This window comes from Mobula hypostoma, chromosome 13, assembly GCF_963921235.1.
Source record: "Mobula hypostoma chromosome 13, sMobHyp1.1, whole genome shotgun sequence".
NCBI lineage: Eukaryota > Metazoa > Chordata > Chondrichthyes > Myliobatiformes > Myliobatidae > Mobula > Mobula hypostoma.
The window spans coordinates 34,050,667-34,194,845 of NC_086109.1; the positions used below are offsets into that span (position 1 = coordinate 34,050,667).

The 144,179-nt window shown below is 40.6% G+C and overlaps 2 protein-coding genes across 3 annotated transcripts; one reads left to right on the forward strand and one right to left on the reverse strand.

The window, feature by feature from the left end:
* Positions 1 to 6,452: 6,452 nt before the first annotated feature.
* On the reverse strand, positions 6,453 to 88,226 carry LOC134355535 (diphosphoinositol polyphosphate phosphohydrolase 1). 2 transcript variants are annotated; one of them, XM_063065547.1, is made up of 5 exons: positions 87,875 to 88,226; positions 50,569 to 50,679; positions 17,007 to 17,051; positions 14,754 to 14,838; positions 6,453 to 8,641 (listed from the first exon to the last, which is right to left on the reverse strand). In XM_063065547.1, exons 1-5 carry the CDS (start codon positions 87,971 to 87,973, stop codon positions 8,442 to 8,444), a joined length of 540 nt encoding a protein of 179 aa, XP_062921617.1. In that variant the 5' UTR covers positions 87,974 to 88,226; the 3' UTR covers positions 6,453 to 8,441. The 2 variants fall into 2 exon arrangements, with proteins under 2 accessions (XP_062921617.1, XP_062921618.1); XM_063065548.1 differs by lacking the exon at positions 87,875 to 88,226 and adding an exon at positions 56,230 to 56,345.
* A 2,174-nt stretch (positions 88,227 to 90,400) lies between these two features.
* LOC134355534 (gametogenetin-binding protein 1-like) lies at positions 90,401 to 121,627 on the forward strand. The gene is made up of 6 exons (XM_063065546.1): positions 90,401 to 90,556; positions 99,006 to 99,124; positions 102,004 to 102,098; positions 107,875 to 108,001; positions 113,515 to 113,654; positions 121,399 to 121,627. Exons 1-6 carry the CDS (start codon positions 90,405 to 90,407, stop codon positions 121,447 to 121,449), a joined length of 684 nt encoding a protein of 227 aa, XP_062921616.1. The 5' UTR covers positions 90,401 to 90,404; the 3' UTR covers positions 121,450 to 121,627.
* Positions 121,628 to 144,179: the final 22,552 nt, after the last annotated feature.

The following is a 144,179-nucleotide window of genomic DNA, read 5'->3' on the forward strand; positions in this document are numbered from 1 at the left end:
TCAAATATTTATCTATCTCTTTATAATCATTTGGTCTACAAGAAAATTCCTGACACTCACTACCCTCAGCGCCTGAGTCTAATTGGGACAATTCCATTGAGATATGCACCAGCCGCCTGAATATTTGACATAATTCATCTAAGGATGCCCATTAGCTTATTTTCTTGGTCCACTGCAGACGACTCCATCTTCACACAGTACATTTTTAATTGCTGTTATTTAGTTTGAAGACGGTGGTTCTGTCCTCTAGTATTTACTCTCAAACTGCATCTGAAGTCCTATCATATTATGGTCACCAAGCGATCTCTTACTAGTCCTCCCTCATTACTCAATAACCAAAACCAAAATAACTTGTTCCTGCAACATACATCAAAGTTGCTGGTGAACGCAGCAGGCCAAGCAGCATCTATAGGAAGAGGCGCAGTCGACGTTTCAGGCCGAGACCCTTCGTCAGGACTAGTTCTTGTAACTTGTTCCTGGATAGGTTTGTAACATAGTGTTCTCAGCAGCAATCCCTGATATTTCATAAGTACTCCTCTATGATACTCTTACAAGTTGGTAGGTCAAAATACTGCACGATAATTACAGTTTCCTTCAGGTATGCTTAGATATTTCCCTGTTTATGCTCTATGGTCCTGTTTTCGGGGTCTATAGACTACTGCCATCTATGTCTTTGTATTCCCATGATTCGTGTTTTCAACTCAACCTGATTTGACATTACCCTCTGCCTCTGTATCATGACTCAATACTACTCATACACCTGCTGATTAACACCTGTCCCCCTTTCCCTCTTTCCTGTTATTTTGCATCATATAACCCAAAATAAAGAGGATCCAGTCATAGTCACCCTGGAGTCACATCTCTGTAATAGCTATTAGATCGTGTTCGTACGTTGCTATTTGTGCACAATTCATCTAACGTATTGTAACTGCTACATGCATTCAAATAGACAGTTAATCTTTAATTTGTTTTAAACCCATTTTAGGTAACTCTTGATTTGCTCTGTACTGCATACTTGGGTTTAACATTTCCCACCCCAGCCCTTCACATTTTGCTTGACAATTTGTCATTCACAAACATCGCTCTCTTATTTCCAGGAATGATTAGATATCCATTCTTGAAGTCCACTCCAATGCCTGTCCTATTTAGTTTAAAGCCTTATCTACAACCAATTTATACAACCACCATTGAGCCGAAATCACTGTGAATTTATGGCAGTAGCAAGTCATCTAAATTCCAGAAGTTACTGGGTAGATACCAACATACCAAACAGCAATGAACTCTGCTCCTTTTGTTTCTGAGAAGAACAACTGAGGAGACACCTCTAGCACAATCTCTTTCCCCCGAAGTGCTCCAAAACCACTGGAAAGATAAGGGTTAATATCCCAGGTCAACATCCCTATCAGAGCAATACTGAGGTCCTAATTACACTTGGATTGGCTCCAATGGGAGAGCTACATTACTCACAAGCTGACCAGGTACCCAAAAGTACACATCCTATTCCAAGCTGTCACATATATATAAAAAAAAATCAGGTGGAGGCAGCAAGACTTAAGGACATCTTCAATGCCCTGTAGAGGGGATAAAAAGCAGCCCCTCTGACCCTGGGAATCCTTAACCCATGCACACTTATGTGGAGAAGGCAGACTTGTGATGGTGCTGACATTACCAAGTATATGCATCAAATTGCAGGAGCACAACACCTCACAAGCTACTGACTTGCTTGTTCTGTCAGGCACCGCCGTCCCATTTGTGCTGGAATATGTAGGTCTCAGACTGATGTCCTCAGTCACCTGAGAACCAGATTGGAAGCAATCATCAATCATAAGGGATCACCTACAAGCAAAGAAAAAAGGCAACCTGCTCTCTAATTCACTGATGTTGCACTAGTTCAGATTTCTGTGTGAAATTCTTCACTAGCCATCTGATTTTCAGTTGCGTGGCCATTAAGGGTTATTAGATTAGATTAAATTCAACTTTAATGTCATTGTGCCGAGTACAAATACAAAGCCAATGAAATACATTTAGCATCTGACCAGAAATGCAAAGAATAATGTTATTTACAAAATAACTGCGAATTAAAAAAGTGCTATAGCACACAAATATAAAAGTACTGAGACAGTACAATACGGATGCAATACTAGTTAGCGCTGTGATGAGAGGTTCAGCAGTGTCACAGCCTCAGGGAAGAAGCTGTTCCTATGCCTGCTGGTGCGGGAGCGGAGGTTCCTGTAGTGCCCGGATGGGAGGAGAGTAAAAAGTCCATGGTTAGGGTGAGATGCATCCCTGATAATGCTTTTTGCCCTGCCCATGCAGCGTTTATGGTAAATGTTCTCAATGGTGGGCAATTGGGTGCCGATAATCCCATGGGAAGTTTTCACCACACGCTGGAGTGCTTTGCGGAATGATACAGGACAATTGCCATACCACACTGAGATGTAGTTGGTGAGTATGCTCTCAATGGTACAGCAGTAAAAGTCCATCAGTTATGTCTTATTGCACAGCGCTGAAAAAAACTAGTTCAGAAAACCACTGAGAGAACTTTAAAAGTTATGCCACATCCCTCATTTAAGCAGTGTCCCTGCCAAAACTTATATCGAATTATAATTCAGAAACTTGCAAAATCACTATTTAAGAAAAGAACAAAAAGTAGTATTACAGAAAAAAACTTCATGAAGCTTTAAACCTGTTTGGCTCTTTCAAAAGTAAATACTTACCCTGGGTATCTGAGACTTTTCCATTTACAGTAATGGAATTAGTGTTTCTACATCTCACCTGATAAATGCAATAGGCAGATTCCCATCAGAAGAGCAAAAACTTTGCAGTCAATTGGCAGCTTACTGAATTCCGAAAAAATCCACCAACTGAGTACAGTTGAAAAAAATATAAAGACAGCCAATTGGCAAGAAATTTTAATTTCTGCAAACGCAAAAATCCAAAAGTTGATAATATATGGCAGGAAACAAGAGATTCTGATAATGGTGGAAATCCTGAGCAACCCACACAAAATATTGGAGGAACTCAGCAGGCTAGCAACATCAGTGAGGGGAAATGAACAGTTGATATTTCAGGTCGAGACCCTTCACCCAGACTCATAGCCAGGCTTGTGCAAGAAAACGGTAGTGGTGCCATGCAGAACAGCTGGATTTTGAGGACCCGTAATATAGTTTTTCCCCACAAATGCTGCCCAGACTGAAAAACATTTCTCTTTTTTTATATTTCAGGTTTTCAGCATCTACAAGAGTTTGATATTTGGCTCACTGTTTAAAGAGGATTTAAATGACAACATTTTAAATCAGCGGTCGCCAACCACCGGGCCACAGACCAGTACCGGGCCGTGAGGAAACGATATGATTTGGCGATATGAGTCAGCTGCACCTTTCCTCATTCCCTGTCACGCACTGTTGAGCTTGAACGCACGTGAGGTCATTATCCACGCGTCATCCATGTCAGCGCAGGAAGGAGATCAACTCCTCGAGCTTGCAAATGACGGCGGGCTGAAAAGTATGTTTGACATAACATCTCTGCCGGCATTCTGAATCAAAATCAAGGCTAAATATCCTGAGATAGCCACAAAAGCACTGAAAACGTTGCTTCCAACGTATTTCTGCGAAGCGGAGTTTTCTGCAATGAAAACTAAATTGCGGAATAGACTGGACATAAGGAACCCCCTTCGAGTATCGCTGTCTCCCATCACCCCTCAATAGGACCATCTCGTTGCAGGGAAACAAGCCCAGGGCTCCCACTGATTCAGCGATATTGGTGTGTTGCAATGATTTTATATGTTTGTACGGGGAAAATATGTGCTGTGTGTTTAATATCCAAATGTTACTTAAAATGTTATGATGCTATTGACTTACTTATATAACCATGTAACAATTACAGCACGGAAACAGGCCATCTCTGCCCTTCCAGTCCATGCCGAACGCTACTCTTACCTAGTCCCACCGACCTGCACTCAGCCCATAACCCTCCATTCCTTTCCTGTGTATATACCTATCCAATTTTTCTTTACATGATAATATCGAACCTGCCTCTACCACTTCTACTGGAAGTTCGTTCAACACTTACTTTAAGCTCCCCTGATAATTGACTTATCACTATATTCATGCGAGGAAAATATGCGTTGTGTGTTTAATATTAAATTCGTTAGATAAACCCTTTTAGAAACGAAACTGAGTGTATTAGCCACTTATCAGCTATATTGCGGTCTTAACACCCCCCACCCCCCGAACAGAATCGCAAAACGATTTGCAGGGAAAAAAATAATCGGGAGGCACATGCATGTGTATTGGTGCCCGCGCATGGCTTCATGATCATTGTAGTCTTTCAGTGGGTAAATACAACGTAATTGACTGGTAAACAACAGGAATTCTGCAGAAATTCAAGCAACACACATCAAAGTTGCTGGTGAACAGAGCAGGCCAGGCAGCACCTCTTCCTAGAGATGCTGCCTGGCCTGCTGCGTTCACCAGCAACTTTGATGTGTGGTATTTGACCGGTACTCTTGTCCGTTGGCAACCCTCCCCCCCCACCACCCGGGTCGACCGGTCCGCAGTGCAAAAAAGGTTGGGGACCCCTCTTTTAAATAGACCAAAAACACCGGAGGCTAGAAATTAAAAATTTAAAAAAATACTGGAAGCACTCAGCATCAATGGGGATAAATAAGTCAGTGCTCAGCTCAAGGATTCTTGATCAGAACTGGAAAAGTGCGAAAGCAAGTGTGCCTTAAGTTGCAAGGGTGGGGGTGGGTGGATAGAACAGAAGGGAAGTCTTATAGAAGTAGAACAATTTCTAAACCAGTAGATAGAAAAGAGAAAACACGAGCTTTAAAAAGTTTCAGTCATATCAGCTGAGCAAGGGAGTGAGTACAGGTATCTGAATTTGTTAAGTTCCAGATGAGTGACCTAAAGACCTGCAGTATGCGGTATTCTCACACAGATTATGAGGTGCTGTCCTTTCATTTATATTGGACATCTTTAACAGCCACATAGAAGGCCAAAAACATATCAAAGTGGAACAGAGAAAATAAAATAAAATGGAATTGGTAACTCAAGCATTGCCTTCATGGACCGGATGAACATAGTCTGCAGTCGCTCTGTTTTGTGCTGTTTTCTCCCCCAGTCTAAATCACATTGCACACATCAAATTGACAAATGAGAGGTGATCTTATTGGACATTGGATTCTAATCAGAATTGAATGAATGCTGAAATAATATCACCCCTTGTAGGGACTACTGATCTGGTTGATTTCAGAATAAGCTATTACCCATTTAAAATCAAGATGAGAAATGATTACTTCTTAGAGGTATGAGAACTGAGGCTCATTGAATGTATTAAAGGTAGAGACGGACAGATATTTATGCCAAAAGAGATTAAAGGGGTAAGAGGAAAGATCTAATCAGCCACGATCTTAGTGAAGGACAGAATGAACTTGTGGTACTTTTTGGTCGAATCCTTCTGATCATGTTCTTTATAAAAATATACAACAAACCTAATTAGGGATGCACAAGATGGGTTGGCAAACAAATTTATACTTAGCTTCACTTAAAAGTTCATGTTCAAAATGCTACTTAAATATACACTGGGAAACAGAAGTCGGTGGAAGCACATCTTTGAAGGTGGCAGGTTAAGACAAGGTGACAATTAAGAAAAGCATGTGATTATTTACTTTATTACCAGCAGCAGAGCATGGAATCTAATAAAGCATGTAACCTTAGTTAAACATTGGTTGGGCATCAGATGGAAAACCCAAGTACCACAAAGTGCTTATCAACAAGGATTTCAGTTGCATGGAGAAACTTGATTGGGTTTGAACTCTTGAGCAGAGGAATTCCAGTAGAGACATTCAAAATTGGCAATGATTTTAAAGAGAACAAAAGGAGAAATGGTTTACAATGGTTAAACCTAAATGATATAATCAATGAGGAAAAAGTCAATTAAAAAGATTGCTGTGATCACAAATGGATTAACTGAAAACCCAATAAAAGCAGATTTAATCATGTTCAAACAAACTTATACACTTGAAGGGACAAGTATAGGAAGAGATAATGGAATTAACAGAACAACTGTATCAAATAGATTTAAGCATGACAGGCTAAATGGCCTCCGCCTGTCAGGAAAGTTAACAAATTGCAGGAAATAATTTTTTCATGGCCATTGACTTTGTAAAATTGGTGCTGATTCCCAATTTATTACCAAGGGATGAAACTATCTAGCAATATCATGTTAAATGAGCATGGTAAATGTAACAATATTGTAATTGTTTGAGGTATGACACATTAAACATTGTCAAGTATGGGAACTTGCAGAGAATATACAAAGATATGGACCAATATTTTATGCTTTATGAATAAGCATCTGAAGTTTCATTTACATAAAATCTCAAGGATATCACATCACCAGTGTAAATCATATAATATAAAGCAATAATGCACTTTGTAATTTGACAAAAAAAAATCCAGTCAACGATTGCCTTCTGAAATACTGGTGTGTTTTTATTCGTTGGCACAGGTTTATTACAATCTTCAATCTCTTGCCTCACATATGCATCACACTCAAGTCAGGTAAAACAACAAGACATTTGCAGTGACACACTCTCCAGGTGAAGTATAAAGGTTGCATTAAAATGTGAAGGACAGGATAACATGCTGTGTACTTCTTTTTACCAATATGGGCTATTGTAAAAGCCAGCACTTATCCTTTCCATCTACGGCTTTACACAGGAAAGCACCAAAATTGACACCTATGTACAGTGCATTAATTGCAGGTAAAAGCTGAAAACATTAAGTGGTCATAATCAACTGATTTCATTGGTTTCTTCACCTTTTTATTTTACATATTAACAAGATTTTCATATTTGCTCTTCAGAAGTACAATTCACTACTCAATTTTACTTTGTAACTTAATTTCTCACATTTTCAGGTCGTACTTAAGCACAGTAAAACAGTTGACGACAGCTGTCACTTTTAAATAACACTAGAGAATAGAGGGCAATGTTTCTGAGAAAACTCATTTTTTTGCTACTCCAGTTTGTTTAACTCCTCACCTTTGAATGAGGATTAGGTGTTTTTTTTGTCACCCTGTGTAAAACATTTTCTAACCTTCAAACCTTTGTTCAACATCTTAAGGAAATCAATTGGGACAGTATGCAAAGTGAAAGCATATTTACACTGCTCTTTAACTGGGTCAAATGAAAAGATGCACCTAACTTTTCACAAATAAGTTTTTTGTTAAAGACAGCAGCCTTTCCAAAATTAACAAATGTTTTTTTTTCTCCAGCAATGCACCTTGCTAGTGCCACCACACCATGCAAGTTTGAGGATATTTAATGATAATCTTTGGGAGATTCTAGGTTTCTATATTCATGACTTAAAACATAAAATTTAAAATAAATCACTTAGATGTGTCGACATGTTTCAAAGTGACCAATATTAGCACTCATTTCAAAAGAAACAGTGCTATATTTCTCAGTTTAAAAAAAAACCAAGACCGCTTATCTTTATAAAAAGGGAAATATACTGTACAGGGTATTTTTGTTCTACATTTGTCAAGTCTAGAGTTGGAATTTAAAAACAAAGTTAATCAGCTTAAGTGCTTAAGCAGTATACAATGTTCTTTTTAAATTGCAAGAATAACAAAAACAATCAAAATTTTAAACACCAAATTCTCAAGTCTTTTAAGACATTGATTTACCTGCAAAAAAAAGAGCATCCTTTTACTCCAGTGTAGAACGATAGGGAGAACAGCACGGAACAGGAGAAAAAAGTTGAGATACAAATGTATTCTGCAAAATTGAATATAACCCAAAGCTCCACAGATGACAAGACCCAATATGCATGGCTTGAATTAGTCTTACACGAGTAAAAATGTTTTAAAGGCCTTATTCAACAGTTTGTGTACAAGTTAACAAAAGTGTTATAATGAAATGTGTCTTGAATGTTATTCCACAAAATAATACAAGTCTGTGATCAACCATTTCTTTGCTTCCATTTGTTTTTCGTAAACAGCAGCGGTGTATGTGATAAGCCAGCAAAAATTTACAAAAGCTGTATATAAAAAGTTGCAGAGAACTAAAACTGGCATCCAAATATCCCTAAATTGAAATCCAAGCCACCTTACAATGAGGAATTCCAAAGGGAAATACCAGGGAGACAATTGGATGCAACACCAGTACCTTAATTTCACAATTCTATCAAAAATATACAATATCTAACAAAAAACCTTACTAGTTATGGCTTTCATCTTCAGCACTATATTATACATCACAATATAAAGTATCGTTATCAACATTGCGCAGGTCTCCATGCAAAATTTATTTATACATATACAATGTATAGTAGCAATCAAACTAGATCAAACATTCTTTCACTGAACACTTTTCAAGTCCATGCCTTTGGGACTTGATGTCCTTGAGTCAATTACTGTGGAGCTCCTCTCAGTCATCTAATACTGGATACTGAACTTTGATTGGCAACAGCATATGTTGAGGCCTTCTCTTCAGATAATGTTGCAACAACAGGAGTTCCATTATTTGCCAAATAGCCTTGTTTGAAGGTTTCAAAGTATGAGGCCTGTACAGGTTTATGACACTGAAGAACTTTAATGGCATCATCTATTTTAAACCATTCCCTTTTCCGCCCTAAATAAAAGGAAACAGATTAAGCATAATTAAGAATTTATATTGCAAGGATAGTAGAGGAATAAGACAAGTTTTTTTAAAGCTGCAATTTATGAAAGGATTCCATACAGTGTTCAACTTGGATATAAAAGTTTAACAGCTTTATAGTTCAGCTGCTCCACATGGACACATTTGTGGTCATGGACATATAATAATTCTTGCTAAATAAGTAAAAGAGCCAAATACTTAAAGGCTTGCCAAAGCAGAAAAAAGAAACTTCATCTAACAGTACTGCACTTCAGAATTTGGGGACACCGGGCTCTGCTTGTAGACTATAATAGAAAAAAAAATATTCAGATCGAATGACATTACTGTCTGGCAGAGGAGGACACAGTCAAGGAAGAACAGACACTCATAAACTGACATCAGCATAGTAACTAAAACTTTCCCACAAGAACCCTAACAGAAATGTGGCTGAGAGACGGGTAGTACTGGCTTAGGATATAGATGCTACAGGTGTGACAGAGGTATAGAGAAATAAGGAGGGCGTGTTGCCTTTTTGATAAGGGAGGATGCAAGAGCAGTGCTTACAGACACCATCCTTGGAGGGTCATTCTGTGAGGTCATACAGGTAGAACTTAGAAACAAAAAAGGAGGAGCATCTGGTGGATAGATAGATAGATAGACGGACATACTTTATTGATCCCGAGGGAAATTGGATTTTGTTACAGTTGCACCAACCAAGAATAGAGTATAAATATAGCAATACAAAACCATAAATAATTAAATAATAAAATGTAAATTACACCAGATGGAAATAAGTCCAGGACCAGCCTATTGGCTCAGAGTGTCTGACCCTCCAAGGGAGGAGTTGTAAAGTTCGAACGATCTACATAATAGTCCCATCTCAATAGTCAGCAGGTACCTGAGGAACAGGTGTGTAGAAAAATATGCTCATAACTGTAAGAATACTCAGCAGTGATTGGGTCATCCAGAGTGTTAAGGAACTGGACTGGGTGAAATTTGTGAAATATACTCAGGAAGGATCCTGAGTCTATCTATGGAGGGAATGACTCAGGAAGATGCAATACTGGCCCTCCTCTTGTGAAGCAGCCATTTTGCGAGGAGCTGGCAACAACATTAGGATCAGGTTTTTCTAGTACTTCCAAGCTAGTGGAACTTTTCCCCTCAAAGCTTTTAGGAGACGCAAAGTTCAAAGTAAATTTATTATCAAGGTATATGTTACCATATACTATGTTCATATTCATTTTGTTGCAGGCCTCCACAAGAAAAAAATAGAATTTCCAGAAAACTATACGTAAAGGCTGACAAACAATTTCTGTACAAAACAAACTGTATAAATAAAACGTAATACTGAGAACATGAGTGGTAAAGAGTCCTTGAAATCCGGAGTAAGTAGGTTGGAGAATCAGTTCAGAATAGTGGTGAGTGAAGTTAACCGCGATGGTTCAGGAACCTGATGGTTGTAGGGTAGGACTTCAAAGGCAGGAGTCTCAGGATTGCTATCCGTGCTACATGCTGTTCAGAGCAGGATTAGCAGAATATGTAAAGACAAGTGGTTCTACAGATGCTGGAAATCCACAACAACACATTAAATGCTGAAGGAACTCAGCAAAATTATACATGTCTATGGAAGGGAACAGTCAATGTTTAAGGACAAGACCCTTCATCAGGACTGGAAAGCAAGTGGGAAGAAGCCAGAATAAATTAGGGAGAGGTGAAGGAGTACAAACTGGCAGGTGTTCTGTGAAGCCAGGTGAAGTGGTAGGGTGGTGGGCTGGATTGAGAAGCAGGGAAGTGATAGGTGGAAAAGGTTAAAAATTGAAGGACAATGACTCATGGGAGAAAGGGAAGGAGGGAGATAATAGGCAGCTAAAGTAAGGGGTAAGAGGGGAGGCAGAACAGGGAATGCAAAAGGAGAAGCAAGATGGGGAAGAAACTACCAGAAGCTGTAGAAATCGATGTCCATGCCATCGGGTGGAGGCTATCCAGACAGAATATGAAGGTGTTGCTTCTCTCACTAGAGAGTGGCTTCATCATGGTAGCAGAGATGGCCATAGACCAACATGTTGGAATGAGAATAGAGAGTGCAATTAAAATGGTTGCGGATAGAACGAAAATGCTCGACAAAGCAGTTCCCAAATCTATATCTGGTCTCACTGATGCAGAGGAGACCACACTAGGAGCTCCAAATGCAGTAGATGACCATAACAGACTCTGAGGTCAAGTGTTGCTTCATGTGGAAGGATTCTTTGGGAACCTCAATGACGGTGAGGGTAGAGGTGACTGGGCACGTGTAGAACTTGTGCCGCTTGCAGGAATAAGTTCCAGGAGGGAGATCAGTGGGGAGAGACAGATGGACAGGGAATCACGTAGAGAGTTAACCCTTTGGACAGCAGAGTGGAGGGGCAGGTAAAGATATGCTTAATGGTAGGATCCCGTTGATAATGGCAGACGTTGTATCAAGCACATCATCCTCTACAAAGGCCATGGGTGGTAAGTAGAGACAAAGGGAACTCTATCCCTGTTATGTTAACAGGAAGCTGTAGTAGGGACAGATGCTTGGTGCAGGTGAGTGCAGCATCAATGGTAGAGGAAGGGAAACACCGTTCTTTAAAGGAGGAGAACAACTGGCCTCATTCTGAGATCTGATATGGTCGAGACAGAAGAAATGATAAAACGGAATACCATTTTTACAAGTGAGAGTGTGAGAAGAGGTATAGTCAAAATAGCTGAGAGAGCCAGTAGGTAAATTAAAGATATCAGAAGACAAATGGTCTCCAGAGATGGATCAAGTAAATTTGATGGTAGGGTGGAAGTTGGAGGCAAGTTGATGAAATTGACAAGCTCAACATGGGTGCAGAAAGCATTAGCAATACAGTTGTTAATGTAGTGCAGAGAGAGTTGGGGTATGTTAGCAAAGTAGGCTTGGAACATAGACTGTTCAAAGTAGCTGCTGAAAAGGTAGGTTTAGCTGGAGCCCATGGCAACACCTTGGGTTTGGAGAAAATGTGAGGAGCTGTAAGGGAAATTGTTGAGTGCAAGGACCTATTCCGCCAGATGGAGGGTGGTGGTGGAGAGGAACTGGTTAGGTCTGTTGTTTAGAAAGAACCAGAAAACTTTAAGGCTTTCATGATGGGGAATAGAAGTATATAGGGTCTGGACATCCATAGTGAAAATGAGGCAATCATTTAGTATCATGTAAGAGGGATATGCGGCTTGAGCACTGGTGCAGGAGGGAGGGTTTCGCATTCCTGCCTGATGGATTGGAACCAGTTCTGGGCGCGATGGAACCAGTATAAACCTGATGGTCGACACCAGGGCAGGATTGGGATCAATGTCTATTGCTTGTTCTGTTGGGGAGGTTTAAATTAATATAGCAGGGGAATGGGTATCTGTGCGGAAAGACAGAAAAGCAATGCAGAATCACAGCAAAAGTTAGAAAAGAGAAAAGTAAAAGTCGGGTATCGAAAAGTCAATTGTAAAAGACAAACTACTAGATTCTAAAAGCACAATGACTGTAAGGCACCTTGTTTTAAGACCTGTAGTATTCGAAACAAGGACAGTGAATTTGTGGCACAAATCCATACAATGGTTACATTACAGAAACATGGTTGCAGGGTGCAGATAATTGTGCATTAAATATTGGGAAGTGGAGTATCAGATAATATGGAAGGACAGGCAGGAATGCAAGATAGGTGGGGTAGAGCTCTTAATTAAGGATGAGATCAAGATGATCGATCTAAGAAACAGACTGGTGAATCCACCTGGATTGAGGAGAAAAACATCACTGGTGGGAATTGTCCATAGGCTGCCTATCAACAATTTTAGTGGCATTAATCCAAGAAGTATCTGATGCATGTAAAACTGGAACTCAGTTGTCATGAAGGATTTCAACATGCACATAAACTGGGCGAATCAAGTTGGTCAAGACAGGCTTGAGGAGTACTTCATAAAAAGCAAGTTGAAGCTTTTTTGCACAGCATATTAAAGAACCTTCTAGAGAACATGCTACCTTGTATCTATCCTGTGCAATGAAATAGGTAAACTTAATCTTATCGTTGGGGCTCCTCTTGGAAAGAATGATCACAGCATGACTGAATTTCTCATGGAGGATACTAGAGTTGATCTAAAACCAGTATAATACACCTAAACAAGAGGGACAGTAAAAGAATCAGGGAGGAGTTGACTGGGAAAACAGGTGGTACAGCAGGACAGTTGAGGAACAGTGGAAAGTTTAGATCTTTCACAGAGGTAATCAAAATGGTAAATGAAGGTAGGACAGTGGTTGTTTTCTATTTGGGCTTCACAAGGCCTTCAAGATCCCACATAGTTTGGAAGATTATGGTGGGATATTATGTCGCAATTGTACAAGTTATTGGCGAGACTATATTGCTGTACGGTGTACAATTTTGGTCAGGGAACGTGTTTAAACGAGGAAGAATGCAGTAAAGATTTACAAGAATGTTGCTAGCACTAAAGGGCCTCAGTTACAGGGAGTGTTGGCCAGGCTAGATTGTTATTCTCTAGAATGTAGATAAGGGGGAGACCTGGTAGAATCTTAAGCTTGCAACATGATCTGGACCAGCTAGAAAAATGGGCTGAAAAATGGCAGTTGGAATTTAATGCAGCCAAGTGAGAGATGTTGCACTTTACGAGGACAAACCAGGGTAGGACTTACACAGTGAACAGTAGGACACTGAAGAGTGCAGCAGAACAAAGAGATCTGGGAATACAGGTCCATACACAATTCCTTGAAAGTAGCGTTATAGGTAGATAGGGTTGTAAACTTTTGGTACATTGGCCTTAGTATAGATTACAGGAATTGGGACGTCATGTTGAAGTTGCAGAAGACATTGGTGAAGACAAATTTGGAGTATTGTATGCAATTCTAGTCACATACTTACAAGAAAGATATCAATGAGAGAGTACAGAGATTTACAAGGTTGATGCCAGGACTTGAGGACCTGAGTTATAGGGAAAGGTTGAACAGGTTAAGATTTTATTCCCTGGAGCGTAGGAGAATGAGGCGAGATTTGATAGAGGTATCCAAGATTATGAGGGGTATAGATAGGGTTAATGCAATCAGACCTTTTCCTCTGAGGTTGCGTGACACCAGAACCAGAGGTAATATGTTAAAGGTGAAAGTGAAATATTTAAGGGGAACCTGAAGGGCATTTTCTTCACTCAAGGAGGGTGCTGAGAGTGTGGAGCAATCTGCTAGAGGAAGTAGTGGATGTGGGTTCAATTTCAACATTTAAGAGAAGTTTGGATAAATACATGGACAGGAGGGGTATGGTAGGCTATGTTCCAAGTGCAGGTTAATGGGACAAGGCAAAACAACTCAGCACAGACTAGATGGGTTGAATGGTCTATTTCTGTGCCATAGCGCTCTATGATTCAGTGTTAAAGTTATGAGAAGCATAGGCAAGGTGGACAGTAACACCTTGCGGTCCACCAGGTAGGGGTCTTAAACTGGAGTGTGTAGATTTAGGGTCAGAATGGAAAGATTTCAAATGGACCTGAGGAGCAATTTTTCATGCAGAGGGTGGTGACTATATGGCATGAGCTGCAGAGGAAGTGGTTCTGTCAGGAACAAAAGCATCATTTAATCAGCACTTGGATATGTACATGGTGGTGAGGGGCCTGGAGGGATAATGGGGCGAATGCAGGAAATTGGGACTAGCTACGTGGACAAAGTGATTGGCATGGACTCTGGCCAAAGAGCTTGTATCCATGTTGCATTTCTCTGTGACTCTAATATTTCCTCCTGATGCTGAAAATATTCAACCAACCTGAGGCTAACTGGGTCAAACTGCATGCAAAAAAAAAGGACAAAACTACTCATTTACAACCCTTTTTTTCCCCTAGCCTCTCACCTTAATTGAATGCTGTGGAAATAATTTTAAAACCACAGGCAAGTTAAGTGTCACAGAGCTCTCAGGTCATAATGCAAGATCAATTCTTATGTATACAGTATACAAGTATATAGATTCTATATATTTATATATCATATAATTTATATAAAATATAAATGAACCATAACATTATCAAAGCCTATAAAATCTCTACTTAAAATAAAGACGGTATAGAGTTGATAGTTTTGTCTTACCAATATTTACTGAATCTTCCCAATCTTCTAATACTTCTGTTATTACTAGAACATACACATATGTTCTATGTTTTCTGTCTTGATTCTGAAAAATAAAACACTTATTTCACAAATATCAGACATTGGTTTTCCGTGCTATAGAACCATGACTCTATAAAGCACAGTTATAGAAATACGACCTGTGCTTGCTGTGTTAAACCTAGGAGAAACTTCAGACAAGCAATTGCTAGGCTGTCAAGTTTGGAGATTGTGTATTTCATAACACTGGAAAGAAATAGTAAATCAGAGCAATAAGCTTAAATTATTAAATACTGGAACAAAAACACAACACTGCAATAACTCAGTGACTCAAGCAGCATCTGCAGAAGCAGAACATTTTGGATCAAGAATCTGCATCAAGACAAAAGGAAGAGTAAAGAAGTGAGAGAAGGCTGGGGCAGAGGCTAGTAGATGATATTTGGAATCAGGTCAGTGGAGGGGGGTGGGGTTGTGAGGCTATGATTGGCAAATGGACCAGGTGGGGAATAGTGAACGAAGGGAAAAGAAAATTAAGAGAGTTAAGTATAGGGGGGTGGAGAACATGGACATTATCTGACACTGAAAGATTTAGTGTTCATACCCTTGGGTTGTAAGCTGCCCAATTGGTACACGAAATGTTCTTCCAATTTGTAACTAGTTTCATCACAGCAAAAGAGAAGACTGTGGACAGAGTGGTGTGTTTAGAAATGGGAAAGTAAGTTAAAATGGCATGTAAATAGAAGATCAAGATGCCTGTACTAAACAGAGCACAGGTACTCTGCTTAGTCTACACTTGAGTTTTCCCCCATTGTAGAGGAGGATCAAATTTTCAGCACTGAATGCAACCGAACTAGTTGGAAGAACCGCAGATAAATCTCTGTCCCTACCTGGTTCCATCTGCCCATCATTCTCCACACCTCCCATCTCCCAGACACAATCTGGTTCCACCTATCATCTTGTAACTTCTGTCCAACCCCTGCCTTGCATTGTGATATGATGGCATTCTTTCTTCTCCTCAGTCCTGATGCAGAGTCTCGACCCGAAACTGTGGACTTACCTCTCGTCATCACAGATGCTGTATGGTCCTGCTGAGTTCTTCAAGCATTGTTTTTCTTTTGCTCCAAATTGCAGCATTTCCAGCTTCTTTTGTCTATGTATTACATACTGTTGTGCATGGACACATTCGGCATGGAAACATGCTATTTGTTCCAGCCATCTACATTAATTCCCATCTCTTTCACATCCTCTTTGGAAAACCTATAATCTACTACAATGTTTCCTATTATATAGACTACATATGATGGATTAAGAGCAGATGTGCCAGTTGCTCCCCAAGGACAGTACCCCAATTTGTCAATACGTGTATTGCAACAAGTATAGGTCAGATCTTTGAAGGACAGGCTCGCAAAACAGTAAACAATATAAGCAATTCTCACATTTATATAGCTACAAGATTTTTTGACAATTCCAGGGGCTACAACTTGAGAAGCAACATGAAGACATTAGAGGAAAAGTTACTTAAACAGTATCTGCACTGAATAATTAGTGCTATTAGTGGACAGTGGGAACTGGGCTTCTTTCATCTTCAATTAGGGATGTGCAAGTACAGATTTGATCGATGTTTAAAATCCTGAAGGGTTTACATAAACTGGTGGATACTTATTTAACAAATTCTTAAAACAAAATTGGATAAATACTTGCAGGAGAAAAAAAAAACACCAAGTTATGGGCAAAGGGTAGATTGATGGATCAAACTAAACTCTTCTTCAGAAGAGACTAAAACTTTGGGGCAAGTTTTGTTGACTGATTTTTCTAATGTTTTCTATTGATAGTTCAATACTGGGAGGACCTGTAAAATCTAACTTGTTTCTGAAGATAAAACTCTTACTTAGCCTTTGGAACTTTTTTTTGCCCATTAGGCCCAGTCCTTTTCCCCATCAGTTCAAGAATTTGTGCACTTAGGCAAGTACTGGATACTTTATTACATTGCCCATTATCCACATTATTCAATTTGTTCTTAATGTTCTAGCAAAGAGATGATCTGGTTCTTAGTCAATCTGACCCAAACTGCTTCATGATGGTTGTTGATTTTTCAAAGACGACCAATCAATTTTCCAGTTAATTACTGTCATTATGATCACAATTACAAATAGCATAGAAAACAACACATTTTTCTGCAAATATCTGCTAGTTGATGTGCCAACATTAATATGGCTCTTTAAAATTAAAACCTACCTCAAATATTCCTACTAATCTTCCTAATGTCCCTTTGACTCCAGCCTGAAAAATAAATAAGTTTAGCGTTTTAAAAACCATGTCCACTTCTTCAAAAGGAGTTTGAACACTGATCTACAATACCTTTGGAAAACATAAAAAAGGGCCTCTGTCACATTTTGTTTTTATCCCTAGACATTATGAACTTGCCACCATTATTCATAAAAGACAATGATATTAATAGCAACTTTAGGATAAGTGAGAACCAAGATGTTTCACATGATCAAGGTGTCAATAAAAAAAAAGCATCTCCCGTGCTTTAGTCTTATTTAAATATTCAAGAGAATACCGTACAAATAAAAAAAAGTCTTGTGTTTGTAACTGCCATACTTGCCATACAGCTCTGGAATACCTGAATATAATTTAAAGGGGAAAAAAACTAAAAATATGAAATATAAAAAGGACACAAAGCTGAGCATTACATTAAATTCTTACATGAAGCCTCTTTGCATCCAGATGTGGATTATTTATTGAAACCTACCATATATCAAAGATTTCAGCAATAGAGCAGAGCTAAAGATAAGCAGAAAGGAACAGCAGGGAGAAAAGCAGACTTTAGAAATGACCACTTTTCTAACATCTGATTTTTTTTTACAACAGAATGCCTTCTAATAAGTAATGTATTTCAGATGGCCATTTCTATAAATTCAATAATACCACTCTCTGAAAACTAGTTGTGCAGAATAGTTATTTTTTAAAAACCATTATTTCAGTATAATTCCATGAAATTACAAACTACACTGACATGATGCATTCATTTTAAATTCTGTGATCTAGCCTAGTTAAAAATGTGGCTCTTGAAACTTAGTTCACAACAGGTTCAAGTCAAGTTGCTAAAAATATTTCAATATGCTTTACATTTTTGATTCATACAGTGTATGCCGGATGGGTGATCACCAATTTTATACTGTTTCGAAAACTCTTCATTACCCTTGACTACTTCTTCCATATAAAGGAAATCATCAAAATTGATTATCGGAAATGTATTGTTACGAGTAATGTTGAAGGCACAAGTTCAAAAAGAAACAGCAAAAAAGGTAAAAGTTTCATTTCCACCTTTTAAACTCTTCAAGCCAGAAGACCCAGTTTTGCCACATCTACTTCACAGATACTTTTGCTCTGTGCCATACATTACTTGGGCAAAAACAGGTATCGCTCTTTAAGTGGAAGTGAAGGCTTCCAAGTGTGAATACAAAGTAATGTTCATCTTTTCAGCTCTCAGCATTCAGACTATATATTAAGTGAAAATGCCATTTACGAATAGAGGCACATCAAATGTTGAAGAATCAGGTTCCTCTATTAGCTGGCCTATATTTACAGAAATAGCTTCCATTCAATTAAAGGTAGCATTAGTGTACTGAACTGTCACTCAGTTCATTGACTCATTCAGACAACAGCTGTGACATCTGTTACAATACACTCTAATGACAGATACATCACTTGTAGAAGCCAAGTACTAATTTAAGTCAATTCCTAACAGCAGGACAGTAAGTATATAAAAAAAATTAAATTGAATTCTTCCTAACATACATATGAAACTATGCAACCTAACCTCACCATTTTGAAAAGATAGGAAAAGTGATAAAGGTCTGGAGGGGGATGAGGACCATCACTGGGTTCCGGCAAACTAGCAACAGAGGAGCTGAAGGCAGTGTGGACAGGGCCAATGAACTTAACCTGTTCTTTAACAGATTTGACAGTGTGGCCCCTGCCCATCCCCCACATGAGCTATCTGTTGTTGGCCCCCAACCAACACATATTCCACTCTCCCCTCCTATCCCTCCTCACAGTCCCCCACTCTGCTCTCATGACTATACCCCTTCCCCACACAAAACCACCACGGTGGGCTTCACAGCTCTACAGGTGAGAAGACAGCTGAAATGTCTCAACCCAAGCAAGGCTGCAGGACCGGATGGTGTCAGCACCAGGGTGCTCAAAGCCTGTGCCCCTCAGCGATGTGGAGTACTTCGCCATGTATTCAACCTGAGCCTGAGGCTCCGGAGAGTTCCTGTACTGTGGAAGACGTCCTGCCTCGTCCCTGTGCCGAAGACGCCGCGCCCCAGTGGCCTCAATAACTACAGACTGGTGGCATTGACCTCCTACATCCTGAAGATCCCGGAGAGACTTGTTCTGGAGCTGCTCCGGCCTATGGTCAATCCACACTTAGATCCCCTCCAGTTCGCCTACCAGCCCCAACTAGGAGTTGAGGATGCCATCATCTTCCTGCTGAACCGTGTCTACGCCCACCTGGACAAGCCAGCGAGCACTGTGAGGGTCATGTTTTTTGACTTCTCCAGTGCGTTCAACACCATCCGCCCTGCTCTGCTGGGGGAGAAGCTGACAGCAATGCAGGTGGATGCTTCCCTGGTATCATGGATTCTTGATTATCTGACTGGCAGACCACAGTGCATGTGCTTGCAACACTGTGTGTCTGACAGAGTGATCAGCAGCACATGGGGCTCCACAGGGGACTGTCTCATCTCCCTTTCGCTTCACCATTTACACCTCGGACTTCAACTACTGCACGGAGTCTTGTCATCTTCAGAAATTTTCTGATGACTCCTCCATAGTTGGATGCATCAGCAAGGGAGATGAGGCTGAGCACCGGGCTACGGTAGGAAACTTTGTCACATGGTATGAGCAGAATTATCTGCAGCTTAATGTGAAAAAGACTAAGGAGCTGGTGGTGGACCTGAGGAGAGCTAAGGTACTGGTGACCCCTGTTTCCATCCAGGGGGTCAGTGTGGACATGGTGGAGGATTACAAATACCTGGGGATACGAATTGACAATAAACTGGACTGGTCAAAGAACACTGAGGCTGTCTACAAGAAGGGTCAGAGCCGTCTCTATTTCCTGAGGAGACTGAGGTCCTTTAACATCTGCCGGACGATGCTGAGGATGTTCTACGAGTCTGTGGTGGCCAGTGCTATCATGTTTGCTGTTGTGTGCTGGGGCAGCAGGCTGAGGGTGGCAGACACCAACAGAATCAACAAACTCATTCGTAAGGCCAGTGATGTTGTGGGGATGGAACTGGACTCTCTCATGGTGGTGTCTGAAAAGAGGATGCTGTCTAAGTTACATGCCATCTTGGTCAATGTCTCCCATCCACTACATAATGTACTGGGTGGGCACAGGAGTACATTCAGCCAGAGACTCATTCCTCCGAGATGCAGCACAGAGCGTCATAGGAAGTCATTCCTGCCTGTGGCCATCAAACTTTACAACTCCTCCCTTGGAGGGTCAGACATCCTGAGCCAATAGGCTGGTCCTGGACTTATTTCATAATTTACTGGCATAATTTACATATTACTATTTAACTATTTATGGTTCTATTACTATTTATTATTTATGGAGCAACTGTAATGAAAACCGATTTCCTCCAGTATTAATGAAGTATGACTATGACTAAAGGGTTGTATATAATCTTTGGAGGTGCAACTTGTTTTTGGATCATTCATATCATGTTCCTATAACAAACAAAACATTGAGCAGCAGGATTAATTCAATTTTTCTAGCAGTAAACTGGTTCACAATCAAATACAAAGCACCTGATGGTAATGATTTGAGGCAGTTTATAACAGCACTTTCACTGGAGGCAACAAGGCCACAGCCATCATTTTGGTAAACTTTCCAATCATAAAAGCTCCAACACAGGAAATAATTTGGGTTATAAGGTCAGGCAGCACGTATGAAAAGTAACAGAGTCGATATTTCAGGCCAAGACCCTTCATCAGAGTGTGTTACTCTGGTTTCTAACATCTGCAGAATCTCGTGTTTATGGCTTGCTATACAGAGTTTTCCCTTGTGAGATGAGACCAAGTAGACAAGACGCATATACATCTAGAGAGTTCAGAACTTGGCAGTGAAGTAGATCAGTAATGATATTGTTGAATGCAGAACAAGCTTGAATAGCTAGATAGCCTACTCTGCTGTTTTTTTATATTCCAATGCAACATCTACAAATAGCTACAGTTTTATCTACTTTTATTGTCTAGGAAATTGTTTTAAGGACTGAGCTGTTGCTGTACCGTCAGGTTTTCCCAAGTGAAAAAGTGCCTTCTAGAAGATTCAAGTATGAGCTATCCACTCATGCAAAAGTTAGACCTTGCCGTTGAGCTTTTACTACAAATAGAAAGTTATAAACACACACACACAGTGGCATGCAAAAGTTTGGGCACCCCTGATCAAAATTTCTCTTACTGCGAATAGTTGAGTAGAAGATGAACTGATCTCCAAAAGTCTAAAGCTAAAGTTGAAACATTCTTTTCAACGTTTTAAGCAAGATTAGTGTATTATTTTTGTTTTGTACAATTTTAGAGTGATAAAAAGGAAAGGAACACCATGCAAATGTTTGGGCAAGAGATTTGAACTCTCAGATAACTTCTACCAAGGTCTCAGAACTTAATTAGCATGTTAGGGCTATGGCTTGTTGACAGCCGTTGTTAGGAAAGGCCAGGTGATGCAAATTTCAAAGCTTTACAAATACCCTGACTCCTCAAACCTTGTCCCAACAATAGGCAGCCATAGGCTCCTCTAAGCAACTGCCTAGCACTCTGAAAATCAAATTAAACGATGCCCACAAAGCAGGAGAAGGCTATAAGAATATAGCAAAGCGTTTTCAGGTAGCTGTTTCCTCAGTTCGTAATGTAATTAAGAATTAGCAGTTAACAGGAACAGTGGAGGTCAAGGTGAGGTCTGGAAGACCAAGAAAACTGTTTGTAGGATTGCTAGAAAGGCAAATCAAAACCCCCGTTTGACTGCCAAAGACCTTCAGGAAGATTTAGCAGATTCTGGAGAGGTGGTGCACCGTTCTACAGTACAGCGACACCTGCACAAATATGACCTTCATGGAAGAGTCATCAGAACAAAACCTTTCCTGCAGTCCTCACCACAAAAATCAGCGTCAGAAGTTTGCAAAGGAACATCTAAACAAGCCTGATGCATTTTGGAAACAAGTCCCGTGGACTGATGAAGTTAAAATAGAACTTTTTGGCTGCAATGAGCAAAGGTATGTTTGGAGAAAAAAGGGTGGAGAATCTCATGAAAAGAACACCTCTCCAACTGTTAAGCACGGGGGTGGATCGATCATGCTTTGGGCTTGTGTTGCACGGGGAATGTTTCACTAGTAGAGGGAAGAATGAATTCAATTAAATACCAGCAAATTCTGGAAGCAAACATCACACCATCTGTAAAAAAAAGCTGAAGATGAAAAGAGGATGGTTTCTACAACAGGGTAGCGATCCTAAACACACCTCAGAATCCACAATGGACTACCTCAAGAGGCATAAGCTGGAGGTTTGGCCATGGCCCTCACAGCCCCCTGACCCAAACATCATCGAGAATCTGTGGATAGACCTCAAAAGAGCAGTGCATGCAAGATAGCTCAAGAATCTCACAGAACTAGAAGCCTTTTGCAAGGAAGAATGGGCGAAAATCCCCCAAACACAAATTGAAAGACTCTTATCTGGCTACAGAAAGCGTTTACAAGCTGTGATACTTGCCAAAGGGGGTGTTACTAAGTACTGACCATGCAGGGTGCCCAAACTTTTGCTTCAGGCCCTTTTCCCTTTTTGTTATTTTGAAACTGTAAAAGATGGAAATAAAGAAGTAATCTTGCTTAAAATATTAAAGAAATGAGTCTTCTTTAACTTCATGCCTTTTGGAAATCAGGTAATCTTTTGTGGCCTTCATTTTTCTCCAAAGTAGTTTTTTCTCACCACAATTCAAGATTGTTCAATGCCACTTCCAGTACCCAAATGTAAAGGAGAATGGAGTAATTGTTACTTCGGATCTGATGCAGCGCAAAAAAACCCAGAAGATAATGAATTCATACTAATGTAAGAATCATAATAACATCTCAATAATACACAATACTAATATATAACAAACAAGAGAAAATTTGCAGCTGGATTTTCTTTCCCCAGTCCTGCAAAAGGATCTCGGCCCAAAACGTCAACTGTACTCGTTCCCACTGATGTTGCCTGGCCTGCTGAGTTCCTCCAGCATTTTGTGTACGTTTATACACAAGTTAGTTTATAAACATAGATTGATCGCACATCCATAAAGTGACACTAGGCTACATATAAAGGTAACTGACAGGAAATAATTCCGTACTGGTGGAGGTGTTGATCAGCTTCACTGCTTGGCGTAAGTAACTATTTTTGAGTCTGGTGATCCTGGTGTGGATGCTATGTAGACTCCTGCCGGATGGGAGTCAGACAAACAATCCATGAGCAAGGTGGGTGGGATCTTTCATGATGTTACGGGCACTTTTCTGTATATATGTCTTTGACCACGGCTGGGCTGGTGCTGTTTGGCGATGTTATCTTTCAATTATCAAAATAAAAAAAAAATACCAAAACATCTGTTTAAATATAGTGGTGCAGTCTGCTCAATGTCCCTGCGAGCATATTTACACGTACTGATGTGGGTGGAGGACCCAGGAGAGAAGATAATTTAAAAAAACATTTAGAAACATTTCAGAAGATATTAAACTTTATCAATAAGGTAACACATGCAAAAGTTCCATATTAATCACTGCACAATCCATAGGTGTGCTATGTTCATGTCTGAGGTAAACAAAAATTCTTTTGTAATACCCAATTACAGACTCTGGGAGGCATACAAAACCAGAATATTAAATTGCAACATACAGCTGTTATTTTACATCATTCCAAAACCCTGGTGAAAGACTTGAACTAATTTTGTCAGTCCTCAAGGCTCGCAGGCACAGACTAAGATGTGTCACTAGGTGACATTAAGTTTGAAAGTAGTAGAAAGACAAGACAGTGGAAGTGCTTCAGTTTCAAGACCCCGAAAATTTGGAGCAGCTGGTACGAATAAGGTAGTGTAGTTTATAAGACACAGGAGAAGCTGCCAGAGTTCTATACCACTGATCCAGAGACATTAGTCCAAATCACAAATGCAGAATTAAAATACAAATACAAATGATTTTTAAAAATTGAAACTAAAAACAAGCTAGTCTCAGTAAAAGTAACCTCTGAGATTATTGGCTTGCTGTAAAAACATTTAGTTTCTAAGCATTTCTCAATATGAAAATTTCCATTTAATCCAGACCTATAAATCATTCCAAATCTATCAATTCAATTGCCTCTCAATTTCCTCCTCCATTCTTCCACTTATTTATCACATGTACATTGAAACATACAGTAAAATGCATAATTTGTGCTAACAACTGAACAATATGATGGGGGCAGCCCAGAAGTGTCATCACAGATTTCAGTGCCAACACAGCATGTCCACAACGCTCAGCAGAAGATGGAACACAATAAGCAAAACAAGCCAGTTCCTCCCTTCCACTCACACACATACATACCCATGCAACCCAAGGGCAGGCTGCCTTCGGCCTGCAGCAGACTGGTAGATTCGCAGACATTGGGCTTCAACTCCCACAGCAGACTCACAGAAGCTTGCAGTCTCAGGATGCTGCAGATTGACCTTCGGGGCTTCGATCTTCGGTATCGACCCCAGGCCTTGCTGATGCTGACAATTACGACCCTAGTTGAGAATGCTAAGCTCAATTCAATGCCTATCTAATGAAGTCCAATATCCCAAATGCTTTCTTAATCACATGATCTAACTCAGTGGTCCCCAACCACCGGGCCGCAAAGCATGTGCTACCGGGCCACGAGGAAACAATATGATTTGGCGATATGAAATGATATGAGTCAGCTGCACCTTTCCTCGTTCCCTGTCACGCTCACTGTTGGAACCTGAACACATGCGAGGTCATTACCCATGCGTCATCCACGTCAGGGTGGGAAGAAGATCAACTCCTTGAGTTTGCAAATGATGGTGGGCTGAAAAGTATGTTTGACATAACATCTCTGCCGGTATTCTGGATCAAAGTCAAGGCTGAATATCCTGAGATAGCCACGAAAGCACTGAAAACGTTGCTTCCATTTCCATCACATCTCTGTGAAGCGGGCTTTTCTGCAATGAGTGCAACGAAAACTAAATTGCGGAATAGACTGGACATAAGGAACCCCCTTCGAGTATCGCTGTCTCCCATCACCCCTCGATGGGACCGTCTTATTGCAGGAAAACAAGCCCAGGTCTCCCACTGATTCAGCAATATTGGTGTGCTGCAAAGATTTTATATGTTCATACGGGGAAAATATGCGCTGTGTTTAATATTAAATTCGTTAGATAAGCCCTTTTAAAAACGAAATTGAGTGTATTAACCACTTACAAGTGACTTAGTTGACTTACCACCTATATTCTGGTCGTGATTAACATCACACCTCCCCCACCCCCACCGGTTGGCCGGTCCACAAGAATATTGTCAATATTATACCAGTCTGCGGTGCAAAAAAGGTTGGGTACCCCTGATCTAACTGCACTACCTTTAAGGATCTCTTCACTCATACACCAAGGTTCCTCAATCTTCCCTAGGGCCGTACCATTCATGGCTTCTCCAAGCAAGTATTTTAAAACACATCAGCTCACATTTATCAGGATTAAACTTCATCTGTCATATCTCAGCTCATTTTAGCAACGCATCAATATCACCCCGTAGCCTAAGACTACCCTCCACACTGCCAATAACTCCAACCCCTGTCAACTGTGAACTTGCTTATCACGCGGCTTGAATCCACATCCAAATTTGACTCAGAAAGCTATTAATTTAAATTGTAAGACCAACAGCACAAAGGAAAACCATTGAGATCACATTTGTGCCAGCTCAAAGGGACATTTAGTTCCACTTCTATTTTTTGATTGATTTACAAATTTCAGTTACATCTCCGTTCCCTTTTGAAAGGAACAATTAAACATGATCACAATGCCCTTTTAGACAGTGTATTCCAGTTCACAGTTTTGTACAAAAAGAAAATCACCTTCCACTAGCATTTTTCGCTTATCAGATTAAAATTGTCAACGCATTGAATGTATCTAGTTTATGTTATTGGAAGATTCTTCTGAATTAAAGCAAGTCACAGATGCACATCTCCAGCTGGTTCAAAGGCATAATTTGTAGCTTTTTTCCCCTGAAGCTTCATTATCTGCGAGCAGGAATCCCCATATGGTTCAGGGAAAAGAAATTCTTAAGCAGTTCTGGCTACTAATTACCAGAAAAGATTCATGCCCCAAGGAGAGTTTGCAATCAAGCCAGAACACTCACTTCCTCCCCCAAGGAGTAGTCAGAAACATCATTTACTAAACCTGAATTAGCCAATATTTCTAGCTCCATCAGCAGGAGTTGCCTTTAGGAACTAGCACCTTAAGGCCTATGTGTTATAGAAATGCAAGTGAAAGAGCAATGAGATTAATTACAGTAAACAGCAGATGATCCATGTTTGATGATTCAAAAAAAATGGTTTGCCCTTTGGCTCACTAAATAACATTTGCTGTGCACTTTTCCCACTCCCAAGGGCCCCCTTCCAACTCACACGGGCCAATTTCCATGCACCTTTCAAAATTTAACTGGTAAACTGGAAATTTATTAAAATCTGTAATGTCACATAAAGCCAATTAAAAGTATGAGAAATATTAATAGACATTTAATAATCTAGAAACTGGCTAGTACAGCAACAGCGAAATTATTGGAATTTTATTGCATATAGTTATTTGGCAGCTGACACTTTAAGACACATCTTGGTTCTTTGCTACGTGAGCTTTGAGATTTTAGTTAAATTAAAGCAGAATTACTCCTTGACAGTCAGGCATGAAGAGCAAGTTGTTTATAATTTTAATAAGGGAATTTAAATCCCCAAGGCTATTTTTGGGATGGTAATAATGGTTATAAGTGTATTTTGGAATAGATGAATTATACTGTGTAAAGAGTGAGAGCTGCAGCCTTTTGAATCGTCAGAATTAGTGGCAGGAATTTTCTGTTGTCTGAAAGGTTCCATTTTGAATTCAGATTAAACTAATGCCCCAAGGTATCCACGATGCAACAATGATAAGACTGCAGAAAGTGGAAAGAAATCTCCTATAGTGTACTTCAGAATTTTTAAAGACAGAATGAGTATGCCATTGTAGCAAGCAAAGGGATTCTTCCTCATCTGTACAAATTCTCTTGAAACAATGGCAACAACATTTCAATTTTGAATTCAACATAACATGACTCATCCTGAAAGTGAATTTTTCTTACTTTTTAAAATTATCCCAAACCACCATTGTCACACTTGGCCAAAATGATCTCCCAACCACATTTAGTTCACTGCTAATATAATAACCCATCTTCAACCTGTAGCTCGTTTACTGAAACTGTTATAAATGATTTTTTTTGTCTCTTCCAATGTTCTTTTCCTCTGACCATCCATACTCTGCAAGTCTGAACTTAGCCTATACTCAATTGTCCTAACCTAAATCACACCAAAATTATTTTTGCCCACCACCCAGACTTTCATATTTCTTATCTATACACTCTTCCAATTTTTTTCTAATTGCATCATTACTTTAAGTGTTCCACCAGGCCCCAAGCTCTTGAAACCCCTCAAACCTTTATACCCATATTCTCTATATCAAAACCCTAACATTTCATAAAACTCTGTCAAGCTCTTTTGGCTCAGCTTTACTCAGATTTCACCATGTTAAAACACAAATATTTAGTTGCTTGAGCAAAAAACACCCATTTTCCCCCTTTCAACTCAAAAGCTATTCATTTTTATTTCTTTTTAAATAAACGATTTACACATGTAGGAAAGAATAGTTGAGAAAAACTACTCTATAATAGAGTAAGAAAAACTGAGCCACATTGTACTGTAATATTAAGAGGACCGAAGTTGTGGAACCACATTTGTCAGCATGGAAACAGCAGTTTAGCTGCAGGGAAAAGGCAATTGACACAGCTCCCCCTTATTCAAGTCAGATAGAATTAGGAAAAATAGGATAATGCCTCTCAATCAGAATATTTACAAAAGTCCCATTTATATGTGTCAACCCGTCTAATACTATAATGTTGCAAAATAGACCAAATTAAATTGCAGACTCCAGAGTTGGAACTGAGAAAGAAACCAGAGTTCCGCACAGACAATAACATGAAACTTATTTGGCAAGTTGCCTATTGTTGACACTTTTGATCCAGGAATCAGAATTCAAGGGACTGTGCTCACAACAAAGACAAAAATGTGGAATCTGCAAAACAAGTAAATAAACATTCATTTTTATAAAAATGAATGAAGCACTTGAGAAGCTGTAACAGGCAAATAAACTTGATGTTTAATGATTATAGCTAATTGTTATCCCTCCTTGGCTGAACTAAGCAGTGCCCTATTTTAAATATGGTAAAGTACAACAAAAGTATAATTAGTCGTTGCTAAACATCTGTTTTAAAATAGGGAGTTTTTATTGGCAAAATATAAATGAGACACACAAGCTATTTTTACCAATGAAAACTTTCAATTTCTTTGTTCTGCATTTTTATGTCTTTTGTTAAGTAAATGCACAATTATTTTTCCGTCAAGTTTTCAATAATATATAGCCCTGGGGTGATTAGGTGGAACCTAAGAAGTGATTCTCCCATGTGTGGAAGAGCCACAGTAACTTAAAAGAGCAGAAGAGAGAAAATTTGCCTCCATTAACCCAACTAGTAAACAACTTTCAGCATTACATCATTTGTGCTAAATACTCAATATTGAGGCATTTTGATAAATGCAAGAATTTGAAAATATTTTATAAATTACATTAGTTAAACATGCTATACAGCATCACTTTTGTCACTGTAAAAATAAATTCTCAATTGTTCAACTCATTGAAACGAAAGTAACAGAGTCCACAAATAGAAGCCAGATGATATTGAGAAGGGGAATCATATGATACTATTTTAAAGTCTCTGAAAAAAAATGAGCCCTTCTAGTAGTACTTTCTGCCTCAAGGAATCCAAACTAGCATTACTAAAAGGCAGTTGTCCCAATTTTTTTGACCCTTGAAATGCAAGTTGTTATCTGAGTAGGTAGGGTTGAAATTCTGAGTAACAACTAATTTTGCCAAATCTCCCTTTCATTTTTAAGTAGGAACTGGGGAAATTAAGTGTTATCAGTTGAAATTTATAACACTTAACATGCTTTAAATACATATCAAATTAGAATTTGATACCAGCTTACCCAACTCATACAATGGGGAAATCTTATCAATCTTAGGATATCTTCCTTACTATATAATAACAAGAATACAAAAGAAGATACTAAAAGCATTTTTAAGTATATAAAGGGTAAAAGAGAGTCGAGGGTAGATATAGGACCGATACAAAATGATGCTGGAGATATTGTAATGAGAGATGCAGAGATGGCAGAGAAACTGAATTCGCATTTTGCATCAGTCTTCACAGTGGAAGGCATCTGCAGTATACCGGACATTCAAGAGTGTCAGGGAAGTGAAGTTTGTGCAGTGAAAATTACGACTGACAAGGTGCTCAGGAAGCTTAATGGTCTGAGGGTGGATAAAACTCCTGGACCTGATGGAATGCACCCCTGAGTTCAGAAGGAAGTAGCTGGAGAGAGCGCAGAGGCATTAATGATGATCTTTCAAGAATCAATAGATTCTGGCATTGTACCAGATGATTGGAAAATTGCAAATGTTACTCCGCTATTTAAGAAGGGTGGAAAGCAGCAGAAAGGAAACTACAGACCTGTTATCCTGTCATCAATGGTTGGGAAGTTGTGGAATTGATTGTTAGGGATGAGATTATGGAATTCCTGGAGGCACATGACAAGATAGGCCAAAGCTAGCATGGTTTCTTGAAAGGAAAATCCTACCTGACAAACCTACTGCAATTCTTTGAGGAAATTACAAGCAGGGTAGACAAAGGAGATGCAGTAGACGTGGTGTACCTGGATTTTCAGAAGGCCTTTGACAAGGCGCCACACATGAGGCTGCTTAGCAAGGTAAGAGCCCATGGAATTACAGGGAAATTACTAGCCTGGGTGGAGCACTGGCTGTCAGCACAAAACAGAGGAGTGGGAATAAAGGGACCCTATTCTGGCTGGCTGCCGGTTACCAGTGGAGTTCCACAGGGGTTGGTGTTGGGACTGCTGCTTTTTACAATGTATGTCATGATTTGGACTACGGTATTAATGGATTTGTGGCTAAATTTGCCGATGATACAAAGATCGGGGGAGGAGCGGGTAGTGTTGAGGAAACAGAGATCCTACAGACAGACTTAGATAGTTTAGGGGAATGGGCAAAGAAGTGGCAAATGAAATACAATGTTGGAAAGTGCACAGTCATGCACTTTGGTGGAAGAAATAAACAGGCAGACTATTATTTAGATGGGGAGAGAATTCAAAATGCAGTGATGCAAAGGGACTTGGGAGTCCCTGTGTCAGATGCCCTAAAGGTTAACCTCCAGGTTGAGTCGGTTGTGAAGAAGGTGAATGCAATGTTAGTATTCATATAAGAGCAGGGATGTGATGTTGAGGCTCTATAAGGCACTTGTGAGACCACACGGAGTATTGTGTGCAGTTTTGGGCTCCTTATTTTAGAAGGGATAAACTGACATTGGAGAGGGTTCAGATAAGATTTACGAGAATGATTCCAGGAATGAAAGGGTTACCATATGAGGAACGTCTGGCAGCTCTTGGGCTGTATTCCCTGGAGTTCAAGAAAATGAGGGGGGATCTCATAGAAACATTCCAAATGTTAAAAGGCAGGAACAGATTAGATACGGCAAAGTTATTTACCATGGTAGAGGATTCTAGGACAAGAGGGCACGACTTCAGGATTGAAGGACGTCCATTTAGAACTGAGATGCAGAGAAATTACTTTAGACAGAGGGTGGTAAATCTGTGAAATTTGTTGCCACGAGCGGCTGTGGAAGCCAAGTCACTGGATGTATTTAAGGCAGAGATAGATAGGTTCTTGATTAGCCAGGGCATTAAAGGGTATGGGGTGAAAGCACGGGAGTGGGGATGACTGGAAGAATTGGATCAGCCCATGATTGAATGGCGGAACAGACACAATAGCCGACTGGCCTACTTCAGCTCCTATATCTTATGGTCTCATGGTCTTATAGGAATAGGTTTTATGGCCCTTCTACTCCACCATGCATCTGAGTCAATGTGATCACAGCTCCTCTTACTTGATTGTTGCTGACAACATTCAAATCCGAAAATCTGCCTATTTTGGCCTTCAGATATGCAACGGTTCAGCTTCCTCAGAAAAATAATTCCAAAAGTTCATGGCTGAGTGGAAATTTATTCTTCATCTTGACCTTAAATGGCCAACATCTTACTCAACTACCATGTGCTGCAGTTTTAGATTCCACAGTGAGGAGAACTACCTTTACACCTTTTCCATAACCTACTTATGCAATCAGTGTATTTGACCACAATACATACGCTCAGTCACTTCAATATAGATTATAAATTGTTAGGTGCCCAGTACTGATTAAGAGTTAAAGGAGTCTTCAACCGTGTTCTCATTTGTTATTAGTTCTTTTATGTAATTGCAGTTTGTCTTTTGTACATTGGTTGTTTGTCAGTCGTATTTTTTATTCTACTGTGAACACCCAAGTAATGGATTCCAGCATTTTCCCTGTAAGTATCAGGGTAAATGGCTTATTATTTATCACTTCCACTTTGCTCTTTAATGCAGGGAATGTTACATTTGTTTTTGTCCCCCAATCCACTAGGACTTAAGACAATTTTGGAAGATTATGATGAATGCATCATTTCTTTCTATAACCACTTCCTTTAATACCCCAGGATGCAGCTCATCAGGTCTAGATCATTTTAAGTTCCGCGCTCTCTTTTGGCTTTAGATTTTCTACTGTTAATGGGAAGCTTTGAGTATCTTTTATTAAGAGGATTAGATACCAGACTTGATGTGTTTTAATTGTCCTTACACTTGACGTACTTTATTGGTTTAAAAATTGCTTCCGGTTGTTGAGTTCATGAAGGGCGCTTGTAGAAGGAAAAGGGGGAGGGGTCTCGGCCCGAAACGTCGACTATACCTCTTCCTGGAGATGCTGCCTGGCCTGCTGCGTCCACTGGCAAATTTGATGTGTGTTGCTTGTATAAACTCAAGTCCATTTTCCCCTATACCATGCCTATTTGGAAGTAGTGAGTGAACCAATGGTACATACATCTTCAAACAGAGAAAGAAATGGGAGATATAATCCTGCCACTCAGCTGTACTACCAATAGGCTCAAAGAGGCGGTGGCTTCCACGACTGGTAAGACATCCACCTTTATCAAGTCTATTCCACCGGCCTTACAGCAAACAGTTCATCAAATTTCCATAAATATGTATTTACAAAGTCTAATCACTTCTGTGCAGGTCTAATCATTTCTCATCTTTCTATGATTGCACCTGCACATTTTACACATAATTACCATATTGCTAAATCAGGATCAGGTTTATCATCGCCGGCATGGGCGTGACACTTGTTAACTTAGCAGCAGCACTTCAATGCAATACATAATATGGAAGAAAAAAAATCATAAATAAGTAGATCAATTACAGTACATGTCTATTGAATAGATTAAAAAATCATGCAAAAACAGAAGTGAAGTAGTGTTCACAGGTTCAATGTCCATTTAGGAATTGGATGGCAGAGGGGGAGAAGCTGTTCCTGAATCGCTGAGTGTGTGCCTTCAGGCTTCTGTACCTGCTATCCGATGGTAACAGTGAGAAAAGGGCATGCCCTGGGTGCTGGAGGTCTTTAACGGACGCTGCCTTTCTGAGACACTGCTCCATGAAGATGTCCTGGATACCTTGTAGGCTAGTACCCAAGATGGAGCCGACTAAATTTACAACCTTCTGCAGCTTCTTTCGGTCCTGTGCAGTAGCCCCTCCATACCAGACTGATGCAGCCTGTCAGAATGCTCTCCACGGTACAACTATAGAAGTTTTTGACTGTATTTGTTGACATACCAAATCTCATCAAACTCCTATTTAAGTATATTCGCTGTCTTGCCTTCTTTATAACTGCATCAATATGTTGGGACCAGGTTAGGTCCTCCGAGATCTTGACATCCAGGAGCTTGAAACTGCTCACTCTCTCCACTTTTGATCCCTCTAAGAGATTGGTCTGTGTTCCTTCGTCTTACCCTTCCTGAAGTCCACAATCAGCTCTTTCGTCTTACTGAGGCTGAATGCAAGGTTGTTGCTGCGACACCATTCCACCAGTTGGCATATCACGTTACTGTACGTTTTCTCATCTCCATTTGAGCTTCTACCAACAATCATCAGCAAATTTACAGATGGTATTTGAGCTATGTCTAGCCACACAACCATCGGTATAGAGAGAGTACAGCAGTGGGCCAAGCACACCCCCCTGTGGTGCAACAGTGTTGATCGTCAGCGGGGAAGAAATGTTAACACTAATCCTCACAGATTGTGGTCTTCTGGTTAGGAAGTCGAGGATCCAAATGCAGAGGGAAGTACAGAGGCCCAGGTTCTGCAAGTTCTCAAGAAGGCTTGTGGGAATGATGGTTTTAAATGCTGAGCTATAGTTGATGAACAGCATCCTGACATAGATGTTTGTATTGTCCAGGTGGTTTAAGGCCGTGTGAAGAGCATTGAGATTGCATCGGCCGTTGATCTATTGTGGTGATAGGCAAATTGCAGTGACTGCAACTGTACAGTTATCTAATTGTATCAACCTTTCATATTTAAGCATAAGCTCTTGAGTTCTACTTTTGCATAACTAAAAGGATTTCTTGACTTTATGAAAATCTAAATTAAAAGACAGGATAGTTCACTTGTAAAGACAAGAAAATCTGTAGATGCTGAATATCCAAGCAACATACACAAAATGCTGGAGGAACTCTGCATTTTGTGTATGTTGCATAGTTCATTTGCAGATTATACCTGTAAACTTGATAGTTAAAAAGATATTACTCTATCTTTGAATCGCATGTGGAAAATCTCATTGATCATATTTGTAATACAGGATAATTAAATTAATATTGGAAACAATCCAAGTACATTTTGCTGGGGAGATCTGAATCTACTAACGCCGATCTGTATATGCTGAAGTTTTGAACTGCTATGTCCACAACATTGATCAAGGAAGCCAGGAACTTAGTGAAGGACCACGTGCACTAATGTGTCATAACAAACCACGAGAATGTAAGTGAGAGCAGTGCTCAACTATCTGGCTTTGAGCCTACTTTAATATTTAACAAGACCATGACTGATTTCTACATCATCTGCATTTTGCACAGGAAATTTTGATTTCATTTTTGAATGAAATCAATAATTAAGCTAGGGATACACTACTCTGCAGGGGAGAAATTTTTCTTCACCTTAGTCTTTAACAGTCTATCCCTACCTGATATTTGAGTACTCTGGTTCTTGACTCCTTAATAGGAGTTTGCATGCACCTAGTTGAGCACTGTAAGAATTTTGTAAATCTGAATTAGTCTGTCACAAAACCTTTGTACCTACTCAAACTACCCAATGCAACAAATCCACGATTTCAGCAAACAGTCCAGGTGAATTTTTGTTGCACTCTTGAGAGCAAATATACTCTTCTAAGTAAACTAAAACTGTACAAAATATTGCTGGGTCTATCTCAAACACCTGAAATATCTGTGTCAGTATCCAATCCTATTACAATAAAGAATACCATATTTTCCCTAATCTGTTGCTGCACCTACACTATTCAATCACTCACTATTTTAAAAAAATACTGTTTGGTTCTGTAACTTCACACTGTTCTACATTACGTGTCATCTACCAGGATCTCACCCACTCACTCAGCTTTTCTCTATCCCCTTGATCCTCTATAAAATTAGCTTCCCATTAACAATTTCATGCAGTAAACATTCAATAGATCATGAGATGCATCAGCCAAATCATCAATATACATTATTTTTATTACTTTTTTCACTGTTGTGTAACCTATAGTAATGTCTATGACTTTCACTGTACTGCTGTCACAAAACAACAAATTTCACAATAAATTTCTCGAAAAAAGTGACGAAATGGACTTTTAACATTGTAAACCAGCAGGTTGTTGTTATGTCTCCCGCTTGCTGTGAAAATGGAGGACATCTCCCTCTCCCTTGCCAGGGTGAGAGAACCTGGGGTTTGTCGAATTTCGGATGAAATGCGAAGCTTTTGGGGTAACTGTGGTCTGTGTCTTTGCTGTTGCTTAGCACACGCTTGGGCTCGGTGATGGTACCGATGCGCGTTTATTTTAGCTGGTGAGGGGGAGGGGGATCGTTACTCGCTGCTGCTTACACGCAGAAGGGGGGACCTGGGGGGGGGACTTTGGGGTTCTCACGTTTAACTGTCGTTCATTCTTTTGGGTACTTCTGTTTTCGTGGATGTTAGTGAAGAAAAAGCATTTCAGGATATATATTGTATACATTTCTCTGACATTAAATTTGACCTTTGAATATGCCAGTGATAATAAACATAATTCCAAATCTAATTCTGAACAGTTGGAGTTCAAGCAGTGATCCACTATGTCACCCCACTAGTTGTAGCCTGTCAACCTAAGGCCCATTTATTCCTACTTCTGTTTTTTGTCCATTAATTTATTGTCAATCCACAACAGCAGCAGTCCCCAACCACCGGGCCACGGACCGGTACCGGGCCGCAAAGCATGTGCTACCGGGCTGTGAGGAAACAATATGAGTCAGCTGCACCTTTCCTCTTTCCCTGTCACGCACTGTTGAACCTGAACATAGGATTGCCAACTGTCCCGTATTTGCTGGGACATCCCGTATATTGGGCAAAATTGGTTTGACCCATATTTCCCCCGCTAAGGTAGAGCGTTCCTATGAAACCTTTTGTGCCGAAATGACGTGAAGCGAAGAAGCAATTACCATTAATTTATATGGGAAAAATTTTTGAGCGTTCCCAGACCCACAAAATTACCTAACAGATCATACCAAATAACACACAAAACCAAAAATAAATAACACTAACATATAGTAAAAGCAGGAATTATATGATAAATACACAGCCTATATAAAGTAGAAATAATGTATGTACAGTATAGTTGGGAAGATGAAGGCAAAACCGATTTGTGGGGGGCAAAAAATCGGCACATACGCGCATGCGCACACAGGTGCCCCCGCACAAGGCTTCATGGTAATGATAGGACTTTCCTGGGGTAAAGCGTCCCGGGATTTGACTGCTACTTTTGTCCCTTATTTGGGAGTGAGAAAGTTGGCAACCCTAACTGTAAAAGACACGTTCAGGTGAGTTTAACTCTACTTGAACCCCCCCCCCCCCCCCGGTCGGCCTGTCCGCAAGAATATTGTCAATATCTAACTGGTCCGTGGTGCAAAAAAGGTTGGGGACCCCTGCACAACAGTATAACATCCTCAGTTCTTGCTCTAAATCTGAACAACTTTCTCTATGGAACCTTAGTAAACCTTACCCCATCACTTCCTTGGGCTCCTTTATCATTTGAACAACTACAAGCATGATTTCTCTTCCATAAAGTATTATTTTTAAGCTATTCTACATCCTTCCTTATAGACTTGCTACTTGGAGTACTGTGTGCAGCTCCAGTCACCCCATTACAGGAAGGATTTGGAGGCTTCAGAAAGGGTACTGAAATGGTTTGCTAGGATGCTGCCTGGGCTAAAGGGCACGAGCTATTAAAAAGGTTTGACAAACTTAACTTGTTCTCCCTAGAGCAGGGGTTCCCAACCTGGAAGTCTATGGATCCCTTGCTTAATGGTATGGGTCCATGGCATAAAAAAAGGTTGGGAACCCCTGCCCCAGAGCTTCAGAGTCTGAAGGGAGTCCTGACTGAGATTTTTAACAAAGAACATAATTTTTAAGGTTGGAGGGGGTTGTTTAAAGGTGATGATGAGTAATTTTGTATTTTGGTCTTAAGCAGAGTTGCAGGTGCCTGGAACAGATGACTAGGGGTGGTGGAGGAAGCAGGGAGTTTCACGGAGTTCAAAGACTTTTAGATAGACATATCACTATGAAGATAATGGAGGGATATGCATACACACAGGAGGAAGATACTGGCAGTGTGAAGTTTGCGCTTTCTCCCTGTGACTGCACAGGCTTCCTCCAGGCACTCTGGACTCCTGCCACATCTGAATAACAGACAGTTGTCAGGTCAATTGACCAATACAAAATTGTCCCAACTGGGTAGTTGAGAGGTAGAATCAGAGGGAATTTGAGAATGTGGGAAGTGCAAACATGGGATTAATGCAGTGGTGGAAGTGTGCAATTGCAACAGAGACACTGTGGGCCGAAGGGTCTGCTTCTCTGCCAATATTATTCTACGACTCCACGGCATTCTACTACTGCACCACTATCAAAGTTCAAAGTACATTATCAAAGTTTGTGTACATTATACAACCTTGAGATTTGTCTCCTTCCAGGCAGCCACAAAACAAAGAAACCCCAAAGGAATCCATTAAAAAAGACCGAACACCCAATGCGCAGAGATTAAGACAAAAAATGTGCAAACAATACAAGCAAGCAAACAGCATTGAGAACTGAATTTAGACACAAGATACAAAGCCAGGTGTCACTTCAGCTGCAGCAAGCCACAGCCTCAGATCCTCATACAGCGAGTAGACACCACAGGACCACAGACAAGAGCCAGTCGCCACAGCCTCAGTTCAGCACAGAGCTGAGTAAACATTGTAGAGCAGCAATCAGAACCAGAAAATCCCTCACCTCGGTACTGACACGCTGACATTTCCAATCTGGCCTGGTGTTTAGATCATACACACATTGGGTGCTCCTCACTCTCTGACATCTTTGTGGTCTGGACTCCACCCCATGATTCGGCCCATACTTGACCTTTCCAATTCGGCCCAGTGCTTAAATCAATCAGACATCTGGACTTCCTTCACTCTTGCCTCCATTTGCCTTAGCTATCCCTCGCATCCATTGGCCTCCATATCTCGCCTTCACCTCTTCTCGCCAAGCTTGCTCTTTGCGCGACTCTCCATTGTTTGCGATGATTGTTATTAGTAAGGGTTTTTGATAAGGTGTTTAGTAGTTCTGTTTTCTAATTTGCTGCCATAAGTAGTCACTGGGCATCACCAGCTCCATTGTAAACTGGAACCATCAGAACCAGAGCCAGGTTAAACCTTCAAAGAATCTAAAATCTCTCTTCCAAAGTCTCCAAATTGAATTGACTTTATTTCTTACATCCTTCACATACGTAAGTAAAAGTCTTTACATTACGTCTCCATCTAAATGTGCAATCATAGTAATTTATAATAATTTATAATAAATAGAACAGTCAATGTAACATAGAATAAACTCAAATCAGCGTGAGTTAATCAGTTTGATGGCCTGGTGGAAGAAGCTGTCCTGGAACCTGTTGGTCCTGGCTTTTATGCTGTGGTACCGTTTCCCAGTGGGTAGCAGCTAGAATAGATTGTGGTTGGGATGACTCGGGTCCCCAGAGATCCTATGGGCCCTTTTTACACACTTATCTTTGTAAATGTCCTGAATCATGGGAAGTTCACAACTACAGATGCGCAGGGCTGTCTGAACCACTCTCTGCAGAGTCCTGCGATTAAGGGAGGTACAGTTCCCATACCAGCCAGTGATACAGCCAGTCAGGATGCTCTCAATTGTGCCCCTGCAGAAAGTTCTTAGGATCTGGGGACCCATAACAAACTTTCTCAACCGTCTGATGTGCAAGAGGCGTTGTTGTGCCTTTTTCACCACACAGCTGGTGTGTACAGACCACGTGAGGTCCTTGGTAATGTGGATGCTGAGGAAGTTAAAGCTGTTTACCCTCTCAACCCCAGATCTATTACTGTCAATAGGGGTTAGCCTGTCTTCATTCCTCCTGTAATCCACAACCAGCTCCTTTGTTTTTGCAAAATTAAGGGAAAGGTTGTTTTCTTGACACCACTGTAGGTCACCTCGTTATTGTTTGAGATAAGGGCAATCAATGTAGTGTCGTTGGACAATAGAGAGCCAGTGGATGTAGTGTACCCGGACTTTCAGAAAGCGTTTGATAAAGTCCCACACAGGAGATTAGTGGGCAAAATTAGGGCACATGGTATTGGGGGCAGAGTACTGACATGGATTGAAAATTGGCTGGCTGACAGAAAAAGTAGTGATTAATGGGTCCCTTTCAGAATGGCAGGCGGTGACCAGTGAGGTACCGCAGGGTTCAGTGCTGGGACCGTAGCTGTTTACAATATATATTAATGATTTAGATGAGGGAATCAAAAGTAACATTAGCAAATTTGCCAATGACACAAAGCTGAGAGGCAGTGTGAAATGTGAGGAGGATGTTATGAGAATGCAGGGCGACTTGGACAGGCTGGGTGAATGGGCAGATGCAGTTTAATGTGGATAAATGTGAGGTTATCCACTTTGGTGGTAAGAACGGGAAGGCAGATTATTATCTAAATGGAGTCAAGTTAGGAGAAGGGGAAGCACAACGAGATCTAGGTGTTCTTGTACATCAGTCACTGAAAGCAAGCAAGTACAGCAGGCAGTGAAGAAAGCTAATGGCATGCTGGCCTTCAAAACAAGGGGAATTGAGTATAAGAGCAAAGAGGTCCTTCTGCAGCTGTACAGGGCCCTGGTGAGACCACACCTGGAGTACTGTGTGCAGTTTTGGTCTCCAAATTTGAGGAAGGACATTCTTGCTATTGAGGGAGTGCAGTGTAGGTTCACAAGGTTAATTCTCGGGTCGGCGGGACTGTCATATGTCGAAAGACTGGAGTGACTGGGCTTGTATACTCTGGAATTTAGAAGGCTGAGAGGGGATCTTATTGAAACATATAAGATTTTTAAGGGATTGGACACGCTGCAGGCAGGAAGCATGTTCCCGCTGATGGGTGAGTCCAGAACCAGAGGCCACAGTTTAAGAATTAGGGGTAGGCCATTTAGAACGGAGTTGAGGAAAAACTTTTTCACCCAGAGAGTGGTGGATATATGGAATGCTGTGCCCCAGAAAGCTGTGGAGGCCAAGTCTCTGGATGCTTTCAAGAAAGAGATGGATAGAGCTCTTAAAGATAGCGGAATCAAAGGTTATGGGGATAAGGCAGGAACTGGATACTGATAGTGGATGATCAGCCATGATCACAGTGAATGGTGGTGCTGGCTCGAAGGGCCAAATGGCCTACTCCTGCACTTATTGTCTATTGTCGGCAAATTTAATTAGCAGATTAGAGCCGTGGGTAGCGACACAATCATGGGTATACAGGGAGTAAAGGAGGGGACTTAGTACATAGTCCTGAGGGGCTCCTGTGTTGAGATTCAAGAGGGGTGGAGGTGAGGGAGTCCACTCTTACCACCTGCCAGCGATCTGACAGGAAGTCCAGGATCCAGCTGCACAAGGCAGGGACAAGGCCAAGATCTCAGAGCTTCTTGTCGAGCTTGGACGGAATTATGGTGTTGAATGCTGAACTGTAGTCCAAGAACAGCATTCTCACATAAGCATCCTTCTTCTCCAGATGTGTAAGAATGGCATGTAGAGCAGTAGCTGTTGCATCGTCTGTTGATTGGTTATGCTAGTAGGCAAATTGTAGGGGGTCCAGTTTGGGTGGTAGCAAGCTGCAGATGTAATCCTCGACCAGCCTCTTAAAGCATTTGCTTATTAATGAGGTGAATGTGACAGGATGCCAGTCATTAAGGCATGTTATCTTGGTCTTTTGGTACAGGGACAATGGTGGATAATTTGAAGCAGGAGGATATTCTACACTGGGAGAGGGAGAGATTTAAAATGTCTGTAAACACACCTGCCAGATGTGCTGCGCACATCCTGAGTACTTGTCCTGGGATGCCGTCCAGTCCCGCTGCCTTGCGACTGTTCACTCATTGGAAAGATCTGCGTATCTCAGCCTCAGAGTTGACCAGGTTGCAGGTTGTAGCAGTGGCTTTCCTCGGAGGCTCAGAGTTGGCGACATCAAACCGAGCATAAAAGCGATTGAGCTCATCTGGGAGAAAGGCCGCGATGTTGGCGACACCACAACGTTTGGCTTTGAAGTCTGCGATGGTATGCCGTCCTTGCCACAAGTCACGTGTGCTATTTGTTGTGAATCTTTGATTCAATCTTGTCCCTGTATTGTTGTTTCGCAGCCTTGATAGCTTTGCACAGATCATAGCTGATTTTCTTGAACTCTAGCTGATAGCCGGCAATGTAAAATTCTGATTATCCAGAAATATTTTAAAAGCTTTACAACTAGAGCATCCTTCAAAGTTAGAGCCATAGCCTGCAAACTATCATATACTTTTTAAGAGAAATTTCAGAGCAAAACTTCAGTTAGTTACTGCCACTACTCAAGCCTCGTTGTGCCCAGTGATTCAAGCCATCAAAACTTGCATACAGGCCAAATAAATTCAGATATTAAGATGCATGGGGGGCATGTAGTAACAATATCTAGTTCAAAATTGGTTGTGCTGTTGAAAGTGTTAAGTAACTGTTCATGGGGGTGTTATGTTTTGTAACTTTAAAACATTAAAACCAATTGAAAGCAAAACAGGAGCTGGGAAATAAATGGGTGCACATTGTTTTTACTTCAGTGAGGTGTGTATGTATAATGTGGTGGTGTAATGACGTATGCCATTGATGTACTTTTACATATAACCCGCAATGCATTATGTAAACAGAGAATGCTTAATCAATCAATATTACTGAAATATTAAATAGACAACACTCCTCCTGCTTAGCTACAAACTCCAACTCAATACATAATGTATCTCAGATCATATACATACACACACAATATACTATACAACACAACTACCATACGGACATCCACAGTACAGTAAATTTTAAATGGCCCCATTCAGGCCTCATGATTTAATCGCTGTGAAGGCCTTCTTACTCTTGTGGGATGACGTCTATCCTGACAAGAGGGATCACTCTGCTTGACAGGTGAAACTTAATGGCTGTGAAATAATCTGTTTCTGGGGCCTCCTCTGCGGTGGTTCTAAGAGTTGACTCTGGGACTGCAAGTGGTTCTGACAGCTCTGGACACCTTTCTTCTGGATATGTTGGCATCCCGAACAGTGCACGACAAGCTTCACTGAATGAAGTGGATGATAGCTTGCAAGTATAGTGTCGAACATCACCATTTTCTTTAATTTTGAAAGCCACTTCACGCTGCCTTGCCCATTGCCATTTCTTCCTAATCTGTAGTAATGAGTTCAAGGGGTGAGGCACAGTAGCCAGGTTTGGCAGGAACTTGTTATAGTAATTGACAAATCCTAAAAACAACCACAACTGAGACACATCCTTTGGCCATCGGGCATCCACCACTGCTTGAATTTTCTCAACACACTTGTGTAATCCTTGTGCAATCCTTGTGCATTAATGGTGTGGCCAGAGTAACTGATGCTTGATTTAAAGAATTCACACTTCTAGCCTATAATCTGCTAATCTTTTTAATGCTTTCTTGAGAATTTAGAGATGTTCTTGTTATCCTTGCTGGTAACAATGTCACCCAGGTAACACTGAGTGCCCGTACAGCTCCGCAGCACCTGGTCTATCGCATTCTACCAGATTGCAGGTGCTACTCCAAAGATAAGCCTATTATAGCAAAAGCCCTGTGTGAGCATTTGTGGTGAGAAACATTTGGACTCTTCTATCTCAATCTGTAGGAAGGACTCAGTCAAGAACACTTTGCTGAAGTGTTACCTTTCAGAAAGGTTTGCAAGAAATCAGGAATTGATAATGCACAATCTGCTCAATTCAGCCATGTAAACTGAAATGGATTCCCCTTCTTTTTGATTCCACTTATGAAATCTGAAGCATTCTGCAATTAATAATAGCTTTGGTTCTAAATGTTCCGCCATTACTTTCACAATATCAACAAAGATCATTTCGGCAGATTTGGTTAAAGCAGTTAAACTTCTAAGCAAACATTATTCCATTAAACCCAATGCACTTAGCAAAACTGGCAGCCGCTTCTCATAGTCTATTTCATTTATTGCTCAATTTGCCCAGTATACCAATGTAGCCAGTCATTTATACTCTTTAAAATTTCCTATCATGCATTAGTTTGAGCCCATGAATTTGTCCGCTTTCAGGCTTTAAAAAAAAACTTGACAGTCTTTCTCTGGTAAAGAAAAAGGCGCTGTGTTTTTTTTTAAACTCAACCTTTTCTGCAGCGCTTTTTTAAAAAAAAACTAATGTCTTGCTGTGCTTCAACAGGTAGGTAGTTGACTCGAGTTGATTTAAAACTTCCGGATCGCCACGCACGTTTTGTAACTCCAAAACAAAAACTAATTGAAAGGAAAACAAGGGAGAGGGAATGTGAGACCAACTTCATTTTAACTTTAAGCAAGGCATGTGTATATGACGTAGTCGTGTATGGATGTATGCCATTTATATACTTTTACAAGTAAATTGCAATGCATTATGTACACAAAGACTGCTTTATCAAATAATAAGTTTAAACATTACTGAAATATTAAATATACCTTGGGAGGAGTGGAGGAGGGAGAAGAGAAGGAATGATAGCAAAGTTTAATGACTCAGAATATCCAAAGCTGCAAACAAACATTCCTTCACGGCAATGAACCATGCAGTGACACCCAAGCTGTATGTAATCCACACTGGCCAAAACCAGTTTCTATTCTTACCAGTTCCCTAGCTACATAGTTAACCTATTGATCTTGGGTTGTGATTTTCTTACTGCTGGCAACCATAACCACAACATTATCAGGAAGTATTTCACATAGGGGTGGCCAAATATTGTTTGTTTTAAATGCCATGAAAATCAAAATCAATATACTTATAATCCTTTGTCTTCACATTTCAAAACTTTATATAAATGCTAATTATCCTCTTCCTCAAATAAGCTCTTTGGAAGCCTTCAACATTGAAAGATAACATAGGTTAGAAATTATGTAGTTCTTGGAAAGATTTACTAATTGTCAATTTGCAATGAGCCAATAAATATATTTTGGAGAATTCTATCATGGTAAAACTTAATTACATAAGAAACAAAAGTAGTTGCAAACCATTCAGCTCCATCAAGCCTTATCTTCTATTTCTGCACCATTTGCCTGCAATAACCCAATGATTTCACTAACTAAGAAAATCTATTGACCTTGTTCTTGATTATACCCAGTTTGCTTTGGTTTCTCTGGTTGTATGGGAAGGATTTTTTTTTCCCCACCCTTGTGTTGACTGGCTCACTCATTTTTGAGACCATGACCACAGCCCTTGAAATCTCAAGCCTGTGATAATTCTCTATTTTCCAAAAAAAAACAACAAACATTTAGACTAGGGTGCTTACGTTAGCAATATTACTGTGTTGATGAGAAGAGCAATATAAATCATTAGGAGAGTCATCTAAAGTCTGCTCGCATTGGGGTTATATATTCAATCCATTTATTCCAGATTTGATAAAATGTTTCTTTTTGAGTTCTCAGGGAGTAGGTCAACTTTTCCATTTTAAATATTTCCAAGATAATTTCGTACCAATCTTCTAATGTAGGTGGTATTGGATTTAGCCATTTTCTAGTGATTGATTTCTTACTTGCCGCTAAGAGGGCCTGCAGCAACTTTTTATATCTTCCTTCTGTTCAAGGAACAATACATGCCCACAAGTAAAGGGAAAGATTTGGGAAAGGGATAAAAAAAAATGAAAAAATTAAGTAATTAAGTACATAGGGATTGGATAATTATGTCTGCGGGCAGGAACAAGCACGAACAAATTGGGATATAAACACCTACAATGGTTGGTATATAGGCTTGTATGCAACATTTTGGACCAGTGGAAATGGTCCAGAAGGGTTGTATGGAAACTATTATTACCATTTTTCTTAACAACTAATTTCATTACTTAGCCTAATAGGTTAGATTTACCACAGTACATAATTATCTATTTAAATGTTTATTTTGCTTTTATGTCATCTCAATGTGTACTTAATGTATAAATAATTGTAGTTTTATACATATAAAAAAATGGAAAAGGTTATATGTGTGAAAAAAGTACATGATAATTGTGAACTCCTTGTCCAAATAAAAATAAAATTAAAAAAAAAAGAAATCTCAAGCCTGGTGAAATGTCAACATTGTATCTACCATCAAGCACTTTAAAGAAAAATCTTTCAATAAGATCATATCCAAATGCTAATAAAATAATACAGGTGTCCCCCGCTTTTTGAACTTTCGCTTTACAAAACCTCACTGTTACGAAAGACCTACATTAGTACCCTGTTTTTGCTTTCAGAACAACATACATCAAAGTTGCTGGTGAACGCAGCAGGCCAGGCAGCATCTATAGGAAGAGGTGCAGTCGACGTTTCAGGCCGAGACCCTTCGTCAGGATTTGCTTTCAGAAGGTGTTTTCACTGTTATGAAAAAAAAAGCAGCGCGCGATAAAAGGCAGCACGCGCCCTGAGCAGCCGCTCTCCCCCGGATTCGGAACTGCATTCTCGCCGGCATTGCTTAAACACGTGCCTGTGAGCAGCCGTTAGCAAGATGAGTTCTATGGTATCGGAAAAGCCTAAAAGAGCTCGTAAGGGTGTTACGCTTAGTGTAAAACTAGACATAATTAAGCATTTCAATCGTGATGAACGAAGTAAGGACAAAGTGAATTTGGCTTGTGGAAGCTGACAAACATGATGTTGAGGAGGTTTTGGCATCCCATGACCAAGATCTGATAGATGAAGAGCTGATGCAATTGGAAGAAAAGGATAACAATCAAAACCGAATGCAGTAGCGAACTGAACGTGAAGCAACTGCGTGAGATTTTTGCTGCAATGATAAAGTACGACTTTAATTTTGAAAGGGTACGTAGGTTTAGGGGATATTTGCAAGATGGTTTGAGTCCTTACAAAGAACCATGTGATAGAAAAATGCGCGAGGCTCAGCAGTGAAGCAAGCCTTCCACATCAGCCACAGCAGACAACAAACCTCGACCTTTGACATCGAGGTGGGCAGAGATAGAAGATGACCTGCCTGCCCTAATGGAAACAGACGATGAGGAGATGACACCCCAGTGTCCCACCACCCCAACCCCCAGGCCACGGACAGATACCGATTCGCGGAGAATGCGGCGGTGCACACAGCACATCTTTAAGAAAAAAGCCTAAATAAACATACTAATTAATAAGGTGCCGCCTGACACTTAATCGTCGGCCCAGGTCAGAGACGACGCAATCGGAAATCGGCACTGATCTGGGCCAACAATTACGTGCCAGGCAGCACCTAAGTAATTAACATGTTTGTTTCGGCTTTTTTCTTAAAGATGTGCTGTGTGCGTCCCGGCTACTGCTGGACACCTGCATGCTTCGCGGATCGGTATTGGTTGGTGGCCCGGAGGGTGGGGGCCACTGCACCACCCAACCTGCGACGACTCAGCCTAACACACCATCATCAATGTGCTCGGCGCTGAACCAATTCCGGTATGTGATACTACACTGTACATACATTATTTCTACTTTATATAGGCTGTGTATTTTTACGTGTTATTTGGTATGATTTGGCAGCTTCATAGCTTAAAGGTTACTGGACAGCGCTTGTGCTGTGTTTTTGCCAACAGCGCTTGCGTAAGATTTTCTGCCGACGGCGCTTGCATGAGATTTTTGCTATGGAGAACAGTGCAGTAATGATTGTGGAAAAGTATTTCTACTTTATATAGGCTGTGTATTTATCATATCATTCCTGCTTTTACTATATGTTACTGTTATTTTACGTTTTATGTGTTACTTGGCATAATTTGGTAGGTTATTTTTGGGTCTGCGAATGCTCACAAAATTTTCCCATATAAATAAATGATAATTGCTTCTTCACTTTACGACATTTTGGCTTACGAACCATTTCAAAGGAACGCTCTACCTTTGGATGGCGGGGGAAACCTGTAAATCTAAGCTCTTCAATGTTTTCCACGAGTGGATGACCTCCTATTGCACAACTTTGCCCATTCACCTACTTATCCGCAATTCCCTGATGTCTATCTGCATCCTGCACACGATAGCAAACTTGAATCCTTTATCCAAATATCAAACATTTGTTGCCCCAGTGTTAATTCTTACTAATCTAGTCTAATTACAGCCTCATAACCTAAAAACAACTCACTTTTTATCCTAACCTCTATTTTCTATCCACTAACCAATCTTCAGTACATGCTGGTATATTACTCCAATGCTATAATTTTGTTTAATAATTAAAGTGAAAAGGCCACACTCAAAAGAGTATATTCAAAGCACTCCCAATGCCTCTCTCCTATTTGATACACCACTAAACGAATGGAGGAAAACAAGAAAGTTAGTGAATCACGGAAGCAGTGAATATTTTGAATGGGGGGTGGGGAAGCATACAGTAGAGGAAAAAGAATGAGGGCCTGAAGGAAGTAATGCACCAAGATGCATTCAATTCCAATCATTAAACTCCAAGTCCACCTTAAGTTATGCCAAAACATGCTGCAAAGATTAACTTTTGCATGAGTAGTCTGCAATGCCTGTAGGTTGATCATCCAAAGATATTATTGTCAGTGGTGTCCAAATGTGCATTGCACACCAGGGATGCTACTGAACGGTCAAGCACTACTCAATTTTCATACTTATGGACAATTGAGTTCAGGAGAACCTCAGCTAAAAGTGTAAGAGGCAAGAAATGGAAATATCTTGTCAAGGTAGTTTTAGACTTACCAGAAAGTCTAAAATTGACAGCTAAAACTGCATTTACAGATGCAAGGCCTTAAAGAAACAGCAAAAGCAAAATACCGTAAAGGCCAGAAATACGAAATACAGATTGCTGGAAGTACTCCGGAAGTAGGGCAGAATTTGAGGAGACCAAGAACTAAAATTTTAGGTTGACAACCCTTCATCATGAGGGTAGCACATTATGAGGAAGCCCGAGAAAGTCTGGACAGCAAAGATGCATACATCAGGAAGCCCTTTATTGATTACAGCTCAGCATTCAATACTATCATGCCTCAAAACTAATCAATAAGCTTGAAGATCTTGGCCTCGATACCTATTTATGCAATTGGATCATTGATTTCCTTATTTGCAGACCCCAGACAGTTTGGATTGGCTAGAACATCCTCTCATCTCCCCCCCTCCTAGCTCCTTGCTCTACTCACTTTACACTTACGACTTTGTGGCTAGGCACAGCTCCAATGCCATATCCAAGTTTGCTGAAGACACCACTGTCGTAGGCTGATTCAAAAGTGGTGATGAATCAGCATATAGGAGGGAGATTGAAAATCTGGCTGAGTGATACCATAACAACAACCTCTTACTCAGTGTCAGCAAGACCGAAGAGCTGATTATTGACTTCAGCAGGAAGTTAGAGGTCCATGAACCAGACCTTATCGGGACATCAGAGGTGGAGAGGGTCAGCAATTTAAAATTCCTCTGTGTTACTTCAGAGGACCTGTCCTGGACCCAGCACGCAAGTGCAATTACAAAGAAAGTATGGCAGCGACTACTTCCTTAGGAGCTTGCAATTATTCAGCATGACATCTTAAACTTAGACAAACTTCTATAGATGTGTGGTGGAAAGTATATTGACTGGCTGCATCACAGTCTGGTATGATGACACTAATGCCCTTAAACAGAAAATCTTATAAAAAGTAGTGGATATGGCCCAGTCTATCACAGGTAAAGCACTCCCCACCATTGAGCACATTTACACAGAGCGTAGTCGCAGGAAAGCAGCATCTATCAAATGGCTCCCCCCATCACCCAGACGAGATCTCTTCTCAGGTACAGGAGCCTTGGGACTCACCACCAGGTTCGGGGACAGTTATCACCCCTCAACCATCAGGCTCTTGAACCAAAATGGACAACTCCACACACTTTCATTTGCCCCATCACAGAAATGTTTCCACAATCTATAGACTCACTTTCAAAGACTCTTCATCTCATGTTCTCGATATTTATTATTAGTATTACTTCTTTAAGTATTTGCATAGTTTGTTGTCTTTTGCAGTGTGCCCAGTCGGTGCAGTCTTTCACTGATTCTATTATGGTTATTAGATTTATTGAGTATGCTTATAAGAAAATGAACTTCAGGGTTGAATATGGTGATGCATGTACGTTTGTACGCTGACATTAAATCTACTTTGAACATTCGGTAAATATTCCATTAATTAAATTAGAAAGGGCTTAATCAATGCTGGTATATTTTCTGCTGAAATAATATTTTTATGCTACACATTAAGAAATGATATACAAAGTCAAGATAAATTATGTAAATTATTGAAAATGGAAAATGATCACTTCAAGTCTTTAAACTTGAAGAATCCATGAGCTTACGTAAATATTGCACGTAACTAAACACTTGCTGAATGATGTAATAATATGGTTTGGTACCCTGACATGAAAATGTCCCAACTTTACTCAAAAGATTGACAACCAGATGCAGACTTTTGAATAATCAAGTACGTGTCTGAACCAAAGTCAGGGTGGTTAACTGTTCCAAACAGCAATAACCAGCAAGTGACACACAAACATTATGGTGATGACCTAAAAGAGTCTGTTGTACACATTTGTGATCATGCTTAACTAACAAGAACTGGTTCCCAAAGAGGAAACATGAAAGTTAAGGTAATCAAACAGTCTAAACTGGACTGCGCTAAAACAACCATGGTGTGCAAGTTATCTACATAAACTACGGTGAAGCGAGTTTTAAACTTGCTTCTAGAAGACCTATTCTTTGTTAATCAAAACTCTTATGACTTATGGTTTACAGTACCAGAGAATGAAAAGTGCATAAGAGTATTTGCCTGATATTAAATACTGGGTTTGTGCTATGATGACTGCTGTTAATTTATCAGTTCCTCATTAGGTGGAGGCAGTCCAGAGTACATTTCAGCAATGAAAATGCTGAACTGGCAAATTAACCCATACACACAATGCTGGACTTCACCATATTCAGCTATGTCACAATCTGAACTTTTGTTCAGGATGCCGACAACACCACAAAAATGTAACCATGAGAAAAATAAAAGTTAAACCTTCATAAAACCAAAACAATTCAGAGAATTTAGAAATTATGGGTAATTAGAAGCTGGATATTTCAATGATTATGCCATTCTTGGGATTAAACCCACAGTGTCATGGCAGTTAGCATGGCAGCTCGGGGCTCTGGAGCTCAATTCTTGCACCGTCTATGGAGGGTTTGAACGTTCTCCCTGTGAACAATGTGGGTTTCCTTTGGGTGCTCTGGGTTCCTCCCACTGTCCAAAGACAAACCGGTTAGTTGGTTAAAAGGTCATTGCACATTGTTCTGTGATTAGGCTAGTGTTAAATAGGTGGGTTGCTGGGTGGTGTGGCTCGTTGGGCCAGACACTGTATCTCCAAATAAATATACAAACATTTGAAGCTTAAAACAGCTAGAATAATGCAAGACACTGCATTTATAATGAAGGGGTGAGGAAGCTTCAACTTGAAATTATTCTAGCTCAGATTACATTAGAGCTGAGAAACATAGCTGCAAATCAGATTTCAAATATGATCAAGTATTATGCAACAAAGCCAAAAAGAATATAAAGAAAGGAATTTTTTTACATTTCATCTAAAATTACACAAAATAATTTCATGTGATTTCAATTTTAACGTTGGTCTGACAAAACTGGCTAGCACAGTTTATTAATCATCCAACATAAATCAGACGAATAAATCATTAAAAATAAGTTCAAATTGTAGTTAAGAACACAGATCAAATGAGGGTTCTGTACATACTTCCTCACAGACTTCTCGGACAGCTGCCACACTTGGTTCCTCGTCAGGTTCCATGCCACCGCCTGGCACAATCCACTTGTCAGGATGACGACTGCTGCTGACCAACAGAACCTAGGATAAAAGAGTATTTATTTAACTTAGGAAAAGGGCACTTGTTGCTTCCTTGCATCATCTTCAAATGCTTTTAAAATGCATTAGATATGGCCCTGTGACCACCATTTTCAAAATATTTAGCAGACCCTGAAATTAGAACTTTAAAAAAAAGTCTCAAAGGCCATTATTTTATTTTTCCTAAGAAATTTATGAATTATCTAACCATAAATAATGATGCTTAAGTTTTATATCCTCTAGAGAACCCTGCATAAATTAAATATAGAATTGAATCAATTTAATGTGGAACATTCTTATAACTGGATATAGTTTGAACACCGAGGTTCTTTTCCACTGATGCCATGCAATTCAGTTATTATCCACATCAATAATGCAAACTATTAACTGTAAGCAAAGTCAATTTTTTTCGGGTGAATTTATTGTAAATATGAATAATAGCTACTGTAGTATTAACAGAACCCACTTGACCATTTATGCCTGATAGAGGTAGATTCAAAAGTTTCGATGTCTGCTCGATTTCAGTTTTCTAATATTTTTGTAATGTAGCAATCATAATATTTATATATGACTATTGAAAAAACATTTTTAGCTTGAAAGCAAAAATAATCTAATCCACACATTATAATTTCATATAAATTGCAATGAAGGAACACTAAGATTTATTGAGTAGCTATTTTAACTATCAACTCACAATAAAATTGTTTGCATATCATTAAAATATCCACAGAAATGATGGAAGTCACTTCACTGTTTACAGGTTTCTACCTCAGTGCTTTTTAGTAAAGATTCTACATTCTATCAGCCTGCACATTCTCTTCAAAATCACACACTGCCCTGACTTGAAAATATGTAACTGTTCCTTCACAGTTACTGGGTCATAATCCTAGCCCACCATCAAATAGCATTGTGGAAATGGCTTCACCAAGCAGATATTTGGAACTCTATTTCTGCTTCTCTATTTAACAACAGGTTTGATTTAAAAAAAACAAATTTACTATACATTTAGGCAATTAACTCATTAACAATCAATTGTCACAATTTCAGGAATTCCCTGCTGTCACTAGGATCAAGCTAGGAACATAGTCAATAGAAAACCAGACATTAAATATGCATTAAACTATCTTGTTATTTCTGTAGGTTACATTATTAACATTGCCAACAACCAACACCACACATGCATGGCTCTAAGGAGGCAAATGCTGTGTTGAGTGATTCACTTCTCAAAACGTTTTCACAGCGTTCACAAAGCACAGGAACATTAATTTTAAAAAATTTAAAATTCTTTGATAACTGCAATAATTCAGTACTCCATTTTTTAAAAAAAAGTCACTATGTCAATTAATAGCTGAGCTTAATCATACCCACAATTAAACACTGCAACATCTGTACTATCAATGGATTTAATACTAAATCACACTTTCCGATACTACCTTTGCCACGTTGGGGCTGGGATACTACTCAAAATAACTTTTGTGGATTGCTCTACCCTCAAGCCATTACTATTTCTGCTTTGCTAACACAACTGATTATCATCCTTACAAACAGCGATTTTAGGACAATACATCCTGCCATTGAGAGAGAGAGACCTGTAGGTGGGAGTGCTTTGATGTATTATCTTACCATCAAGTTACTTTCTTATAAATTCATTCGCATTTAAATAGCCAATCCTAATCCATTAGCAAATGAAAATATACCTTGTAATTCTCAGACAAGACTGCATGAAAAAAGTTGGAAACTTGCAATTCATATCATATTGATCTTTCAAACTGTCTTGATTTCAAGAATATGGTACTTCAAATTACATATTCAAAGAAGATCCAAATAGAGCAGGACTGAACAATGCCATCCATTCAGATAATGTGCAAATATATGCTTTAATTGGAAAAGAAAAGGTACACAAGGAAACAACAGGAATTCTGCAGATGCTGGAAATTCAAGCGACACACATCAAAGTTGCTGGTGAACGCAGCAGGCCAGGCAGCATCTCTAGGAAGAGGTACAGTCGACGTTTCAGGCCGAGACCTGAACTTCGATGTGTGTTGCCTGTACACAAAGAAATCTTGATCTGCACTATTATGTATCTAATTAATTCCAGATCTGTTTCTTTCATTTGCTAGTACAGATTGAGTACACCTTATCCAAAATTCAAAATCCAAAAACCTTTGAAATCCAAAATTTTTTTTTTTTGAGTGCTGATATTCACAATTAGGTTCTAACAGAAAAGCACTACATAAAATGAAAAATGAAGATCTCGACAATGTATTGATAGAACTGATTAATCAGCAGAGTGAACAGACCATAACAGTATGCTGACCATGAAACAAAGATCATGACAAACTGAAAATTGAAGATAACTGAACATTCAGCAGGCTGGTTGCAGGAATTTAAGAGAAAGCATGGCATTAATTTTTTTAAAGAAAAAATATCTGCTGATCGCGAAGCAGCAGAGAAATTCACTGACGAGTTTCCCAAGATTGTCATTGAAGAAAATCTAACACCAGAACAAGTCTACAATGCTGATTGTTTTTATACCTTACATAAAACCTAAAAAGTGCAAAATACAAACACAATAAACTGTTATTTTTAAAAAAATCAGAACACAGCATCATAGCTGGAGACTGAAAGCATGCTATTGTTTGTCGTTCGATAGCTGATTCAGGTATTCTCTCAATGCTGCCGTGCTGTTTTTGTTACCCTCCACACATTATATTAATGGCATGTAATAATTTTTATTGTTAAGTACATGTGTTATGAACAAAGTTAAGAAATACTGCTGACCAGTAGCACATAAGTTCAGAATTGGAAATATTGATTTATATATTCCAAAATCTGAAAAAATCCAAACACTGAAACACTCTGGCTCCAAGCATTTTGGATAAGGGGTACTCAACCTGTATTGCAAGACACCAATTTGCTTACAATAATGTATAAACCCATCAGTAGTGAGTGCACTACAATGGGTTGGCATTCATTGTATTGCACTCCATGACACAAAGGAATACAAATCAGATTCAATCATTTACACTCAGCTGCCCACTTTTATCCAGTGCATTGTTTTCAAATCTAGTGGGCTTCCGATACAAAAAGCACCATCAGTTCAGATTCCTAGCACTGATTTAAGATCCCAAATTGAAAACTACCATGCAAAAGAGATGAGTCAGCAGCAAACCCACTGGAAGTTAAAGATAATTATTGTCCAGACTCACACTGGATAAGAGGACACTAAATATTAAATATTGAAGCCAATATAAATATGTCTGAAAACAAAAATTAAAAGATGCAGATGTTTTAGAAATCTACACATGGTTCAAATCCCTCTTTTCTCTGTCCATGTGTCAAAAACCTCTTAAATGTTGCTAACCTAGCAACCTAGCATTCTCTATAGCAGTGTGCTCAAGGTACCTACTGTTTATAGAAAAACTGTGTCTAGTAAATCTCCTTTAAACTTTCCCTTTCTCACCTTAAACCTATGCTCTCAGGTATTTGACATCTCCACCCAGGGAAAAAGACTTGTTGCCTACCTACCCTATCTTTGCCTCGTATATTTTCATATACTTCTATGAAGTTGCCACTCATACTCAAAAGAAAACAATCTGAAGTTACCCAACTCTCTAATCTGGATAACATCCTGAGGAATGTTTACAAAGTTTCTAATACTTCCAGAATTGCACAAAATACTCCAAGTATGACCTAAATTTTATACAGTTGGAATATGACATACCAATTCTTACAGTCAATGATCCATACAGGAAAGAAATAGACTGGCTGGTTGAGTATTGTTGCAACAAACTTGTCAGTAAGACCAAGAAACTGATTGTGAACTTCAGGACACACCAGTCCTCTTCAAGGCATCGGTAGGGCAAAGAGTGTGCAGCTTCAAGTCCCTGGGTGTACTGAAGATCTGTCCTGGGCCCAGCATATCAATACAATTACAAAGACACACCAGTGGCTATATTTCATTAGGATTTTGAAGGTATTTGTATGTCACCAAATACTCCCAAAATTCCTACAGATGTACTGTGTAGAGCACTCTAACTGGTTGTATCAGCATTTGGGTATGGAGGAGCCATTGCACAAGATCACAAAAAGCTGTGGAGGTTTGTAAACTCAGCCAGTTCCATCATGGGCACTAGCCTCCACATCATTAAGGGCATTTTCAAAAGACAACACCTCAGTAAGGCAGCATCCATCATTATCGACGTTGCCCACACAGTGCACTCCCTCTTCTCATTACCACCATCAGACAGATGGTACGGGACACAAACTCAAGACACACACTCAATGTTTTATGTATTATTGTGACTTATAGCAATCTTATGTATTGCATTGCTGCTGCAAAACAGCTAATTTTACAGCATGTGTCAGTGATAATAAATCGGATTCTGATTCTCAACTGATGAAGGCAAGAATGTTGTATGCCTTCTTTACCACTCCATTCACTTTTGTTGCCACTTTCAGGGAGCTATGGATTAGCACCCCAAAATCCCCTCGTACATCAATACACTGAAGTGTCCAGCTTATTATTGTAAATATTCCACGCAGTTGGAACCAACCTTCCTTATACTGCCATGCAGAAGACCTGTTATGTAGAGCTTGTGTCTGCCCAGGCAATTATCTGGTGAGAAGGGGCAATGACAAGTTAACCATTCTGAAATTTTTCCATTTTGGCCAGAAGGGAGATTTGAGGGCAATTTGACCTTAACAAATCAATTAGAAGTGCCCTGCTCAGAGTGAACTGACCAGCCCTGTGACACCAAAGAAGCCACAGAGGCCGGCATCCAGTGAAAAGCAAATGCACTGTTTAAACCAAGTTTTACTTAAATGTTAAAGTTTTAGTTAATACTTTTGGTAATTTGTTTAATAGTTTCATTCATTTTCAAGTGCTCTATTGCACCTGTCCATGGCACTCAAATGTTCAATATTTTTAAAATTGTTTGAAGCAAAGTGGCTTGACCATTTGTCCAAATTTCTGTCACTGCAGATTTTGAAGGCCAAGTTTGTTCTTTTGCTGCCACCCCACTGCTCTGTACACTAGGAACTACTGAAATCGGCATGGCAGTGCTCACCAAGGGAACCACGCTAGCACAAACATGAATAGTAGAGGTTGGCAAGCAGTTAGAATCCAGTCACAAACAAGAGCAAAATCTGCAGTGGCTGGAAATCCAAGCAACACACTAAATGCTGGAGGAACTCAGCAGGCCAGGCCTGGCTTGCAGAGTTCCTCCTGCATTGTGTGTGTTGTTAGAATCAAGGTCTTTTTTTAAAAATCATTAATGCACTTGATTATCATGTTAAAGAAATTTTATGCCCATCTGCCTTTATAATAACATGCAAACTATGATTAATTGATTGCCTCAGTTGGAGTAATCCATCAGTTATGAAAACACAATGACTTTTTTCTTGATATAAAGCGATGTAAACAAATTCAATACTTTTAATGTGTAGCATAAGGGGGCACTTGCAATACTAGCTAACAAAATTAGGACTTTAACAGCATCTAGATTTACTACCCCACACAAAGACTCAATGCACTCAGAAGCTTGGGCTCACCTTCAGTACTGCACTGGATGGAATTGTACACCAAAAAAAATTGCTTGCAATCAAGATTAACAATTGCAGTCTCATGCAACCCAATGCAGCCAAAATGTAAGTCCACTAGATTTGCTAAAGCCAGCTGTTGGGAATATCAGATTTATGTTAACTGCATCTTTCAAGTGACTACATTTTGCAAGTCCAGCAGATTTATTTTAGGCTGACCAATGACTGCGAGATCTGCACTTTGGGAAGAGGAATTTCAAACGCACGGCTACCAGTATTAACTCACAGTTGATTAATAAGACACCATACTCTGAACTTTCAAAAAAAGGTGAGGGAGAAAAAAAAATGTTCAACTTAGGATTGAACATTGTTGTCAATGAAATAATGCACAAATACATTATTCATTGTCTTTTGGGTTCAAAATACACAGTAATTCCTTAAAAAAAAAGTTCAAGCAGCAAAGCATTTCTCCTCTCCTATCAGATTCCTTCTTCTCCAGCTCTATCGTTCCCACCCATTTGGCTTCACCGATCACCTTCCAGATAGTCTTACTTTCCTCCCCTCTCCTTTCTATTCAGGTATCTTCCTCTTCTTTTCTGATGAAGGATCTTGGCCCAAAGCATCAACTGTTTATTCATTTGCATAGATACGGCCTGACCTGCTGAGTTCCTCCACCACTTTGTGTTGCTCTAGATTCAGGCTACGTCCACACTACGCTGGATAATTTTGAAAACGCCGGTTTCAAGTAAAAACGACAGGCGTCCACACTAAGCGTTTTTCAAAATATCTCCGTCCACATTAGGCGGATATTTGGGCGAATCTCCTCCTACTGGGCATGCGCAGGACACACACAGAAAACAAGCGAAGAGGAAACAATATACTTCGTGCGCATTTGTTCAGTTAGAGTAGAAAAGCTTAAAAGAACTTGCTCTTGGCTCTCGCACAGGAGGACTTAAAACTTAAAAAAAAATACTGGAGCGTATGGAGGCAACCAACAGGGAGTTCACGGACAGTATGACCCAGCTGACGATGAACACTGAAAAACTGACTAACTCTGTTACATTAATAAAGCACCTTGTTAAATGTATAAAACGTCTGCATCAGCGTTATCTTGTATTTCCATACAATGTTACATTAGGCTGTTACACATCTATTGTCAGAGAAGTACTTGCATAAATAGGTAAACCACCTTTACACAAGCAAGGACAGAAAACAGGGCAAAGTGAGTATACTTATTTATTCAGTAAGGTACGGGTCAAAGTATTTGGTGAGTACATTTCTAACTCTTCTGGCTTCAGTCTCGTTACCGCCTGTTCTGAAATTGTTAGGTTGGGGGGGTGTGTGTGTGTGTGTGTGTGTGTGTGTGTGTGTGTGTGTGTGTGTGGGGTTGCGTTCAAAAAAAGTGAGTATACTTATTTATTCGTTAAGCTATGGGTCAACTGGCTTCAGTCTCGTTCAAGAAAACAACGAACATCTGTTCCAGCACGTCATGACAGCGTTTTTAAATAGTCAAAAAACTCACTTTACAATTTAACTCTCACACCGTTCACACCAACTGCGCGTTATAACAGTTTGCGCAGTACCAAGCAGAAGCAGAAAAAAGCATTGTTGTTGTGGTGTTGTCATGACAGCGTTTTAAAATCTCTCCGGTTACCCCGTACACACTACGCCGGATATTAAGCGTTTTCAGATTAATTCACTCTGGAGAGTGTTTTCGAAAATCTCCGTTTTCGGGGGCTGAAAACGCCAGCTCAGTGTGGACGGGAGGGCAAAACGAAGAGAAAAAGCTTTGTTTTCAAAATTATCCAGCGTAGTGTGGACGTACCCTCAGAGTCTTGCATTTTGATTAACTGCAAACTCATGCCTATTTCTTGGTGCCTTGGTTTCTGTCAGTACATTTGATTCCTGAACAATTGTTTTTCATAAAGCACACATTTTCTAGCATAACACTCTTCCAAAGATCTTCTCAGAATGATCTTCAATTTCATAGTTCTAATGAAAAATCCATATTTTCTCTCAGAATATCCAGGTTTTGCTTATCCATGACACACAAAGTGCAGGTCAGGCAGTATATATGGAGAGAAAGGAAGTTATGTTTCGGGCCAATTGAACAGAAGATGTTTTGGACTGATGACAGGTCTCAGCTGGAAGTGTCAACAGTTAATGTCCCTCCATAGATACTGTCTGACCTGCTTAGTTCTTCCAGCATTACGAATATCCCTCCAGATTTCCAGCATCTGCAGTCTTTTGTGCACCCAGATGTTACTGATTCTGTTTCTGCTAAACCCACACAATCCAAAAAGGTCACAAACTGCATTTCTAATTTTAGACTTCTGATAACAGGTAGATACGAAGCAGCCTCTTCATTTGACAGAACAAGATACAGCAAGCATATTGAGACCCTTTCAATAGAAAAGGTCTGCCTGGCCCAACACTACATAATATTTTGTGCTAAAGATCAAAGAAAATTCAGGACAGTTCAAACAAATCCATACTTACAATGCCTTCTTTGAGCTAGACATGTGACAATTTCAAATGCCTGCATCTTCCTACCACCACACCATAGTAAGTGTTAATTACTGTCGTATCCATACAATGATTGGATTCATTCATACGTAGACAATCAGTTAAGTGCCTGTTCCTGGTCTGTCTGATATCTTAAATGTAATCTTCAATGCATATTCAAATATGCATTGGGTTGCTTGCTGAAGTCAATAATCGCTTTATATCCTAACCCCAAAAACAGCTACCGTGTAAAAAAAACTTCCACTTTAAAAATTTCCCCTCACCTTGAAGAAATGCTCTCAAGTATTTGCTATTTCCACCTTGAGAAAAAGACACTATCTACCCCATCTATGACTACCGGAACTCTATAAACTTCTATCAGATTGCCCCCTCAGCCTCAGACACTCCAGAGAAAACAGCCCAAGTTTGCCCACCATCTCTTTAGGGCGAACAGTCTTCAATCCAAACAACATTCAGGTGAACTTCTACACCCTGTCCAAAGCTTTTACATCCTTTCTGTAATATGGGGACAATGACTGATTAAAAATGTTCATGTAAAGCTTAGAAGATATTAAAGATCTGACATGAAATAGCACCATAGGTGAATTACAAATTAAAGTAAAATACTCCACTTCACTGGCCCACACATTTTATCGATAAAATTACATCCAAATACCTTGAGGACAGAAGACACAGGAGCAGAATTAGGCCACTCAGCCCATCGGGTCTGCCCTGCCATTCCATCTTGTCTGATTTTTAAAATTCCACTCAAGCCCATTCTTTTGCCTTCTCCCCGTAAACTTTGACGCCCTGAATAAGACCATAAGAATACCACATTTAAATGGCCTAAAATAAACTGAGAATTTACAAGTATATCTAATTACCAGGTTACATTTTGGTCTTTGCAAAATGGCATTGCATGAACCAGCTTCAGAATTTCTTTACAGAGGTAAACTCCACCCAACTGGGATCATTGTGCAGAACGTGAAAAATCCATCTTCTGTATTCAGCAGTGAACACAAAATCTCCTTTCATTACTTACCTTACAATTTTTTGTTTGAAATGCCGAAGTGTTGAGATGCCACTTGAATATGGCATTCTCATTGGTAAGTGAACTTTTTTTTGAAACATAATGCTTTCTGAATCCTGTGTAACTTGATCCTTGTGGGTCCTACATTTTTCTATTTGTGTTCCCAACCAATTCAATTAATTAACTGCGAGCAATTTGTTTTTCAAAAAAGTTACTTTTAAAACTAGCATGGATATGTAGATAGAAAGCATGTTTTAACCATTATTGAAATATGTTTTTGAAGCTATTTATATAATCCAATCATTATGCATAATTGCTGTGTCATACATAAAGCACAAGCGAAAGCTATTGACAACTTCATAGACAAGAAAAAACTCCAGTAAAAACTATTAACATGCATTTGGCCTTTCAGCACAAAAATGAAAGCTAAACCAATGTTTCAATGGAAATATGAAAACAGATGGATAAAGAAACAAAGCTGCACAAAAGTAATGTCAGAATGTGTTGTAAAAATGTTTGTGGCTATGATAACATAGATACGTTGCAAGGGTAGGAATCTAAATGAAGCTTTGACTTTACATATCATAGTGGATAGGGTGGAGGAGAATTTAGCTTCATCTTTTTAAGAAATCTGGAATAAAAATTTAGTAGTGGTGGGCATGAAGCCACCAGATCGTTATCAAAATCCTACCACACTGTCCTTTCAAGATCATTTGTCCTTGTTTTGTCTGATCTGAGGATGTGACTCCAGATGCACAGTGTTGTGACTCTTGCCTGCTTTTTAAAAACAGATTAGATGATTATTCAATTACATCAAAATAGCAGATAGCAAAAACTAATATACGTTGACTTCGGCACTGAATGCTGATAGATAAGATCCTGAAATTATCTTTCAAGATTTATGAAGCTGTGCTGGAGGGCTTGACATTGTCACTGTTGACATTCATTCAGTTGGAGCATAATGATTTTTGTAGCCAACGTTTCAGTAGTTTGGTCTGATCAGAGTCCAGTAGTAAAATATACGCATGCTGAATTTGAGCTAAACAGCAATTAAGTATTTTGATACTTTTTTGTTTTAAATTTTAAGAAACTTCTACTCATTGAAGTAAATTTTTTTTTACAGAATGGTAGATGCCTGAAATGTGCAACCAGGGAGGTGTTGGAAACATGATAGCAATGTTGAAGAGGCATTGAGACAGGCAGCGAATGAGGAGTTACAGACCGTGCCATCAGATGAGATTAGTTTAACTTGACATTGTAGTTGGTATGGACACTGTGAACCAAAGGGCCAGTTCCTGTGCTGTAATGGTTTATATTCTAAAATATGCCACTGAGCCAAAAGAAATATTTGGCTAGGTAGTGGAAGTTCTGAAAGAATTAAGAGCAGGTTTGTGCATCTTGGATGATTATAGGATTGAGCCTACAATAGAGTGATGATTGTAATTGAGTGGTGTGCTACCGCTTACTGTGGCTCAGAAAAGCAGTGATCATTTGAGGTGATGGCACGTCATGTTAGGATGGTAGGATCAGAAGGAAAAGCCTCAGAGTACAAGGATGTCCGTTTAGAACAAAGAGGAGGAGGACTTTCTTTTGAAGTGGAGGTTGATACGCTCCAGACTAGTAAGAGTATCAAAGGTTAAAAGGAGACGGCAAAGAGAATGGGTTTGGGAAGATAATAAATCAGTCATGATGGAATGGCCTAATTCTGCTATTTCTTATGGTTTTATATCACAAAGCTTCTTGGAGGTCTTTAACATATAGGTGTTGATTTGATCCATGGACAGCACAATCATTTCAACATTTAATTGAAGCTGTTTATAGAAAATCATTATCCATTATAGCTATTGTTTAATCCTGTTCTCTTCTACTACACTTGTACAAGTATAAAGTCCAACCAAACCTAAAACTGTTTTATAAAACTGCTTCAGTACTTCCCAACTCTTGAACACAGTGCCTCCAGTAATAAATGGAAGCATGCTGTTCACCTTCAAGCAACATGTGCATCCCCTTTCATGAAGCTAAGGCTGAAGATGCTTCTGTATATCAATGCTGTCAAAGTTCTTACCATTAACATTGTTCTGTCCTTAACATTTAATTCCTAAATTGCAACACCTCATATTTTGCTGTTTATCTGGCTGGATTTATCTGCCATTTCTCTGCCCACATCTGCAACTGATCTATATCCAGCTGTGCCTTTTTGGTAATTTTACATGACCTGCAATACCAACAGCCTTTGTATCATCTGCAAATTAATCCATTCATCTCCATTTATTATAAATGTAATAAAAGTAAGCACACAATGAAAACCCTTTCAGTGTCATTTTCCAACTGAAATTACTTCAATGCAAATGCAAATTGACTATATTGTCAAAACTCCTAACAGTGAAAGATTTGGTTTTAATCAACATTCTTCTAGAAAGTGCTTTCAAAGAAGTCTGGAAGATTGGGGAAGCTCTAACAGTGAACTTGAAAGTCAGAACATTTCTACTTTCTCTCAGGATACAAAATTATGAAATAAATAAATGATCTAAGGTATAGCTCCACTGCAAATTACCCATACATAATGGGAAATAAACTATTGTGCATGAGCTGTGAGCATGCAACTAGGAAAATGGTGTATTTTCATTCTAATCCTATCAACTTTCGTTCTTAAGTTAAAAAGTAAATATGAATTTTTGAAACCAGTTACACAAATCATCTCAGATGGCACCAATCTTGAACAAGAAAGAAAATTATGGGTTCAACACTCATGACTTCACAACAATACCCTGCCAGGATAGTGTAGTAAGGAAGAGTGCAACTTTAAGTGCCGAACTTCAGGTAAGAACTTTAAACCATGGCTGAACCTGCTCTCGTGAGAGATGCAAAATATCCCTGTGAACATTTCCAACAGCTGGGAAGTTCTGGTCAACAATCAGTCCACAATCAATTTTACTAAAACACTATCTTGCATATATCACACTTAATGCAGTGGGATACAGAATGGACATGAAAATAATTTAAAACAGATTTAAAAAAAACAAATCTTTGCACAAAGTTAATCAGCAATTTAGTAAGATGAGAAGGATTGGGAGAAACTTCCCTGCATACAGAGAGAATGGAAGACCTGCATCAGTACATAAATGCAAACAGCAGTTGAAACCAGCATGTTATAAAATCAGAGCTGCAAAGTCAATTTGAATTGCTCCGGGAAAAGAGCCAAACAGAGACAATGGCCTTGATATTAAAACAAGAGGGTACTTGGATCTAGATGCACAATGTGGTGAGATGGGGAAAGAACTCAGAAATCAACTTCAGCACCACAGTTAACAACAATACAATTTCAATAACTATATATCTATTTTCTGAGCTACGCAAGTATGAAAAACTACACACTCAAACAGTGAAGAGATTCTGTTTTATGACTGAAACACAATATTCAAACAGAACTATACTACACTACTATGCAATGTTGATTTAACCAAAAAACTAAAAGACACCTATTAAACTGGTTAAATAACAAGAAACCAGATATTTTAGGCTGCAAAGAAAAATCTACTTTTTTTTAGAAAAAAAAGAGGGTCTGTTTTAGAATAACCAGTAGGCATGAAACATTTAACTTTATTTCAAAACTCACAGTACAAGCTTGGATCCTGCTAATGATCAGACTATGTTATCACTTCTCTTACTTGAGCAAGCTTACAAGTGTCCAACCTACAATTTCCATTATTTTAAATCAAGTAGCTTCTAGTTGCACATGAACAAAAAACTAGATCAAATAAATTCATGGAATAGCATACAGAATGCTATTAAAATAGATTCAAATCTAACAACAAAGCTCTCGTACGGCATAACTACAAAGAAATCTCTATGTTACTATGACTTTGTAAGAACATGTTTTTGGCAATGTGAGCAGATGTTAATATTTTATTTCTTATTATTTATGAAAGGAGAAAGTCACTTTATATTTACTTCACTACAGTTGTTGGAGAAAGTAAATATACAACAGAAACAGAAAAAAGACAATGCTAAAATGGAACTCTCTAGCTGCTGATGTTTTAATTACAGAAGTTGGAGAACTGTTCCTTGCCTTCCGTAGTTTTGTACATTGTAGAAGCTATCGCAGGCAAGAAGCAATTCTCCAACTTCAGTAATGTACATAACGATTTTATGTGGATTCAGCAATGTCAACACGTAATGAAGAATGGTGCAAAATGGCAGTCCCTTGCTAGGAATATAGGTGGACTAAAATCAGCCTCAAACACAAGATGACTGAAAAAAAAGAGAAAGCCTTGTCACTACTTTGATGACTGCCAAAGTTTTCCAACACTAGAGGCTGCTGAGTATCCCTTAAACAGAAATTAAGTTACATCACTTTATAAAATAAAATTATTAAATACATCTTAATTTATTCTTACTATTTTCTCCATGGCTATTATAACCCATTTAAATGAATGGACTCTGGAGTCCCATGCTGTCTGCAGAGATTCCCCAGCACAAAAATGGAAGACAGAAAATCTGAGCGCCAAACTGGAGCAATCCTGGATCAGCTGCCACTTGAGAGTAAATGCCTGCAAGTTCTAACCCAAAGTATCCCTTAGCTACATTGGCTGAATAGTCAATTCCTGTTAATGTTCATTTCAGACTCAACACTTATTTTCTTCTCCCATCCTGTTCACTTAACACGAAGTGTTTAACCTTAACTCATTATTACAGTAATTGAACTAATCTTTTAAGTACATTATCCAATTTGCTTTAACCACTTAACATATGAATTTTCAAAATTTTTATAATGCTTTGGCAAAGTTTCTTATAAGTTCTCAAAGTTTCTTACAGTTCTGAATAAGAAGGGAAAGAACAGATTAGGTCAAAAACTGTGCTTTAGGCATCACAGGCAGAGAAAACTAAAACATATACTTTAAGATAATTGAAGTAAAGAAAATGAAGACCAACCATACAAGATTCTGGAGCAGAAGTAAGCCTTCTGACCACACAACGCCGCTGCCCATGTACTTTTTAAGACTAATTTTCCTATCCTATTTTGATATTCCAATATTTATTTATTTATTGAAACACAGTGCTATCCTTCCAGCCCTTCAAGCCACGCTGGCCAGCAATCCCCCGATTTAACTCTAACCCAATCACAGGACAATTTACAATGACCAATTAACCTATCAACTGGGACGTCTTTGAACTGTGGGAGCCGGAGCATCTTAAGGAAACCCACACCTTACAGGCAATGGCGGTGATTGAACCTACGTCTCCTGTACTGTAAAATGTTGTGCTAACCACTATGCTACCATGCTGCCCACTTTAATAGTGTTCAGGAAACTATTTATCTGTTTTAAACACAAGTTTAGATTGAACATCCACATACTTCAAGTATAGAATATTCAAAAGGTATTATTCTTTTGGAAGGAATACTTCCTTTTCATTTTAGTCCTAAATGATATGCTCTTTAGTGTGGGAGCCCAATATCTACTTTTAGACTCCAAGAATTTCAAATGTTTCCAGGGTCATGTGTCATTCTTCTACATTCCAGCGAACAGCTTCAGAGTGCTCATCTTTACATTAAGATGTCCATGTCAGAAGTTATGCTAGGCAACATGTTAGGAAGGTTACACTGGCCCTAAAGTAGTGGAACAGCACCAGAAGTACAAAGATCAAAGTAAATTTATTATTACAGTACATAAGTGTCACCACATAATACATTGTGATTCGTTTTCTTGCAGGTATTCACAGTAGAACAGAAATAGAATAGAACCAATGAAAAACTACACAAAGACTGACAACTAATGTACAAAAGACAGCAAATAAAAAATAAATAAGTAACACTGAGAACATGAATTACTGAGTCCTTGAAAGCGCATCCATTGGTTGTACGATCAATTCAAAGTTGAGGTGAATGACATTATCAACACTGGTTCAGGAGCCTGATTGTTGCAGGGTAATAACTGTTCCCAAACCTGGTGGTGTGGGACCCAAGGCCCCTGTACCTCCTTCCTGATGGCAACAGAGAGAAGAAAGCATGACCTGGATAGTGGGGGTCCTTGATGACGGATACTGCTTTCTTGTTAAGTACCAAATAAAACAATGCTGCAATCCAACAATCATTATACTACCCCACTGGCCTGAATTTGAATGGAATACTCTCTCAAGATATTTAAGTAAATGACCGGAGCAGAGATGATTAAAGTTTCAATGTATTGAAAATGAACGAAATAAACAATTAGACTCAATCTTTACACACAGTGATCTGGGGAACTTGTACAAGCTCAAAGGGCCATGGAAGTTTTCAAGATCTCAGCAAAAAGATTTTTCATGCATGGCTAATTTGAACACTGAGATTGATAGATTGTTAACCAAAGACTTGGATGTGGGGCAAAACCAGGTACATCAAGTTAGGTCACAAAATCAATCTCAATTTCACTGACTGATAGCAAGGGACTAAATAGAACACCAATTCTTACTAGAAGTGGGATGCCACTAACCTAGATTGTAGCACTCCATAGCTCTCCCATCCATGTATTTATCCAAACTTCTCAAATGTTGCAATCAAATTCACATCCACCAATTCCTCTATAGCTCGTCCCACACTCTCACCATCTGAGTGAACAAGGTTCCCATTAAATATTTCACTTTTCAGCACAAACCTATGACCTTTAGATCAAGTCTCACCCAACCTCAGTGGAAAAAGCCTGCATGAATCAGAATCAGGTTTATTATCATCGGAATGTGATGTGAAATTTGTTAACTTATTAGTAGCAGTTCAGTGCAATACACAATCCAGCAGAGAGAAAAAATAATAAAAGTTAAAAATAAATAAACAAGTAAATCAATGACAGTATACCTATATTGAATAGATTAAGCATGTGCAAAAACAGAAATACTGGGATAATATCTTTTAAAAAGTGTGGTAGTGTCCAAAGATTCAATGTCCATTTAGGAATCGGATGGCAGAGGGGAAGAAGCTGTTCCTGAATTGCTGAAGTGCGTGCCTTTAGGCTTCTGTACCTCCTACCTGATGGTAACAGTGAGAAAAGGGCATGCCCTGGGTGCTGGAGGTCCTTAATGATGGACGCTGCCTTTCTGAGATACTGCTCCCTAAAGATGTCCTGGGTACTTTGTAGGCTGGTACCCAAGATGGAGCTGACTAGATTTACAATGTTCTGCAGCTTCTTTCGGTCCTGTGCAGTAGCTCCTTCATACCAGGCAGTGATGCAGCCTGTCAGAATGCTCTCCACGGTACAACTATAGAAGTTTTTGAGTGTATTTGTTGACATGCCAAATCTCTTCAAACTCCTAATGAAGTATAGCTACATTGATATGTTGGGACCAGGTTAGATCCTCAGAGATCTTGACACCCAGGAACTTGAAACTGCTCACGTTCTCCACTACTGATCCCGCTGAGGATTGGTATGTGTTCCTTCCTCTTTCCTGAAGTCCACAGTCGGCTCTTTCATCTTACTGACGTTAACTGCCAGGTTGTTGCTGTGACACCACTCCACTAGTTGGCATATTTCACTCCTATACTCCTTCTCGTCATCACCTGAGATTCTACTAAAAATGGTTGTATTGTCAGCAAATTTATAGATGGTATTTGAACTCTGCCTAGCCACACAGTCATGTGTATATAGAGAGTAGAATAGTGGGCTATGCGCACACCCGAGGTGTGTCAGTGTTAATCGTTAGGAAGTAGGATATGTTATCATCAATCCGCACAGATTGTGGTCTTCCAGTTAGGAAGTCGAGGATCCATTGCAGAGGGAGGTACAGAGGCCCAGGTTCTGCAACTTCTCAATCAGGATTGTGGGAATGATGGTATTAAATGCTGAGCTATAGTCGATGAACAGCATCCTGATGTAGGTGTCTGTGTTGTCCAGGTGGTCTAATGCCATATGGAAAGCCACTGAGATTGCGTCTGCCGTTGACCTATTGTGGTGATAGGCAAATTGCAATGGGTCCAGGTCCTTGATGAGGCAGGAGTTCAGTCTAGTCATGACCAACCTCTCAAAGCATTTCATCACCGGGCGATAGTAATTAAGGCAGCCCACATTATTCTTCTTAGGCACTGGTATAATTGCTGCCTTTTTGAAGCAAGTGGGAACTTCTGCCCAAAGTAGTGACAAGTTGAAAATGTCCTTGATTACTCCCGCTAGTTGGTTGGCATAGGTTTTCAGAGCCTTACCAGGCACTCCATCGGGACCTTCTGCCTTAACCTGATAATTAACCCCTCATAATTTTGTATACCTCTTACCAGATCTCCCTTCATTCTACTACACTCTAGAGAATAAAGTCTAAACCTACTTAATGTTTCCCTATAACTCAAGTCCTTAAGTACCGGCAACATCCTTGTAAATATCCTCTCAACATAGGTAGGTGACCAGAACTGCACATGATACTCCAAATTATGACTCACCAACATCTTATATAACTTCAAAATAACATCCCAACTCCTGTACTCAATACTTTGATTTATGAAGGCCAATCTGCAAAAACTCTCTTTATGATCTTAGCCACCTGTGACACTGCTTTAAAGGAATTATGGATCTGTATTCCCACACCACTCTGTTCTACCCTGCTTGTCAGTGTCCAACTGTATACTTACATATAGTAAATAGAGGGCTAAGAACTGAAGCTTGGGGTGCTGACATCCCCCCAGCCTGAAAAGGTCCATTTATTCCAACTTTCAGTCCATGTTAATTTCTTTCCTGATACCCTGAGCTCTTAATTTGTGCATCAGCCTTTGGTAATATTCCGACATCATGCCAAGAAAAGATGTTAAATTAACTGACCTATATTTTACTGCCCTATGTCTTTCTTTTTATTTCTTAAGCACAAGCAAACAGGCCTGAGTTTTGCTGCCCTTGGTCTTGAGTGTCAGTTCCTGCTTCAGAAGCAGTATTAAGATCTTTTTTGCAGAATCCTGAACCAGGTTGCCTGGATCAAAATCCAGACTTGCAGCACCACAGGAGAATTAGACATTATTTGTTCTGCTCCTTGGGGAAATTACCATAACTGAACATTATATTGAGTAGTAAATCAATTAAATGCGTGTTTCAGTTAAGGAAATCTAATACTGGTATCTCTAATTTGAGGAGTTCAGGCTTTCATTATCTGCATGTCTCCACCTTCACCCTCTCCTCCCTTGACTCACCTATCCAGTTTTCAGTTGGGCAGGTTAAAGAAATTAGATTTTAACAAGATGGAATTCCAGACCACGTCAATGGACCTTAATTAAAATAAATGTTTCACCTAGGGATTCATTGGGCGTATTCAGGACTCGTGGCACACGGCTGACTGAATACAAACTAGAATGCAGAAAACAATCCAATTAATTAAGATATGATTTTGTTGCAAATGAGCAATCACTGTGTTAAAAAAATTACCAGTGGCATCAATCATACGTATTAACTACAATTAATAGCCCCACTTAAATTATATTTCAAAATATACATAAGCTGTCAACCTCTTTGGGTCTTTGCAGGGTCCTGATATCTGGAGTCCTTTATTATATGCCGAGTGCAATAAGCTGCTTTGTTCTTCAAATACTCCAACTAAAACCCAAGTAAACAAATATCCATCCATGTTGCCTTAAGTTGCTTATTTTTCATGATAATGTTACTATCTACACTCATTATTGTTCTGAAGAAAATATAAACTATCATGGTGCAGTCTTTTGGCCTCAGATGGAATGAATCTCATGAGGCATCATTGAGCAGTACAAAAAGAAAAAAATATAATTGTTACGGTATAGAGGAGAAAGCAATAAATATCTAACATCTCTGCTGCTGTAACACAGAAGCGATGCAAGTTTAAAAAATACTAAAAGTGTCTGCTCTGTGAATGCCAGATGTATCTCTCAAACAAATATTCAGAAAGAAAAAAATTGTAGGATACTTGAACAAGTGCACAGGACTGGATTTTTGAAAGATTAAACAAGCAGAGGATTTGTCTTTTCTACTATGCAAACATGATTAACTTTACCTTTAATCCAGATGTTACCAATGCCATTAGTTCTTTCTGAATATGATCACAATAGACATACCAACTTCTGACATTACAGAAGATGGAAGCTCATGAATGAAGCAGCTACAAGACAGAACCTATGTCTAGAACTCCAGCAGCAATAACCTGGATAAGCCTCAAAGCTGCACAGCCACCTTCCTTTTTGAGCAATAGCTCCAATGTTCACCAATTCCCAATGATTTCCATTTTACCAAGGCTCACTGATGCCATGCATAATCAAATGAATCACTGAATTTTATATCACTGCAAGAGGCTCTTTTGGCCACAACCTGTCTATGCCAACCGTGATGCCCATCTGCATTAATTCCATTTGCCTGCATTAGGCCTGTATTTCTCTGCGACTTTCTGATCCGAGTACCTATCCAAAATGCCTCTTAAACATTGTAAAGATATCAAAGGAATTATCACTGTGTGTCTGGACCACGCAGTGAAGAGCAGTGGAGTTGTGCGAACAAACCAATGAAAAAGGTATTTAGGATAACGACTAAAAATCCATTGAGATGATCAACTACAGACTGATGGGGAAGGGAAAAAGAGGATGTGAAAATTCTAACCGGACTGCTTCTGTAGACAGAACACAGACAATTTTCCAGAGCAATTAGGTAAATGCCAGTGAGAGAGACAGGCAGTTCTGGGATATAAAATTTCAGCACTGCTGCTGGAATGTTGCCAGGGGCCAGAGCCTTTGCAATAACCAGTACAGTCAATTGTTTCTTGACAACATATGGAATATTTTAAATAGACTGAAGACTGTTCAAAGTCATCATAGATGTCAGATATGGTCCATTCCATCCAGTACTTCAGCCTCATGTCTTGCAAAAGGAGATTCAACATAATTAATGGGTTACTCCCATTCACGGAACAGCTCCCACCACTTTGCAATGTATTAATTTTCAATAGATGCAAGACTGTGGGTTTTCTTAACCTAATTAAATAGTTTCAAGTCTCTTGTCTCTTGCCTTCCATGCTACTTCTATTGTATAGTTCTTAAGGTGTTGCCTCCAAAGGTTGGCTAATTTCTGGTAAGCTTGATGCTGTAGCTCTCATTGAACTAGGCTACTAGACAGAGGCAAAATAGTGAAGGAAAACAATGTTACTCCTGCAAATAGCCATAGACTCGCGAATATCTAGTTTTGAGGCCACATAAATTAAGGATACTCTCAGTGCAGACAGGGCTAATTTACACAGTGGGCATTCTTATCAACAGTGTCAAGATCAGACACACATTCAAGAGTAATTCAGAAAGACAAGGACACATCGGCTTTTATTGTCTATTGCCTTGAGCCAACTGTGCTGATTGTTTTCTTCTGGATTCACACAACATTTTACTTAATGGTTCAACTGAGCCACTTATCAGTAATGTCACTACCCTTATACCCTTACTGTGTCCTCAGCATGGATTACCAATGTTCAAAATAAATTCCTCATCAAAGTACAACCTATACTACCCTGAAATTCATTTTTGAGAGCATTCACAGCAAATACAAAGAAACAGAATAGAATCAATGAAAAAACCACACACCAAGGCAAACGATGTGCAAAAGATAACAAACTGTGCAAATACAAAAAAGAGAAAACAAATAAATAAACCATAAATATCAAGAATATGAGTTGTAAGAGTCCTTGTAAGTGAATCCATAAGTTGTTGAATTAGTTCAGTGTTGGGATGGTTGAGATTGAGTAAAGTTATCCTCTCTGGTTCAATAGCCTGATGGTTGAGGGGAATTTATAACTTTTTATTTCTTACATCCATTTCACAACACAAGGGAGTAAAATTCTTTATGTTGTGTCTCCATCGCAATGTACAAGCAATAAGGAAGGGAAATATGGGAGGATATTGTTTAAACACAAAGACTGTAGAGTATACATAATTGTTTTATATATACGTATGTACACACAGATAGGCAATCAGAGCAAACTGTATTGATAAATGTGATGGCCTGGTGAAAGAAGCTGTCCCAGAGCCTGTTGGTCCTGGTCTTAATGCTGAGGTACCATTTGCCTGTTCCTGAAACTGGTTGTGTGGGACCCAAGGCTCCTTTAATTCCTTCCCGATGGCAGCAATAAGAAAAGAGCATGGCTTGATGGTGGGGGTCCTTAATGATGGATGCTGCTTTCCTGAAACAAGCACTCCTTGTAGATATTCTCAATGGTGGGGAGGGCGTTATCCATGATAAACTGGGGTTTCACACTAGTTTTTGGAGGCATTTCTGATCAAGGGCATTGGTGTTGCCATACATGTCTGTGATGCAAGCAGTCAGTATACTCTCCACTGCGGACCTATAGAAGCTTGTTAAAGTTTTAGATGACATATCAAATCTTCACAAATTTCTAACAGAGGCACTCCCCTGCCTTTTTTGTAAAGGCAATTATGTGACAGACCCAGGATAGGTCCTCTGAAATGATAACACCAAGGAATTTAAAGTTGCTGACCCTCTCCACTTCTGATCCCGGTGTGGACTGGCTCATGGACCTTCACGTTCCTCTCTCTGGGGTTAATAATCAGCTCTTTGGTTTTGATGACATTGAATGAGATATTGTATTGTGGCACCATTCAGCTAGATTCTCAAGCCCCCACCTATATATTGATTTGTCACCACGGTTTGATTTGACCAACAACATCACTGTCGTCAGCAAACTTGAGTATAGCACTGGAGGTGTGCTTAGCCTTACAATCATAAGTATGAGCGAGTAGAGCAGGGGGCTAAGCACAGAGCCTTGCGGTGCACTTGTGCTGATGGTAACTGCGGAGATGTTATTGCTAATCTGAACTGACAGGGGTCTGCAAGTGGGGAAATCAAAGATCCGGTTGCATAAGTTGATATTGAGGCCTAGGTCTTAGGGCTTATTGATTAGTCTTGGGGGAAATGAAAATGTTGAACGCAGAGCTGTAGTCAATGAAGAGCATCCTGACGTATGCATCTTCACTGTCCAGATGTTCCAAAGTTGAATGCAGAGCCAAAAAAAATGGCATTTGCTGTTGATCTACTGTTGAATTATAGGCAAATTGGCACAGATCCAAGTTGTTCTCAGGAAGTTGATATGCTTCATCAGCAACCTCTCAAAGCATTTCATCACTGTGGACGTAAATGCTACTGGATGATTGTCACTGAGGCAGCTTACCACGTTTTCCTTGGATACTGATGTAACTGAAGCCTGCTTGAAGCAGGTGGGTACTACAAAATGGTGAAACAAGAGGTTAAGGATATCAGTGAAAACTCCAGCCAGTTGATCAGCACAGGACTTTCATACTCAGCCAGCTACCATCTGCACCAGATTCTTTCCATGGGTTTCACCTTCCTGAAGGACGCTCTCACAATCAGCCTCAGAGACTGAAATCACAGGATCGTCAGGGACTGTGGGAGTTTGTGAAGCTGCCTTCATGTTTTTTCAGAGACTACAAAAGACATTGAGCTCATCTGGGAGCAAATGCTTGCTGTCACCTATGTCACTTGGTTTCAATTTGTAGGTGGTGAGAGCATTCACAGCTATCCAGCCTCCTTCTGCGATTCATGTTTGCTTTGGATCTGTCACTTCACACGTGCAATGGCTTTCTGGAGGACATAGCTGGACCTCTTGTATTTTGCTTGGCTGCCAGACCAAAATGCCACTGACCTGGCCCTCAGTGGATGATGGATCTCTTGGCTCATCCAGAGCTTCTGGTTGGGGAAGACTGATTTTGTGGGGCCACACTCATCCATGACTGACTTTATAAAGTCTGTGACAACTGTGGCTTATTCACTCACATCCTCTTATGAATCCTTGAACACAGCCTAGTCCACTGACTCACAACAATCCAGTAGCTGCTCCTCTGCTTGTTCACCTCTGTTGCCTGTATGTCTGAATCCTTGTTATTTAGCCTCTGCCTGTATACAGGTAGGAGGACAACTAGATGATTAGATTTCCCAAAATGTGATCTAGGCATGGAATAGTAGGCATTCCTAATCATAGTACAGCAATAGTCAAGTGTGTTGGGACCATGGTGCTGCAGGTGATATGTTGATAATTGGGCAGCGATTTCTTCAAGCAAGCCTGATTAAAGTCGCCAGCAATGATCTGAAAGGCATAATGGCTGTTTCTTCTTTGCAAATCATGCTACTCAATACATTGAGTGTTTACTTAGCGTCAGTCTTTGGTGATCTGGCTTGGAATCTTCCAGTCAAGGCACTGGATGTTCATTTGTTTAAAGGTGCTGTACCTGCATTCCTGAGTCAAGTCTGCCATGCCTGTCAGATCATGAAATTGTTAGTTCGTTTAGATGGTTCAGAAGCAAATTACTAAGGGAAATTACAGTCTATAGATTGCAGTAATAATAGTTCAAAAGAAGTCAGTCTAAGTTTTGAGCCATCTGATGCAATGTACCACCATCACCATATTGACCAGTGATCTACAGGTTTCCCCCATCATCCGAAGGTACAGCGTTCCTGTGCAACAGTTCGTAAGCCGAAATGTCGTAAAGCAAAGAAGCAATTACCATTTATTTATATGGGAAAACTTCGTGAGCATTCGCAGACCCAAAAATAACCTACCAAATCATGCCAAATAACACATAAAACCTAAAATAACAGTAACATATAGTAAAAGCAGGGATGATATGATAAATACACAGCCTATATAAAGTAGAAATACTTCTCTGCAACGACTGCCTGCACAGATCTCCATAGTGAAAATCTCACGCAAGCGCTCTCGGTATAAACGTGCTCTCCAGTAACCTTTAAAATATGAAGCTGCCAAATCTACCAAATAAGACGTAAAAATACACAGCCTATATAAAGTAGAAATAATGTATGTACAGTGTAGTATCACTTACCGGAATTGGGAAAACAGCGCTGAGCACATTAATGATGGTGTGTTAGACTCGTCGGAATTTGGGTGGTGCAGTGGCCCCCACCGTCCCGGCGGTCGACCCGATACATTGCCGAAAAGAACGCAGCGGTAGCCGGGAGGCACACAGCACATCTTTAAGAAAAAACCCGAAATAAACATGCTAATTAATTAGGTGCTGCCACGTAATTGTCGGCCCAGATCAGTGCCGATTTCCGATTGCATCGCCTCTGATCTGGGCTGACAATTACATGTCGGCGGCACCTAGAATACTGATGAACAGTATTTTCAATCTGAACCATGCCACATGCAATCACTGCATGATGAACCAAACCAGTATTTGAAAAGGAGTTATACTTCACTAAGAAGCAACGATGAACGGCAACGTTGATTTAATTAGACCAATTATTTGTTGAACAAAGTAACCAAACTGGTAATCCACCTGAAGTGAGGTAAGAAACAATGAGTTCACTCTAAGACATCTCCAATGATAATCAAGACCTGAACAACAGGCAGTTACTATCCATAATAACAATGAATACCAATTGGTTACAAGACCCAGAGGTAATGCCCTCATATGAACCTTCTCTCAGTCTGACTGGCTCAGTACCAATAATCAAGGCGCTACACAATTGAAGTGGGAAAATGGAGGAGATGCTATAGCAGCTAATAATCAAATTACAAAAAGATAAAGGTGAATTAAATGGATTGTTTGTAAATTGAACTATCAATGTGGCATCATCTTACTTAAGGATAGAAAGGACAACACACACAAAATGCCGGAGAAACTCAGCAGGTCATGCAGCATCATGGAATAGCATAGCCGATGTTTCAGGTCAAGACCGTTCAACAGGACTGGAGAAAAAAAAATGAGTTGAGTTGGAGTTGAAAGGTGAGGGTAGGGGAGGGACAAACACAAGGTGATGGGTGAAACTGGGAGGGGGAGGGGTGAAATACAGAGCTGAGAAGTTGATTGGTGAAAGGGATAAAAGGACTGGCGAACAGGGAATATAATAGAAGAGGGCATAAGGCCATGGAAGAAAGGAAAAGTGTGAGGAGCACCAGAGGGAGGCAATGGGCAGGCAAGAATAAGGTGAGAGAGGGAAATGTCGATGAGGCCACACTCAGGTTGGAGGAGTAACACCTTATATTCCGTCTGGGTAGCCTCCAACCTGAAGGCATGAACATCGATTTCCTGAACTTCCTGTAATTCCCCGCCACCGTACCCCATCCCCCTTTCTCTCACCTTATCCGAGCCTGCCCATCGCCTCCCTGTGTTCCTCCCCCTTTTTCTTTCTTCCAGGTCTTCTAACCTCTCCTATTAGTTCCCCTCTTCCCTCGCACTGCATCTCTTTCACAAGTCAACTTTCCAGCTCTTTACTTCACCCGTCCCCTTCCCGGTTGCACCTATCACCTTGTGTTTCTCCCTCCCCACCCCACCTTTCAACTACAACTCATCTTTTTTTTAAAACTTCAGTCCTAATGAAGGGTCTTGGCCCAAAACGTCGACCGTACTCTTTACCGTACATGTTGTCTGGCCTGCTGAGTTCCTCCAGCATTTTGTGTGTTGTTTGGATTTCTAGAACCTGCAGATTTTCTCTTGTTTGTGATAAGAACAGGTAGAATAGAAGTAAGTTGAGTTTTGGAAACAAGTTGCAATTCCTCGCTGAACCCTAGAACAACTTGAGAACCTGGCAGCAATACTTAGCAATACTATGAACCTAGGATTCAGAAAACTTGATTACTATAAGTCAGTGACTGATCAATCTGTGTCCTGACCATGCTGTGCAAGATGCAAGTCTGGTATCTTATTCAAACTCTTAAATGCAAGCTAAAGCATACTTTTCATTAGTTGCCATCATGTGTCTTGAATACAAGTATGAGTGCAACTAACAAACAGCTACTAGACAATCATTCGTAGTTTTTTTTTAAACATATCATATAAACTGAATTTACAGTACCGTGCAAAAGTCTTATGCACATATATATAGCTAGACTGCCCAAGACTTTGCATTGTAATGTAGTAAATTTATGTATTGCATTGTGAGTGATGATAAACCTGGTAATGATGGAGTTTCCACTGTGGACTGAGAGTGGGAAGGGGGCAGGCAGAGGGGAATTATGATTGGGAAAAGAGGAAGGGAGAGAGCAGAAAGCAGCAGGGAGACATTCTGTAATGATCAATAAATCAATTGTTTGGAATCCAATGACCTTGCCTGGTGTCTCAGGGCTGGGTGTGTCTGCATCCACCCCTGTCACCCCTTCACTGCCACCTGTCCCACACACCTCCTGCAGCACTTCATCCATACCATTCCCAACATACTTTGCTCCTGCCAGATTAATAAACTTGCTCTCCATTCCATGTTGACAAATACAGTATTGTGCAGAAGTCCTAGACGCATAAATATAGCAAGTACGCCTAAGACTTTTCCATAGTAACAGGACAATCATTCCTCGGTATTAATACTTCAATAGACAAACATCTGTGCTTTACACAATTTTCAACATAGCTGTGATACTTGCCAGGGACAATAAGCCAAGGATCCATCTGATGAAGTGAACAATATAAATTCAGTTAGTTATTTATTTATTTAAAATTCAAGAACTGACAGCAAGCACCAGTAATGGTGGTCAAGAAGTGAATAGACTGCTGCAAGAATTCATCTGGTTCACTGATACTTTTTGGAAAAGAAAAAAGAAAGCTGCTATTCTACCTGGTCTTTCTACTATTTATTCAATACTCCAGAACAAAACAATGTGATTCATACTTGATTGCATTTGCAATGGCCCAATGCGCAATAGTAAAACAGCAATAACTGCTAGGCTTTCCAGAGGCTCCTACATCTGCTGAATAAGTTAAAAGCTTCTCATTGATCTTACAGTTCTGGAAAACCCAGTTCAATCATTTAAAAAAACCAGTACACTTGTCTTATTCAGACTCACTGCCTGAGCAAAAGATTGAAGTAGCTTCTCAGTTAAATGCATTGTGATTAAACTTCAGTGCAAGTTCCCCAGCCCCGCCTCCCAAAGTTAAATTATTATTTGAAAGTCAGGTCCTTAAATCCCATTTTATGCTTGCAACAATGTAACAAGACTTCAAACTCACATTCCTCTGAGTTCTAATTGAATTTATTCTCTGACAGATACCAAGATATTGCAACAGTTGTAGGGGCATGTGTTCACCAGTACCAGTGGCTTAATTATCAGAGGTTAAATGCCTGCACTTAATAACTCATTCTGACTGACAACTAATGGTTTGCTAAAAGAAGAAATTACATTTATCACACTGCAATAATGGCTGATTCTGTAGGACGTTAAGTGCAACTATAGTTTGGTGAAGCAAAGCTGAAAGATTGATCTAAATGTTCTCACCAAGGGTATTCGTTCAATAACGAGCACCATTTATTCAGTCCCCTAAAATAGAGGACATAAAAAGATCAATGAAAGGTCAAAACATCAATTAAATGAAATCCTATCACAACACAAAACAGCATTTATCTTTGATTGCAAGACCATGAAGATGAACTACTTTATATTCATTTAAAGGACGTGGGTTTCAGAGACTGAGTCAGCATTTAATTGCCTTTCCCTGATCGCCCTTGCGGGGGGGGGGGGGGGCCAGCTGTCTTCAACTTCTGTAGGCCAAGACATGGCTATACTGTTATGGAGAGAATTTCAGGACTTTTAACTAGCAATGGTAAATGAACAACTATAAGATTTGAAGGCAGGATGGTGTGTAACTTATGGGCAATTTCTAGACTGCGATGCTCCCATGCTTTTTTTTCCCTGCCCAAGTCCATCCAGCTGGTCATGGTTTTCAAGTTGTTGACAATGGTGTTGAGATTGAGAGGGTGGTAAACTTCAAGCTCCTTAAGAATGAACATCACCAATAGCCTAGTCTGTCCAACCACATTGATGTCATGGCCGAGGAAGCTCACCAATGCCTCCACTTCCTCAGGTGGTTAAAGAAATTGATGAAGGGTCTCGGCCTGAAACGTCGACTGCAACTCTTCCTAGAGATGATGCCTGGCCTGCTGCGTTCACCAGCAACTTTTGTGTGTGTTGCTTGAATTTCCAGCATCTGCAGAATTCCTGTTGTTTGCGGTTAAAGAAATTCAGTAGGTCCCCATGGATTACCAAGTTTTCTCAATGCACCATAGAAAGCATTCAGTCTGGATATTATGAAGGAGACCACAAAAAAACTACAGCGACTTGGGGACACAGGTCAGACCATCACAGGAACCAGCTATCTTTCTAGAGACTCAGTCCATGCTTCATTGCCTCACAAAGCAACCAGCAAAATCAAAGATCCCATCCATTCCAGACATTCTATCTCCTTGCATCTCCCATTGGGCAGAAGATACAGAAGCCAGAAAGCACCAGATCCAAGGCCAGCTTTTCTCCCGCTCTTATCAGATTCTTGAATGGACTTCTTGTACAATAAGATGGACTCGTGACTTCACAATCTACTGCGTTACTATCTTACACTTTGTTTATCTGTGCTGCCCTTTCTCTGCAGCCTTCACAGTTTATTCTTTGTTGCTTTCCCTTGATCTACCTCAATGTATTATACAATCATTTGATCTGTATGAACAGAATACAAGACAGGCTCTTCATTGCACCCAGGCAATAATAAACCAATACCAATAAGGAGTTTTGTTATCTTGCTGCATTGCATCCCGCAGATGGTAAAAAACCAATTAAATTGCACTGGTGGGGGACTGAATGAATAATTTTCGATGGGGTGGCTATCATACAGACTGCTATATCCTCCATGTTGAGTTTTGTTGAAGCTGCACTCAGGCAATTGAAGAATATTCCATTACACTCCTGACTTTGTTGGAAATGCTGCACACTGGAGCTTAGTGTCATGTTTGTGAACTGAATGGGGTGTTTCAGAACAATCACTCAATCTGTACTTTTTAAACAAAGAACTTTGAATAGACATGATAGCATGAAGAAACAAAGCAAAGTCTTGAAAATGACCTAAACTTGTATTTACCGTTCCAGAAAACTCGCTCAAAATTTTGAAAAAGAGATTCAATCAGTGGTATTTGATAACACAATCATTCATAATTAGCTATCAAATGGATGGCAACACCATTACCTCTGTTTATACTCAAATACAACAGCATCTTTTGGGAGTACACAGATGTCAATTAAGTGAGAGAATACTAAAGGCGCTGTCCAAAGTACACTTGAAGTAAAAGGCGTGTGCGCGCTAACATCTCTTAAAGGAGAAATATCTGCCTTGAAGGCAAGAATAATTTACTAAACTGAAGGAGGAGCTATTGAATGAAATGGATCTAGGCACTTGAAAATTCAGAAACAGAGGTAATCTCATCAAGACATCACAGAAGGAATAGAAGCAGCACTGTGCCTCATGACCATTCAAGCGCGAATACTCAGTGCCATTTTCGAAGACAATTCCCATATCTTTTAACATCCAGAAATGCATCATTTATTTTTAATTAACATGATGACTGATTTTGAGGAGTTGTATGGAGAACACAATTCCAAATTTTCTTTTTTAAAATGAAGAAACTTTCCCGATCTTAATTCTAAATGGCCTACTATGTATTCTCAAACCGTGCCTCAGTCCGAGACAATCTTTGAGCAGCTACTAGTAACTTACTTTGATTGTTATAGTTAAGAACTATTCTAAAAATCTGCAATTGTACTGGATTCAGTGTGTCATAATGTAATTTGGCAAATACTTGAATGTGTTTCTGACTACAAGTCAAAACGGATCTCTGCAAATGCAAAAGAAAAGGATTTTGATACTGGAAAGGGAGAAAGCTACATCTGCATGTTGAACAAAACCAGTTTTTAAATCAACAAAATTTCAATTGTACAGTCAATGGATATACAAAATATGATATCAAACTAGAACTATTTAAAAATGTAGGGCTTGTGAATCTCAGGCATGTGTGAGGAAGAACAAGATCAAGAGCTGGGGTTTAGGTCTGATATGGTTGTCCTGTTGGAAGCTATCATGGATTCAATAGGCTGAATGGCAATATAACACATACCTGACAGCTACAACCAATATACATAAAGATAATATTCACATAGAGCAGACAATGCGACACAAAATTCTGAAATTCCCTGTCTGACTTCACAAAGCACTTTCTCCCCCCAAACCGGAATAGCTTAAGGTGGTATCTCACTTAAAAAAAACTCAGATGCAATAAAAATAGGCAATGAATACTTGTCAGAGAAACAATGAAATAAGAGTAAACCACTTGGAACACACACAACATGCTGGAGGAACTCAGCAGGTCAGACAGCATCTATGGAAATGAATAAACAGTTGATGTTTTGGGTCAAGACCCTTTTTCAGGATTGAACCACCTGGGCCTTTTAACCTTCTTCATCTTTAAGAAAAATCAGCACTGACCCTCCAACATCAGTACCAAAGTTCTATTGACTGCCCATATTCAAAGCCACAGAGCACAGAAAAGGGACCCTCAGCCCACCAGCATCCATTATAATTAACCATCAAGTACCTTACCTATATTGATTCTATTTACCAGCACTTGATAGTCAAACAAAATCCCCCCTCCAAAAAAATTTACGTTTCACCTTAACTACATCATTAAACACATCTAATAATATCTATTCAAATTAATTCCAACTTGCTATTTAGTATTGCAGTACAGTATTACCTTCACAAATCTGAGAATGACAAAGAGCTCAATGACTTCTATGTGCTCTTTAGGACAGAAATTGTGACAGGCCTAAAATTTCAAGATTGCTTCCAGCATTCCAAGTTTCATGAGTGCTAGTATTCTGAATTTTGTTTTCTTTATATTTTAACCGCAATCTGTGAACTAAGCATACACATCAACATACTGAAATTTTCTACGATGCATCTTAGAATTGGTCCAGGGCATTGTCACTGTATTAACTGATTCAACACCTGCCATTGTCAAACAGCATTGCAGTACATTAGTTTTGGAGTTGTCTTGGAAACAAGGTCAAGCTGGAGATAGATGGGAATGCTCAGCTGCAGAGTGCTTCATCCATTTGAAATTTAATGACACAACAGGGTGACAGAAAAGCTTGCTTGAATTACTTATTTCAATTGTTTAACACTGGATTTTCAGGAATAGGCATAGAAGTCAAATTTTATATACAAAACATGGCTGAAGATTACTGCATAACTTGGTTCTAGATTACACTGACAAAGTATTTTCTGCACTGCACGGTAAAGCATTCAATAGCCTCACTGTTAGTATACAGTACAAAAGTTCAATCTTAAATTTATTGACAATGATTGAGACTGTTCCAACAAAATGAGCCACTCAAAATGTTTTCATGTCTATAACAACCAATTGTGGTCAAAATTGCAATAGTTTAAACTTTTTATTCCCTTCAGCTTACAACTTCAATAACTCCAATAAGAAACCCAAACCCCAGCTGAACTGAAAATTGTATACATTAGGATAGAATACCTGGATTCACCTTTATACAAAAAGCCACAGTGATTGTCCGCCACTCAGTGCACACTTTGAAAATAGTACATTAATCACTCAAATTCAAGCAAAAACTATTCCATTACAAGTCAATCACAGCTTCAGAGTTAATGAAAAATTCTGCCAAATAAAAACAGAAACTGTTGGGAATATTCAGAGTTATTGCCTGACTTGAAGAGAGTTAATGTTACCAGCCAAATGATACCTGCAAGTCAAGGGTTTAACAGGTCAAATATGATATTGGAGAAAAAGTAGTTCAATTAAAAAAGGTTGCATTTCTGACCCATCATTTTAATTCTCTCCCTTGTTCCCATTTCAAAGTTTGTTGCTTGAACACCTTACATTTCAATGACTGTCAACATAAAAGCAAGCATTATAATCTTTCAGTTATTCTTATACCATCCAGAACTGGACACTCAATTCAACAACTTCAGATCAGCTATGGCCACTTGACAGCACCCCAGCCCAGAACAGTCATTGGCAAAAATCTTACTATTAGCATTTACATATTATTCATCCTTTGCTTCTCTACTTGTTCCAATACCATTCAGTACTGTCTTCACTGTCACCCCTTTATCATTTAACTTTACCTGCCTTCAAAACATTCAGTCAGACTCTTGTTCTTGGCAATCCCTCCCTTCTTTCCCTACAATATGCAAAATAGCAAATAATACAAAAACATCTGTTATTAAGTATACACGATAGAATGAATCTGACAATCAGATAGATTTTCCTGGAAGCATTGTTTCGGAAATCTCCTAGAAGTCAAACTTGCTTTCTGTTTGAAAATTGTTATGCAGTGATTGTTTTATCAGCAAGTGCAATGAACACTTGCATTAACGTTTCAGAGAAAGTTTGCTTTCTGTCATTCCCAGTACGGACAATGGCTCTTTGACCTGAAGGATTGAATTGTTTCTCATTCATAGATGCTGCATGACTTGCTAAACAGTTATAATTATCCAAATTCCAAGCTATCTTTTATTTTTTGCATCATAGGCAAAAATCTTTCTAATCCAGGTTTTTACATAGTTTCCTGTTACTGATGTCCTGACTTGTAAAAAAAAAATCCAACTTTATGCAAATCCTCTCATGCATTTTTAAAGCATGGTTCAAGGTAGCAATAATATTTATGGTGTACACTAATAACTGGATACAGTAGATATTCTATTAGTTTAATTATGGGTAGTGTGAGGGTGACTATTTGATGAAATGGAATTAGGTTATGTAGAGTGATTCAATAGCGATAGCTCTAGAAAACTGAGAAATCTGCTTACTAACAGTTCTTAGCAACAGAACCCTCATGTAACTCAGGGACAGCCCATATTGATTTTTCATGATGCAAATACTGTTGGCAAAAACTAGGTTTAGAAGGTGTTATTGAATAGTTTAGGAAAGTAAATTGCAAAATAAGAACAAGGTGATAAAGTGATTGTTTAGTGCCAGACATAGTGTTGTTGTCTGCGGCTACGTCCACACTAGACCGGATAATTTTGAAAATGCCAGTTTTGCGTAAAAACGATAGATGTCCACACCAAGTGTTTTTGAAAATACCTCCGTCCACATTAAAATGGGCATGTGGGTGAATCTCCTCCTACTGGGCATGCGCAGGATACATCTACAGAAAACAAACAACATGTTTGGTGTTGTATCTCGCTGTGAAAGTGCGCATTTGTGCAGTTACAGACTAGAAAAATTTAAAAGGAAATTGCCAAACGAGGGACAGCTGTTCGCTCTTGCGCAGGAGGACTTAAAACTAAAAAACAAACAAATACTGGAGCATATGGAGGCAACCAACAGGGAGTTCACAGACAGTATGACCCGGCTGACGACGAATATTGAAAAACTGACCAACTCCGTTGCATTAATAAAGCACCTTGTTAAATGTATAAAACATGTCTGCATCAGTGTTATCTTGTATTTTCATACAATGTTACATTAGGCTGTTACACATCTATTGTCAGAGAAGTACTTGCATACATAGGTAAACCACCTTCACACAAGCAAGGACAGAAAACAGGGCAAAGTGAGTATACTTATTTATTCAGTAAGGTACGGGTCAAAGTACTTGGTGAGTACATTTCTAACTCTTCTGGCTTCAGTCTCGTTACCGCCTGTTCTGAAATTGTTAGGTTGGGGGGGGTGTGTGTGTGTGTGTGTGTGTGTGTGTGTGTGTGTGTGTGTGTGTGTGTGTGTGTGTGTGTGTCGTTCAAAAAAACAATGAAATGCCACGCTGCCGCCACCATCTGTTCCGGCACATCATGACAGCATTTTTAGAAATCTCTGGTTACCCCATCCACACCACTCTGCTCAATCAGCATTTTCAAATTTACACACCCTGGAGGGCATTTTAGAAATGCTCTGTTTTTGGGGGAGGAAAACGCCGTTTCAGTGTGGACAGAGGGTCAAAACGAAGAGAAAAAGCTTTGGTTACGGATTTATCTGGTCTAGTGTGGACGTAGCCTAAGATGATATAGAGCAGGAACTCCCAACTTTTTATGCCACAGATCTCTACCATGAACAGAGGGGTCAGTGGGCCCCAGGGTGAGAATTCCTGGTATAGTTTCTCAAGTGTTGTTGGAGCTACATTCATCTGGACAAGTGGAAGGTATTACATCAAATATATTTATATTTAGTGTTTTTTTACAATATTATCATGTTGTTTATCTTTTGTTTTTTTCTTTTCTTATATAGAGTTACAATTATTTTGTTCTCCTTTACAATTGTGTACAGGAAATTACATTATACAAACTTGAATCCTGCTGGAGGAAAACTTCAGTGGCATATATAAACGAGTCATTTGGGATAGGACAGCAAGCCTATAGCTTCCATTTGGAGCCACTGCATTTATGTGGCTGATCAAGCTGAGTTTCTCGTTGAGAATGCAAAGGACTGACATTAAATATCAAGGCAAGCTAAACTCTCTTGCCAGGCATCACCTCTTCCACCTTCCGGAACAATCTCACCTCTACTTATAGTACCTGAATGTTGGCTACCACATATTCCTTCTTGCAGGCGTGGAATGCTTCAATTGCAAAAGAAAACTGACATCTACCTTACTATGTGGTATACAATGAATGAAATATACACTGCATAACAGCAAAGGAAATTTAAAAGTGAACATCTTTGCATTGTATGAAAAGTTAATTTGTATGAAAAGCAAATCACTCCAAGTAACATCTGCACTGATATTCTGAGGCTAAGATAATTAAGCTTCAATCATTACAACCATCTTCCTTTGTTCTAACTTACTTTGCCAATCACTGGAACACTTATGCCTTCATACCATCAAAACTTCAGTTTCTACACATTGATACGTTTTCATGAGCAATCACTCTTGCTTCACTGAGGGAATTCGGCTCATGGCATGGCAAGTGGACCTAGCAAAAACCAAACTGGACATTAGGAAACAAATTATGAATGAGTTAACTCTTTGTGCTAGCTATTTTGAGCACACCTTCGATCACTTGGCTGACGACAGAGTAATTTGTGGCAATTCGTTACCATATTGTACAGGAGCAGAATTAGGACATTTAGCCCATCAAATATGCTCCACCTTTCAATCATAGCTTTTTCTAAAATACAATTCTTCTACCTTCTTCCCCATAATCCTTGATCTGGCAAGAATCTATCAATTCCGGCCTTAAGCACACTCAATGATCTGGCCTCCAGACTATTCTGTGAAAATAAATTGCAGATACACCACCTCTAGCTGAAAAAATTATTGCTTATTTTAGTTTTAATAGGATGTCCCTTTATTCTGAGGCGATGGCCTTAGATCCTAGGCTCTCCTACTGAAGGAAATTTGCTTTCTACATTCACCCTATCTAGGCCTTTCTGGGATCAGTAGGTTTCAATAAGATTCTCCACCCCCCACCCCCACAACATCCTTCCAAACTCCATGTAAAGACCAGAGACATCAAATAGAACCTACGTATTAAAATTTGTCCTGCTTCTCATGAACAGGACTTGTTTGAGCAACTTTCCGCACAGTATGGTAAATGTTAGTGCTGCAATCTGCTGGAAGAACTTGGCTAAGCAGCAGCTAGCTCTTCAGACCAAGTCTACAGAGACGCACAAGGTAGTGTGTAGTCTCACAACCTTTCCTGTAATACAGCAAGTCTTCATTAGCAGTCTCATGTCAGACCTACCATTGCTGAGGGTGGGATGTTCTTAGAATTTCTTCCTCCAATTAGCTGTTAATTGTCCAGTGCTATTCATGACCGGTTAAGGCAAGTCTGTAGAGCTTTGATCTAATCCATTAGCAACCTCTAGTGTTCTATGTAACAAAAAAAGTCATCCCTTGGGTGGAGCTTCATTGGGATGGCACCTCATTTTCAGGCACACTTCCATTTCTCTCTGAGCCAGGGTGACCCTATCCCTGATGTCCACCCCAACCATGCCTCCATCTGCAGAACCACCTGTGTGTAATTGTAGAGTTATGGATGTGCAAAAATCAGACTGCTTTTTGTTTATCAATGTGATCAAGTTTCTAAACATCTGTCACAAGATGACTGGCAAGGATGACTCACCATGAAAAACAAAAGAGTAAATGGTTTTATTTCAGATTTTCATCCCTTAGAAAGCACTAGGAATGCTCAGCAGGTCAAGCAACGTCTGTGGAGAGGGAAACTTACATTTCATATCAACCACCCTTCAATACGCATTCTAATAAAGACTCATTGAATTGAAATATTAAAGATCATTTTCCTTTTTCCACAGATGGTGCTTGATCTAGTGAATATCTGCACTACTGTTTTAATTTCAGGTTTATTCCTCACACTCATGAGCCTATCACAAATCAGACAGCTACATTCTTCAGTTTCAGCTTTGCTGAGAGTTGATTAAATCCTCCAGCCAGAGTGCAATTGCCTATTCCACTGGAGGTACAACTAAAAACTTTATCACTGTTCAGAATCTTAGATAATAAACTAGAACAACCATGATCCTTCTTCATAAGCCAGGTTAAGGTGCAAGCTGACTGAAAAAAAAATCAATTACTAAGACAACCAAGATTTTTTCCAGCTATCCTTAGTTTTAAACATACAAAAACGTCTAGATACTAGCAGCCGTCACCACCAATGGCTCAATATCTCATGTTACCATTAAATTGGACAGTGTAAAGATTAGCTTACAAAACCACTGTGTCTTTGACGAATACATTTTCGTCAATGAATCTTACTTTTATCGCCACTGTGCATTGAAGTGTACTGTATATCTATTTCCAATAATCATGGCTGACTTTTCATAAGAAGCCAGTGTTTATACATACCGAATGCTTTCTTAAAAGCATAATGTGATTTAAACGGGATCAGAAAACAATGGACTTTTTTCCCTTATAAACGCCCATGTGATGACAATATTCATAAATTATGTGCAGCGTCTGGAAACTAGAACGTCTCGAAATAGATATTTTAAAAGATCAATACGATTGGCTGAGTCCAAAGCCCTGACTCGCTCTAAGTTCTGTATGAGAAAACTGAACCTAATTCATTAAACGTGGATTAACGCTACCGGTGCTGACATTTGTGCTGTTAATTTTAGCACAAAGCAAAGTGCATGTGGCATCTCTCCAAACGATGCCACACCAGCGAAGTGGCGGAATAGTGATTTTAGAAAATGAAACAAAGCAGAAAGCGAAGAATTCCAAGACCATGCAGGCCCATCAAGTGAAAATCTATCCCCCCTCCCTCCACCCTCCACCCCCCATGGTAAAGACGGACTCCGAGGTGGCGAGCAGGCGTGCCGGCCCAGGGCCCGGGGAATCATTGCTCCCCCAGCTGCGCCGCAGTAACTATGCTCCACAGTCCCTTACCTCCTCCTCGCTCTCGCTTTTGAAGCACAAACATGCCGCTCGCTTCTTGAAACCGTCTCCATCGTAAGTCCGAGTCTGATTTTGCTTTAATTTCATCATTTATATCTTCTGTAACTATCTTATTTCAATTATTTTCTCTTCCTTTTTCTAAAAAAAACTTCGCAGAAAAACTAATACGATGAAATGAGGAATTTCTGTTTTATTTGTAAGTGCCAACGACACGAGGCCGCCACCGGTTATCCACTACGTCTCTTCATATTCCCACAACCATTCTCCCCGACACCGTCTCCACTGATACCACCGCCACCGCCATCTTAGCCGCTCCGTCGCGCCCTCAACCTAACTCGCTCGGCAAAAGGGCGCGGGGAGCCGGGGCGGGATTTGGAGACCGGCGCAGCCACTCAATGGCCAGCAGGCGGGCAAGTGCTTCGGTTTTTGTCAATCACATCGTCGAGCACCGCCTCCTCGCGTCTCCGCCCTTGACAGCAGGTTTGGTGGACCGCCGCCGCCGTCAATGGACCTCAAAGCCGGCAGGGGGCGTACGGATGCTGCCCCTCCCCCTACCGCTACCGCTCCCGCCCCCGCCCCCTCCTCCACCTCCCACTGCCACCCCTTCCTATACTGGTGTGTGAAGACAAAGAGAGGAGCGAATTCTTGTCTGCGCACCTGTGTTAAACGTCGTGATTTTTTTCTCTCTGCATTGTTTTCCGTGTATAGTGAAAGTAACCTGGCAACAAATCAAAACTCCAAGAGATAGTGACCCATTTTCATGGATCAAATATATAACACTGAGTTAAGGAGCATATGTTTCTGATAAAAACCAGCATGTTTGAATGAATTCTGTCCAAAAGCCTAATTCCTTGCATAGACTAGAGGCCCAAGCTCAGCTGACATGCACCAAATCGTATTCATATCTCACTTCAGTGCAGAGCTATCTAAAATTTGTATTAGGCTTGGCAAATTTAACTACTAATTTTCACCTATTTGGTTTTAAATATTACTAAGGCTTCTCCCCTCCCAGCTTGCCTACATTATTCCATGGCCACAATCTTCTGAAATTTCAGTGGTCGTCTAATTCTGGGTCTCTTCATATTCACAACTTTAATTACTCCAACATTGCCAGCAGTGGCTTCATCGGCCTGGACTCTGAGATTTGGATCATCTAGTTCACCTCTCCACTCTCTACGTAGAGAGGCAACTTCTTTGTCCATTTTTTTTATATCGGTCTGTCCATTTTGCGTGTATATACTGTATATATATGTGTGTGTGTGTGTGTGTGTGTGTGTATGTATCAATGTTTCATTTCATAACATTTCCTTAAAGCATATTGAAATGTTTTGTCAAATTAAAAAATGAGACGTTCATTTAAACATAATCTTTCAGTACATTCTAATGATGTAGTACACTTTGAAGCTGTATCATTGTAGGAAATTCAGGACTCAAAGCCCCTTCAAAGAGCGATGTGAGTGAGGATAATCGGATTTTCTCCTCTTGGGCTGCATTTTGCGCACTGTGTCTCTGACTACCTATCTCTGAGAGGAACAAGAGAACCACAGCTCATCCAGACCAGAGTAACTGTTCATACTTGTGCATATGACAATAATCTCGACTTTAATTTTGACCCGGGTGCAGCATTCGGGGAGTACCGCATTGAGGAATGAGACAGATTTCTTTTTGTGCTTAAACTTCTGTCATGAACGCCAAACTTATAATTTCTAGACTGCGGTTGGCATAGCCGGCAAGGAGGGTGTGCCCTGCTAAAAGACTTGAAAGGTCCAAATATAGTATATGCTTGGATTTTTTTGTAAATGATATTTCGTTTAAGAGTGCGAATGTCACTGACATTACCACAGAGCAAACCTGACAGCACAGAAGTATAGAATTGTGCAAGATTTTTATTTTCTGTCTTCCCAAAAGCGCGCCTCATTGGTGCTTTCTTGAACTTATGTGGTCTTGCCTTTTACCCCAATGCCTTACCTTGCCTTACCGTAACGGAACGTAAAGCCTGCACAAGAAATATCATCTGTAAGTGACAACTCAGAAACACCGTTGCATGACAAACGCTTTGTTTCCCTTCCCTCCCCCCACCCGCCTCATTTACGCTTAAAGCTGGTCTCCAAGTAGCGACGTTCTTTTCTGTTGAGACTGGGTTCCTGAAAAGGACCTTGCATTCTGACTACATTATCGGACTTCGTCGACTTCTCCGGCCAACTGTCAACGAATGCTGCTTCAATTCGAACCGGCACCTGAAATTCGGAACAAAAAAAAATTCAAATTTTCCCATTGACTTTCAAGGCCTCAACAAACGAAGAGATCTGCTGTCAAAAGAAGAGAGTGGCGAGGGCTAAGCCTGGAAAACTAGCATGAAACGACAATGTCGAGATCAGTGTCAGATTCCTCGCCATCGGGTGTCAGGTCTGTAAACCAAGAAAAAGGTGCCCGGTTGAAAGACTTGAAGGATCTCCAGATGTTCCCCGAGGGGCCGTATGTTGGATCTGGTGTAGCGTCAAAGCAGCCAAGCATGTCAGCTATGCTCGAAAGCGTGTCTCCTTCTCCAGAAGAATCTGGGCTAAATACCTCAGCAAAGCCCTCAAAAGAAACACACGTCCAGACACGATTTAGCAAGGAATTAACAGACAGGAATTCCAAACGGTATGCTAACAGTCAGGAGAGGAAACATAGGTAAGTATTGATGGAACAAAGTGAGATTAAGTATCTATTTTTAGTAGGCCCGACCCTTCAGTGCACTATCCTTTTGTCTCTGGGACATTGGTTACTGTTAAAGTCCGGCTTAAAATGTCCCCATTTAAGGCTTCTGTGAAGGACAGTATGAATATTATCCTCAAGCACTAAAAAAAGTGATCCTGCTCTGCAAAATGGCTGTCAGGAAAAATATAACTTGAATCTGTACCACTGAGGATAACTGCTGTGAGAAGCAAGGTTAGAATTGTGCACCTTGCCTCCCCCCCCCCCCCCCCCCCCGTCACTAGCAGCTGCCTATGTCAAGAGTACTGGTGGTGGTGGGGGCGGGAAGTAGGGATTGTTGTAGAACCAGATCCCACTCCTTCCACAGAAAGGTGTGTGTATTTTGTCTTCACATCACATTAGGAGTTTCAGTGGCAATGCACTAAGATAAAAGTGGTATGTTCAATCCTTATTCAGCAGTCCAACTTCAGAGAGAGGGAGAGAGAGATAAATAGATACAGAGACAGAGAGAGCTGTTTTACCCTGCAGGTGTGATTTCCTCCAGATGCCAAGAATTCTTTGTTGTAATTCCTGACATGCCGAGTTTTGGAATGAATGAAAATAGAACCATGGAAACATCTGAGAGAGAAATGCAATCATGTGCAAATCATGCAGATGCAGCAAACAGTAACCAAAACCAGAAAGCACTGGAGATACTCAGTAGGTCAGGCTACAGGGTTAATTCTTCAGATCAATGACCTTTCATCAGAATTGTGGGGTGGGGGCAGGGAACAGAAGTACATAACGCTTTAATTTGCAGAGCATTCGGAGGGATGGGGAGTTCGAAAGGGAAGGTTTGTGATAGAGCGTAGACCAACAGTTATGGACAAGCACATGTAGACAAAGGTAATTGAATAGAAAAGATTATGAATGAAGGAGATATAATAAGGAGACAAATTAAGTCTGAGAGGAAGTGGGTAGAAGCCAGAATAAAAAAAAACAGTAGGGGTAGGGGGAGGATTATAAACTTTCAGGAGATATGTGAGATGAGGTCAGGGGAAAGTGGGTAGGTGGGGAAGGAGTGATGAAGTGAGAAGCAGTGGGGTGATAGGTGAAGGGCTGAAAAAGAAAGCATCTAATAGGAGAGGACAGTGGACCAGGGAAGAAAAGGAAGGAGAAAGGAAACCAGAGGGAAGTGATGGGCAGAGGAAGAGAAGAGAAGGGGTGAGAGAGTAACCACTTCATAGATTCTGCTCCATAGATGCTGCCTGATTTACTGAGTTTTTTTTTCAGCATTTACCAGGTGTTGCTCAAGATTTCCAGAACCTCTTGTGTCTCATTTACTGTAATTTTGTCCATAATTTTATGACTATGTTATTCCTTTGAGCTTCCCCAATGTTCAGATAAGATTGTTGAGACCCATTGGGATTTGTTGGATTCTGTGGAGAGGTATGTACTTCATACAAATCAAAAGTCTACTGAATACATGATCATTGGGGTAAAACTTCACAATGGAATGTATTATTTCTTCAACAATTCATTGCTGGAATATATGTAAATATGACGCCAAATCTCCCACATATGTATGATCCAGATTTCTGTACATATGCTTTCATGGTGAAGAAAGTGCTTCTTCCTGGCTGCAACAGCCAAAAACTGGTATTACAGGCATTATTGTGAATGCTGGGCAATGACCTCAGGATTCAGTGCCTGAATACCTGTTGAAGGAGCCTTTGTTTTCTCTTAGATTAGATTAGATTAGATTAGATTAGATTCAATTTTATTGTCATTGTGCCAATGAAATGCAGTTAGCACCTGACCAGAAATGCAAAGAATAGTGTTATTTACAAAACAACTGCAAATAAAAAGTAAGTGCTTCTGCTCTGTACCTCTATTTTTTCATTTCTACCTTTCAGCTTTCATTGATTCCTCCTAACTAGTACTTCAGCCATGTACTCCATCAATAGTCCAGCATTCCAGCATCAGAAACTGCATCAAGTTGCTGTCTTTATATTTTTTTGCATGACTGCTCCATGAAATTGTTGAAACTGAGTCTTGTCCACCTTAAAGAGCCATGTCCTGTCTTTTACTAAATGTCACAACAATAATTTCTCACTCAATGTTAACAAGACCAAAGAGCTGATAATTGACTATTGGCAAGTCCTCATTAGAGGATCAGAGGTAGAGATGGTCAGTAACTTTAAATTTCTTAGTGTTAACATATCAGGGGATCTGGCCTGGGCGGCATGTAGGTGTTATCACAAAGAAGGAACAGAAGCTCCTCTACTGCCTTCAAAGTCTGCGTAGGCTCGGCATGTCATCCAAAACTTTGACAGACTTCAATAGTTGTATAGTGGAGAGAATCCCGACCGGTTGTATCATATCCTAGTATATAAGCGCCAATGCGCAAGATTGGAAACGTAGTCAGAAAGTAGTTGATATGGCCCAGTCTGTCACAGGAAAAATGCTCCCCACCATTAAGCACATTTACAAGGAGCACCGCCACAAGAAAGCAGCATCTATGATCAAGGAGCCCCTACCATGCAGATCATTCTCTCTTCTCACTGCTGCCATTGGGAAGGAGGTACAGGAACTGTAGATACCACACCACCAGTCTCAGGAACAGTTATTATCCTACAACCATCAGGCTGCTGAAGTAGCCTGGATCACTTCACTCACCTCAACTATGAACTGATTCCACAACCTACGGTCTCACTTTCAAGGACTCTAGAGTTCATGTTTTCAGTATTTTTTTATTTGCACAATTTGTCTTTTTTTGCACTTTAGTTGTTTGCCAGTCTTTGTGTGAAGCTTTTTTTCATTAATTTTTATTAATTGCAGCAATCAGATTTCCTATGGGATCCACCCTTTCTTGTCCTTTTTCATTTGCGTATAGGAGGTACATCGACATAGACCTTTATTTCATTTACGCCAACTAGTTCCACTGAGATCCTGTAAAATGTGAAAAAACAACCAATCTTCCAATGAAACAAGGACAGTCAGAAACCAAATCCTGGATTTTTAAAATCTATTTTCCAAGTGATGAACATTTATACACGGTTCACAAAGAGAGCATCATTCAGTTGCAGACTGTCTCATTGGGTGAATTATTAACACAATAGAATATGAGAACATCACGTTAAAACTTGGATTGGATTTTCTGGGTTTATTTTAATTCCAATGCGGGCTTATGTATGACAACTGCAGAAGTTGTAATACTGGAAGTAGATTACATCTCACCTCATTTGTCCACTTGTCTGTTGAGTACTGTTCACCATGTGGATGGTTGATCCAGTGAATTGAGGACAATAAACAAGCCAACCCCAAGTGAATGCTTACTGAATCTATATGGCAACATGCCTCCTCAGGTCTACAAGACAGAGCAAATAATAAAAGACACTTACATAACACTAATTTTCTAAATCCATAAAACACTCAACTCACTGCATGCTTGTTTTAAATTAAGAAGGGTATTGTGGGACTGATTCAATGTCATAAGCCACCAATATTCAACAATGAAGCCATGTCAAAGGGATATTGTCTATTACAGCTGCAAAAAGCAAGGCACACTGTTAGCAGTGTAAAAGGCTGTATGAAGCAACACATACAAAATGCTGGAGGAGCTCAGCAGGTCAGGCTGCATCTATGGAAAAGAGTAAATAGTTGATGTTTCGGGCCAAGACCCTTCAGCAGGACTGGAGAAAAAAGCTGAGGGTAGAGTTAAAAGGTGGGGGGAGGGGAGAGAGAAATACAAGGTGATAGGTGAAACTGGGTGGGGGAAGGGTGAAATAAATTGCTGGGAAGTTGATTGGTGAAAGAGATACAGGGCCGGAGAAGGGACAGCCTGATGGGAGAGGACAGAAGGCCATGGAAGAAGGAAAAGGGGGGAGGAGGAGCACCAGAGGCAGTAGATGGGTGGGCAAGGAGATAAGGTGAGAGATGGAAAAGGGGATGGGGAATGGTGAAGGAGAGGGACGGGCTATTACCAGAAATTCAAGAAATTGATGTTCGTGCCAACAGTTTGGAGGCTATCCAGACGGAACGTAAGGTGTTGTTCCTCCAACCTGAGTGTGGTCTCGTTATGACAATGGAGGAGGCCCCGGATAGACATGTCAGAAAATGCTATCGGACTTAGACCTGCAACAGTTGAAATGGGAGGTCATAAACTGAAACCAAACTACTCATGGGAAAGCAGTCTGCCTCTCTATCCCTCAAAAAAAAAACTGAATCAATTGACAAATGCAACTGAAATTATAAAAACTAGATGGTTGCTTTCAAACCTGGATCTGCCACTCTAATGTTATGTAACTAATCTCCATAAAATAGGAGATGGATTATCCAAAATTAGTTTCGAATTTGTCGTCAGTTCTTTCTTTAGCTCCTATTGGTGTGCAATTACCTATCAATGATAATCCATCATTTTATCATCTAAATTTCCTATTGTCATACTAACTTTGGAGCCCGTATGTAAATATGATTATGAATGACCCATCAATAAATGGACAGACATTTCCTTTAGTGAGAAACTCTCCACAAAGGGTACAGATGGGAAAGTGGAGAGGTGCTCCCTGTAGTTGTTCAAGTGAAGCACAGGTGAGTAATTTTTAGACTGATATGTTTACTGAGATAACACTTGGAAGATGTGAAAAATTTTAACTCACGAACGAATAATGGTAAGATAGGATAGCTGGACATTACTTCCATCTCCAGTTCACTAGTAAAATAAGTAAAAGTATAAAGCACTTGTAACACTATACCACCCTATTACCATGAAATACCTGTTAGTTATTTAACAACAGCATACAAAGACTTATTGTATAGGACAAGAACAGGATGGTTCCATTGGTAACACACAGAACTGTTAATTTAAAACATGTGCTCATATTCCTGGTATATAGCTTATATCATTAATTTCCTGCCTCAGACGTGAAGGTGCTGTTGATAGAAATTAATGTCGTGGACAGATATTTGCTGTGTTATTGCTGAACACTATACCTCAGACCCATTGCTTCAGGAAATACTTGGAAAAAAGAGACCCATGATCTCCGGTCAAAATTTATGATCAGAAGTGTTTGAGAAGGAAGAGGCTGGTTGTGGGCAGGATAATTTGACCAAGATAAAGTAGAAGGAAGGAATAGAAAGAAAGGACAATGGAGAGAGAGGAGAAGGGAACAGGATAGAATGTCATTCAAAGTTGAAAATAGGAGAAAAGAAAATAAAGAAAGGAGCAAAGGATGGAGGGAAAGGCGAGGAGGGTAAAGAAGCTGGGATGAAGATGGATGCAATTGCTCTGAAGTGAGTTGTGAACAATATGTGAGTTGAAAATGAAGTGAAATATTACATTTTTACTATCAGATAAGGATGATTGCCTTCCCGTTAAGAAACTTCATTAAGTTAACAGGAAATTCTGGTACTGCGGATAGTTTTTGTTGCTATCCACTGTTTTGCAAATGCTGCATTTATTATTTGGTTTACGATAAATGCATCAGGGTCATTTGAACATGGATATGGTCTGATGCTTGAATGAAAAAACAGGGTTTTGGATGTCACAGGGTTTTACATCTAATGGTGCATCAAAAGGCCATTTAATGCTTTTGCATCCTGATTGCTTTTTTTGTGATTCATTATGTAGCTGGCACATATCCCCTGTGGAGTAAACTGTAGCTGTAATTTTAAAGATAGGTTGAGAAAAATATTTTCAGATAAACATAATTTGCAGCTGAGTGTTAGTGAGTATTATAGAGGGTTAACCGTGCAACATGAAGTGCTATTGCATTGTTATCAATTAGACAAGCTACAAGTATTATGGTGTAAGTCACAGAAGCAATACTTTTGTATATTTGAGCCCCTGCACTTACTTTATCCTATATATTATTATTTCAAAGCAATTTTTTTTTGCCTTTTCTGGTTTCAGATGGCATATTCATTCTGGGAGAAATATGAACAGCCTTTTCACAATTTCATTTCTATGAGAAATGCATGAAAAAAAATCAGCAAACTAAAGATGATTGTGGGAATGATAACTTTGTCCAAAAATTTAGCACGTCCGCAGCTTCATCATTACCTAGGGCTTTTGCAATGCAGAACAGAGAAATCCACCACCCACACTCACCGCCTATATTCTCCGTTGCCCCAAACTTTCCTGCGCTGGATCTGAATGGCTGATCTTGGTGGCAGAGACTGACTATTCTTGAGTGGTGACAGAGCTTCAAACAATATAACTGGCCCAGATGGGAGGAGCAGAACAGGCGATATTTACAAAACTCCCCAGCATATATTTGATAGACTCTCTAAAGCCAGCTCAGCTATTCTGAGATAAGGGGCCCAAAACTGCTTGCAATCCTCCAAATGTGGTCTGGCCCATGCCTTAGAAGCCACAGCCGTACACCTTTGATTTTATACTCTAGTCCTCTCAAAATGGATGCCAGCATTGCAGTTGCTTTCCTTACTACTGACTCAACCTGAAAGTTGACCTTTATGGAATCCTGTACTCAGACTCCCAAGTCCCTTTGCACCTCCATGCTCTGAATTTGCTCCCTATTTAGAATATAGTCTATGCCTTTATTCATGCTACCAAAGTGCATGACCATGTACTTCCTTACCCTGTATCCCACAAATAATTAACAAAATGAAGCTAGTCTTGTTATTGCCTTTCTTCACCGCAGAAGTGAAAGCAGCATTCTAATCAGCAATCATGTGGTCCCTTATTTGGTCTCACTTCACACTTCATATTACACACTAAGGAATTCCATCATGCTCCTCTACCATTCTCAAACTCCACCTGGAATCCACCTGAAACGCAATGATGGTGTTAAAGGGACTAGAAGGCTTGCGTTGTAAGGACTAGCTAGATAGGCTGGAACATTTTTTCCCCTGGAGCATAGAAGCCCAAGGGGTGACCTTATAGAGGTTTGTAAAATCACAAGTTGTTAACATAGATGGTTTTGGTCTCAGACTTTTTTCCAAGGGTAGGGGATACTGAAATGAGAGGGCTTATATTTACAGTGAGAAGGGAAAGATCTAAAAGGGACCTGAGGGACAACACCTTCACACAAAGGGGTATATGGAATGAGTTGCAGAGGAAGCTGCAGAGGTGGGTTCAATTGCAATGTTTAAAAGACATTTGGACTGGTACATGGATAGAAAAGGTTTAGAGGGATATGGGCCAAATCCAGGCAAATGGACGAGCTTGGTTAGACATCTTGGTCAGAGTGGATGAGTTGGCTTTAGGGCCTGTTTCCAAACTGTGTAACCATGTGTGCCCCTTTGAATCACAGACACAGGAATGGGTACTTTGGCTGTTTTCATCCTTGAACCCATTTGCATTAATTCTGTTTTTTTCCCCCCTCTTTCTTCCCATCAACTTTGCTGATTCTAATGTCACCCACCTACACCAAGGGCAAATCAGGTCATTTTGGCACAAGCAGATCATCCGTAACAAACCAAATGGAAACAGTGAATTTGAAAACCCTACGAAGTTTACCACTGAGATCAGGATTAGGCGGTGAATCAGGTGGTAGATCAGGCCTATGTCACCGAAGCAGTCAGGGAGCAGTGCTAACTGTTGCATTACTGTGCCACTTTGCAATGGGGAAGTTGCCAGCGGATTGTGGGGAGCAGACTGAGGCTTCTTTCTTTGTGTCAGAGTCCTGAATCTTGCAGGCTGTCATGTCTATAATTACTAGCTAGAACTGCCGACATTTTCATATTATATGTTCTTATATTGATTTCCTTACAAAATAAAAGGAAGTGGTTTGGCCTAATGAATCCATGCCAGATCTTAGAATATTTCCATCAGTGTCATTGCTAAATTTGTTTTCCTGTAGCCTACTCTCTCTCTCTCCCTCCCTCCCACATGCCCATCAATTCATCCCTGCTTCTCCCACCTCTAAGGATAGTTTGCAGTAACCAAGTAACCTACCAGCATCCTTGGGATGTGGGAGGATATTGGAACACTCAGGGAAACCCACTCAGTCACAGGGAGAACATTCAAACTCCACATAGAAAGCACATCCGATACACTGAGGATCAGATCTGAGGTGTTGGAACTGTGCTGTAGCAGTACTAGCCTCTGCAGCGCTGGGCTACCCAAAACCCAATACAATTCACACCAAAAGCACACACGGTTAATGAGAATCTTCCTTCTTATGAATAGTTCTATTATTCTCTCTTGTATACCAGTTAACAATAAATAAAACTACTACAAAATTGATAAATAAATATATTAACACACATTTTCACTTGTTGAAAATGCCACGTTATGATAAAATTAGATGTCGCTCCTTCAGAATAAACTCAAAATTGTCTCTGTGACACTTTGTTCTGAGGAGCTAAAATTCCCCATGGAAGCATTAAATGGCCTGCCTGGCCCAGTTTTGCTGCTTATGTTCATCTGTGCAATCTGGTGTTACAACAGCCTCTTCTTGTTACTGTTTACATTTAACAGATTAAACGTCTACAGCCACCCAGTTATGCCAACTGAAGAACAGAATGCGTCTATGAACTCAAATGAATCGTTTCTAGATTATAACAGTGCCAAGGATGAGTGTGAATCTCTTCTAAAGGGTACGCAAAAGTCCTACATTGCATTTCTCTGTTCTGTGTGATGGTTGATACTGTCATTATTTCATAAAATTGCAACTTAAAACATCTTGAAGTACATTGCTTCCATACATCCAGTGCCTTGAAAATATATTTAGTCCCCAACCTTTTGTTCACGTAAATGAGTATTACAACCAGGGATTTTAATCAATTTAACTGAGAATTTTTGTTTGTGAATCACATGCTCCTTTTTTCACAGGAGAGCCCCCCACCCCCCCAAAAAACCAGGGAAAATTGTAAAGTGTGAAGGACTAAAAATTCAAAAAGTGAAATGTCAGCAGTTCAAAAGTATTCATCCCCTTTTGCTCAGTACTTAGTTGGATCACCTCTCACAGCTGTTACAGCCAGTAGTTTTTTTGGATGTCACTTTTAGCTTTGTACAACAAGGTGGAGCAAGATTTGCTCATTCGTCCTTGCTATTCTGCTCAAGCTGCACCAGGTCAGTTGGGGAGCGGTAGACAGCACTCTTAAGGTCCTGTCAGAGATGTTTGATTGGTTTAAGGTTAGGACTCTGACTGGGCCACTCAAGGACATCAGTTTTCTTCATTTGAAGCCACTCCATGTTCCGTGCTGAAAAACAAGATGCTGCCTCCACCATACTTTACAGTAGGGATGGTGTTATCTGGCTGATGTGTGGTATTAGATTTACACCACACATACCACTTATTGAGGTCTAAGAGTTCCATGTCAGACTCATCCAACCACAAGACCTTCTTCCACATCTTTACAGTATCTTCTAAGTGATGTTTTCCAAAGTCTTTACAGGCAGGGATATGCATTTTTTTAAATCCAGGGCTTCTTCCTTGCTACTCATCCAGAAATACCCTTTTTGTGCAGGGCCATAGGGATTGTGGAGCCATGAACTTCATCTCCTCCTGCAGCTCATTGAGTGTTGGCATCACAGTAGTCTCTCTTACAAGTGCCATTCATCTCTGGTGACTAATTTTGGATGGGTGGCCTACCCTAGGCAGTGTGGTTACAGTTTCATATTTTTCCATCTTTTCATGATAGACTGTACTGAAGTCCAAGATATGTTCAGTGCCTTTGAGATGGTCTTGTACTCTTCCCAGATTTTTGCTTCTCTATTATCATTTCCCTGACTAGTCTTGAATGCTCGTTTGTCTTCATTTTTGTTTGGTCTGTTGAAAATCTACCATACTGTTGGACCTCACAGAGAGAGGGGGTATTTACAGCATTCTTATGATTAATTGAAACAGGTGGTCCTCTAATTTTCTACATCAACAAATTGCGTGAGTTGGTAAGGTAATACCAATTCAAGTAATATTGACTAACGCCAACCAACCAACCAACCAACTATACCATCTAATACCAACCAACTAATATTGCACCTGAGGAAAGTTAACTTAGGAATTACAAAGGACATGAATACTTTTTTAGCCTCACAATTTTGGTTTTTAAGTTTTGGTGAATTATTGACAGATTTTGGAATTTTTCTTTCGATTTGATATGATGCACAAAATTTTGTAGATTACCTCAAAAAATCCTCTTCAATATATTTTAAATTTTAAAAGTTAGATAGTAAAATGTGAAAATAGTTGTGGGGTTTGAGTAGTTTTTCAAGGCACTGTAGGTGTATTTAATTTGCAATACATATTTGGCAGTGCAAATTTTGTCAGATAAAATCAGGAAATGTTAATACGCAGGAAGAGGAGCAGAGATAACATTTCAGGTAGACAACATTTCATTAGAATTAGGAAAATATGTAATTAAATGTCTTGAGTTCCAGTAAATTAGTGGAAAAGGAGAATGGAGGGAATAAAGGGAATGTCTACGATAGGTTGAAGAATGGGAGTGACTGTAATTCAAATTGTGATGTGTCTTGCTGAATGAAGATGGAGAAGACCAGGATGGAGGAGATATAAAGAGAAGGGGAAAGAAGGGAGAGAAAAAATACTGGAAATTTGAAGTACAGAACACAGCAGTTGTTGGAGATCTGAACTAAAAAAGAATGCTGGAAATAAGCCAACAGCTTAGGCAGCATTTGCAAAGACAGCTAATGTTACAGCTTTATGACCTTTCATCAGAATTAGCCTGCTGTGATAAGGCTGGTTATTTGAAATTGCTGAATAACATTTTTGCCAATATTGTTTCCCCAACTTCTAAATGGAAAAACATTCATCACTGACTGGAGGCAGTGACCCCCCCCCCCCCCCAATCTGGAGGTGCAGACTTGGCTCCTTTCATCAGTTACTTGATTCATTTTGTGCAAGGCTCTCACCTAATTACATTCAACAGAGTCATTTTAAAATGACAGACAAATTTGCTAATGCTTTCTGAATGTTAAATTCATGATCATAAAGGGGAACACAGATTTCATCCACCTCCTGACATGGATAAGGACTTAATTGTTCTTTATGCAGTTGGGAGTTAAGAAACAATATAATCTCTTGAAAACTTACTACTATGATGAATTCAGATGATTATGTCACCAAAGATCAATGATGAACAGTCAGTGCACAGAAAAGATGGATAGTTTATTAACATTTATGGTAGCCAACAGTATTTTGCCTGAGCAACAGGTATATCTGTGAAAAGAAGATACTTAGATTATCAGTACTCTGGTAAAGGAACAGTATGGAAAAATATGCAATGGTATTATAATATTGGATCAGTATCTATGTGACTATGCATGTGCATACTGTTGTGTGTGTGTGTGAGATTGTATACATAAGAGCTGAATGGATAATTCACCTTGCCTGATCAGTTAAGTTCAATTGCTTCTCATCCAGGCTGAATAATTTTTCATGGAGTGGTGTACATTAACAATTGCTTCATTAGAAATATCTGAAAATGTAAATAAACTTTTGTTTTTGATTTTATAGCTCAGTCAAAAGAGAACAGTGTAAGAATGCCTCTGTCACCATGGGGCAAGCTGTTGAGCATGTACAGAAAAATGAAAGAGTCTCCTATTCCCAAAGTAGGTTGGCTTTTTCTTCATACCTCTTTTGATTGCACCTTTTATTACTATGCCTTTGTCATCTGATCTCCATGGAGAAATATTCCTAACGTCTCCTTTCTCAATGATAACTTTCAAGCTTTTGATAGCTTCAATTGGAACAGTCATAGGCAAAAGTCCAAGAATAAGTTCTTGGTAATAGACTATACACAATGCACATGCAAAAAAAATACAAGGCAGAGAGATTCAAAACAAACTGTGAGAGAGTTTAATCAGGATGACTGATAGACAGGGGATATGCTAGGCTCTTAGGAAGAAATAATAAAATAAAAAGCATGAACTTTCATTCAGAAGGCTGGGGGTAATGAAAAAAATGCAGTGATTATTACAAATTTTTATTCATTTATCTGAAAGTTTCTTAATACCCACCTTTCTACTTCATAAGAATAGAAGGAACATTAGTTAGTACATAGTACTGGGGTAGTGGAGGTATAATTTGTCCATCAGTGCTGATCACCCCATCCTTGACCAAGCTGTTCCGCCATGAACACGATCTGTTATGAGTCAACATGATGCTTTCAGATCAGGTCATGCATAGCACATAGCTCCACCGCACTGGTCAGGTGTGTTTCTGGGGTACCGGGGCTAGCGATCCTTGTGCTGTTCGGTGTACTTGCTACATATGATTTTTTGTGTTCCGTTGCTGAGCAGCAGTGAACCATCTGATTGACCTCTCAGAGTTCTCTTTGGGAACTAGTTGACTTGATCAGCATTTCTGATCTGGCAATTGTTCATGATTGCACTTAAAAAAAAAAATAGTATTACATGTTATTTCCAAAACCGACATTTTGGGATTTGCAAGGAATACACGATATAATTATTTTCATGTGTTAATGTTGTTTTTCTCAAAACACCTATGTGGAACCATAGAAGCTTCCAATAATGCAGCCCTGAAGGAGATAATTTCATGCTGTGTGCTTATGCTGTCTTTAAAAGAATTATTAGATTAGTTCCTCACATCTTCCTTTCCTTTTACCCTGTGATTTTCTATCCATTCAAGTAGTTATCAAAGTCTCTTTTGGAAGTTATTTTCACATCTGTTTCTACCACACTTTCAGGTAGCTCATTCCAAATCACAGCAACCCACTGGATATATAAAAAAAATTACATGATGTCTGGTTCTTTAATCTCAGTCATCTGTTTTATAATCTCTCCTACCAGCATAAGCAGTTATGTCTTATTTACTTCAACAATACTGTTCCTGACTTTCAATTCCACAAGGAAATCTTCTGTTAATTTACTCTGTCTTTAAGTTATAATACCCACATCTTCAAGTAATCAAAAGAAATGCTGGGATAAATAATGAAATAAAATTGGAAAATTTTAGAAATATATGGCAGTTGTGTCAGGATCGATAAGCAGAAATGCTACTGACTCATTGGTAGGTAGGTGCTCCAGCAGAATTAAAGTCTAAAGTAAAGCCCAAAATAGTAGCAAGTGCAATGTAGAAGATGGAACAACCATCATGAACAGCAGTAATTAAAGTTTGAGAATAGCAGCAACATGGCAGATGATGTATTTTTGGCAAGCCAAACAAACAAAGGAATGTGGCATTGTTAAATTAATAAAAGGCATGAGTCAACCTATATCAGGAAAGAAGCCAAAAATCTATGTTTTGACATAGTTTCACTATACTTAAAACACCAGTTCCCCTGTACACTATAAAGGAAAGTGACCAGTTAAAGGCAGGTAGAAACCAAATGGCACAGGAATAAAGAGTATCTCTATTAGAACATAGAACATAGAATAGTACAGCACAGTACAGGCCCTTCAGCCCACAATGTTGTGCCGACCCTCAAACCCTGCCTTCCATATAAGCCTCCACCTTAAGTTCCTCCATATACCGGTCTAGTAGTCTCTTAAACTTCACTAGTGTATCTGCCTCCAACACTGACTCAGGCAGTGCATCCCACGCACCAACCACTCTCTGAGTAAAAAACCTTCCTCTAATATCCCCCTTGAACTTCCCACTCTTTACCTTAAAGCCATGTCCTCTTGTATTGAGCAGTGGTGCCCTGGGGAAGAGGCGCTGGCTATCCACTCTATCTATTCCTCTTATTATCTTGTACACCTCTATCATGTCTCCTCTCATCCTCCTTCTCTCCAAAGAGTAAAGCCCTAGCTCCCTTAATCTCTGATCATAATGCATACTCTCTAAACCAGGCAGCATCCTGGTAAATCTCCTCTGTACCCTTTCCAATGCTTCCACATCTTTCCTATAGTGAGGTGACCAGAACTGGACATAGTACTACAAGTGTGGCCTAACCAGAGTTTTGTAGAGCTGCATCATTACATCGCGACTCTTAAATTCTATCCCTCGACTATTGCGTGACTCCCCCCAGAAATCAGTATAGTGATAAGAATCAATTAATTCAGGAAAGTTCTATGAGGTAAAGAAATCCAGTAAGAAAAAGAAAAGTGAGCCATCTAGAGGTAAGTATGAGCAGAAAATGCATTCCACTAAATTTTTCAGGATTAGAATTAAACCAACTCAGTAGGGGTTTCGGTACTTTGGCTTTGTATTGATTCATCTGATTTGTTTGTGTAATCTCAATGGGAGCAGCTCACCTTTGCATAAAATTAATCACACTATACACAGGTGACCTCCATGTTATGGGGTGATTGTGTTCCTACAAAATGGACCATATGGTCACTTTCCATAAGGTGAAGCTGAGTCATTTGCGCATATGTCCAACAGCACAAACTCGAGTAAAGTTGTGTTGATTGTTTTCACATAAATTCCATGAGAGTGAATTTTATTCTGTATTTCAGATTTCTGGTTAGGGTGATTTTTTGCAACCTGAAAGGCTGAAACACAAGACTCACTGATAATTGTTAGTTGTATCAAATCAGATGTTGGAAGTACACAGAATTCCAGGAGGTATCCATGGTGGGAAGAAATAATGGCACTTGACTTTGATGATAGACAATTGTATGAAAATAGAAATTAGAAGCAGGACAAGGTTTCTTGGTTCCTTAACCCTAATAATCATGCTGTTGATTTTCCTATATACTTGTTGTATCCTCATTCTAGTTTCTGCAAATTGGGCACTAGGATGCACAAGTATCACACATCAGAGCTTTGTATGCTCTTGCCTTTAAAATAAAATGCTTCTCTTTAATATTTTCTAAGACAATGGGACAATTCCCTTTACCAAATGTATCTATCTTTATAATTTCATAATGCCCTCCTTGCCATCCACCTTCTTTTGTTTCAACAGCAACTTTAACAATCATATCCTGAGTGTCTTCATCCAAGTCACGTATGTGAATTGTAAAAATGTTGAAGCCCTAGAAATGATTGCTGTAGCCCAACAGATTTCATCAATCAGAAAATACCTACTTTTGCTTCCTCTCTGTTTAGCCAGCTAATCTTCTATCCATGTCAAAATCTTATCTCCTATACCACGAGTTTTTATTTTCAGCATCTAATCAAACTTTTGGAAATCTAAGTGTAGTTCATTTGTCAGTTCCCTGGACATAGTTTTTCTTTAAGGAACTCAAAAAAATTGGTCAAATATGACTTCTTTTTCACAAGTGATTTTGTCTAATTACCTTAATTTTTTTTGAAATACCTTTAATAATGCCTTTTAATATAGTCTCCAGGATAGATACTAAGCTTCTACTTCTCCTTTACCACCCGTAACCCCACCTATCAACTTTCCCCAGAATTCTGAAAGGTTAGAGATGATCAATGAGGAAAAGGGAAGCGAGATGAAGAAAGAAAGACCGTGATAGGTTGGAAGGAAGAAAAAATTAAACAAATGGCCAGTGGGATGAAAGTGAAAGATGGGTGGTTAGAAACAAAGCATCGATCCAGAGGAGATATGAATGGGAGTAGGGTGATTATTATCTGAGGTTGCAAAAGAAAATGCCATGTGGGTGGAAAATCTGAATTAAAACCAAAATATTGTAAATGCTTTTGGAATTTATTGTCAAGTCTGAGTTCAGTAATGTGACTTGATCAGAATCAGAATCAGAAGCAAGTTTATTATCACTGACTTATGTTGAGAAATTTGTTGTCTTTGTGGCAGCAGTACAATGCAATTCAAAATAATAGAGAAAAACGGAGTTATGGTAAGCATATATATATTAAACAGTTAAATAAATAGTGCAAAATTAAAAATAAATAGTGAGAAAGTGTTCGTGGATTTAATGCCATTCAGAAATCGGATGGCAGGGGGAAAGAAATTGTTGTTGAATCATTGAGTGTGTGCCTTTAGGCTCTTGTACCTCCTTCCTGACCTTTTTGAGGCTTCGTTCCTTGAAGATGTCCTGGATGCTATAGAGGCTGGTGTCCATGACAGAGAAGTTTACAACTCTGTGCAGCTTATCTCAATCCATTTCAGTAGCCCCCCGCCCAACTCCCCCCCCCCGTACCAGACAGTGATGCAGCCAGTTAGAATGCTGTGCATGGTACATCAGTAGAAACATACGAATGCTTTTAGTGATATACCTAATCTCCTTAAGCTCCAAATAAAATATAGCCACTGCCATGCCTTCTTTGCAGCCGCATTGGTATGTTGGGCCCAGGTTAGATCCTCAGAGATATTGACACCCAGGAACTTGAAATTGCTCACTCTCTCCACTTCTGATCCCTCTATGAGGATTGGTGTGTGTTCCCTCATCTTACCCGTTCTGAAATCCACAATCAGTTCTTTGACCTTTCTGACACTGAGTGCAAGGTTGTTGCTGCAGCACCACTCAACTAGCTGATATATCTTGCTCCTGTATGCCCTCTTGTCACCATCTGAAATTTAGTCATCAATAGTTGTGTTGTTAGCAAATTTATAGATGATATTTCAGTTGTGCCTAGCCACACCGTCTTGGGTGTAGAGAGGGTAGAGCAGTGGGCTAAGCACTCAACCCTGAAGTACGCCAGTGTTGATTGACCCCGAGGTGACGAAGTTATTTCCGATCTGCAGAGGTTGTGGTCTTCCAGGTCGGAAGTCTGCCTAGCTGCAGGTGGATGGATGGCTGCTCCCTTATTTCAGTGGGGAATTGATTATCCAGATAAAGACTAATACAAGATGCCACATTGTCAACATACAAAAATTGAGTTCTGGAAAGGAAAAACTCAATGCCAAGTTTTGTGCTGTCAGCTTTAATTGAAACTTCGCTTTGGAGTGATAATCCTTTTGCTAATTCCAGGAACTACGAGAATTCTTCCCAGGTAGCCAGAACATGTCCCACCTACAACATGCCCTGTCCCAAAAATTTCAACTCACAACCCGTTCCTTCGGTTTGAAGAAAATGTAGCAAACCCTTCATGAAAAATTCATGTCGTTATTTAAGGCAGAGCAATAAAATCCTCTGGTATCTTGAAAAAATGAACTCACACTTAATGTTGGCAAAACTGGTTTCATAGTCACTTTGTTCTCTGTTGTTTGCAGGTCCTATTTTTGTGTAAATTGGCTTTTACATTCATTTTAGTACAAGACAACTATAGCACCTAAATAGACTGCAAAATATTCTGGAATACTTTGGGAATGAGAAGGGTGCCATGAAAACACGGCTTATTTTTGTATGGGGAGTGCTAAGACTTCTTGGGAACATATAGCAATGTTTATACAGTAAATGCAAGTTATTTTTTCTCTGTGATATACTTAGCACGTAAGTTTTCTGTTCTCAGTTTGACATTTTTGTGACTGTTCTACATTCTATTGGTTGGGTCCTTAGCAAAGAGAAAGGAATAACTGGGTTTGTTAATACTGTTCTTATATAATTATTGTTCCAGCTGTACAGCAATAGGAATGCACAAGAACTTCAGAAGGAAGATGGCCAATGCATTCAACTGGTAGTATATAGATGTAATGAGAAAAATCCAATGATTTTCAGTCACTTTAGAACAACTGATTCTGTCGGTAAGAACAGCATAATTAATTTGGAAAAGAAATTATTATTAAAATATTTTGGAGAACTCACAGACTAACAAGAGGCATTAGCTTCCTGACTTCTTGTATATGTTAATCAACCCATGAATTAGAGCTACCAACTCTTGGGATCAGGATTTAAAATAGTCTTTTCAAAAGAAAAATCTAGGAAAGTTATGCGTGAGTACCAGCATCTACTGTAAGCATGTACTCTAAAAGCTGCATTAACACGGCTTTGTTCTTTGATCTTTTGTCAGCATATTGAGGCATTTCCATGCTTGAACGTTCAAACAGGAGTGGAGATTGGAGGGACTGTGTTTTGGACTCTCATCAAGTAGAAATCTCTGCTAGGCACTGTGATTAGAGTTGATTGCAGGCTATGGAAAATTTAGAAATCAGAGTCAAGTTGGCAAACATACAAATCTGTTTGTCATGCTCATATCTTCATGAAAGGGATAATTTTACTATGAGAGATTTTCTAGTAAGACCCTGCTTTGAAACTCAAGCAGCACTCTGCAATCTATAAATCCTTATATGTTTACTTACCTCAGTTCCAGGGTGTTCTAGTGGAATATATTGAGAACAAAAACAGACTTTAAACCTCTACAGATTTCCTGCATCTTACGTAAATGGAAACAGGTTTAGAAATTTCAGTAGAATGTAGTCTTGTACAGTAGAAGCTTATTTATCATTACAGATTTCAATCATCCTAAATCTGAAGAGATTTCTTAAGAAGAAATGAGAGAATTGAATAATAAAGGGTCACCGGCTGGAGAAGCAGACAGTTCAACTTCAGTCCCAGTAAAGAGTAATCCAATTTTTAGATACTACTTTGGCTGGCACAATTAATTGAATAGTACCTTAAAGCTAAAGATACTTTATTTATTTGATCATAGGAAATTAGTAAAACCAGTTAGGCCACGTTTTTCAGCTAAGAGCCTCCTGATGACAGAATAGACATGGGTAGCACACTTACTCAACTAAAGGGCGTTATTTCAGCTTTTATGACAATACAGACATTAACCAAGGATTACTAGATATGACATCACACTTTCTGGTTTACCAGTCCAATATCATAGCCACAGTTGGAAAGGATGTGGAGAATTATGTTACTGAAAAAGAATAGTTGGGAAACGGGATTTCTCTGTGAGCTGGTATAGACTTGATGGATCAACATAACCCCTTAATTTCATTAGGAAATATAAACAGGAATGTAGTTTGTGTCCTGTGCCAAGTTCTAAGTTACAAAGAAAGTATTTCAATATTGGCGGCAGTACAGAAAGGAGTCAAAAGAATGATTACTTTTGTCAGAGGTGTGAATTGTGAGAAATATTTGTCTTTGCTATTATAGAATGCATGGAAGAATATTAACCTTTGATTATGTTCCCTTCTACACAATGAATCAATGGGCCTAAATGTGGGCAGGTTTATGTCACTGGCAGCAATTTTCCCTGGTGATCATAGACGAATTTACTTCTGATTCTTTCCACCTCTAAAATAAATATTTGTGAGGTGATTTATAAAGCTACAGTGTATACAATTCTATTGAAAAGTAATGTTGAAAATAACACTGGATCAGAAAAGCAGAAATGATACCTATTGAGACCAATAAAGGTAGCATTTAACATTGTAAAGTAACAAATATATGGAAAGAAGTAATGGAAGCATAAGAATCATTCTGAAAGGCACCTGGATATGGCATAGTGTGTACATGGAATTTTTTATATGCATATTCTTCCCTATATTTCACTATCTGGTAATATTACAAGTTAAATTCATGGTCATTTTCAACATGGGTATTCCTGGGGGTGGGGGGGGGTTGACCTACTGGATCATGGCAGCAGCAGCCATGCTGGTGGCTCTGTGGCCAGCCCTGAGGCTCAAAGGGAAGGGTAAAGTCAGGCAGTGCAGTAGTTATACAGGACTCAATAGTTAGGGGGATAGAAAGGGGATTCTGTGGCCACACAAGAGACTTCGGGATGGTGTGTTCCCTTTGAGATGGGGTCCCTGACATATTGGAGTGGCTGTAGGATATTCCCGAGTGGGAGAGGAAACAGCCAGAGGTCATAGTGCATATTTGTATCAATGACGTAGGCAGAAAAGGGGAAAAGGTCCTATGCAGTGAGTATATAGAGTTAAGAAAGATGCTGAAGAGAAGGACCTTCAAGGTGGTAATCTCCGGATTACTCCCATTGCCACGGGCTAGTGCAGGTAGGAATGGGGTAATAGCATGGATGTACGAGTAGCTGAGTAGAAGGTGCAGGAGACAGGGTTTCAAGTCCTTGGATCATTGGATCCTTTTCTGGGGAAAGGGTGACCTGCACAAGAGGGACGGCTTGCACCTGAACTGGAGGGGAACCAATATCATGGCCGGGAGATTACTTTGTTACTTTGTTAATGTTACTTTGGGAGAGTTTAAACTAGTTTCGTAGGGGACTGGGACCTGGAGCCAAAGGTCAGTAAGAGAAGGGAGGTCAGTAAGGGAAGGTAGATGTCAGGGAAAGTACTGAAAGGCAAAATCAGAATAACAGGTATGATGAGTTGGAGAGTTTGAAGTGTGTATATTTTAATGCTAGGAGTATTATGGGTAAGGGTGATGAACTTAGAACATGGATCAGTACATAGAACTATACCATGGTCTCTTAATTGTTAAGCAGCCTCCTGTGCAGCACTTTGTTAAAGGCCTTCTGAAAATCTAAGTACACAACATCAACCAATTCTCCTTTGTCTATACCACTTGCTATTTCTTCAAAGAATTCCAACAGATTTCTCAAGCAAGATTTTCCCTTGTGGAAACCATTCTGACTACAGCTTATTTTACAATGTGCCTCCAAGTACCCTGAAACCACATCCTTAACAACTGATTCCAACATCTTCCCAAACGCTGAAGTCAGACCAACTGGTCTATAATTTCCTTTCTTCTGCCCCTCTCTCTTCTTGAAGAGTGGAGTGACATTTGCAATTTTCCCATCTTCTGGATCATTTCAGATCTAGTGATTCTTGAAAGAACATTAATAGCTCCGTAATCTCTTCAGCCAGCTCTTATAGTACAGTGGGGTGTACACCATCTGGTCCTGGTGATTTATCTATCTCGAGACCTTTCAGTTTCTCAAGAACTTTCTCCCTAGTAATGGCAACTTCACACACTTCTGACCCCTGACAAACTGGAGCTTCTACCATACTGCTAGTGTCTTCCTTAGTGAAGGCTGAAGCAAGATACTTATTTAGTTTGTCCATTGTTTCCATTAATACCTCTCCAGCATCATTTTCCAGTGGTCTGATATTAATACCTCTCCAGCATCATTTTCCAGTGGTCACCTCTCTTTTACATTTCACTTTTCTGAAGAAACTTTTGGTATCCTCTTTAATACTGTGGCAAGCTTACTTCCGTATTCCATCTTTTCCTTCTTAATGACTTTTTTAGTTGACTTCTGTTGGTTTTTAAAAGCTTCCCAATCCTCTAACTTCCCATTAATTTTTGCTCTAATATATGCCCCCTCTTTGGCTTTGACTTTGCTTGTTAGACGTGGTTGTGACATCTTGCCTTTAGAATACTTCTTCCTTTTTGGGATGTATATATCCGGTGCCTTTCAAATTGCTTCCAGAAATTTCAACCAACACTTCTCCACCATCATCCTTGCCAGTGTTCTTTTCCGGTCAATTCTGGCCAACTCCTTTCTCATGCCTCTGGAATTTGCTTTAGTCCGCTGTAATACTGATACATCTGGCTTTAGCTTTTCCTTCTCAATCTCAGGGTGAATTTGATCATATTATGATCACTTTCCCCTGAGGGTTTTTACCTTAAGCTTATATGAGCATTTGGAAGCCAATGGCCTAATTTGGGAGAGCCAGCATAGCTTTGTACATGTCAGATCATGCCTTATCAATGTAATTGAGTTTTTGACAAGGTGACATGAGAGACTGATGAAGGTAGAGCAGTGGGTGTTGTCTGCATGGATTTCAGTAGGGCATTTGACGAAGTCCCTCTTAGAAGGATAATCTACAAGATTAAGAAACATGCGGTCCACGGCAAATTGGATGTTTGGATTCAGAACTGGCTTGCGCATCAAAGACAGAGGGTAGTGGTTGAAAGGACTTATTCGAGCTGGAGGTCTTTAAATCTTGATGTTCCTCAGGGATCTTTTTGTTATTCAGCTTTTCACAATGTTCATCTTCCCCATCAGGCAGAAGATGCAAAAGCCTGAAAGCACTTACCACTGACCTCTTATGATAAGATGACGCTTGGCCTCGCAATCTACCTTGTTATGATCTTGCTCTTTATTGTTTACCTGCGATATATTCTTCCAGTAGCTTTTACATTTTATCATGCATTGTGATTGTTTTACCTTATTCTAGCTCAATGCACTGTGTAATGACTTGGATCTGTATAAATGGTTTGCAAGACAAGCTTTTCTGTGTACATGTGACAATAATAAACCAATGCTAATATCAGTTTGCAGAAGGTGAAACACTGTATGGATGTTTTGGAGTAAATAACTGATGTTTTTATTTAAAGTTAGCAATGTTGACCACACTAAGATGTCAGCAGTAGAGAAGAAAATGTTTAAAAATGTACAACTGGAAATCTGAAATGAAAACAGAATGTGCTTTTATATGAGACTTAAGTGAATTAAAATATTAAAAGATTAAAACATTAAGATATTTCCTTCTACAGGAAATATTTTAATTCCTCAACCAAAGAAATAACTATGCCCATATTTCCATCAGACCATAAAATATACTAGAAGTGGAATTAGAGCAGCTGGCCCATCAAGTCTGCTCACCACTCAAACATGTCTGATATTATTGTTGCTTTTTTGAACTCTCTTCTCCTGTCTTCTCCCTGTAACCCTTATCCACCTCACTAATCAAGAACCTATCAGTTGTGGCTTAAATGCACCCAATAACTTGGCCTCCAAAGTATTCTGTGGTAACCACTTCCACATCACTGAGGTTTCTCCTTAGTAATGTCATGCACAGTCACTTAAGCCTTCTGTGGTGCCACAGTCTTTTCTCTATTGGCAAGCTGAAGCTGTTTATGTAACTGCTGGCTTGTTGGGACTTTTAATTTAATTAGGATCGGACCAAGCTTTTTGCACATATTTTCCTTTCTTGAAGAATAGTCAGATTAGAGGCAGTAATTCAGCTGGCAGTTTTATTGTGACTGTGTTGGCCTTTCAAAATGGTTCTTCCTTTGTGCACATGAAAGTAAAAATAAAACTGATAAGACAAATCTTTGACACAGCATCACAGGACAAATTAAGCAAACAGTTTTGCTGAAAATAGTAACAAATGATTATTAGTTTATTTTAAGAATTTGCCACTTATTTCTCAGCTATATTCTAAGATGAATTTATTCCACTTGTTTTGGTTGTTTTGACCTTGCTCGTAACATTATATAGAGTCTTTCGAGACTAAGAAAGAAAGTTACAAGATATAAAGTGATTTGTAAAATTCATTTCAATATGTCAGTCATTACAGAGGAAATGTTACTTTTTGAAAAGGCTTTGTTGAAATGGAAATAAAGAAAATGCTTGATGTTCACCATGATGTTCGGTTGTGGAAGAAAGGTTTGAATGACGAGGCCAGTCTGCTGCAAAGATCAGATTCAACGTTGAAAGATGCTGGAATCATTCACGAACAGGTATAAGAACGGGATTGCCTGATTATGGATACTGTTAGCTCTTGTAAACATCTTGTAAAAAACGTATAGAGATAAATTTCGTGATGTAGTAGCATCATCGCAGCACCAATTGCAATCTCTCATTATAAATCCGTGATGCTTCCTGAGAATCTAATAGATAAAAGATATATTGGAGATAAAGTATTGTTTTCCACTGGTACTAATCTGAGTTGACAAAGTTAATTGGAAGACGATCACAGGGGGATGTACAAGGAAGATGCAACATAATGTTTGTAAACCTTTTTGTGTTGTTTCACTGTGATTTAGATCAACGATTTGGTTTTGTACTGTATTCAGGGATTCATTTTCGAACGTGGATGAGTATGCTGCAGTAGTTAATGACTTCATTAAAACCTGTGTGGAAGAGTGTGTGCCTACGAAAACTTGCTGTACATTCCCAAACTAAAAGCTACGGATGAACCAGGAGTTTCGTAGTCTGCTAGGCCTGTGGCATTTAAGTCTGGCGACCCAGGTCTGTACAAGAGCACCAGGTATGACTTGCGGAGGGCTATTTCAGGAGCGAAGAAACAATTCCAAGGTTGGAGGCGACATTGGATATGCATCAACTCAGGCAGGGTTTGCAGGACATTACTTCCTACAAAGTGAAACGCAATCACATGAATGGCAGCAATGTTTCACTACCAGATGAGCTCAATGCCTTCTATGCCCGCTTTGAAAGGGAGAATATAACTACAGCTGTGAAGATCCCTGCTGAACCCAGTGACTGTAGATCTTTGTCTCGGAGGCTGATGTCAGGCTGTCTTTCAGGAGGGTGAACCCTTGCAAGGTGGTAGGCCCCAGTGGAGCACTTGGTAAGGCTTTGAAAACATGTTCCAACCAAATGGCAGGAGTACTCAAGGACATTTTCAACCTCTCACTGCTATGGTCGAAAGTTCCCACCTGCTTCAAAAGGGCAACAATTATACCAGTCCCCAAGAAGAGAAGTATGAGGTGCCTTAATGACTATTGTCTAGTAGCACTCACATCTGCAGTGATGAAAAGCTTTGAGAGGCTGGTCATGGCTAGAATCAACTCCTGCTTTAGAAAGGAACTGGACCCACTGCAATTTGCCTATTGCCACAATAGGTCTACAGCAGATGCAATCTCATTGGCTCTTCACATGGCTCTTAATCACCTGCAAACACCTATGTCAGGATGCTGTTCATTGACTATAGCTCACTGTTTGACACCATCATTCCCACAGTCCTGATTGATAGGCTACAGAACCTGGGCCTCTGTACCTCTCTCTGCAATTGGATTCTTGACTTCCTAACTGGAAGACTATAATCTGTGCGGATTGGTGATAATATCCCCTTTTCACTGACGGAGCAACACTGGTGCACCTCAGGGTTGTGTGCTTAGCCCACTGCTCAACTTTCTATACCCATGACTGTGTGGCTGAGTATAGCTCAAATGCCATCCATAAATTTGCTGATGATATAACCATTTTTTTCAGAACCTCAGATGGAGACGAAAGGGCATACAGGAGCGAGATATACCAATTAGTTGAGTGGTGTCACAGCAACAACCTGGCACTCAGTGTCAGTAAGACCAAAGAGATGATTGAGGACTTCAGGAAGAGTAACACGAAGGAACATGAGCCAATCCTCAGAGAGGGATCAGAAATGAAGAGAGTGAGCAGCTTCAAGTTCCTGGGTGTCAAGATCTCTGAGGATCTAACCTGGTCCCAACATATCGATGCAGATACAAAGAAGGCAAGACAGCGGCTATACTTCATTAGGAGCTTAAAGAGATTTGATTTGTCCCCTAAAACCCCCAAAAACTTCTACAGATGTACCATGGAGAGCATTCTGACAGACTGCATTACTGTCTGATATGGGGGGGGGGGGGCGGGGAGGGTACTACACAGAGTAGAAAGAAGCTACAGAAAGTTGCAAAATTAGTAAATTACAAATTATAAATAGAAGAGAAGATGGCGGCGTGACGCAGCGCGCGTGGCCACTCTGGAATGAATACCTGTAATCTGTCAAGTAGGATGCCGTGCACAATCCTGATTTGATGGAAACGGACGTGAGAAGCACAGAGGAACATCCGGTGATACTTCTGAAATGCCTGTTTTGCTGCCGCTGCTACTGTGCGATTCAGAATCTCCAGAGGGGAACGCCCCGAATCCTCGGCTTTGCCTGTTGCTTGGCGGCCAGGGCCCGTTTAGAAGCACTCGGCAGAGATGGTGCTCGGTGTCAGAGGGCTGGTCGGAGGCTCGAAGTTTTCGGACGGACTTAGAGTCGGCTGTGGTTGGGTGCTTCCAGGGTGCTGCATCGGCAAGTTTGCGGCGCTGGAGGTTCATGGCAGGCAGAGTTTCTTCCTTCTACCGTCTGCATGAAATGTTGGGGCTATCGGGACTTTGAGACTTTTTTTTACCGTGCCCATGGTCTGCTCTTTATCAAATTATGGTACTGATTTGCACTGTTGTAACTATATGTTATAATTATGTGGTTTTTGTCAGTTTTAGTCTTGGTCTGTCTTGTGTTTCTGTGATATCATACTGGAGGAACATTGTATCATTTCTTAATGCATGCATTACTAAATGACAATAAATGAGGACTGAGTGTGCTCATAATCTAATCTAATCTAAAATTAGTCAACTCCATCTTGGGTACTAGCCTCCATAGTATCTAAGGCAACTTCAAGGAATGAATCCTCATAAAGGCAGTGTCCATTATTAAGGACCCCCATCACTCAGAACATGCCCTTTTTCTCATTGGGGAGGTACAGAAGCCTGAAGGCACACACTCAGCGATTCTGGAACAGCGTCTTCCCCTCTGCCATCCATTTCCTAAATGGACATTCTATAATTGAACTATTTAATATACATATATATATATTTACTGTAATTGATTTACTTTTTTTTTCTATATTATCATCCATTGCACTGTACTGCTGCTGCTAATTTAATGAATTTCATGACATAAGCTGATGATATTAAACCTGACTCTGATTCTGATTTGTTTGTATTCACCATTTGTGATGGTCAGCAGAAGGAAAATTGTTGTAGAATCAGTCATTTTCTGTACTTTTGTCCACCCATTAGATGAGGACCTCATTAGTAAGAACAACATTTATTAGTTATTCCTTCTTTAGATGCTTAGAGCAGCTTTCTAGGACATTCTTAATGATGAGGATCTCTCCACTATTTTGTTAGACACGAAAATCTAGGAATTTGCTCCTAGAAATGAAGAATCACTTGGATACTTCCTAGTATTTCTCCACTTTTCACCAGATACTGTGTGGTTTGGAAGCAACGGCACAGCTGGAGGCATACCATGAATTTAGTGACTTTGAGCTTACAGCTAGCCGTGGTTATAATGATGGAAGTATTTACTGAAAAAGTATTGGCAAGTTTTGTAGATTGTACACGCTGTAGCTACCGTATGCTGTGGAGGAGGAATCATACACCTGATAGGCTCAGCAGAAGGTGGGAAGGTTGAGGTACAAGAGGTGATTCACTTTCTGATGCATGTTTTTTTGGCTATGTGGTTGGGCCATTTAAACCTTGCAGTTCTCTGCTAGCTGCAGGATGCTGATGGAGGCGAGAGGTCTGAGGAGTTGATAGTGAACATTAAAGCAGGTCATTAGATTATCTCATAAGAAATAGAAAGCAGACAATCATAAACATGAGACAGTCTGTAAATGCTGGAGCACCCACAAAATGCTGATGGAATTCAACAGGTCTGGCTGCATCCATGGAAAAGAATAATCAGTTGACATTTTGGGCCAAGATCCTTCATCGACTGTTAATTCTTTTCCATAGATGTTGTCTGACCTGCTGTGTCCCTCCAGCGTTTTGTGTGTGTTGCAATAGAAAGTAGAAGTATAAGTTAGCCATAGGTTTACTTGAGCTTATTCTATTGTACAGTTAGATTATAGTTGATCACGTACATTATGTTCTATAGCTGCCCATCCTCTGCTTTTATTAAGTGTCAAAAATCTAGCAATGTCATCCTTACACGCGCTCAATGATTGTATCCACTTTTCTCCACGTTGCCATAATCAACATGACATTTATATGCATACCAGTCCTCTATAGTTCCAGTGATTGTCACCTAGTAGAACCATCCTCTCAACATCTACCACCGCAGCCTTTCTCAGAATAAAATGTAATATTCTGAAAGGCTGAGGTGGTAGTTGTTGAGAGGATGGTTCCACTCGATGAGAATCACTGGAACTATAGAGAACTGGTATGCATATATGGACAGGAAAGGAATGGAGGGTTATGGGCTGAGTGCAGGTCAGTGGGACTAGGTGAGAGTAAGAGTTCAGCACGGACTAGAAGGGCCGAGATGGCCTGTTTCCATGCTGTAATTGTTATATGGTTAAAAAGATGATCTCTCAATATTTTTAAAGCCCAAATGAATGTATCCCCAGCATGTTCAATCTCACTTCTAAGGAAACTTCTTATTCTGGAATCAATACCTCTTTCTATGTTCCTTCATCTAATAATTGATATTAGCATCTCTGAATTTGCAAACATTAGGTATTCAAGAGGAACACATGCATTATTTGTGGTATAAATGTGCCACAACAATCAGGACAGCATACACATTCTTGAATTGAAGCTGAATGATAAATGTTTTTGTGAAGTAATATCTGCCTAGATGTTCTAGAATCTTCCAGTTGTTGGTTTTCTTCTGAAAATTGCTGATATCTCCAGAGACCCAAAAGCTCCAGTTAGTGATTTGAGATTAGGTGTGTATGCAGAACTGGCCAGTGTTGCAAACACAGTTTGTTTGCAGATTCAGGGATGTTTTTGCAGATTCAGGGGTGTTTTTGTAGATTCAGGGATGTGTTTGCAGATTCAGGGATGTGTTTGCAGATTCAGGGATGTGTTTGTAGATTCAGGGATGTGATTGTGGATTCAGGGATGTGTTTGTAGATTCAGGGATGTGATTGTAGATTCGGGGATGTGATTGTGGGTTCAGGGATGTGTTTGCAGATTCAGGGATGTGTTTGCAGATTCAGGGATGTGTTTGTAGATTCAGGGATGTGATTGTGGATTCAGGGATGTGTTTGTAGATTCAGGGATGTGATTGTAGATTCGGGGATGTGATTGTGGGTTCAGGGATGTGTTTGCAGAGTGCCTCCTTCTGATCATCACAGCATCTATTTGACAACAATTGATTAATCTATATTCTAAACCATACTGAAACAATACAAAATAAAGCCCTTGCAAACAGCCTGACAGAGCATCCTCTTAGTGATCATCCTTTATTTGACTCCAACTCTCTCCGGTTAATAAAAGTGGAAATTCACTCTTTATTTCAAATAGATCTTTTATTAATTAGCAAGCACAGCTTGTCTGCAGATGTGGGGAATTTAGAAGTTGTGTAATTGGGGGTGGGGACATGGAATTGATCAAGGGCAGTTTTTTTTAGGGAATTTGGAAAACAGGTATTTCTGAGGAGGCTGAGAGAAAGGTGTTTTCAATCGGGAGGAAGATTGTAGCAGATTAATGTTGCCAGGGGCAGGGAAAGAGGGATGTGGTCTATGCAGCTTAGTAAAAGCTGTTAGGATGTTGGGAACCAGGCAAATGTCGTAGTTAGGCACAGAATGATAATGAGCCCCAGGAGTGTTCAATATAGTGTCAGTTTCTTGCAATGCTCCAAAAGTAGTGTTGTATGAGGAATGATGTCATCACATTCACCAATAATACAGAAGCCATTCCCTGTGCAAGTTCCATTATTTTACAGAATAATCCAGAAAGGTCCAATACCACCTTCCGTTATTCAGAATACATGATGGTAATAGATCTGCTGCCTCACAGTGTGAGAGACATGTATTCAATTTTAACCTTGGGTGTTGTCTGCAGTTGCACATCCTCCCTGTGACCTGGCATGTTTCCTCTGGGTATTCCAGTTTTCTCCCTCCTTCCACAGACGTATAGGTTGGTTGGTTAATTGGTCACTGCAAACTTACCCCTAGTGTTTAGGTGAGTGGTAGACACTAGGTTGTGGGAGATGGAGTTGATGAGAATGCAGAAGGAAGTAAAAAGTGGGAGGAACGTATGATTGGCGTAAATGGGTGACTGCCTCTGCTTTCCTTTCAGTGAGATGTGATATCCAGGCAGTTTAATGTTTCCCTTTCATTTTCAACGACTTCAATTTGACAAAGATACTTTACTTATGTACTTGGTCCATACGTTGCTTCTACAGGCAGTCGGTTTCAGCTCTAAAGTGATTTTTTTTTTCTGTCCATTGTGGGCTAGTGCTTTAATGATGCCTGGTTCTAATTTTTTTTTTGTGTAATCTCAGCCGAGTTCTGGAAGCAGGTTAATGTGTCACTGGACAGCACATTTACCGTTACCATTACCTGTACCATTTCTTTGACACCAACACTAACAGGGTGGCAACTATTTGGACTGAATTTGTGATACTCTTTTTAGATAGGACACAGCTGGGCAGTTTGCACATTGGGCAATTTCTGTAGCTTGATGCCAATACGATATCCCTTCTGCTACAAAGTGGCTGGAGGTAGAATCAATTTCAGAGCAAAAGACTTCAGCACTATAATTATCTTTGACTGCCAGCCATTTCTTAATAATAAATGGAGTGACCCAAATTTATTGATGTTTGGCTTCTATTATGCTGGGACTTCCAGATTCATCTGGCCGATACACTAAAATTCCCTTTTTAAATCTTTCCCAATTTCTCTTAAGGTATTCTTTATAAGCTAAACACAAAATAATCTGCAGATCCTGGGGTCAAAGCAATACTCACAACACGCTGGAGGAACTCAGCAGGTCGGGCAGCATCCGTGGAAAAGATCGGTTGACGTTTCGGGCTGGAACCCTTCGTCAGGACTGTAGGGGGAAGGGGCAGAGGCCCTATAAAGAAGGTGGGGGGAGGGCGGGAAGAGAAGGCTGGTAGGTTCCAGGTGTAAAACCAGTAAGGGGAAAGATAAAGGGGTGGGGGAAGGGAGGCAAGGGAGGTGGTAGGCAGGAAAGGTGAAGAAAGAACAGGGGAAAACACAATGGGTAGTAGAAGGAGGCGGAACCATGATGGAGGTGGTAGGCAGCTGGGGGAGAGGGCAGAGTGACATAGGGATAGGGGAAGGGAGGGGGAGGGAATTACCGGAAGTTGGAGAATTCTATGTTCATACCAAGGGGCTGGAGACTACCTATACGGTATATGAGGTGATGTTTCTCCAACCTGAGGACTACCTAGAGCTATGTCTTTGACCAAGGTCTCCCAATATCAGCTTCTGTAAATCAATGAAGCTGTGAAATGTCTTGGGACATTTTGCTATAGTAAAGGCACAAGATAAAAGCAAATTATTGATAATTGAGGTCAGGCAGCAGTGTTAGAATTACCTTATAATTTAACAATGTTGAATAGAAGAAATTGAAGAATGTAAGGTTGTATGGCATGGAAACAACACCCAAATGGAGTCTGGGATCATTGTGACCATAGCTATCTTAATTATCCCTGAAGATGAAAAAAAACTCTTAAGCAATTAGATTCACTTTATAACACAATTAACACATGTCAAACTGCAAATTTAATGACCAGTGATAAAAACAATCTAGGTACTCTGAATTATATTTATCAAATATTATTAATAACTGAGTTATTGAGTAGTGATTTGAATCAAATTACCTTCAATAAGTGTATATTTTCAGTTAACAGTTAGAATAATTGAAAATAATATAAAGATACATACTCTATAATGTTATTTTCCTCTTCTTCAGGTTCTGTTTCTTGAGGAAAAAGGTGTACATGGAAGCAAATCTTGGCATTAGAAATGAGAAATATCAGAGAGATTATTCCCAGAGTAGAAGAAGAGAGAGTGAACTGGAGAAATATCATTTTAATTTAAAAAAGACTGCAATTCATGTTTCACTTTAAGTAGCCCAATGGGAATGGAATGAGTTTGTGTAAAATGCCTATTTTATATCCTCTTCACCTTTACCAATGAATAATAAAATCAGATGGGATGTAAAATGGATGTCCAATTCAAAAACCTACCTATTTTCTCCACATCATGATGAAATTCAGAGTTCACATCTCTGATGGTTTTTAATTCAGTCAATTTATTTTAACTTTGCCCATTTTCTCAGGGCTCAGTGTTGTCTTGTTATCATTCTGCTTCAAAATAATCTTTTTTAAAATCTTCAAATAACATAAAATGATCTTCACATTCAAACATAAGAAGGAACTTCCTTTAAAGAATGCTTTGGTTTATGGAAAAGTGATATTGTGAAGAATATCTAGATTTCAATTGCCACTTCTGTCAAAATTGATTGTTCAAGAGGTTGATAATATCTTACTGCATATTGGAAAGCAACAGGGCTTGTAAGCAGATTCATGGTTTGAATATGATACTGATGCCCTTCTGTGGACTGTAGAAGTAATTGCAGTTGTGGACTTAACAGGTTTTGATACTTACGGAATCCAATGATAGGACATGCCAAGCAAATGAGGCTTACTATTATTTTTCGTCAAGTCCATATTTAGAAGTGCTTTGGGTTAGAGTTCTGTGGCACTCCACAAATGAATTAGGAAAAACTGAAGCTAACGTTTTCAGTTGGAATTGTCTATGACTTGTAGCCTGGACCTTCTTGGCGTACTTTCTAGAAATTCTTAACAATTAACCCTTTAATTATGCACTACATGCAGATATGTTGCTCATTTGAGAGTGTCTATAGGTTGTATATGACTGAAGTATCTGTGGTTTGGTCTGACTCTGAAGGGGATAGACAGGAACCATAAGAAAACAAGAGACTCTTGAAACTTCTAGTCTTTAATTAGCTTTATCCTTGAAAATCCAAGAACACTGCAATTTGAATAAAACACTGCATCTATGTATAAAAGTGTTTCTCTGTCTATAGATGAAAGTAAGTAAATTAAAGTAATAATTCATGAGTTTTCATGGCTCGGCATATAAAGATTGACAGCTGCTTTGGATACAAAGCTGTAACTCAGTAGAAGCACCTCCAAAGCCACCTCAGTTCTCCATGAGTTGGATCGACTTTGGCAAGATCCCAAAATAGAACAGCAGCCTTTAATTTGAAGTGAATGTTAATGACAGCTGGTAGCTGAGTTATGATGCCACTTAAGAAAGGGTATGATTGATGGTTATGCCAAATGTGAAGCTCAGTAATACTGCAGGGTTTACAGAAGAGTATTGAAGGTTGTTTGCAGTTATTTAATACACAGTATTTAGTTTGGTAGCAATCCATGTGGGATCCATGGTTTATTTGAACCTCTGAAGACTGTTAGAACATCACAAGCATGTTTTTATTATTTTGCCTCCTTAATATGATCCTTTATATTGAATATCAGTCCCTTGTTAAAAGGCTCTGCAAATGACAAGTTTCCAGATATTTCCCTCTGTCTGCTATGACACTGAGAATGATACTCTTTGGAGAGGAGGAGGATGAGAGGAGACATGATAGAGGTGTACCAGGTAATAAGAGGAATAGATAGAGTGGATAGCCAGCACCTCTTCCCCAGGGCACCACTGCTCAATACAAGAGGACATGGCTTTAAGGTAAGGGGTGGGAAGTTCAAGGGGGATATGAGAGGAAGGTTTTTTACTCAGAGAGTGGTTGGTGCGTGGGATGCACTGCCTGAGTCAGTGTTGGAGGCAGATACACTAGTGAAGTTTAAGAGACTACTAGACAGGTATATGGAGGAATTTAAGGTGGGGGCTTATATAGAAAACATAGAAAATAGGTGCAGGAGTAGGCCATTCGGCCCTTCAAGCCTGCACCGCCATTCAGTATGATCATGGCTGATCATCCAACTCAGAACCCTGTACCAGCCTTTCCTCCATACCCCCTGATCCCTTTAGCCACAAGGGCCATATCTAACTCCCTCTTAAATATAGCCAATGAACTGGCCTCAACTGTTTCCTGTGGCACAGATATGGGAGGCAGGGTTTGAGGGTCGGCACAACATTGTGGGCCAAAGGGCCTGTACTGTGCTGTACTATTCTATGTTCTATGTTCTATAATGAAAGTGCATCTTTACATTGTAAGGAAACTGTGTTCTGCCAGTCAATAGAGAAACTCTGGTGCAATGTATAATCTATAGATGGATCTTTTGTATATTCGGAAGGGAACAGGATGATTTAGTTATATCGTCAAATGCAACGTCCTTCAAACAGAACTTCAGTCTATTGAAGTGTACTGTATATTCCACGTGCTTGCAATATGTTTACAGAATTCGTTTTAAATTATTGTGTTAATAATGTTCTAATTGCTCTTTGCACAGTCATTCATTTTATAAAATGCCTTCGTGGATTGTTTTAGCACTTAGTAAGTTCACTAGTATCTGGCAGAAATTAGAATTGCACATTGCAGAGAGCGCCCTCTTGCTTCATCATACTTTGCAGGACCACTGACTTAATTACAGTTGAATACAAACCCAACCCAACTAAATTGTTACGAACACAGTTTTTGAAATTGCTATTATATGTTTTGTTTATTGATTCTGCGCACATACATTTGTTAGTCTCCAGAAGTTACATCACTCAATTACATTCATTTGCTACAGACTGAAAGAAAATAACTAAATGCAAAAATACTGCTGTACATCTGAGCTTCCAAGCATTGCCAGGGAATAGTTGTCAACACAATCTGACTTTTCTTTTGTGGTATTAATGTATTTAAAAGTAGTCTAAAGTTCATTGATTTCTCTCTTAAAACTGTGGCTCTGAACCCCAAAATGTTTGGAAAATTGCTGTTTCTGAAATAAATATGATTTTTTTTTGTTGCAACACACATCAAAGTTGCTGGTGAACGCAGCAGGCCAGGCAGCATCTCTAGGAAGAGGTACAGTCGACATTTCGGGCCGAGACCCTTCGTCAGGACTAACTGAAGAAAGAACTAGTAAGAGGTTTGAAAGTATTTTTATTTTTGTTGATTGCATTTCATTGAATCTTTATGTGTTACTGTAGTTCGAAAACATAATCCTTAGGTCCAAAATTGACTCATAACAGCATGTAACTGTAGGTGTATGAAAATACAAGCATTGGATCCCAAAGTGCCTATTTATATGTTCAAATTGCACAAGAAGACAATTTAGCCTGGAAATAAATTCTACCTATGATCATTTCTGATTGAATTCATGCTGACTGAGCAACTGATCTGGCTACTTCCATTTACAATTCCAAGAGATAACCACTCACTAACGGTTAGTCTTGCGAGACCATGGATCTGCGCCTGGAAAGTCTTCACTCTCCAGGGCGCAGGCCTGGCAAGGTTGTATGGAAGACCAGCAGTTGCCCATGCTGCAAGTCTCCCCTCTCCACGACACTGATGTTGTCCAAGGGAAGGGCAAGGGCCAATACAGCTTGGCACCAGTGTCGTCGCAGAGCAATGTGTGGTTACGTGCCTTGCTCAAGGACACAACATGCTGCCTTGGCTTGGGCTCGAACTCGTGACCTTCAGGTCACTAGTCAAATGCCTTAACCACTTGGCCACGTGCCCACACTCATTAACCAGCTCACTGAACATCCACATCAACTTTCTCATGAAAACATGAAGTTTAATCTGTGTTCTCTATGGCAGTGGTTCGGATGGGTCACAGGATGATAAGATTTAGATTACTGTTGTGACACCTTTAACTAAACACTTCCCTGCAGATTGAAGAACTTGTGAAGTCATGTGCATGAGCTATTTTACCAAACGGACATTCCTGAAAAAATGTGAAAGTTATTGCTTTAGAGCAGTGGTTCCCAACCTTTTTAGGGTTACTGCCCCATTGGCTCCCAGACCACATCCCCAGCACCCCTCTCTTCCTTTCCAGCCATTACATAAAACTATAAAGAATTTTGACTTATTGAATTGAACTGAATTGACTTCATTACTTACATCCTTCATATACATGAGGAGTAAAAATCCTTACGCTATGTCTCCGTCTAAATGTGCAATGTGCAATTTATAGTAATTTGTAGTAAATAGTATGTACAACAGGACAGTCAATATAACAGAAACACAGTTGTGTCAGCATGAATTAAGCAGTCTGATGACCTGGTGGAAGAAGCTGTCCCGGAGCCTGTTGGCCCTGGCTTTTCTGCTGTGGTACCACTTCGCAGATGGTAGCAGCTGGAACATTTTGTGGGTGGGGTGACTCGGATCCTCAATGATCCTTTGGGCCCTTTTTCACACCTGTCTTTGTAAATGTCCTGAACAGTGGGAAGTTCACATCTACAGATGCGCTGGGCTGTTCTCAGCACTCTCTGTACAGGCCTGTGATTGAGGGAAGTACAGTTCCCATACCAGGCAGTGATGCAGCCAGTCAGGATGCTCTCAATTGTGTCCCTATAGAAACTTCTTAGGATTTGGGGGCCCATACCAAACTTCCTCAGCTGTCTGAGGTGAAAGATGTGCTGTTGTGACTTTTTCACCACATAGCCAGTATGTAAAGACCACGTGAGATCCTCGGTGATGTTTATGCCGAGGAAGTTAAAGCTGTTCACCCTCTCAACCCCAGATCCGTTGATGTTGATAGAGGCTAGACTGTCTCCATTCCTCCTGTAGTCCACAGCCAGCTTCTTTGTTTTTGCGACATTGAGGGAGAGGTTGATTTCTTGACACCACTGTGTCAGGGTGATGACTTCTTCTCTGTCGGCTGCCTCATTGTTATTTGAGATTAGGCCCATCAGTGTAGTGTCGTCAGCAAATTTAATTAGTAAATTGGAACTGTGGGTGGTGATACAGTCATTGGTATACAGAGAGTAAAGGAGGGGGCTTAGGACACAGCCCAGAGGAGAGGCTGTGTTGAGGGTCAGAGGAGCAGAGGTGAGGGAGCCCACTCTTACCGGCTGCTGGCGATCTGACAGGAAGTCCAGGATCCAGCTACACAAGGCAGTTGAAGGCCGAGGTCTCTGAGCTTCTTAGTGAGCCTGGAGGGAATTATGATGTCGAATGCTGAACTGTAGTCCAAGAACAACGTTTTCTCATAAGCATCCTTCTTCTCCAATGTGTAAACATGGTGTGTGGAGCTGTGGCTATTGCGTCATCTGTCGATTGGTTGTGTCAGCAGGCGAATTGTAGGGGGTCCAGTGTGGGTGGTAGCACGCTGCAGATGTAGTCCTTGACCAGCCTCTCAAAGCTTTTGCTTATTATTGAGGTGAGTGCGATAGGACACCAGTCGTTCAGACATGTTACCTTGGTCTTTTTAGGTACAGGGACAATGGTAGATGTTTTGAAGTAGGAGGGCACTCTACATTTATGATGCTCATTGAAAGGAAATAGGAACTGCAAGTTCAAAGCTGTAACAAATACTGAAAAAGTTATTAAAATGTATTTAAACCTATAAATAAAATTATTTCTTTATTTAATTACAGTGAAACAATTTTCATCCACAATTTTAGAGTGTACATTAGCAGTCCACTATTCACTACCTCATTGCTTTTTCACCTTTCAATGAGGTGGATGGGCTTGATGCAGTGATATCAGCTTCTCAACATTAGGCTAAATGTCACTGAGGTTCCCACGTTCAGTAATTTGCAGTCTGTTTCGTTGCTTTGAAAGAAGCTGGGCGACTGCACTGAAACTGTGCTGTTATGTTTTGCAACTTCAAATGATTAAATTAATTAAAAGGAAAGCACAGAAGTGTAAAATGTGAATCTAAATTCATCTTTACTTTAAGTGAGGAGCACAAATACCACATGGTAGCGTGATGACGTATGCAATTCATGTATTTAAACATATAACCTAGAATGAATTATTTAATTCAAAAAGAATGCTTAATCCACTAATATATATACAAGATTACTCAAGTATTACTGAAATATTAAATACGCAGTGCTCCTCCCTGCTTGGCTATAAACCCCAACTCAATAAAGAATGCATCTCAACTATATACACAGTATTTTATATAATACAACTACTATATACAGATATATAGAATAGTAAATTTTAAATTTTCACATTCAGGCCTAAAGATTTGATCTCTGTGGAGGATTTCTTATTCTTTTGGGATAACATCTTTGGTGACAAGGGGAGGTCACCTTGCTTGGCAGGTGAGACTTGTGGCTATGGTGCAATCTCAGGTTCTGGGGCCTTCTCCATGGTGGTTGTCGGAGTCGACTCTGAGACTGCAGGAAGTGGTTCAGACAGCTGTGGACACCTTTCTTTCTCTTTTTCTTCTTTCTGGTTTGTGCACCTTGATCTTGAAAAAGTTCATTTAGTTCACTGAAGTATTCTCCTATTAATCCTTCTATTGTTCCCTTTATGATCTGATCTCTATGGTCGGGCGCCAGACGCTCGGAGAAATTCGGCGGGGGTCAAGCACCCGGCGCTCGGCCAGGGGTCGTGGTCAAGTGTCGGGGACTTGGGCCAGCTCCCCCACCAGACTTAGTCTGGTAAGGAGGGCGTGAGGACACCCAGCAGGACTAAAAAAAAACAAAACCTGACAAAGGGCGGATGAGCTCCTTGTGAGCCAACGGCTATCTTCTGTGGAAGAAATTAAAGCCTCACCACATATCTACGAATCCTATGCTATGCACCTAGTTAGAAGAGACATGATGAACTTGGGCACAGCACAGTGTGCCTGGACCTGCCCAAGACCTCCGCCTAAGGGCCGAGCTTGAAGAAGCGGCCACGGCTGGAGTCCAACACGGCCTTGGGCTCGAGTTCGGCGGGACAGCGGCGGGCGGTGCCAAGGCGGCCAGCGAGAACAAACTGGAGGAGAGGCTGTACTTGGTGCTGTCACAAGATTGAAGGAGATGGAGGTGCATAGCCGCCAACCCCGGATTATGGGACGGCACCCACTGATGACTGACTGATGAACTGATATCTCCTCTTGGTTTCACTATTGACAGCATCATTTGATAAATCCTCTGTTTTTGTATCTCCATTGACTCTTCCTTGCTTTTTGGCCTTCCATTCATTCAGCTGGGCTTTGGTCTTTACCTCTACTTTTATAAGCAGCTTTTTTGTTTCCCACTTGAAGTTCAAGGGATAACCTTAAAGCCTACAGAGTGGATTCTGGTTCTTTATACTCACAACAACCAAATGCTTGCAACTTTCCTGAAGCTCCTTGAACTCTCTTCCAGCTTAAAACCAAGCCACATTTTGCAAATAACTGCTTGGTTAACATATCAGAAGCTTTCTCAGATATGCTCCCTATAAAAACTGTTGTAGTCAGACCACTGTTTTCATACTTTCATGCTTCCTCTGAGTAGCATGGTCCTTCCTTGATCCAATATGCTTTCCAACCAGAGGTACAGAGGTTGGCACCAACACCGGTTTGCCCTCTGTTGGGCAACAGTTCATGGTGTATAGCATGGAGACAGCTGTGGCATCATCCAGTACCTTTCTTAATTTACCTTCAGTTGACTTTACTGCAGGGGATATGATATGCAAATTGTTGATGGATTTCCAATCAAGTTGTAGTTGTAACATCTCCACAATTCTGATCCTCCTGTTTTTACCACAAACAAGCCCAGGGTAGCTTGTTGGTTGTTGTATTTCACTGTTACAAAAGCCATTCCCACAAGAGTTATCCTTTCTCCAGTATAATTTTTTAGTTGGATACCTGCAGATTTCAGTTTAGAATGTTTGAAATGCCTTTTGAACTCACTTTGTGGACTTATGAAAATAGCTGAACCAGTAATTAATTTGCCGTTCACTTCTGGTGTAAGCCATATTGCTTGACTTTGGCCTGTTTTTACATTGTAAATCTCAAGGCTACACAGTCCTGTGTCACTCTCATTATTATCAGATTTTTCGTCAGCATTGTGCAGGTTGCTGCTCTTTTTGAAAACGCAGCTTGTCTTTTTCTTATATCTCTTCCTCTTCTCTGTGCAGTTCATTTACTTTTGACAGCCCAAAATACCCTTTGTATGTGTCCTATGTTGTTGCATTTTTGATGAGTTTCGCCTTAACCCTGCATTAGTCTGGTGTATTTGAGCCCCTGCCAAAATGATAACACAGTTTGTTCATCCAGGCTGGTTTCTATTTAGCCATTGCAATTTTGTTCACACTCACATTCACTTCTGAGTGCAACTCAATTATGTCTCTAGCTGCTGTTTCCATTGGTACAGCTATTTTAACTGGTCTTTTAAATGTAAGCTATGCTTCAGTTAGGAGCCATTTTTGAATGCTTTCTTGTAAGATTCCACAAAGGGATAAATCTCTCTGTGCATTATTAAGCCCATTACGAATTGACAATGCTTGGAAAATCTCTTCAACTCAGCCACTTATGAGGAAATGGACTCCCCTTCATTTTGATTCTGTTCATGAAGCCTAAAGTGTTCTGCCTTCTACAATGGTTTCAGTTTTAAAAGTTCCTGCATTACTTCCACAATATCAGCAAAGCTCATTTCTGCTGATTTATTTAGAGCAGTTAAACTTTGAAGCAAGCTTTATGCCCTTAAACCCAGTGCTGTGAGCAAAATTGGTACTTGTTTCTCATTAGCTATTTCATTTGCTGGAGAGGTAGTACTCGGGGGGGGGGGGAGGGACCATGAAGTAGCGGATAAACTGAAGAAGTATTTTGCATCAGTCTTCACTGTGGAAGACACTAGTAGTATGGTGGAAGTTCCAGGTGTCAGGGCATGAGGTGTGTGAAGTTACCATAACTAGAGTGAATGTTCTTGAGAAAATGAAATTCATCTGGACAAGATGCTGCGCACCCCAGGGTTCTGAAAAAGGTGGCTGAAGAGATTGTGGAGGCATTAGTAGTGATCTTTCAAGAATCACAAGGTTCTGGAATGGTTCTGGAAGACTGGAAAATTGCAAAATTGAAAATTGAAAATTGCAAGTCACTCCACTCTTCAAGAAGGGAGAGAGACAGAAGAAAGGAAACTTATTAAGGATGAGGTCTCAGGGTACTTGGAGGCATATAATAAAATAGGCTTAAGTCAGCGTGGTTTCCTCAAGGGGAAATCTTGTCTGATAAATGTAACAAGCAGGATAGACAAAGGTGAATTGGTTGTGGTTGTGTACTTGGATTTTCAGAAGTCCTTTGACACATGCATTACAGGAAAGATTCTGGCACGGGTAAAACAGAGGCAAAAAGTGGGAATAAATGAAACCTTTTCTGTCTGGCTGCCGGTGACTGGTAGTGTTCTACAGGGGTCTGTGTTGGGACTGATACTTTTGACATTATATGTCAATAATTTGAATGATGGAATTGATGGCTTTTTTTGTAAGGTTTGGAGATGATATGAAGATAGGTGGAGGGGCAGATAGTTTTGAGGAAGTAGAGAGGCTACAGAAGGACCTAGAAAGATTAGGAGAATGGGCAAAGAATTGGCAGATGGAATACAGTGTCGGGAAGTGTATGGTCATGCATTTTGGTAGAAGAAATGAAAGGGTTGACTATTTTCTAAATGGAGAGAAAATATAAAAAACTGAGGTGCAAAGGGACTTGGGAGTCCTTGTGCAGGATTCCCAAAAGGTTAATTTGCAGATTGAGTCTGTGATGAGGAAGGCAAATGCAATGTAAGTATTCATTTCAAGAGAACTAGAATATAAGAGCAAGGATGTAATGTTGAGATTTTATAAAGGACTGGTGAGGCCTGATGGATGTGCTGAAACTGGAGAGGGTTCAAATGAGGTTCACAAAGATGATTCCAGGATTAAACAGTTTGTTATATGAAGACCATTTGATGGCTCTGGGCTTGTATTCACTGGAGTTCAGAAGAATGAGGGGTGACCTCATTGAAACCTATTGAATTTTGAAAGGCCTCGATAGAGTGGATGCAGAGAGGAAGTTTCCTATGGTGGGAGTGTCTAAGGCCAGAGGACAAAGCCTCAGAATTGAGGGGCATCCTTTTACAATGGAGATGAGGAGGAATTTATTTCGCCAAAAGTCTTTATGGGACTGATACTTTTGACATTATATGTCAATAATTTGAATGATGGAATTGATGGCTTTTTTGTAAGGTTTGGAGATGATATGAAGATAGGTGGAGGGGCAGATAGTTTTGAGGAAGTATAGAGGCTACAGAAGGACCTAGACGGATGAAAGGCTAAGTCTTTATGTATATTTAAGGCAAAGGTTGAAAGATTTTTGATTGGTCAGGGCATGAAAGGATATGGGGACGAGGCAAAAGATTGGAGCTGAGAGGAAAATTGGATCAGCCATGATGAAATAGTGGAGCAGACTCAATGAGCCAAACAGCCTAGTTTTGCTCCTCTGTCTTATGATCTTATGGTCTAAAATGCAGTTGAACTAGTTTAGTATACATGAGCCAGTTACCATTGAGTAATTGAATGCATCTGTCTTTCTGTTGTAGCCAGCCATTTCTGCTTTTCTCATGATTATTATCTCCCAGTACTCACTGTTCATGAACCTGTGATTTCTTCTGTTATCTGCCTTTTTTTTTAACCCAATTGTCTCTGCACATGCTGTGCTGCACTGTTTTTTGAAATTGACCTTTCTTCGCTGCGCTTGTTAAAAAACTCAAATGCACATTGCACTTCAACAGGTCGGTAGCTGTCTCGGGTTCACTTTAAAAATACCTCAAGCACTGCGATCAATAAAGGGGAAAGTTATGAGGCCATCATTATTCCGTCTGTGCAACTACATACCGATTAAATAAAACCCACAGTATATGTACAAAACATTCTATTTCCCTTACACAAACCATACTCAAATAAACATGCTTTCACAATAATAGTCCATAACTAACTTTGCTGTTCTAAAGTTTAAGTCTTTAGGCCGTCACTCTGTCTCTTTCAGGTTAGCGCCTCTGGACCTGTGGAGTGTCATCAGGTTTGGTAGGTTTGTCTAAGACAACATTTTTGGCTTCTTGTGTCACATTGCTGTCAGTGACGTTATCATCATTGAGGGGTAAGTCGGGTGGCTGTAATGTGTCCATCTTGTTGGATGCAGTTGACCCGGGTGTGTTCTTTGGTTGTACATTCAGTGTCTGGTCCACATAGTGTTTCCATGCATGATCTCCAACATCCATTCTGTAAATCAGTGATCCAGTTCTTGTAGCTATCCTACTGGGGATCCACTTGTCTTCTAAGTAACCATGTGCTGGGACTTCCTGTTCAATTTCGAAGCTCCTTGCTGATTCACTTGGCAACAGGCTAAACTGTTTTTTCTGCACTTCTCCCCGAAGGTCTGGTTTCAGGAGGTCTGTGTGAGATCTCAGACTCCTGCGCATGAACAGCATTACAGGTGTTTGATTTGTTGTCACATGAACAGAGTTCTGAAACACAAAGAAGGAAATTGTCCACCTTGTGCTGGAGAGAAACGTCCTCCTTGTCTATGGACTTCTTGAAGGTTTGGATAAACCTTTCAGCTAACCCATTTGTTGCTGGGTGGTGAGGAGCTGACTTGAAATGTCCAATGCCATTTTTCTTCATGAACAGTCGGAATTCTTCTGACATGTATTGTGGTCTGTTGCCACTCACAGTTTCTTCTGGTAAGCCATTTCTGGTGAAGATAGTTCTCAGGGTGGAGACAGTCTTTGCTGAGGTGATTGACTTCATTGGCATAACCTCCAGCCACTTTGAATGAGCACCCTCAGCAATCAGAAACATGGAGTGCGTGAATGGCCCAGAAAAGTCAATATGCACTCTTTGCCATGGTGAAGACAGCCACTCCCATGGGTGTAATGGTGCTTGTAGGGGTGCATTTTAAACTGCTTTAGGACAAGTCTTCAGTCTGTTTATCTATCCCTGGCCACCACACGTAGCTCCAGGTGAGATTGTACCCAGGTGTCCTTCATGCAGATTTTCTAACACTCCGGTGTGCACTTTAGAGGGAACCGCAACACGAGATCCGCACACCAATGTCCTTTGACATACTGACAGTTGGTGTCATCTCACTGAGAACTGGAAACATAGGGTTACCATGAGCTGGCTATCCTTGCATGGTGATTTCATAGACTTTTGACAATGTCGGGTCATTCCTTGTTTCCCTTTGTATATTGGAATTTGTTACCGGCAGCTGGTCCACCAATGTGGTGTGGATCACTTCTGCTGGGTCACAGTATGAAGGCTTTTCTTCTTCAGTTGCCAACAGTGGAAGACTCGACCATCCATCAGCATTTCTGTGTTGTTTGATACCCTTGAACTCTATGCCATAAGAGTGGGCTCCAAGGAACAATGCCCAATATTGTAACTGGATAGCAGTCATCTCTGGAATTCCCTTCCAGATAATGAAAATGGACACTAGGGGCTGGTGATCTGTCACTAGCATAAACTCTTGTCCATAGAGGTAGTGGTGGAACTTCTATATTCCCTGTAATAGACTAAGAGTCTCTTGGCTGATCTGTGCATAGTCGTGTTCTGCACTCATCAGTGACCTTGGAGTAAATGCAATCAGATGTTCAGATCCAGCTTTCATAGTGTGTGACCAAACAGCACCAATGCCATACGGAGATGCATCACACACCAGTCTGATATCAGTGATGGATCATAATGGGTGAGCAGTTCATCTGATTTATGGTCTCTTCGTTTCTGTGATTCTCTTTCACATCTTTCTAACCATTCCCATTTTGCTCCTGTCTGCAACAGTGCATTCAATGGTGCAGCACTGTAAACATGTTTGGGAGAAACTGGTGGTAGTAGTTTACAAGACCCAAGTACGACTAGAGTTGTGACATATTTTCTGGTTTGGGTGCCTGTAGCATTGCTTCAATTTTCTCTTGTGACTTATTTAAGCCATGCTTGTCAATGACATGTCCACAATATGAGATTTCATTCTTGAAAAACTCGCATTTCTCTCTCTTTGCGTGCAGACCATACTCACTCAGCCTGGTAAGCACTTTACCAAAGCTCTAGAGCTTTTGCCAGTCACAATGATGTCACCAAAGTAACATTGTGTTCCTGGGATACCCTGAGCACTTGGTTCATTGCTCTTTTCCAAATTGCTGGAGCTGATGCGTTGCGAGACTATTATACTGGAACAGTCCCTTGTGTGTTGATTGTGAGGAACTTCCTGCTTGACTCCTCAATCTCCATTTGCAGATAGGTTTGTGACAAGTCAATCTTTGAACACCTCTCCCCAGCTGCCAAAGATGCAAAAATGTCTTCTATTTGTGGCAGGGTACGCAGAACCGGGTTGATGCTCACTTTGAAATCCCCACATTTGCAAATGGCTCTGGCCTTCCATTTCTTGGTTGCCAGCACAATGGGCATGACCCAGTCTCTTCACTCAGCCTTGAAGAGAACCCAGATGCCTCCAAGCTCTGAAGTTTAGCATCCACTTTAGGACATAGAGCGCAAGGCACTGGATGTCCTTTATGGAATCTTGCTGCTTCATTCAATTCAATTCTGGCCTTTATACCTTTGAGTTTACCGACCTCTTCTCAAACACCTTCTCATTAGCATTAAGCAGCTCTGGTTAGTGCTACCATTTGGGCCGAGGCTGCCTGTTGATGGTCACTGAGAGCTTTGATTGAGTGCCATTCTAGTTGGGATTTTTCTCAGCCATTTATGTCCGAAAAGTGCTGGCCCTCCACTTTTCAATACATAAAGCTCTAACTGATGTGTTTGGCTTCCATACGTCACCTTCACTTTCAACTTGCCTTTGGGGGACACTTTTTCGCCTGTGTAGGTCTTTAACATCACTGAGGTCTTTGCTAATGGTATCTTAGAAAACAGTCTGTTGCAGTCAGCCTCTGGAATTATAGACAAAGCTGATCCTGTATCTTCCCAATATACAGCTCCTAGCCTTCATTCGTGCTATCAAATTTGTCAATTTTCCCAACTGAAGCCATCGTCAGGTTATTTTCACTTTAAATTTGCTGGTTGTGCTTCTCTCACTGTGTACTATGCTGTACTCATGTGTCCCTTTGTTAGTGTCTGTGATGGCTTTCTCAGTACTGTTTAACTCTTTCCCTTCACTGTTTCGTCCCGTAACTCGCGGTGCAGTTGGTGTTACTCTCTGACATTCAGGTTCGTCCTTGTCGCCAATTTGTTGTGCCTGTGCAACTACATATCGATTAAACAAAAGCACGCATGTGGGAGACGCCTTTAACTGGTGCATTCACATTGCAGCAAGAGAGTGAAAGAGCAATGCGAATGCATAGACAACAGATCAATGCACATGTGTAGGTAACAGCTCAATACATTCTGCTAAGGGGAGTCATTGCTCTAAAAGTATTAGATCCATACATTACAATCATAGATCAGACAAAACCTGACTCTCTGCCTGAAGGTACATAAACTGGGACAGCAATATTTCATTTGGGCTGTGGGATAGAGAAATGTGGAAACTCATTTTTTGCAACCAAGTTCTGGCAGTGGATGACATAGGGTGTGCAAAAAATTAGGGCTTAGAATTTTTTAAATAAGGAACAAGTACTCTGTATCCAACTACCATTGAAGAAGCACCATCAGTTGCCCAAGCCATTCTATTTTCCAGTGGCATACTGTCAACCAAGAAATAGCTTGCGGCGCCCTGCACACGCGGGATTCGAACTGCCATCGGGAGCCATGGACAGACACGCGGTAGCGCGTTTGGAACTACCCGCTCGGGGCGGACCTTCCGGGGACAGTCTGATGTCACGTCCACCCCGCGGGTCGCAGGGGCCCATGGGAGGGGAGATTTAAGCACGCGATTGTGAATCAGTAAAGGCATTCTGAGTTCAGCTCTCTCTGCCTCCGTGTGTTTCTTTAGTAGCGCGTTTGCGCGCGACTACATTGGTGACCCCGACGTTCCAGATGGCATCTGGAGCCGGCGACTCAGCGACCAGCCATGAGTTCAAGCAACTTGCACAGTGTGGTCTCTCTGAAGCTCCCGACTTTCTGGGCCACTCAGCCCCACGTTTGGTTCGAGCAGTCTGAGGCCCAGTTCAATATCAGAGACATTATAGCCGACGCCACGTGGTACTACTACGTGGTCAGCATGCTCGACCAGGAGACGGCACGCCGGATCATCGACTTCCTACGCCAGCCACCAACGGAGGGCAGGTGCACTAAGCTTAAGGTGCTCCTGATCCATACCTTTGGTCTCTCCCACCACGAACGGGCTACGTGGCTCCTACACATGGACGGCCTGGGCAACCGCATGCCATCCGAGCTCATGAATGATATGCTGGCGCTCATGGACGGCCATAAGCTGTGCCTTTTGTTTGAACAGTTGTTCCTCGAGCAAATGCCAGAGGACATTCGCCTCGTCCTCGCGAGTGAGGATTTCAGCGACCCATGCATGGTCGCAGCGAAAGCAGACGTCCTTTGGCAGAGCAAGCAACGTGGAGCAGCCTCCACGATCGTGCGCCTCAAAGCCCAGGCCCTGCAACCGAAGCCATCGAAACCCATGGGGGAGAAAGGTGAAAGTTCGGAACAATGGTGTTTCTATCACCAAAGATGGGGCTCATTTGCGCGCCGCTGCTGTCCACCATGTGCTTTTCCGGGAAACGCTGGGGCCAGCTGTCGCTAATGGCTACGACGGCTGGCCACTGAGATGGCCTCCTGTACCTCTGGGACTGACACTCTGGGCGGCACTTCCTGGTCGACTCCGGGGCTGAAGTCAGCGAACTTCCCCCTCAAACATGGACACTCGTAACGTGGTCCCAGACCCTGAACTCACCGCTGCAAATGGCACCAGTATTCGGACGTATGGCCCGTGAACTATCTCACTGCATTTCGGGTCCAGCTGATTCACTTGGACTTTCACGGCGCCGCCACTGCACGCCCGAGCTCGCAGGCTCCCACCCGACAAGCTCCACTTCGCCAAGGAGGAGTTCCGTAAGGTGGAAGAGATGGGAATCCTACGCCGCTCAGACAGCCCGTGGGCATCCCCGCTGCACATGGTGCCCAAGTCCACAGGAGGATGGAGGCCCTGCGGAGACTACAGAAGGCTCAACAATGCCACATCCACCAACAGCTACCCAGTACCCCACATCCAGGATTTCACGGCGAACCTGAACGGAGCGACCATCTTCTTGAAAATCGACCTGGTCAGGAGATACCACCAGATCCCAGTGCACCCCAACGATGTGCCCAAGACAGCCCTCAGCACCCCGTTCAGCTTGTTCGAATCCCGGATGCCTTTTGGTCTCAAGAATGCAGCCCAAACTTTCCAAAGGATCATGAACTCGGTGGGACGCGGCCTGGATTTCGTTTTCATTTACTTGGACGATATCCTGGTGGCCAGCAGTTCACACCAAGAGCACGTGGCACATTTGCACCAGCGCTGCCAACGTTGAGCGACCACGGACTGGCAATCAATCCGCCGAAGTGCCAGTTCGGGCTGACGGAGATCAACTTCTTGGGCCACAGAGTCAACCGACATGGCGCAGTTCCCCTACCGGACAAGGTCCAGGCCATCCGCCAGTTCCCCAAGCCCAGCACGGTCAAGGGCCTGCAGGAGTTCGTAGGGATGGTCAACTCTTATCATCGGTTCGTGCTGGTGGAGGCACGCATCCTGAGACCCTTGTTCAGCCTGATGGCCGGCAAGGCCAAAGAAGTGGCACGGGACGCGGAGTCCACGGAGGCGTTCGAGCAGGCCGAGGAGGCGCTGGCAAAGGCCACCCTCCTAGTGCACCCGAGAGTCAATGTACCCACGGCACTCACAGTCGACGCTTCCGACACGGCAGTCGGCGGAGTCCTGGAGCAGCTCGTCGGGGACCAGTGGCGACCACTCGCTTTCTTCAGCTGGCACCTATGGCCACCAGAGGTGAAATACAGCGCTTTCCACAGAGAGTTGTAGCGCTGTACCTGGCTGACCGGCATTTCCAGTACTTCCTCAAGGGAAGGGAATTCACCGTGTATACGGACCACAAGCCCCTCACCTTTGCACTGGCCAAGGTATCGGACCCATGGTCGGCTCGGCAGCAGAGGCAGCTGTCCTTTATTTCAGAATTCACAACGGACGTCCGCCACATCGCAGGGAAGAACAACGTCGTCGCTGACACACTGTCTCACCCCTGCCTCCACTCAGTAGGCATATCGTGCTCAGGAATAGACTATACAGTACTGGCAGAAGCACAACGGTCGGACACCGAGATCCCGGCTTACCGCACCGCTGTTTCGGGGCTCCAGTTGGAGGGCGTCTCCATTGGCCCCGCAGCGAATCGACTCCTGTGCGACGTGTCTACCGGCAAACCCCGACCCGTGGTACCAGCAGCATGGAGGCACCGGGTGTTCGACACGCTGCACGACCTGGCCCACCCGTCCATCCGGGTGTCCATCAAGCTGGTAGTGGACAGATTCGTCTGGCACGGTTTGCACAAACAGGTCGGACACTGGGCCAGGACCTGCGTACACTGCCAGACCGCCAACGTCCAGCGGCACGTGAAGGCTCCCCTCCAGCAGTTCCAGCCGACGCACAGGAGGTTCCAACACATCTACGTGGACACCGTCGGCCCCCGCCAGTCTCCCGGGGCACCAGGTATATCTTTACCATGGTAGGCAGGTTCAACAGGTGGCCGGAAGCCGTACCTCTCGCAGACACGTCCACTGAGTCCTGCGCCAGGACGCTCATTGCAAACTGGATCGCCAGGTTCGGCCTCCCAACGGACATCACCTCCGACAGAGGGGCGCAGTTCACGTCGGGTTTGTGGACAGCACTGGCGCAGCTCCTGGGCACCCAGCTGCGTCACACCACAGCGTACCATCCCTGGTCCAACGGCTTGGTAGAGCAATTCCACCGGCATCTCAAGTCGGCCCTGATGGCGCCAACTGGACAGATGAGCTTCCCTGGATCCTACTGGGCATCGGCACAGGCCTCAAGGAGGACCTGGACACCTCCTCGGCGGAAATGGTCTATGGCGCCCCACTGACAGTCCCAGGGGAGTTCGTATCAGAGGCCCGAGGTTTGTAAGAACCTCCAGCAGTGGTGCTAACGAGGCTGCGGGACAATGTAGGGACCCTGGCACCAGTCCCAACCTCCAGGCATGGTCCCACGCCATCCTTCACCTGTAAAGACCTCCGAGACTGTGAGTATGTTTTTATTCGCAGGGGCATGCACAGGTCACCTCTACAATGGTCGTATGAGGGACCCTTCAAGGTGATCCGGCACAACAGAACCACGTGTGTCGTGGAGGTGGGTGGCTGGGAAGAGACTTTTACAGTGGGCTGCCTCAAACCGGCGCACTTGGACATTGAGGAACCAGTGAGGGTACCCGCCCCGCGCTGGCGAGGCTGGCCACCCAGGCAAGCCACACAGACTGGGGGCTCCACTCCCCCGATGGACATTTCGGGGTGGGTGTGGTGGTGTGGCAGCCCGCACACGCGGGACTCAAACCGCCATCGGGAGCCACGGGTAGACGCGCGGTAGCGCATTTGGAACTACCAGCTCAGGGTGGACCTTCCGGGGACTGTCTGACGTCACGTCCGCCCCGCGGGTCGCAGGGGCCCATGGGAGGGGAGATTTAAGCGCGCGATTTTGAATTAGTAAAGGCATTCTGAGTTCAGCTCTCTCCGCCTCTGTGTGTTTCTTTAGTAGCGCGTTTGCGCGCGACTACAAGCTCTTAATTTCTTCAAATAGAACTTCACTTCTGTTATATGTCTGAAGCTTTTGAGCAAAAAGCGTTTCAACACTAGCCTGATCATCATTCAGAAACCTAACATATCATCAGAAGTGCTCACTGTATAATCAGTGATGGAGGGAAGCTCAGCGAGCTCTCCTGTACGATGTGAATGGTTTGTGCATGGTTAAGTGGGAGCAGCGGTAAGGACTGCAGTGCCACCCTCTCTCCACCCCTTCCCTCCCAACACACACATACACAAAGCTGCTTTGCTGCCTTGTTTGTGCCATCTAGCATATTTTCCCATTCACTTCATTCAGGGTTCCATTAAATTACATATACAGGTGTTAACTTACTTTTATTTATATATTTTTTCATTAAAACAATAAATTATTATGGCTTATTCAGAAACTCCTGTGTTTCCTACAAAATTCGGCCTGGTCTCCTGTGCAAGTAGGGAACAGCGACAATGCATGGGCTGGGCCCAGAAGTGACATGATTTCTTCAATCCCATTTTCTCATGGTATGTCAAATACAGAACCGTCACATTGCTTTTCAACAACTGTAATGTGCTGCAAGCAAAGTCTAAGAATGGTGGGTTAGCAAGAGATGAGGTGCTTATGTGGCTATTGTAATCAATTATGAGGCACTGAAGATCAAATGCTTATAATAAGTAATTGATTTGTTAAATTAGGTCTGTAATCCCCCCGCTGTCCCCCCTTGCTACTGAGCCACCCCCACACTGCCCCCTTTATCTTTATTACTCTTTCAGAAACTCCCACTGCTTCCAGGGGAACCACTGCTCTAGAGAGTTATAGACACTCTGCAGCTGGTGATTCCCCAAACCAGAGTCTCTACACTTGGTGCCAGACTGTTACCTACCAGTGCCTAGTGTAAGTTTTGTGACATGTATTGCTCTTACCTTGTCTGCACATTCTTCACATTGCCGGTTCTGAGGTATTCTGTAGGGCGTTTGGCATAATGATACACGATGTCCTCCTTAATCAACATTATCAACTCCCTCCTTCATTTCTTCCTCCCTTCCCCCTGTTCCTCTCACTCCATGTTCCCAGCTTTCGGTGAGATACCTGTGGGGTTTCCAAAAATGTGGGTCTCCTCAATATGGGTAAAATGCTGCTCTTTCAAGAGCCACTCTCCTTTATGTGTGGACTTCCTGTAACTCCATGGTCTGATCTTCTGCCCCTGCATGCCACCCCTTATCACACTTTCCCATGCAATTACAGAAGGTGTGATACCTGCATTTTCATCCGTTCTCACCAATCAGAGACTCAAACAATCTTCTTAGGTGACTCACTCTGATTTATTCCAATCCATTGTATTGCATTCTCTGTTCATAATTTAACCTCTTGTACATCAGAGAAACCAAATACAGTTTGGGTTATTGCTTTATGCTGCATCTACACTCAGTCCACACCAGTGACCTTGAGCTTTTGAATGTAATTAATGTTTAGCGTGATTAATGGGGTGTCAATCAAGTGGGCTGCTTTGTCCTAGATGCTGAAGAACCTCCTGAAAGTTACTGGAGTGAGACTCAACACACAAAATGCTGGAGGAACTCAGCAGGTCAGGCAGCATCTCTGAAAATGTGGACGTTTTGACCCTTCATCAATCCTGAAAGACCCAAAATATCCATAGATACTGCCTGATTTGATGAGTTTCCCCAGCACTTTGTGTTTTTTACCTTGGATTTCAAGCATCTGCAAAGATTTTCCCTTGTTTGTGGAGATGGACTCCTCCAGGCAAGTGGAGAGTTTTCCAACTCACTCCTACCTTATAGATAGGGACAGATCTTGGGGTGCTTTGAAGATTGGAACTCATTATAGGGTACTTAGAAAACTGTATTTTATAGTTATGGCATTTATGTGGGTGGTTTCAATGCATTTCTAGTCAATGGTGAATATTAATAATGATGGAATCATGTAATTGCTTCTGCCAGTGCTCAGTGATCTGGGGATTCTCAGTCCTGGAGCAGAACTCCTAGACTCATTTCCTTGTAGGTTCTTCTAATAGATTTCACCCCCTCCCCCCCCACCGCACCACCAACCACCCACCACTACATCTCACCCTCCTAGCTTCCATCTCATTCACCAGGACTTTGATATCTATTTAAATCAGGGATTCCGAACCCTTTTTTTATGCCATGGGTCAATACCATTAAGGAAGGTTGTGAACCCCTGATTTTAATGAATCCTGGTGTTCGCCGATGGGACTGCTGTTTTTTAGCACAAGGATACAGTGTAACCCATAGTGGTAGTTAAATAATGACCTTACTTTGCAGTCCTGCTAGATTGTTGCAGCAGATTGAATACCATGACATTCCCAATGAGTGCCCAACTAGGACCACCCCCAGGGACAACATGGCCTGACCTCTGAAAACAGTCTCAAAAGAATAACGCATAGGAAAGCAAGTTCACAGGTCAGGATCGTGACTGATGAAAGAATATGCCCGGTTAATTTTTTTTGAGTGATCGAAAATACCCTGGTTATTGTTTAAGCTCATGAAAAAATTAGTTTCATTTGGATAATGCCAAAACATCATGCAAATGGATTTTTAGGCAATGATATGTAGATTGATTTTCTTAAATCTCAAGGTGGAAACTGATTCAGTTAAAATTTCTCCTTACTGTTTGCTTCTACACTATTCCTCACTGGGATATCTACTCTAAATATTCAAACAACAAGCTCTGCGCTAGTCCCAAAGTGCTAATCATATTATATCTTAATAAATGACTGCAGTAACTAATTCTTTCGGCCCATAGCAATAATTTGGCTAGCTAGATGAGAGATTAATAAACATAAGCATCGAAACATGGGACTTTACATAGTGTAGTGGCTAATGTTACATTATTACACCACCAAGTGACCTGGAATTTCCAAACCCAATTCTTGTCCAACAATCAGGGATGCCACGATACTGTAGCAGTTAGTGCGACCCTATTACAGTTCAGGGCTTTCTGAGGCCAATCCTGTGCCATCTGTAAGAAATTTTTGTATGTTCTGGCTGTGACTGTATGGGTTTCCGCAGACTGTTCTAGGTTCCTTCCAAGGTCCAAAGATGTACAGCTTGCTCGGTTAATTGGTCACATGGGTGCGATTGGGTGGCGTGGGCTCGCTGGGCCTGGAGGGCCTGTGCACCATGCTGTATCTCTAAATATACATAAATAAATAGCTTGTGTGTGTTGTGTAACTTTGCTGTAGCTGGGTAATAGGTTTCTCTCTTGTAGGAAATATTTAGTTGTTAGAGAAGAATATCTTGTTTGATACAAAGAGGAGCTGTTTCTGCACACGGGACAATGCAGCTCGGTGTTCTGTTGCGATAGAAAAGACACATTTTGAATGGCACAGCAATTGTTATTAGGGCCAATCCATGGAAGATTCTGTCGTGCATGAGTCACAAGCATTGTGCACAATAGTCTTTGTACATTCAGCGTAGCCATGGCTATTTCCATTGTTATGCTGGAGTGAATTGGTGACTGAGTGGTAAGTCATGGGTAGTGGGAGAGGTGGGGTTGATGTTTCAGACCATTAGTAGTGGAAAGAAGTCAGAACCTTGAGGATTGGGTGAGAGACTGGTGCTGAAACAAACTTGAGGGGAGAGTTGTTATGGTAATTAGTTGGGGGTTTGTGTTCCAAAGAAGCTTTGGTATCATGGTGATGCTGAGGTACATTACTAGCAGGTGTCCAAATAAGACCTGCAACAAAGGGTGGTTTCAAACACTGGACTTTCCAGTTATAGTCTTGGTCAAACAGGTACCATCAATTCTGGCCTCCTATATGTTATGACACCCAATGGCTGCCTAAATTAACCAAGGCTGGATGTGGGATGTGGAATGCAATTTTCTACAAATGGCCTCCAAATATATATCACATGTTATTGGATCCCATTGCAATATTTTGGTGTTTCCTCTAAGTGTTATTCCGTATACTCAGAGAATGCGGTCGCAATCTTGCAAACTCTATTAGCCACGCCATGAATGCATACCTAATTTTGGCAATGACTGCTCTGAGAAATCTTATCAGTTAGCTGAAATACAAGCTGCACTTTTCAAGAGGACAACCAGCATTTTTAATGAAATTGAATGAATAGTCCATTAAAGAATGGGGATGAATTCACTT

Bases quoted from the DNA above. Each gene is read 5' to 3' on its own strand.
- LOC134355535 (XM_063065547.1), bottom strand. From the start codon at position 87,973: ATGATGAAATTAAAGCAAAATCAGACTCGGACTTACGATGGAGACGGT. The intron at 50,680-87,874 runs GTAAGGGACTGT...CTTTTATCCTAG, and splicing joins AAAGCGAGAGCGAGGAGGAG to GTTCTGTTGGTCAGCAGCAG. The intron at 8,642-14,753 runs GTAAGACAAAAC...CCTTTTATTTAG, and splicing joins GGAAGATTCAGTAAATATTG to GGCGGAAAAGGGAATGGTTT.
- LOC134355534 (XM_063065546.1), top strand. From the start codon at position 90,405: ATGCTCGAAAGCGTGTCTCCTTCTCCAGAAGAATCTGGGCTAAATACC. The intron at 90,557-99,005 runs GTAAGTATTGAT...TACATTTAACAG, and splicing joins AGTCAGGAGAGGAAACATAG to ATTAAACGTCTACAGCCACC. The intron at 99,125-102,003 runs GTACGCAAAAGT...TTGATTTTATAG, and splicing joins GTGTGAATCTCTTCTAAAGG to CTCAGTCAAAAGAGAACAGT.